General features: G+C 35.3%; 1 long non-coding RNA gene across 3 annotated transcripts; it reads left to right on the plus strand.

Moving 5' to 3' along the window:
* Positions 1 to 64,342: 64,342 nt before the first annotated feature.
* LOC144378584 (uncharacterized) lies at positions 64,343 to 101,837 on the plus strand. Of its 3 annotated transcripts, XR_013440412.1 has the most exons (5): positions 64,343 to 64,608; positions 73,343 to 73,520; positions 77,629 to 77,853; positions 93,082 to 93,146; positions 98,295 to 101,837. It is a non-coding gene; the product is annotated as an uncharacterized LOC144378584 (long non-coding RNA). The 3 variants fall into 3 exon arrangements; XR_013440411.1 differs by lacking the exon at positions 77,629 to 77,853; XR_013440413.1 differs by lacking the exon at positions 77,629 to 77,853 and having other exon boundaries at positions 73,446 to 73,520.
* The last annotated feature ends 42,342 nt before the right edge of the window (positions 101,838 to 144,179 follow it).

Below are 144,179 nucleotides of genomic sequence, written 5' to 3' on the forward strand. Positions count from 1 at the left end.
TCACTCTTGATGCATTACAGGCACTCAACAGTTACTTATTTAGCAAATGAATAAAATGTCCAACTATAGCATGATAGTGAAATAAATTACTAATTAACCCATTCAGCTGATGATCGTAAGTTATTTTATTAGGAAATGTCTTCTTATACCATGATGGTTGGATATTAAATGGTTCATTATTTTGGGGCTTGTAATTTGTCTTTGTGTATAAGAATTTTTTTTCAATGGGCATATCTGTGCTATAACAATTTTATTTCTAGAAATTTATTCTAAATATAACTACATGTTATCATTTAGTTGCTAAAAGGTGTATTGCAGATTTATTCAGATTAACCAATATTTATGCAACTTTTTTTTCTTTTCCATATCTTTTGTCATGTCCTTTCTTATTTATGTATCATTTTGAATGTAAAAATTATATTAAGGAAAATGTGCTACCATAATTATATAATTTAATGGGACTGTAGGCTTTAAAAACAAATTGATGATTACTAAAATAGTAAAACAAAATTTGGTTGACTATTGCAGAACATTAATAATTAAATTATACCACTGAAGACTTACAAAGGTGCTTTGGGAAAATCGGACCAACCTCTTCCTTAGCCTTACTGTCGTGCTACCATCAATTTTTTCCTTAACTCTTAGTAAATTGCTTTTTTTTTTTAAAAAAAAAAAAATCTGCTCTTCTATTAATTTTGTACAGTGAAGTATTAGCCTTTTCAGATATGTACATTGAATTGTCTATTGCTCCCTTCAATTCTACTAGTCTGTATTTCACATTTTGTGTATCTGTGTTGTTGGGGCATATATTTACAATTGTTGTATATTCCCAGTGACCCCTTTATCATTATAAAACATACTTATTTTTCACAGTGAAACATTTTTGTCCTAAAGTCTATTTTGTCTGATATCAATGGCCATCCTACTTCTCAATTGGTTTGAACAATTTGTATCTTTAAATTTAATATTCATTACTTACAGATAACTTATATTTACATTATTTTCAGATCTAGTCTGGTTATCTATGGCTTTTATTTAGATGTTTGTTCTATTTCTCTATTTCTTTTTTTTTTTTGTTAAGTAGATACCTTCTAATGTACTATTTTATTTCCTTTGTTATATTTTTAATTATTTTATTGGTGGTTGCTCTGGGTATTAAAATGTACATTTTAATATAAAATAATTCAGCTCACATTAATACTAAATTAATTCCAAGTATCAAATCTTTGTTCCAATATAATTGCCTTCCCCTTTATGCTATTATGATTACACAAATTGCATTTTATAAGATCATTAATACTGCTTAATAATTTTTGTTTTATGGAGTTTTGCTTTAAAATCAATTAGAGAAAAAAAGCAGAGGTATTACATTTTCCTATGTAAATATCTCTACTGATGCTCTGTGTGTGTGTGTGTGTGTGTGTGTGTGTGTGTGTGTGTGTCTTTGAGTTACCATGTAGTACACCTTCTTTTTGGCTTAAAGGGCTCCCTTTGGTATTTCCTGAAGGGAAAGTTTGCTAGCAACAAACATTTTTCTTTCATTCTTTTAACATAATTTCTTTCAATGTAACATCTGGGCTACCTCAAGGATAGTTTCTATTGACTGCTTTCTTTTTTTTTTTTCTGAATATTGGCTGTATTTTCCTGTTTATTTAGATGCCTTACATTTGTTGTTGTTTAAAACTGGAGGATTTATACAATACATGTGATTTTCTTTATTCATAGTAGTTGTACTGTATGATCACTTCAAACTCATAAATAACTGATCTTACAGGAGGTATGTGTGTGTGTGTCACATAGATTATAATCTTAGCTTCTGAAAACAATCCATTCCAGTAGACTCTATTTTATTTATTTTACAAAATGTTCAAAAAGGTTGAGTTGTTTTAATCCTTGAACTCCTCAAATTTTTTTACTATATTGTGAATTTATATTCATGTGACCAATGATTAAAGCACCTTAAGGATTGATTTGGGGATTTCAAATAAATTTGAGCAAGTAGATAAATGTAAAAAATATGTGAAATCTATGAATACTGGAAATTGAATATGTATTGTCACAACTATAGAATGAGATCTCTCACCTTAGATTTTGTTACTGCTGTTTTGTTGTATCTGTTGGTGTGTGTTTGTTCAGAGAATTTCTAAGACTAATTCTGTAGAGTATTTTAATGCTTTTATTGTGGGCCCACTCAAATTGTTGCTATTTATTTATTTACCTATCAGTGTTCTTATCAATCAGTCTATCTATGTAATTGTTTATATTTTTAAGTCTATTTGGAAGATTAACCCCAGTCAGCATAGCTTAGTGGTTAAATTTCCTTGAGCCAATAAATCCTCCACTCTGTGTGCATGGGGTCACATTTTCAAATTTTAGCCTGTTTACATGTCTGCAGTAGTATTTATTTTCTCATTGCATGGGTTGTCAAGGTTAGCCAGATATTAGTAAATAACTGGGGATCCTTCCAGTTTTCGCTGGGCATGTGCAGGTACTTGGACTTCTAGATTTCTAGAAACAGGGCTTTTCAAATCCTTTTAAGATTATGTCATTGTTCAGAACTTCCTTTCAAATTTTTGCTTAGCTTTTTATTTGTTACAACGTTTACTGCAGCCACAGGCATCTATAATGTTAACTATCGCAGCTAATTATACTTGGTTTTTGACAATGATCTGAAAATAGAGCTTTTCTGCTGAGCTAAACTCAAATTAGGTATCAACAATATCTTGGAAATGCAACTTTTTCAGGGAACTGTAAGTCTGGTCCTATAGTGACAACTCTGTGGGGAATGGGACATTATAAAAAGCTCCAAATGAGTTAAGCCCCATCCAGTGACTGCAGGCGGTCAGTTGTGACAGCTACCGTGACATGGAACTGGGGATGGAAGAGATGGATGTATTCCTCAAATGAAAAAATACTACAGATCCCACTTTTGTTATGAAAGACTAGTGGTTTTTCCTAAGTATTTTCTATTTTGCTGCTTGACTTTGGTTAATTCCCAATGTTCTATCAAGGTCAATTTTGATAATTTTGTGAGCATTTTCTTTGTTCTTCATGGAGAAACCTTTAAAAGATTCTTACTCTATCATTCTGCAAGTTTCTCTTCAAGTGACTATTTTTATCACTTTGCTTGGAAATTAGTGTTTGTTAAAGTAATCTTCATCTTTCTTCACTATCATACTATATCTTTCTTCTATACCTTCCCTAGTTAAACTGATAAGCTAATCAATTCTAACACAGTCCCTTATTTTTTTCATTTACTGAATGTTTTTTCAAGCACAATACTTTGCTATATAATGTGGGAGAAAATATCAGACACCCACTTTACCCTCAAGAGCCGAACAGTCAAGTGGGATAAAGCAAACACAACACAGATTAAAAACAAAAACTTAAATTATGTAATCAATTCCATCCAATAATAGATGTAGGTAATTCACTGTAGTTCTAAAGAGTAATGTTTCATCTGACGTATTTGTGGGTGCTTTGCAAAGTCATGGAATATAACTTAATATGTTCAAAGATGATAAAATTATCACATTGCAGTTTCTAAATATATATTTTTTTTACTTGTCAATTTATCCAAAATGTTCTGTAAATGGTAGCTCTTTTAGGCACTGGCACAGACTATTGGGGAGATATGTTAGAACAGGCTTTCATTGCCCTTAAATCTTAATGTACTATTGACATCTTATTCAAATGTTTTTGTCATCATCATTATCATCAGTCATCATATTTTTTCAAGGAAACAAAATAATTTCATAGTTGCCTGTGACTATTATTAAAATCTATCTGGAAGTTACAATGAGAAATACATTTTCATTGAAGGGCAAGGAAAGTATTCCACCTAGTTGGAGAAAAGGTAAAGCAGAAGGTCTTCGCTTAAGAGACTAACGTTGCAGCTCTTTTCATGATAAGAAAGTGTTAACTTCTATTTCAGCTGTGAGCAAGCTGATCATGTCCATATTTGGTGCACTAGAAGATGCTGAATGAATAAATGGGGCATCTGTGGAAGCCCAAAGAGAACGAACGTCTTCCAAATAAATGTCTGAGCAAAAATAAACAATCAAGGAACAGGTCTGTTCAAGTCCACCGTTGGCTCTAAAAATAGTTATACATGAAAATAGAGTCAAGTGTTTTACAAAGTACCTTGGCAATAAGAAGTGCTCTTCCAGTGAGGTGTAAGTCCCAGGAATTCAAAGAGTTGGGCAAAGCAACTAAATGGCTAAGTTATAAACATGGGTTGCTAAAGGGAGAAGCATTAGAAATAATGACAGGCATGGTGGGAACCCCTGCACACAGCTCCATAAATCTGACTGACTAATGTCAGCAAGACACAAAACAGCAGCTGAAACAAAGGATCTTTAAAAACTTGCTGAAAAAAGGTCAGTGGGGGACTGTGGATAACTTAGCAGGAATAGTAATGGACAATGCCAACTAGTCTTTCTACATGACCAGCGCGTTACAATTTGAAAGTACTCAAAAAAGATGAAATACTAGATGTTAAAATGCATTTTGTGTGTTTACTGGAAGGTGGTTGATGTTAATCCTTTTAAATCTCTGTTCAGTATTAAAGCTTAGAGAACCCTTCACATGGCAGCGAGGAGTCATTTTTCAAAGGGGGTGTAATGGAAGTATAATCCTAATATTTGTTGCTTGATTTTGAGTCCTCATTCAACTCATGTGAAATTGGGCCCCGTTTTGCAGGTTGATTATGAAACATTATAAATCTCAAAATTTAGCCAAAGCATAAACAAGAGCATGTTCCAAATTATCCATCATATGAAGTAGATTCGGGATGATGGAGGAAGTCCCAGCTCCAATTATAATGTTGCCATTTCCTGTAAATATGCTACTTTCTGGATGTCTTAAACTATTAAGAATTTTTTAAAATAACATACTTATTAAGCAGGATAAGTCTAGATAATACAACAACGAAACTATCACTTGAGACCTTGACTTTTGCGTTACTCCCCTGGGGACATTTTGTACAATATAAAATATAGCACAGCAGCCTCTTGTTCACTTAATTTGGTATAACAACACTTGAATTTAAAGCCAGGTCTGTTGATGCAAATCTGTAATTCTCCAAAAATGCCAGGGGTGGTGGTTAATTATATGTGTTGACTTAGTGAACACATGGTACCCAGTGTTCTGTTAAGTTCCAGTCCAGTTGTTGCTGTGAATATATATCTTTAGATATGATTAACATTTAAATAAATAGACTTTGAATAAAACAGATTGCCCCTTACGCTGTGGTGGGCCTCATCTCATCACTTAAAGGGCTTAAGAGAAAAAGTCAAGTTTACCCAAGGAAGAAGAAATGTTACCTCAGGGCTGTCTTCAAATTGGAGAATTCAGTGGCAATTTTTCTTTCCTGACTGTCCTGCAGGTTTTAGAAATCACTTGAGACAATTTTCAAAAGTAGATCTGTCTCTGTCTCTTATCCCTGTGTCCTCTCTCTCTCTCTCTCTCTCTCTCTCTCTCTCTCCACACACACACACACACACACACACACACACACACACACACACACGTGCATATACATATATTTCAATACAACTTAATTTGGTATAATAGCACTTGAATTTAAAGCCAGATCTATTGATGCAATATACCAATTGGTTGTGTTTCTTTGGAGAACCTTGATTAAAAATACAAGACAAAGGATAATCTCTACAACCTCTTCCATGTTTGGCCATCATTTTGTCTGAACCACCTATAATATGAGTAGGTTGGGCTGGGGATGTGGCTAAAGCAGTAGCGTGCTTACCTGGCATGCGTGCGGCCTGGGTTGGATCCTCAGTACCACATACAAACAAAGATATTGTGTCTGCCGAAAACTAAAAAATAAATATTAAAATTCTTTCTCTCTCTCTCTCTCTCTCTCTCTCTCTCTCTCTCTCTCTCTCTCTCTCTTTTAAAAAAATGAGTAGGTTATCATCATTAAAAGTACTGAAGATTTTTGGACAGATCTACATGCTGAAATGACTTTCCTTAGCTGTTGACTTGAAGTAGCAAACTTTCATTTAACATTGGGGCAGATAATAGAACTCAATGTGCTTATTTTTCAGTTGCCTAGTAGAAGTGAAAAGAAATATGCTATAAATACTGGAAATTGAATTGCAACATAAATCTGCTGGATTTCTGTACTAAAAATGATGTTCCCAAGTACTTCTATGTTGGGGGCTGCAATCAAGTCAAGATGGTGCCTGGCAGTTTGCCAGGAGGAGTGGTTTGTGAGGCAACGCCAGCGAGCCATTAAGATGCTGGGGATTCCTTATTGGCTGACTACTATATCTGGATGATGCTAATTGAGTCAAGCTGTGTGTAATCAGTTAGGTATAGATACCGCTGTTGTTCCATAATAAAGCGGTTCCCACTTCAACCTTCAAGTTGCTTGTCACCTCCGGGTTATTTTGCCTAGCTGGACTGCGGCACTTTTATATGGCTTTTTAGTAGTGGTAAGATCTTAAGGTACATTCTATCTCCAGGTTTGCTTGGTCTTCTTTATGACCAAACATAGACAATAACATAAATGAAGTTCATTTAAGTTAAACTCAATTAAAAAATGTTTGTTGAAGGCCCACTATGTTCCATGCTAGAGATTAAAGAAAAAGAAAGAAATGAGAAATAGCTCTGCTTTCAAAGAGATCAATATTCAGTGAGGGAGATATGGAAATGTCTGCTGATGTAACGGGTAAAGGAATTTTCACTCCAAACTTCAAGATAAAAATAATACAAAGGGAGAAAAAGTAAATAAGAAAATTTCATTAATACCAAAAAAATCCACTATAATTCCTAACCTTACATTATGAAGCATATGTAGACTGAAAAGAAAAAGAAGGAGGAGAAGGAGGAGGAGGAGGAGGAGGAGGAGAAGGAGGAGGAGGAGGAATCAGCAGCTGCTTAGTATAATAAACATTTAATCCTTTGGACCTTGAGGCAGAAATGAGTCACCCTACCTCCAAATAAATTGTCTCATTCCAAATAACATATATTTTTGAAATGAGAAATTCCAGTTCGATGTATTTGATTGTCCAGAAATATGAAAAAAATAAAGTATTAAAAGAAAAAATCATGATGGCCCACATTCTACTTCTGTTGTGAGTGGTCTGGCCTAAGGACATGATCCATTGTAAAGTGGATTTTCAGAACTAAAAATAGATTATTAAAGCCAGGTTGCTACATGTAAGGGAACATATACTCCCAGAGTAAAGGAAACAACTTATTTGAGAGAGTGGTCTTTGAAGTACATCTGAGATCTCTTCAACAGAAGGTCCCACCATCATTCAAGGCTTAGTAGTATTCAGAAAGATATTACCAGGGAACTCGGCTTGGAAATTAAAAAAAAAAATGAATAAAGAGGAGAAAAACAGACTAAAAGCAATCAAGGCAAAGGAAAAGAACATGAACTAAAGACTGCTGAAAATCCTGGAGTAATAAAATCAGATGGTTCTATAGAGTCATGGTTAATCTTTGAAAGAAACTTTAAAAAGTTCAAAGAAATCCTATTTAAAAAGTGCTCATAAGACCAGGAAAAGGAATGAAAAGAGTTTTTATAAAATTTAAGAAAGTAAAGGAAGACATTAGGAACATCACCATGATGAAAAATATTCTAGAAATACCACCACTTCCTGAAAAAAAAAAAAAGTCAGAGAATGTGATTGAAAAAGACAGGAATACACAATACGTTACAGAAGATACCACCAGGTGAAACAGAAATAACACATGGGATGAATTTCAGAGAAGATAACTGAGAGGACAGAACACATGCAGGATGGTTATTTCTGAAGAGAAAAGAGGCAGTTTGAGAGCCATTAGGGATGTCCACATACCTTGTGATTCTTCTCTCATTCCAGGAACATGGCCTTTCTCTTTGCCTTCGATAGGCATGGGCTCTGTAGCTCACGTGAGTCACTAAAATGTGAGCAGTAAAGACTCTAGGAGTTAGTGTTTCATTGACCACAGTCTCTGTTCTCCCTGTTTGGTCAACTGTGAAAGCCTGTATTCAGCAGAGTTTTCACTAGCTTAGGTCCCAGAGTGACGATGATCAGTGCAGCCCCTGATGACCAATTATGGACTTTCAGTATAAGCAGGAAATAAAGTTTTATTGTGTCAAGCCACTAAGATTTTAGTATCACAGCATAACTTAGACTGTGATAAAAGTAGTGTGGAAAAATATTCCAAGATGTATAGTCTTTTCTAAAAGTCTTGGTACACTTATAAGCTTTCATAAGTTCAGAAACATAAATGTCACTCATTTATAAGAAAAATATTATTTCGAAGTTTAGTTATATTTCATCTACATGTATATTTTGTTAATTTCATTAATATATTTTTATTTTTTGTTTGTTCCAAGATTTGCCATCATAAGGTACTAAAAAACTTAAAATTAAAAATTTATTGTTTGAAATTCACAAAATCAAGGAAGTACAAAAACAAAAATAGCCATCAAATGATGGATTCTATGAGTAATTTGTTTTATTCACCACAGTACTCTGTGAGCTACTTGAAGAGAGATACATTTTTTTTTCTCCTTTCCTTTTTTAACCAAGTATGATGCCTGGCATTGTATATATATGAAATAAACTTCTCTTGGACAGAATTGAATTATTAATGTTTGTTTAGGTTGCAATATAGCTCAGGCAGGCTGATTTTCTTTTAACTAAGAATTATAGTGGAGGCCATTTGGACTCTATATGTATATGTATAATTTAAAATTTTTCTAGAGGGTTTTTCTTTTGGAAAACATGGATTTGATTTGAATCAGCTTAGCTGCATAGGCTGCTGAATGTATTGTAAGTCAAGTTTGAGTCTGAACAATTGTAAAAGAGATGATTGATAGAAGACTTTATATATTTATGTCAAAGTAATACTTTATACACTGGCTTGGAAATGACATAACAGCATTTTACAATTAAAATGAAGTTCAAACTTAGACATCTGAAAATGTAACTGACAGGGTTTTACTCTTTCTCTTTGAAAGCAAAATGATCAGTCATGTTCTGGGAAATGAATTACATACATGAGACGGAGAACATAAATATTTCAGTTTAAATATCCTTTAGAATACCTCAATTCTTCTCTTACATATTCAACTGTATCAAATAATACATATAAACCTTAACAACTTCTGAAGATCCTTTACTTTTGTCTTTGATAAGAAGGGAAGTGGCTAGAAGAATTTTTGTGACTCTAATCCCCTTTGGCTAAAAACATTAGTACACTGTTCTGGGTCTCCCCTCATTTTCTTATCACTATTTTTTTTTCCTTTGCTGGCTCTTTTTTTCTCTCTTGCTATTTGATTATAGGTGATTTATTGGTTCCAAATCTCCGCTGTATTCTTTTGCTCTGCTCGCTGATGTTCAACTTCTATGACTGCAAAAATCAATGTTATACTAATGACTTCCAATCTAGTATCAGTCCTAACCAATTTCTTGAGCTTTTGTATTTTAACTTTCAATTTCCTTCTAGGCATACTGATTGGAACGCTCTGAAATTTCTGCAAACTCAGCAGAATAGTCCTATTCCGTCTGGACATTTCTTATCAGGTTTTGTACTAATGCTTCATCAGCTCAGGTTTTGGAAGGGAAGTAGAAATTGTTAAGGAAGTGAGGTTGAATCAGAATCGTGTGGAAGTTTTCTATGTCAACCTCTTTCCACATAATCTGTGCCTCAATTCTTTGGGGGCAGGAAATTGGACAAGTGGACACATAGAAAAACAATCACAAAAACATATTGTGTGTGGGAGTGGCCCTGATAGGCTGATAGATACCCAGAATCCTTTTTTTTTTTTTTGTCCATTCTGTGTAACTGCCACCAACACATGACATGAAAGGGCTAAGAGAAAGATGAGGGGTTCCTTATTTATACCAGACAGAAGAAAAGAGAAAAGAGGGGCTGGCAAGTTATATGGAATGGTCATGACGTCTCTAACAACTGTTTCAGGTTCTTTACTCCCATTTCCTCCATAACTGCCTAACTTCAAAGTTATCAGGATTATCCTCCTTTTTGAAACCACCTAGTAAATGGATTCTTTGCCCTTAATCTTTTTTTCCCAATTTCATCCACCTTACACACTGATACCAGAAGTATAAATATGTGGTGTGTGTGTATAATTGAAGTATAATTTAATGATAACACCACTGATATTTAATTATGTAATTTGATGAATCTTAAAAATGTGTATTGTCTGGTAACAACCATGATAACAGTTACCCAATCCGAAAAAGTTTTTCATGCCCCTTTGTAGTATATAACATCTCCCACTCTCCAGCTCTCCAGCTTTTGGGAAATATATACACAGATACACATCCCCTTGGAAATTGCATATATATAATATAAAATGTATATGTGTATTTATATATATATAATTCACTATGTACATATACATAAAATATATACATACAAATGTATTTATGTATGTATAGATGATTTGGGCTTTTTGCATAGTCTTTACATTTTATTCTTTTTCAGAATCATCTTGGTTATTCTAGATCCTTGGTATTTTTGTATGAATTTCAGAATAACCTTATCAAATTCTATAAAAAATAAAGCCTGATTAATTTTTTATTGGAATAGCATTGATTCTATAGATCATTTTGTAAAAAATTGGAATCTTAATTATATTAAGCCTTCTAAAAGACTCAATATTATTTATTTTTCATTTATTTTGGTCCTCTGTGATTAATATCAGGAATGTTTTCTAGATTTAGTATATAGAATTTGAAAAATGTTTTCAAATGTGTCCCTGAATGTCTAAGACCATTTTCTGTTGCTATAACAAAATACCAGAGTCAAGTAACCTCTTAAGAATTAAAGTTTATTTGGCTCATGGTTGTAGAAGCTAAAAAGTCCAAAGACCTAGTGTTAGCATCTAGTAAGGATCTTCTTGCTGCATTGTATCATGGCAGAGAATATCACATGGCTAGATGTAGAAAGTGTTCTAGCTCCAGTCTTTACTATTCTTCTTATAAAGCCACTAATACTATCATGACCTCATCTAATCCCAATTATCTACCAAAGGCTCTTTCTCCAAGTATCATTAACATGTGATGATGAAACTTAGTATGCTACAAATATAGTGAATTTCCAATACCTGAATTTTTGTGGAATATATTTTAACCACAACACTAAATATTTTTTAAATCATTCTAGATTTACAGAGACAGTACAGAGAGGACCCATGTACTCTTACACTCAGTTTTCCACAATGCTTACACATTACACAATCATAATAGAATATTAAAATCAGGAGTTGATGCTGCTACAGTGGATACAGAAAGTTTTTTGTGTGTCTATTTTAAACCACATTCTGGATTTATTGCACCACTACTCCAGCGAAAATACAGAACTATTTTATCTACTAATAACTCAATTATATTACTTCATTATAGTCATACCTACATCCTTTTCTACCACGAATCATAATTTCAGACACCACTAATTTAAACAGTGTTATTACATCATTTCAAGAATGTTATATATATGGAATCACATGGTATGTGACTTTTTGAGTTTGACTTTTTGCCACTCAGAAAAATGCCCTTGAGATTCATCTAAGTTGTTGTATATGTCAAGAATTTATTCCTTTCTATTGTTTAGCTCAGAGGTATAAATGTATCAGGGTTTGCTTAACTATTTGCCAATTTAGAATCATTTGATTGTTTCCAGTTATGGGATATTATAAATAAAGCTGCTATCAAAAATTCTATGCAGGTTTTTGTAGGAACATAAATTTTCATTTCTCTGGGATTAAAAACCTCACTGGTGCAATTGCTAGATAATAACATTAGCATAAGCTTAATTTTAATACATAGAAACTGGAAAACTCATCTCTGGAGTGACTATGCCATTCTGTATCACCATCAGCAATGTATAAGAGACAGTGTTTGGCATTATCTCTATTTTGTCAATTTAACTGACAAAATTTAACTCAAAGAAATAGGTTTTCTGTTTCACTGATTTTCCCTATTTATCTGTTTTCAATTTCATTGATTTCTTTTTCTTTCTTTCTTTCTAGTATCAATTATTTAATTAGGTTCTTGGTAAGAAATTTAGAACACCCATTTGTGTGTGTGTGTGTGTGTGTGTGTGTGTGTGTGTGAGAGAGAGAGAGAGAGAGAGAGAGAGAGAGAGAGAGAGAGAGAGAGTTTTCAGCCTGTTCCAAAGACTTAGTTGTTCTAAATGTGAGGTGCTACAGCATTGTTATAATTCTTCTGTGTTAGAAAAGTTATTAATACCTGGTAAGACATGTTGTTTCAGCATCTTTTCAAGACTATTCTGCTCTCTCTACTATAGGACATTGACCTTTTGTTTGTTTTAAAACCTGTATAAAGTGTGGCAGGTGTATAAATTACAATAAATATCAGTCTGTTGTTTGGCCACTTATCTGCTCTCAGAAAAATAATTAAAGTGAAGTAAGCCAATCCCAAAACACCAAAGGCTGAATTTTCTTTCTGATAAGTGGATGCTGATTCATAGTGGGGAGGTAGGAGGCATGGGGAAAATAAAGGAACTTTGATTGAGCAAAAGGGAGGGAGGTTAGGTGTTGGTACATGGGGTCAGGAAAGATGGATAGATGGATGAGATAGACCTGTATGACTGCACATAAAATGTGATACTCCATGGTGTACAACCATAGAAATGTAAAGTTGTTCTGCAATTGTGTACGATGAATCAAAATGCATTCTGCTGTCATATATACCTAATTAAAATAAATAAATTAATAAAAAAATTTTAAAAATAAAAAGAGGTAAAAAAAATCGATTAGTCCTATAAAACTACAAAAAAATCACGTTATCAATACACAATAATTTAATTGTTTTTCTAGAACACCCATTTTTGAGGACATATTCTACCCGTTAGAGTAAAAATGGACTGCATATAGTCCTGGAGCTGAGAAATAGCTTTAATATTTGGTAAAAATTGGAAGTCCACAGCTCTCTTGTCAAGCTTATTCTGCTCCTGAAATGCCTAATTTCTCCTTCTCTGTGTTGAAGTTCTCACCTTCTTGGTGTCTGGGCTTCCACAGCTTCTTCTCAAAGCATCGGGTAGATGTTCAGGGCTTTTCACATCACTGATATCCATTTTCACAAAAGGTGGCAATGACAAATGTTGGTGCATTGACTGTCGTTTTTCCCATAGCTCAACAGCATTTGGGGATGATATCCAGACATTTTGCAAAGGCTGATCACTTGGGTACCACCATTCTAGTCACCACCAACTGGTTTTGTGAAAGTAGAATCTTCTCCTCTTCCTTCTCCCACCCCACCAGTCCTGGTTTAGTGGCTAAGCACAGCTTCTTTTGCACATGGCACATGCACACAGATAAGGAATATCCCCCCGTTGTTCTGATGAGGACAGTGTTTCTGCTCTGCATGGAGGCTTCCCCTTCTTGGGCTTTTTAGTCTGACAGTCACCCTTCATAACCCTGCCACTAACATCAGTCTTCTGGGTTTCAGGTTTCTTCCCCTTGGTGTCTGATTTCTCAGCTGTTTCTTCTGCCATCTTGCAAGAAGGGGAAAGCCAATTTCATAGATTTTTATGCTTATGTTTATTATGCCTTTCCATCTGCTTCCTTTTGAAGCTTGCTTTTCTTTCTCTAATTTCCTGAAGTGGGAGCTTGAATTTCAATTTTCAGGGTTTTTTTTCTTTCCCAGTATGTTAATTTACTACTAGAAAAAAATTCTTTTTGCATTATATCAACACTATTCTGTATATTATAATGTGTTCTACTTTCAATAAATTTCAATATTTTTTAAAAAATTTCCCCTTGAGATTTTGCCTCTGACCAATGGCTTATTTAGTGCTATGGTCTGGATAGGAAATGTCCCCCAAAAGTTCCTGTGTGAGTGCAGAAATAATCAGAGGTGAAATGATTAGATTATGATAACCGGGTCATCATCAGCCTCTCCTGGCTTGAATGGAATAACTGGGTGGTAAATGTAGGTAGGTAGGTGGGACATGGCTGGAGGAGGTGAGTCACTGGAGATGAGCCCTGGAAGGGCCCATGTTTTCTGCAGCTCCGTTCTCTCTGTGTGTGTTTTCTAGCCAACAGGAGATGAGAAGTGCTTTTCAGCTACTGCCTTTTCACCATAATGTTCTGCCTCAATGTGGGCCCAGGGTTATTGGAGTCAGCCCACTACAGACTAAACCTCTGAAACTTTGAGTTGAAATAAACTTTTCCTCCTCAAAGTTGTTCTTGTCAGGTATTTTGTTCACAGTAAATGGAAAACTAACACCCTTAAAAAATGTTCTTAGTTTTCAAGTGTCTCAAGAGGATGTTCAGAAGAATATTTTGATCATGCTGGGAACTTAGAGGACAATGTTGAAAGTAACCATGGGATTATCCTTTACTGACTTTTTGGAATCAGGCTCTTTTAAGAAGAACTTGGTATACCCAGGATTAAATAAATTTACTGATATAATGAACTCTCTTGTAAAGAATTAAGTTACAAAGGTCTGATTCAATATGGTAGATTGACCACAGACTCCTGTATTTAATGTTAGAGACTTATAAACACAATATATACAAGAGAAAAGTGAAAAACAACTTAGAAGCTGAAAGTCTAATGGATATAAGCAACATGAATTTAATGGACCAGAGAAAGCTGTAGCTTTAGCTAGCAGTGTTAGAACTTCTGAAGTAAGCTAGTCACCAGCAAAGCTCAGCAACTAGAAATGACAGTTACATTGATTTGGGGAACAAGTGGATCTGAAAAGAAGATTGTTCAAAACCAAAGATCCAATCCAGCTCAAACCAAAGATCCAATTCTAAGCCACTTGCAGTCGGGAGCTTTTGTGCAGAGAACAAAATCTTCAGCATAATATTTATTGTCTAGATTGGTTGAACACGAGGGACCACATGATGATGAAAGAAGCGGTGTCACGAAAAATATAGGAACATAAAGTAAAAAATCTAAGGTCAAGAAGCTGACTCTTCTAGTTGTGAATGGATAGCTAGTAGCCAGTTTCTTGTTCCCATCACATGGTGAGATTTTTCTCTATAAAACTGTTCATGATAAAGAAAATAAGTCTGTAGATTGACAATTTTAGTCCTTCCAGAAATAGCCCAGCCAGACCACACCATAAAGCTTAAACATTAACCAATCTGCCTTCATACACTCAAATCCTAATTGGCTTCCCAGCTTCTAAAGAGGAACAGGCAGCTAGCAGTCAAAAATTATGAGAGGAGATTCTCTAAACTAAAAGCATAGACAAAAATCAACAATAACAAAACAGAAACAGAACTGGAAAAAAACAGAATAAATGTTTTCATTAAAAGTAGAATTGAGATTGGCTTACTTGGCTTGGCCTGATATTCTCCAACTCTGTCCATTTCCCTGTAAATGCCATAATTTCATTCTTCTTTAAGGCCGAGTAATATTCCATTGTGTATATAAACCACAGCTTATTTATCCATTCATTTATTGAAGGGTATCTGGGTTAGTTTCACAGTTTAGCTATTGTGAATTGAGGTACAACCAGAGAAATGAAAAGTTGTGCTCCATTAGTGTAAAAAAATAAAATAAACATTTTTTTTAAAAAAGTATAACTGTGCCTTTTTCTCCACATCCTTACCAACACTTATTGTTGTTTGTATTCATAATAGCTGACATTCCGACTCCAGTGAGATGAAATCTTAGAGTAGTTTTGATTTGCATTTCTCTAATTGCTAGCAATGATGAACATTTTTTCATATATTTGTTGACTGATTGTATGTCATCTTCTAAGAAGTATCTGTTCAGGTTCTCCCCATTTATTGATTGTGTTATGTGTGGGGTATTTTTTTGTATGTGTTTATATACCCTAGAGATTAGCACTCTATCTGATGTGCGAGGGGAAAAAGTTTGCTCCCAAGATGTGGGCTCTCTATTCACCTCACAGATTATTTATTTTGCTGAGAAAAAAAAACTTTTTTAGCTTGAATCCATCCCATTTACTGATTTTTGGTTTTGATTCTTGCACTATAGGAGTCTTAAGGAAGTTGAGGCCTACTGCTAGTGGGACTGCAAATTGGTGCAGCCAATATGGAAAGCAGTATGGAGATTCCTTGGAAAATTGGGAATGGAACCACCATTTGACCCAACTGTCCCTCTCCTCGGTCTATACCCAAAGGACTTACAAACAGCATACTACAGGGACACAGCCACATCAATGTTTATAGCAGCGCAATTCACAATAGCTAAACTGTGGGACCAACCTAGATGCCCTTCAGTAGATGAATGGGTAAAAAAAAATGTGGCATATATACACAATGGAATATTACTCAGCAATAAAAGAGAATAAAATCATAGCATTTGCAGGTAAATGGATAGAGTTAGAGAAGATAATGCTAAGTGGAGTTAACCAATCCCAAAACACCAAATGCTGAATGTTTTCTCTGATATAAGGAGGCTGATTTGAAGGGAGATAGGGAGAGGGAGCATGGGAGGAATAGAAAAACTCTAGATAGGGCAGAGGGGTGGGAGGGAAAGAGAGGGGGCAGAAGGTTAGCAATGATGATGAAATGTGATGATCATTATTATCCAAAGTACATGTGTGAAGATATGAATGGTGTGAATATACTTTGTATACAACCAGAGACATGAAAAATTTGCACCCTGTATGTGTAATATGAAATATAATGCATTCCGCTATCATATATATATAGTATAATTGAAGAGAAATGAAAGGAAATTGTGTTACCTAATAACAGGAGATAATAAGATTAAGAGAATAAAAAGCAAGCCCTGAAAAATTACAAAATAAATAAGCAGAAGTTATTACAAGAGTTGTTGGAAGATAAATTTGAAAAAAAAAATCCCAGAAAAATAAAGAAATTTAAGCTACGAGAAAGCATGAATGAATCTGTTTTTCCTTGTAAACTTTATAGCTGTTGTACTTTTTAACTATATATGTAGTTTTTTAAAAATTAAGAGGATCAGGCAGGAAACCGGGGACTAACACAACCAGATTTGCAACGATTTTAGGAAACTGCACTCTTTCCTGGAAGAAATGAGGATGTAGCAGGCATGGGGTAGCTGACTGAGGCTTCAACCTGGACCTGTGTGCCAGGCCCTGAGTCTCCCTAAGCTGCACTGGTGAGGCTGGTTTTCAACTCAGCTTTGAAACTGTTGCTTGAGAGTGCTGTTTTCAGAAACTAGAGATAGCACAGTAAATGATGGGGCAGAAATATGGAAGAAGATTTGAAATTGTGATTAGAAAAGGCCAATAAAATAGAAGAGGACTGTCACACCTCTGTGATGGACTATGTCGCCACAGGTAGAAAAGGATTTCAGTATCCAAGATCAGTGAGTTTTTTATGGCCTTTAAGTCACCAGTGCATGCATTTTCATAGCTAGAGGATATGTAGTAACATGAAGGAAAGCTAATAAAGACATCCATATATATATATATATATATATCCATATATATATGCATACACACACATTTAAAGCATCCTTTTTGGTGAGTCATGAAACACATGACATGGACTACAGTTTAACTTCTTAAAACTGGCTACTGTCAAATTGATGCACAACATTTCTGAGCCGTGTCATCTGGTATGTGGATGCCATACATGTCTAACCACTTCCTCTATTACAGTTATTCATTCAACACACATTGGCGAACCACCATATGTTGTCAGGCACCGTGCGTCTTAACAGAGTTGCAAGGAAAATGACCAGATATGGCCTTTAGCTGCAGGGAGTTTTAATCTAAAGAGGGAAGTGGTAAGGATGAGCAGCATTTCTGAAAACATCAAGGTCACTGGAAAGCTGTGGCAAAGTCAAAATAACCAGTCCCTGAAAACTCAGAAGAGACTTCTTTGAGAAAGTGAAACCGAGACAATATCTAATGGGTTGATCAGATTTAATTAAGCAAATAGAGGGGTATTGAAAGATCACCCATCTGGCTAGAATGTAGACGGATAAAGGGAAAGTTAACTGACGGACATAGAACATCAGGCAGAAATTGGATTGTGCAGGACTAATAGGCCTAGTGATGATTAGGCATTTTATCCCAAAAGTAATGGGAAGATGTTAAAAGGTTTGAAGTAGAATCTCATCAGTGTTGAATCATGAAATTATCTCTTTGACTTTCTAAGGAAGAATACATTTGAAGGGAGGAAAAGTAGACTCAAGGAAGACAGGAGAGTTTTGCAATTTGTTAATTTGTTGTTGAATTTTTCTCTTCCTTATGTTTGGTTCTTTATATTTCCAGGAAACCCAGTCACGGAAATAATAGTTGGTAACTACTATGGTTTGAATGGTTTTTGTCCCCTCTGACACTCAAGTTGAAATTTGATTGCTCCTTGCAGTGATGTTGGGACATGGGGCCTAATGGAATGTTCAGGTTATGGGGAAGAGCCCTTAAGAAAAAATTGATGTCTTATTTGAAGGAAGGATTAGCTCTTGAGAGCATCTGCATACATTTTCCCTGTTCCAAAAGGGCACACTTGTTCTTTCACTTTCTGCTATGGATGCAAGTACCACAAAACACTCGTCAGATGCAGCTGCTTGATATTGGACTTCCCAATCTTCAGAACCATGAGCTAAGATAAACCACTTTTCTTTGTAAAGTTCCAAACCTCAGGTATTATGTGATAGTAACATTAAAAAATAATTTAAGACCCTATCAAAGGAGTAATAAATTAAAACAGGTTCTGGATGGTGTGTGTGTGTGTGTGTGTGTGTGTGTGTGTGTGTGTGTGTGTGTGTGTTGGTGGGGTAAGAGATCAGAAAAGGCAGGAAGATTGTCTTATTCTGGTGAAAAAGCTGAGTTCTCTCTAGTATCCTTTCCTTCTTCTCTTGTAATGTTTCCATCCCTCCTCCTGGATCTCTTTCCTGCAGTGCACACCAGGCTTGTCAGGAGAGCCTCGCAGCTGTGATGTTTTGTGTAAAGCACATTGTCACTTATCATAGAGTAGCCTAATTTCCATCATGAACCATCAGCCTTTCTCTTTTAAACTGTTATTATTTTAAACTTAAAAATGAATATGTAAACTGAGGTCAAAAGTTCTATGTTTTCATAAGAAAACGAATTTGGAAAGTAAAAGGCATGCCCTCATTTTCCCTGAGACAAACCTTCCTCTAAGTTAAAATGTAAAAATCGAATGATTTGGGGAAGTGAAGTTTAAAATAAGATCTCAAATTCCTTTATCAAATAATTCTATTTTTAAAAAAATCCTGCCTGAGCTGCTTAGAATATCGGAGAGTGTTACACAAAGAGAAAACTCTGTCTGTATCGACTCTATGGCATGATGGTTCAATCACTGTTCATTCACTCATTTCCCCAGTGAGCTATGGAGCAGCACTGTTCTAGGCGCCGAGACCTTTGATTTCAAGTGGCATCCATTCAGGGTAGGTAATGTAAATTGGCAATGATAACATAAATAGGTAGTCTATATGGCCATGGACAAATGTGGTTCAGGGACTAGAACAAAAGGGCATTCCACCAGCCCTGGAAGTGGTCCTAAGAGTAGAAATCGAGAAAGGAGAAAATTTCCTCTGAATGTGTAAATTTCTACTGGACTAGAATGTAAAAAAGCAAAGCAAAGAGCATGGGTAGACCCCAAAGACCGAGAAAGCATGGCCCTTCTGGGGGATGGAAAGGGGCATGTGCAAAGGAAGAGAGGAGAAGTTGAGGCTAGAGAAGCAAGGAGGAGCTTGATGACAAAAAGCCTCTGAGATATGTTAAAATTTTTGGTTCCATAGTTTTATATGGACAGACAGAAGCCAGATAAAGTCTAAATAGAATATGATAGTCAACTTGCACTATGGATCGATCCCTATGGTTGCAATGTACAGGGCAGATGGAAGGCAGGTAAATCACTTAGGAAACTGTGCAGATAATCCAGCCAAGAAATAGTGGAATAGCCAATACCAAGCATTGAGGATGAGGATCACTACACAGAATAAGGAAACAGTTTAGGAGTGGATTAAAAGGTCTGGATAATTGATTTGGACATGGGAGATGGGCTAAGGAGTAAAAAGTGTCAAAGATCATGCTCAAGTTTCTGGTTGGGAAATTGAACGCATAGAAGTGAATAGGTTGGACATATGGTGCCAGGGAGATGCCCAAATAAAGACCTCTAAGAAAAGGGTATTATTGACGGGATCTGGAGTTTAGACAAAGGATGTGGAAGATGTGCAGATATGGGTATGATCACATACTTGGGGATGAGGAGCGTTTTATCATCAAAGACTCTTTGATTTGCAAATAACATGAAACCTCACTTAATGTAATTAAGGAAATGTATTGGTTCATGCTGTGGAAAATTCCAGAAGCATACTTCAGGCCTCAGACCCACCTAGCTCCAGGAACTTAACTAACTGAGACTTGGTTTTTATCTGAGGTTTGCCTCCTTTTTTGGCCTCCTTTTTGTGATGCTCAGAAGCACTGTGCTAACAGCATTCTCATTGCCAACAGCCTCAGAAGAAAGAATATAATCCTTGTTGGACAATTTTGATATAAATGCTGTCACAGAGTTTCCTTGGCTCTATTTGACCTGATTTGGGTAATGTGATCATCCCTAATCCAACCTCTGTGTTGAGACTGAAGGAATTAAAATGCACCTTGCAGGAATGTATCCCATGTATTTACAAGACTACAAAATGACCATGGGAAGATTGAGGAAAATGGGCATGAAAATAATAGGAAGTTTTGGTGATAAAGAAGCCAAAAACATATTCATGAAGAAGAAAATGGTTAATGGTGAATAATGATGGTGCTACATCAACCGGGAAAAGACTGTGACATACTCATTTGCTTGAACAAAAAAGAAAATGAGGATGCTCACATACTTTGTTCAATCAAATGGTGTTGTTTTTATTAACTTAAAACTCAAATTTCTACAAGTAGTCATAGCATTTAAGTGTTCACTAATTTTTAGTCGAAAACAAAATCTCAAGTACCCTTGATTCAGACCCTAGTAAGTCCTAGCTTTGCACTAGAGACTTAGTAAAGGTCTTCATCATCTTAATTTAGCTATAAAATGTCAACTGAAATATTTGCTGGCACCTTAATGGTAACAACCAGCTCCTTTTCCCACTCACACTAGTTTTTTTTTCCTATCTATGTTACTAAATTTTAGATGAAATGAATTATGGTTCAGATTACTAATCTATGAACCTAATAATGGCATCTCACTTGGGATCAATTTTAAAGTCTGGGATTAAAACAAAAATAAAATAGAATAAATAATGCCCTTGAAAACAACCTTTATGTACAGTATGGTGCTATCTTTCATTAAGTCCAATACAATTTTCCCTCCAGCTGGCTTGTACGAAAGGCACTTAAGAACCATGTCACAGGAAAAACATTTATTGCTTGTTTGAAAGTGAAGATCACGCCACAGTAAGAAGCTCATTAGCGGGCAGTTGGGAACTGTGAGATAACTGGGGGACAGCATGTCCGTGTATTCCGTTTCCTGCTCCCTCAGAACCATATGCGCATCCTGCAGACATTGGAGCAAATGAATAGACTTTTTTTTCTCTATGAGCCCTACAACATGTGTTGAATATATTTATATAATCAACCAGGCTGTTCCACTGCAGGTGATATCAATGCACTAGATCCTCTAACATCTACGATCAACCTCTTCACAAACATGTGAGAGTTGGATTTAATATTACGAAAGAGGCTTTTAAGACGTTAATTAAAGCAAGCAAACATGCAAAAACTCCTAAGGAATTTAACTGAGCTTTTGCCCAAAGTGTATAAGGGGCGTAACAAAAGATATGGGGCCAAAATATCCAGATTAGCTATTTTCTGGTCCTGCCCAACAGCTGTGATGCATACCAAGAATCTGGAAACATCTGCCTCTCTCTGATATGGGAATGGAAGAGCATAGGAAGGGCTGCTGCAGAGCAGTATGACCATATTGGTTGCACTAATTGGTGCTACATATGCTGAAAAGCAATTATCTTGGCAATTGAGATAGAAATATTTTCTAAGTAGACACAAAAGCAGACTTCCCTTCCCAACAGAGCTTCAGACTATATCTTACCATCTATTTTACATGGTATACCAGTGAAACTTTTTCTGCTGGGAGCAAGTTTACTTAATCTATATAGATATAGATATAATGTAGATTAATCAATGGTATGTTGAACTTTACAGATCAATCATTAAAATTGAAATATAAGCATTTTTTTTCCTCCTGAGGGTGAGCTCACTATAAGCATGTGTGGACAGACTCATTGGTTTCTTTATAAATACAAACTAAAACAAAGTGTTTATTTAAGATAAATGGAGAAATAAAATCCTCCTTTGTCCCTAAGCCTAAACTGACTTGCATCTTCATAGCCTTATCATTTTTCCTTATTATTTTAAATATTCTTGTTGAAATTTGCTTGAGGAAAATATATGAACTAAGAGTCAACAACGGTGAAGGCAAAAGGAAGAAAAAAAAGAAGGAAGATGAGATTGGCTTAAATTGCAGTTAGAATACACTAATGCCTTACAAAAGTTGTGATAAATTGGTAGTATTTTAAAATAATATGACTACATTTTTTTTAAAAAACCCACACAATTTAAAACCACACACGTACACAAAAAGTTTAAGTCTGAAACAGTGAGTAGCACTTAATTTGGTCTCTGTATGTATTTGGAAATTATGACATTTACTGAATGCAATAATTATCTGAGAATCTCAGACTTGAGTTTATTTTACTTTGTAAATTATGTGTCTCCCTTGTAGGGTTATCTGGGGTGTAATAAATCAGTGCTGGATTGTAAAAATCCCTCAATGCAGAGTGCTATTAGCAATTTAGGTCTGACCTAAACTTCAAGTACATGGATTAGCCCTTGAATTTCTAAAATTGATGTGTAAGGCTGAATTATGCGTCAGACTTTAATTGGGCACTTTGTAAATAAAACAATAAACTATTTTCACATAAATAAACTGTACGAAGAGTCTACTCACAAGGGAGTTTCAAAACTATATTTATCACATGCACACACCACACACAATGCCTACAAAGAAAGAAAAAAAGGGTGTGAGAGAAGAAAGATTTAGAAAAATTGTTAAGAAGTACTCAACCCTAAGAACTTTAATAAAAATTCTGAGAAACTGAATAAACTGACTCATAAGTCAATTTTTCAAGCCAGTTGAAGTTAATGGGTTGGTTGAAGGTAAAGAGGAAGCAAGAGAATAAGGTTCTTTGGAGAAATTCCCTTGTATTACTCTGCTTCTGATGGTGTTAGCCACAAGGGAGACAAACAATGAAGGAAACATAGAAGAGAAACTATTCCTATTTATTCTGGAATACTGATTTCAAGTTCTATGTTACTTGGAGAAGGCAAATGTTTTCTCCCTTTTCCAAAGATCTTCCTCAGTTCTTTCTCTCATTGTCCACTAGTCCCTTCCTACAGGAGAAGGGAAGGGGAGATGGGGAAGAGAATAGATAAAGGGTCCCAGGACTTGCTGGCCTTAGATTCCACTTGACTTCTCAGGGCCTGCCTCTCCCTAGACTGCCCCCCATTCTGCTCTGCTCCTTGCCCCACAGAGGCAGGCTGAAGTCTTCATTGTGGTCAGCAGGATTATAGGGATGCTTTGAAAGTCTACATTTGAGAGGTGATGCAGGAGTCTCATTTTGATCAGGAAAAATTAAATGGTAACCTTGGTATATTAATTGTGGATTATTTCTTTCTTAGCCACAATGAATTCCTTAATGTCAGTACAATTTTATTGCGTCTCATTTTTTATCTACCTGTTTGCATTGAACTTTCCAGTGTAACATTACAGGTCCGCTCATTTATCTCTGTACCTGGTTCAGAATCTAGGAGGGTTGTCTAGACCTTTCCAGAATCCTAATCTTTTTATGTCATTATTGCTACTAGGAAATCAAAATATCCAGTGCCCTGAGTAGAATATGTTAATAAAGTTAGGTCCTCTTGAAAGATTCTAATATAATTTAATAAAGGTAAAAATATGTGTGGTTTTCAATGTTCTCCTGTAACTACAGTAATTATCATAGGGAAAATGATAAACTGCTCTTGGGAACATAAAAATAAAAGGTAATAACAAAAATCTAGATTAGCCTGTAAATTTTGCAGCCTGACAATTTTGCTTTAAAAACTGCAAACCCTTGACACATCATGGTTTAAGAATATACTTTCTCAATTTCTAATTGCTAGTTGATAGAAAGACAAGAATCTGCTTTGAATCCAAAGCTTCCATCTGTTAGATGATTGCTTCAGTATGAGTTTACTAATAATATTTTTATTCTTTAAAAGATGAACATTTTAAATTAAGATGTGCATTTTCTTTATTCTCAAGATTGCACTGTGGTTATATTCTGAAAATTACCCAATCTCCACTTCCTTGTCCTAGATCATTCCCCTGGTCAGGTACTTCTGTTTCATCCTTGACTTTTCCTCCTTAGCTGCTATTTCAGGAGCCAGTAAGATGGTTTGATATGATCATTGTTGATGGACTGTATTCCCCAGTAGACTGTGGGCTCTATGAACAAAGGCATCACATTTATTTATTCATTATTATATTTCTGGTATTCAGCATAAAGTCTGATGCAAGACAAGTAGATAAAATTCAATAGAAATATTTCATATTTTTAACGCAGCTGCAGATATTAGAACCAACTATATTTATGTCAGACATTAAAGAGGTTTTTTTAAAAAATATGAAACATTGCCAGTATTCTCAATAATTTGTTTTGGAAAATGCATTCTTTTCATAATTTAATTCTTCTAGCCAGAGAAAAATCAATGTAAAGCTTATTGCACAACACCTGGAACACAGAGCTTGCTCAATGAAAATTACTTATCAGCATCTTCATTAATATAACTGTGCACCCACTGTATTCTTGACACAACTGTGAAAATCTGCAATTGAAAGTAATTTTAAAACCTGTTTTTTTTTTCAGTTTTACTTACAGCCCTCTTTCTGATGCTGTAACCTAGCCATAGGAGTTATTATTTCTAGAACACCAAGCTCAGTTGGCTTCCTTATCTTTGCATGTCACATGGCATGACTAGGAAGGCTCGTCTTCTCCTGCTTTCCTTAGTTTACTCAATTCCTACTTCACAGAGTCAGTCTGTCTCATGGCACATTGAACACAGTACTTTTAGCACTTTTTAATTCACATTTTTGTCTTAACTGATTTCTACCCCTTTCAAGCTTCTACAGCAACATCCAGCATACAGTAGGCAGTTAAGATATGCTTCTTGTAAGCAGGGTTTGCATATGAGATGGATTTTCACATAGTGTTTTAAAGTTGTTTCAATTTTCTTTTTTAGGAGGGCTTTATTTATTTAGTAAGAGAGGTTGTTCCTATTCCTGCCAAACCTCACAAGATGCAGATGTGCCACTAAGTATTCATGTCTTCCAACACATCTGCCAGGGCTGGCTTTCTCAAAGACTAGAAAAAAAATGTTTATATTTTGTCAGTACCTTGGTAACAGAAAAACCTTAACTGGAGATGCTATTCTAATAGACTGTCCAAGGATAAAAGGGCCACTCTCTGGGTCTCTGGGCAGAGGCCCTAGCTTACTCTTGACTGGCACTTTGAGTGAAGGTAGCATTGTTTATCAACCAGCTTGTCTTCCAGGATGAACTTGGGGCTGGCTTTTGTAGAGTAAGATAGAAAGGGTCCCAGGGCTTGCTGGGCTTAGATTCCACTTGACTTTTCAGGGCCTGCCTCTCCCTGGACTGCTCTCATTCTGCTCTGCTCCTTGCCCCACAGAGGCAGGCTGATGTCTTCATTGTGGTCAGCAGGATTATAGGGATGCTTTGAAAGTCTAGATTTGAGAGGTGACGCAGGAGTCTCATTTTGATCAGGAAAAGTTGAATGGTAACCATGGTACATTAATTGTGGTATATTTCTTTCTTAGCCACAATGAATTCCTCAATGTGAGTACAGTTTTATTGTGTCCTTCCAAGAGATGAAAGTTTGATAACGAAAGTCACAAAGTAGCTAAGTGTTAAAATAGAAGCCTCGAGATAGGGTATCTTTTGCTGGATGCTTAATTCTCTGCTTGGTAACATCTCATTGGACCTGATATTGAGGTGGGGTGAGGAACACCAACTGAGCAATGTTCATATTCCACAATGCCATTATCCATCACCCTGGTTAATGTAGAACTGAAAGGTTTTCCAGGACATGGGGCCATCACTTCTAGAATGTCCTGAGCAAATCAGGATGCATTAGTCTCTTTAGATGATCCATTTATGTCATGGTTGGAAGGCATAAGCAACAAGGAATACATTGTCATGGTCATCATCTGAGTTCTGTCACTGCAATAGAGTAAAGGAGAAGCTTTTATGAACTGGAGTTTGGTGTACAAAGTCTACATTTATTTATACTTTGCTTCTGGGGAAGAGATAGAGCATGTTCAGTGACCTTGATCTTTAGGCCATAGTACCTGGGTCCAAATCCCAGAACTAGTATTTATTTGCTGAATATGATGGAAAATGTATTGAACCTCTCTGGGCCTCAGTTTCCTTGTGTGTAAAGTTTCTAATTCAAAAAATTATTTATTGGCTTATTTAATTTAAGAAACATATGCGATATCCTTAAAGTAATGTTTGCCATTGTCATTGTTGCTGTCTCTATAACTACTATCCCTACTACAAATTAGCTATTAATTTGCTGTTCAATTATGTAGTTTCCTTATATATAAGATGGGAATAATATCTCTTAGGATTGGTATAAGGATTAACAAAGAAGGAATGAGGTGTTAAAATGCTTAACATGGTGGCTGGAAAAAAAATTAAGCACTCAAGTCCCGACCAATGTCATTACTACTGATATTATTAAACACGTTATTATTTTTAGTAGTGTTTTTTTTTCTTTTATTTTAGTTCCAAGGTAGAAAACAAACTCATGGTTATAAACAAAATGCTTTGGATTCTCCAGAAACTTTCTTATTTTCTAATTTAATGTTTCCCTGATTTCCTTTAATGTTTTAACCTCAGCACCCAACAAAGTATTTCACAGTGACAACTTTCCCAGATGGTGACACAACTGGGACAACATCCCTTGGAGGGTGTGGTCATCAAGCAGAGACAGGCACGGGGATAAGTGGCAGTGACAATTGACTGCTGCTTTATATCTACCATGGTCACTGGGGCCTCCCTCTCTTGGAGAAGGTTCTGGTAAGCAACTCCCCTGTTTCTTTTTCTCTTCTAAGTTTTCTTTTCCTTTTGCCATATTCCCCAAGATTCTTAGTCCCTCAGTTCAGAGATTGCTTCAATTTATTCTTACCCATGTGCCTCAAAAGACACACAGAATAGGGCTGCATACACTTCACATGTTATCAGAAAAGGAAAAACTGGAAACCATTTTTAAATCAAGCATGCTTGACGGTTGTTTAATGTGAAACCATGTTGGAGTTGAAGAAGAACAGGAAAGAAAAGGAAAGAGATTGAAATTGCAAACCCACTGGTAGAGTTTAGCTAAACCTTTGAGTGTCCCAGGAAAACAACATTGTGGAGTGTACATTCCAAGCTTGTAATGTGACTATTGATTTTTTTTTAATGCCTCAATACAGCATGACAGGTCATAAATATAGCTCAGAGGGGGAAAAAAATCCAAAAGATTGGTTTAAGCATTTCACTTATAATAACCAGGACTTACATAAATACAAATCAATCTTAGAACAACATTTGATACTATCAGTCCTATGAGCAAGGTAAGCATATATAGCCTTTGAAGTCTCCCCGAAAGGTGCAGTATTGAGTAAGGAATGTCTGTCCTCACATGAACTCATTGCACAGTAGAAGGACTTAAGAGTAGCTCTATTTGTAAGAAAATATGCAAACTCGCTAAAGAGAGATATCAGATACTTTCAGGTGGCCTAAGCCCTGGCTTTTACAAATGTATTTGGATGTTCAGTTCACAGACATCCTATGGCTGGATCTAAAGGGCTCTGCACAAAGCCAAAAGAGTGCAGCCAATATGTGCAATAAGATCAGTTTTATCCCATTTCTGTAATTCAGCCCTGTTCAGAGTAACAAAAAGAGCCCTGAAAGGTTTAAGCTTCCAGTTAAGGAATGGTTGTTAAGCTCAGCTGTTTTATAGCTTGTGATATGATAGGGGAGAATCACAGCCAGCACAGGCAGCGTGCCAAGTGAAAACCAACAGGTTCAAGGGAAAGGGACTTGAGGCAGGCCATCCCAGGGGGCATATTTTCACACAGTGGCAACACTGGTCTTTCTGAACGCCATGGAAGAAAAATAACATTGTCAAGATTTTATAAGGTAGGTAGGCTCATTGTCTGATGGAGAAGTGGATTCACTGGAAGAATTCCTTTCAGTATTTTCATCAAGTAATTCTATGAATGGAAGATGATTTTATGGAATCCACTGAGTTCAGAGAGTCACTATTTTGTGGGTTGTGTTTAGGAAGGATGCAGTAAAATGAATCTGTACACTAAATAGGCAAATAGAAAATGTGAGCTTCTCCTCTGGGGCACTAGAAGCATTTTCTAAGAGAAAAGCCACATGCAGCCTTTCTATTTTCCATGCAGTTCAGCTACGTAGTGCAGCCTCAGCACCTCATGCCTGATGTCACCTTCTAGCCTGCCTGTGCTTGCTTGTCTCTCTCTCTCTCTCTCTCTCTCTCTCTCTCTCTCTCTCTCTCTCTCTCTCTCTCTCTCTCTCTTCTCCTCAAGCTTTAAAATGTTGATGCAGAATTTACACCACTTTACAGCAGCTCAGTTAGATTTATAGAACAACACATTTCTCAAAATTTTACCTTTTCTTTTATTCATTAAATTTCACATTTGTAGCACATTTTTAAGATCTTCAGACTTTTTTTTTTTTTGTACAAGGAATTGAACTCAAAGAGAGTTAACCACTGAGCCACATTCCAAGCTCTTTTTATTTTTTATTCAGAGACAGAATCTTGCCAAGTTGCTTATGGCCTCTCTAAATTGCTGAGGCTGGCTTTGAACTTGTGATCCTTTTGCCTTAGACTCTGAGCCACTGGGATTACAGGCGTGCGTCACCGCAAAAGGCAGACTATTTTAAAAATGGTATAACTGGCCATGTTTAATGTCACTATGTGTCACTACTTTCATTTCCTCCACTGGTGAAATGAGTCATTTGTGAAAACATGACCAACAGGTACATCACCATTGAGTGACATTTACTAATCATTCCATGTGTTTTGAAAATGTATTCTGTATCTGTCCAATCAATTGATCAGTATTTATTGTGTACTTACTATGTTGTCAGGCATTGCTGGCAGCTAATTTATTTGTCTTTCTGCTAAATTATGAAGTGATATATTACTGTATTTCCGTAATATTTCATGTGACCGAAAGGTATGTCTTTTGTATAATATCTTTTATTTTCTTCCATGAGCCAGGTATTACGCTAAATGTTTTATGTACATTATTTCTAGATTTCCCCTCAAGTCCCTTTAATTCCTCTATAGTAGAAATTATTATACCCATTTTATAAATGAGACACTAAAATTGATAGCCCCTGGGTGAGATACTTAAAGCCCCAGATCCAGCAAAGAGGGAGGGTTTCCCACAGAGAGAATTGTCAAGGCCACAGCTCACTTCCTTTCACTAGATAATATATTTATGGGTTGGTTGACAAATTTTACTAAAAAGTCTTCACAGGAAAACATATTTTGAAATTTTGCTAGTCAGTATGGTATTTCCTACGATTTATTTGCTCAATATATTTTTATTTGACTTTTAGTTAAAATTGGGTTCTCAATTTCAGGTGATGTATTAGCAAGATTATGGGCTGGACAAAGAAAAGAACTAGAAGCAGATCACAGGAAAGAACATGATCTATATGGATGGGACGAGGAAGACCTACAGACAAATGGCCACTGTGATTCTAGAATTTGAAAACTGCCATTAGCTGAGAAGTTTCTCTATAGGGAAACCCAGCATTCACATGGTGAATTGGATTCTTTATTTTCCCTGCTATCCCTCCGTATCTCCGTGTTTGCCTGCCTTCCTCCCTTCCTCCCTTTCAAATTAATTGACCTATATGCAAGATTCTACATTAGATGCTGGCACTACAATGATGAATTCAGGAGATATCTAACAAAAAGAGATAGGTATAAAATACAATCAATTCATTACTAGGTTCTATGAGAGCAAAGTTAAAATTTTTCAGGTGACTAGACAGAAGCCAAGAAATGATCCCTGACCCCAAGATCACTCACCTGGGAAAGGGAGATCCAAACCCTGGACTTTCCACTATAATTATAGTGAGACACTCACATCCAATCAGTCTAAATTATGAAATATTTCCTCCAATTACCACATAATACAGTGTGGACTTTGTAGAGTGTCAGACCTGGAACCATTGTTTACCAATTGTAAGTCTATGGTGAAGTTGAAATTCAACTTTCTAAATTCAGCGTTCCTCTATTTAAAAAAGTACAAGTAGCTACCTTGGGATGGCTGCCGCATGAATAACATGACATTGCATGAGAGGCTGAGTCATGTTCCCCAAAATAGAAGCATTACTACCATCAGAGCAACACTCCATGTGCGCTAAGACAATTCAAGGAAGTATGTACTTGATCTGCCCAAGGAGGCATCAAGGAAGAGATGGAAATTAAATTGGCCCTTAGGAAAGAGTTTCAGGAGTTTGCCAAGAATAAATAAATAAAAAGAAAATTCCAGACAGAATAGCAGAACAGGGGAAGACAGGAAAGAGAATGGTGAAGATGAGAGGAAAATGAGGTGACAATCTGATTAAAAAAAAAAAAAACATGTTAATTACTCTTAAAAAATAAGAGAAAAAAAAAGTAAAGTGAGACTAACTGAAGGGGACTAGGATTCATTTAGAGGAGAAAATGGGACTTCTTGTTTACCTTCAACAAATGTCTGAAGCAGAGAAGAACAAAATGGAAGTGATGGTTTAGAAAGGAGCTCTCTCAGATACATTCAATGGGAAGAGTTTGAAACAGGAGGCAGGGTGACTAGGGCATGAGATTTGTAATCACTACTGCGAAGGCTCATCCTAGCTTGGGGGGAAGCAGATAACATGCCCTGAAGTGTCTGCTCACCTGTCCCATGGACACTTCAAAACCAATGTTTCCACAACTTCCTCAAATCTGATTTCTATCCTCTCTCTGCTTGACTCACCAATTATTTTGTCATCCAAACCTAGGTATTTTACTTAACTCTATCTTGTCCCTCATTTTAACCATTCAGTCCCATGATTCAAGTGAACTCTGCTTGGTAATTATCCTCTCTTCCAATCTCATGTTCTCTGCAAATATTTATTGAGCATCTACTCTGATGTAGGCATTATGCTAGTGCTGGGGTACTGTAGAGAACATGTGACCCCCAGTCCTGCAAAGAAGGCAGACACTGAGCAAATTTCCTGGCTGCAGTCATTGCTAGAGACAGACAGTCCTATTGCATATTATAAGGGTATGGATCCCAGTGTGAAAGGTCTGTGAAGATTTTCCTGGAGAAATAACACTAAGATTGAAGATTGAAAGGATGAGCATGGGTTAAGTGATGAAAGAGAAGGGGGAAAAAAAAATCCAGAAATAGGAGTACCATCTGCAATGGTCCTGAGTCAGAAAAGGTTGTCGTGTGTACGGAGATAACAGAATTCCATGGAACACATAGATGAGTGGCTGGCATCTGTGTGGTCTTTGGCTGACCTATTAAAATTGCTTAAGTGTTTTCTTTCCTCCTCTCTTGGACTACTTTTGTCAATTTCTCACCCAACTGCTAGAAAGAACTTTCCAAAATGCAAATGCAAAATGCAAACCACATGGTGCCACAAATTCCACAGTGTTTCAGCACTGTCCACACAGCAAAGATCACATTCCCTGCAAGATGCATAGGATCCTTCAGTTCCCCTCTCTGGGTTGTTCTTCCCCTCTAAGGGCCAGTGATAATGTTAATGGCTCTTGAAAGGAGTCCTGTGTGTTCACCTGCCTATTTCTGTGTCACCTCCTATTTCTTTTACCTTGAATGACTTTGTCTACCTGGAAAACTGCCACTCAGACTTTAGGGAACTCATGTTCTATATTCTCTAAATAGAGGTCAGCAAAACTATAGCCATAATCCAAAGCTAACCCTCTATGCTTATGGTTTTCTAGGTGTTTTTAGAAGTCAAAATGAAATAAAGAATAATAATATTTTTGAAATATTAAAATTAAATCAAGTAGAAATTCTGAAGGCTATGAGTACAGTATTTTGAAGACAGACATGCATGTTTGTTTACATTTGCCTGCTCCTGATTTTGCACTGCGGTGGCAGAGCTAAGTTGCAACAGGGGCCATTCAGCCCTCACAGCTGAAGCATTTCTCTCTGGTCTTTTACAGAAGAAGTATGCTGAGCCCTGTAGCCCTGTTCTACTGCAGTCTCCCCAGTGGACTCTATAAAACTACCCTCTCTTGGAAAAATATTATTCTCACAGCAAATCACTTACCTTGACTGCCACCCAAAACATACAGCAGAAAAATATATATTTTAAACTGAAAAAAGATATATAAAAGTATATATAGTATACATAAGGCAAAAAATATATAAAATTATATATATACAGTAAAATATATATGTATATATATATATATATTAATTTGTACATGTAACTCAACTTCTCCAGCAAATTTTAATTTGCTTGCTTGTTTACTAGAGATATACAAAAAAGTACCCATTTTATAAGTTTTCTGTGAAGATTAAAGTAGTTAATAGAGTAAAAGTGTTTAGAACAGTGCCTGGCACATAAAAGTGCTCATTAAGTCAACTGCATTAACATTTTCCTCTGGAGTATCTTCTGTATCCATCTGTTGTTACACTTCATTGCACTTCAGTTATTTTCTCATTGTGAGTCAACTCATTTTTCTTTTGACTTGCACAAGGTGAGCCTTCAATAAATATTTCTGAATGAACAAATGAATGAATGTGATTTGTGTCATAGTTAAGGGAAGTGAGAATAAATATGGAGGGTAGGAAGCACTATACTGACATTTAATGTGTGCACCTCACCAATGGAGTGCTACTTTCCTTTATGACTTTTGGCTGAATTTTTATCATGCAATAAATCCAGGAACAATTTGCATCCAAATGCCAGAAAACCTAAGAGTTTTTTTTTTTTTTCAAACAAGCAGGAGGGCTATATTACATAGGAAGATCTCAAAAGCCTCAGTAACAAGCCTCAGTAACTAATTCTGAACTTTTTATTATCTTGAGGAACATTACCTAACTTTTATGGGAACCGTTCTGAGCAGTATATTCACACTTTGTATGCTTTTGTGCCAACTTCTTTTTTTTTTAATACCTTCTTGTCACCGACTTATCTGTCTCCTGCTCATGAGATTGCCTGTAACTCAGCTCAAAAGCAAGAATAGATACTTTTTATCAAAATATAAGAAATTTAAAAGTATTTCAACCTTAAAAGGAACACAGGTAACACACACACACACATACACACACACACACACAGAGACTACAGAGTGTGCAGGAGATGGTTTTGTTTGTTTCTTCCCTCAGGTGTTAAGACAATGAAGATTCCAGCTTTAATTTACAGTGCCTATTGCAGAAACTGAGACCAGTTTGACCATTTTCATTGAAACACTGGGATGAGTTCTCCAGAGATCTATTTCCATGAAGGATTTGCACTTCAGAGTTAATTCATTTGGGCCTGGAGAGTGTGGGAAACAAGTCTAAGGCAATAGCAGATGTGATGTTTGGTGGTCAGAGAGGATGAATGACTCAGAAGAGAGTGGGGTATTTGCCCATTCTAGTCGTCTGCCATGAACTCATGTCTGTTTCTCCAATGTGAACATTTTTGAACCTGAAAGGACCATGTCTTAGGATCTTAGAATAATGTTGAGTCATAAGCCACATTGCTTTCAGTCTTCTTCAAGACAGTGCATGCATGAGAAAGAGAGAGAGAGAGAGAGAGAGAGAGAGAGAGAGAGAGAGAGAGAGAGAGAGAGAGAGAGAGAGAGAAGGAAGGAAGAAAGCCCTTCTCTCTCACTTGGCAACCTGGAGTAAGAGGTCTGTGATAAGAGGCACATCTCACATTGGAAGGTCAAAAGTTTTTTAGAACATGGACTAATTAACATGAGACCTAAATGAAGGAATGGTGAGAAGTACAAATATTTACTACAAAGGTTTGGTCATGTTCCATTTCAGGGGAACTACCACTCATGTAATTCTGATTGTCATGCTATGACATAGGTGAAGTTATCTCCATTTAAATTGAGAAACTACACTCTGGATTCTTTAGATTGTATAAATCCTTTACCTTAAAATGAAAAACTGAGGCATACAGAGGTTAAGTAATTTACTTTAAGTTATATAACTAAATCTTAGGTACTAGCTGACCTAACATTTATACCCAAGCTGTCTGATTTCCAGATCTGTGATCTCAACCTTAAATTTGCAACATTTCTGCTCCCATGGGTATCTGTCATTACACAGCATCATGCCACACACTGCATTATTTTATATGCATTGTCTGATTTAAATATGTCTCAGTTAATTCTTGCTTCATATCAAAACTTAATGACTGCAATTGACAAAGATGATTTATTTTGTTTATGCATCTGCAATTTGAGCTGGGCTCTACTGTGCTCAGTGACAACTCAATTGAGATATGAAGAATCTGCTTTCAGAATGGTTCACTCACATGCTCAAAAGTTATTACTGGCCAGTTCTGAAGACCAGGAGTCTTACTTCCACTTTATGTGAGTCTCTCAACTTAGCCTGGGCTTCCTCACAGCCTCATGGCTGGATTTCAAGATCAAGCATTCCAGGAGAGAGCCAGTTAGAAGTCAGATTACTTTTTTATGCCTTGCCTCAGAAGGCACATAGCTCACTTCCACTGTGAAGGACAGCCCAAGTTCCAGGGTAGACATTCAGACTCTGCCTGCAGAGGAGTGGCAAGATTTTGGAAGTAGCTATGAAATCAGGAACATTCTTGTAGCCATTTGGGGAAAACATATTGCTATGTATTATGTGACTAATCTTCACAATGGGAAGAAACCTAAAATGTGGGCTTTATTGTCTTCAGTTTGGACGTGATAATTTAGACTCAAAGAGATTAAATAACTGGACCATAGCTCTATGTAGCTATAGAAGGTAGAAGAGAGAGCATGCTTGGGATTCAGTACTCCGTGTTTTCCTCACTTATGCCTTATTTAACTACTATTCCCACAACAAATTGTTTTAGTCAGCTTTTTCGCTGCTATGACTAAAGGAACTGGCCACCACAATTATAGAGGAGAAAGAGTTTTTTGAAGGAATCACCGTTTGAGAGGTCTCAGTCCGTAGAAGGCCAGTTCCATTCCTCAGGGCTCGAGGTAAGGCTGAACATCATGGCAGGAGAGGGTGGCAGAAGGAAACAGCTCACAGGAGGGTGATCAGAAAGCAGAGAGAGACTCCACTTGCCAGATACAAATATATACCCAAAGCCATGTCCCAATTCCCAACTTCTCCAGCCACTCCCTACCACTTCAGTTAATTGACTCAGTTAATCCCTATCAAGGGATTAAATCACTGATTAGGTTAAGACTCTCACAATCCAATCATTTCTTCTCTGAACCTTCTTGCAATTGTCTCACAACTGAGCTTCTGGGGGACAACTCACATCCAAACCATAACACTTGCATATTTTATGAAGTTTTACATGCAATTGTTATTTTATGTGACACACTTCTGTGTGTGACAGATGAGGTTTTAGAGTATGACATTAAAGGGCAGGGACTCTGGAGCCAGACTTCCTGAGATCAGACCCCAATAGTACAATTTATTGCAAGTTGTTTAACTATCAATGGCTATTTGACCCAAGTTTTCTCATCTTTAATATAATGATGACAACACCATCATCATCTGCTTTTTCTTAGTTACACTGACTAAAGAGAGGCTTATCTTTTTAAAGAACCAGCTTTTAGTTTTGTTTATTTTCTCTCTGATTTCCTGTTTTCAGTTTCACTAATTTGTGTTCTATTTTTTTATTATTTCTTTTTTTTATTATTTCTATTTTTTTTATTATTTCTTTACTTTTTTTTCCTCCTTACTTTGGATTTAATTTGCTCTTCTTTTTTTTCTAGTCCCCTAATATAAATGGTCTAAAATTGATTTTAGACCTTTCTTCTTTTCTATTTATGTACTTATTATTATAAATTTTCTCACATGCACCAAATTTGCTGCATCCTACAACATTTGATAAACTGCTCTCATTTTTGCTTACTTCAAAATGTTCTTTAACTTCTCTTGAAATATTTTTCCTTGATCTGTGAGTTATTTAGAAGTGTGTTGTTTAATCTCCAAGTATTCTTTTTTATTTTCCAGTTATCACAGTGTTTTAAATTTCTAGTTTATTTTCATTGTTGTATGAGTACAGATATTGTATGACTTCTAGTCTTTTAGATTTATTAAGGTATACTTCATGGCCAAGAATGGGGTCTGTATTGGTGAATGGTCCATATGAGCTTAAATGTATCCAGTTGATTGATGGTGAATGAGCTCAACCATGTCCTACTGATTTTCTGCCCACTGATCCAGAAATGGATCAGTCCATTTCTGATAAAGGTGGATGAAAGTACATAACTATAATAGCAAATTAATTTATTTCTCCTTGCAACTTTATCACTTTTTGCCACATGAATTTTGACTATTTTTAGGCACATACACATTAAGGATCATTATGTTTTCTTGGAGAAATGAGTCTGTCATTATATAATGCTTTTCTTTTTAAAAAACTCTTTTTAGTTGAGGTGGACATAATACCTTTATTTTATTTATTTTTGTGGTGCTGAGGATCAAACCCAGTGCCCCACACATGTGAGGCAAGCACTCTACCACTGAGTCACAACCCCAGCCCAGTAATGCTCTTCTTTATCCCCAATAAATATCTTTGTTCAGTCCACAAAAAGTCTAGCAATTTCCATATTTTTATTAATGTTAGTATGATATATTTCTAGCCATTTGTTTACTTTTAAAAATGGATCTTGCCAGGTTGCCTGGGCTGGTTTTCAACTCCTGGGCTCAAGTGATCCTTTTGCCTCAGCTTCCTGAGTAGTTGGGACTATAGGCATATGCCACTTGTGCATGGCCATTGATTTACTTTTAATCTATACATGTCTTATATTTAAAATGTATTTCTTATAGATAAGACTTTGGTCTTACCTTCATATCTACTCTGACAATGTTGTTTATAAACTGGTACATTCAGACCATTGACATTTAAGTTGAGTATTAATATAGTTGGGTTAAGATATACTGTTACTATTTTTTTTGTGTGTGATACTGGGGATTAGAACCCAGGGCCTTGTGCATTCAAGGCAAGCACTCTACCAATTGAGCTATATCCTCAGCATATGTTACTATTTTCTATTTGGTTTGCTTGGTGTTTTTTTTTTTGGGGGGGGAGTTATTTGCATTTTACTTTTATAGTTTCATTTGATCATTTTATGTGATTTTTCTTTTCTTTCTTAGAAATTATTTTTGTTTTTACCATTTTGCCACATGTATTTATCAATTTTAAATGATACTTTACCATTTCATAAATAGTACCAGTACTTTACAATAACAAAATAATCCTAACTCCTTCTTCCAGTTCCTTGTATTATTGATGACATTCACTACACTTATACATAAGCATACATAATTATATATATTAAGTACATGGTTGCTATCATTATATTTAACTAAATTTATCTGTTAGATTAATTAAGAATAAGAAAACTACAAGGTTTCATTTTTACCTTTACTTTTTCCTTCTCCAATATTTTCTTTTTTTGAGTTTTTGTTATAATTAGTTTTATATGACTATAGAATGCATTTTGACACATTATACATAGATAGAGTATAATTTCTCATTCTTCTGGTGGTACATGATGTAGAATCACACTGGTCATGTAGTCATGTATTCACTTTGGGTAAAAATGTCCGATTCATTCTTCTATCATTCCTACCCCCCTACCCCCTCCCCTCCTTTTACTCACCTCTGCTTAATCCAAAGTGTACCTCTATTCTTCCCTAGCCCACCCCACTTATTGTGAATTGGCATCCACAGATCAGAGAAAACATTTGGCCTTTGGTTCCTTGAGATTTTGCTTAGCATGATATTCTCCAGTTTCATCCATTTACAAGCAAATGCCATCATTTCGTTTTTCTTTAAGGCTCAATAATATTCCATTATGTATATATACCACAATCTCTTTATGCATTCATCTATTGAAGGACACCTAGTTTGGTTCCATAGTTTAGCTATTGTGAATTGAGCTGCTATAAACATTCAAGTGGCTGCATCACTGTAGTATGCTGATTTTAAGTCCTTTGCATATAAACCGAAGAGTGGGATCAGAGTATAGAATTCTAGGATAGTGAGTGTTTTTTTTCTCTTAGCACTTTAAATATTGCACTTTACTTTCTTCTTGATCACATGATTTCTAAAGAGAAGCTAGACAAAATTCTTATTTTGGCCCTCTAAAAGTAAGGTGGGTTTTAAAAAACTCTGACATCTTGCAAGGTTGTGTCTTTGAGTCTTTGTAGATTGAATATACAATATGTCCAGATGTAGATTTTTTGGTATCCATCTGCTCAATGTTCTCTGAACTCCCTGAATATCTGTGACTACATGGCAGATATTTACTTTGGGAAATTTTTAATCATTATTCTTCAAAGAGTTCCTTTGTTTCTTTCTTCTTTTCTCCTTGAATCTCCATTATGTGCATGTTACACCTTTAATAGTTGTCCCACAGTTCTTGATATTCTTGTGGGCTTTTTTTCTTTCTTTTTTTTTTAGTCTTTTTTTAGTTTTCAAGATTTCTCTTAGACATCTCTTGGTCGGATTTTTTAGTCTACCAAGAAGCTCATCAAAGGAATTCTTTATTTTTGCTACATTTTTAAACCTTTAACATTTCTAGAATTTCTGTATCTTTTTGTTTATATTTCCCATCTGTTCTGGCATACTTATCTATTACAGCCCTTAACATATTAATTAACTTGCTTAGAATTATTTATCTTATAATTGCAAGATTCCTGCCCTATCTGAGTCTGGTTCTAATGCTTTTTTTGTCTTCATTACTGATTTGGCATTTTAGAATGCCTTGTAATTTTTTCTTGATATTTGAACACGATATGATGGGTAAAAGAAACTGCTGTTAATAGGCCTTTATAATGTAGTTATAAGGTGTGAAAGGAGGGTAAGTATTCTGTAGTCTTATGAGTCGGTCTCCCCCGTTTAAGTGAGTCTATGCATCTGACTGAATTTCATGTGTTTCCCATCAAATTCTTCACTAAAATGGGACAGGGTAACCAGAATGAGCTGGAGTTGTATATTTCCCTTCTTTTACATGGAAAACTAGAGGAGCCTGGAGTTGGGTATTTTTCTTTCTCCATGTAGAAGCCTCAAGACAACTGCAGTTGGGAATATCTGTTTTCCCAGGTAAATTAGTCTGTGGTTAAGCACTGGAAGTTCAGGTTCTTAGTAAATAGTTTCTCTTAAGAGAAGACCTTGTCAAGAATAGCATGCTTTGGTTTATTTACAAGTGGTTTCTTTTTCCCTCTTCTTTCTGGAAGCCTGAAGGAATTTTTCTCTGATATTCACTGTGAGAGACTGGGAGAGTTCCAGGAGGTAAAACCCACAAAAGTGTGGAACACTGTCATGATTGACCTCTGAATCCTTGAATTCTGAAGGTTGCACATGGGTCCTCTAGAATGGCTACACTGCAGGTGCGCACCACCTGTAATTCATCAATCATAGTTCAAGTTTTCACATTCATTTCTGCTCAGGTAAGCTGTGATTCTCTGTCTTTGCCTGTGTCTCCATGTTTTGGTGCAGCGATTTGCAATGTGACCTCTTTCTCTATAAATACAAAGAAAGTTATTGATTTTTCAGGTTGTTAAGAGTTTTTTGTTGTTAGGATGGAGTGACAACTTTCGAGCTTCTTACATGCCAGGTTGGAAATCAAAAATCCTTGTTCATTTTACTCAAGGGTTAGGCAGTACCTCAAGATGAACTAATTGTGAATTAAGAGTTTAGCTCTTTGACTTGTTTGTTTAGTAAAAGTCCTCAAATTTCAAATAATCAAAATTTCCCCCAACTTTTCCTTTAGGAGAGAAGGCATATTAAAAAGCAAACAAATTGATATTAGGAATATAGTTGCAAAAGGTAAATAACAACACATAGAGAATTAGCCTTATATTCTGTATGTTTTATCTATCATTTTCAATAACTAGAAAAACTTTAGAAATTACGACTGATATCTTCCTTGTTTGATGGATAAGGAAGCTGAATTTCAAAGAGGTTAGCTATTTTTCTATTCATCACTTAGTGACAAAACTACAACTAAATTCAGAACATAACCATTATCTTTGTTTTGCTCTACTTCTTCCACTCCATTTACTCAAAGAGAGACAAGTATTCATCTGATTATTGGAAAACTCAAGAACTATTAATTAGCTAATTAAAATGGCACACTATAGATTTGCCATGCTAGGTTCTGGTATATAAAATGAATGAGTCCTACTGTTGGCCCTCACAGGAGATGAACCTGAGCACAAACCATCTCCTTGCATCTCAAAAGATGATAACCTGCTTGGTGGGTTTTGGAAAAAAAAAAAGTGAATCCAAATTCTAAAGCAGAACAGTTTCTCTACAGAGGTAACATCTGAATTGTGCCTCAAAAAATGAATAGCATTTCACTAGGGGTGGAATTCTAGATGTTAGAGTTATCTAGATCAATCACTGAGTTCTTATTAAAAAGCTACCATGGACCAAGCAATATGCTCTGTGCTAGTCTATAAGAGTGAGCGAAGATAAATAAGATTTCTGCCCTTGTACATCTTTTATTCTAGAGGGGAATTAAATAGTTAATTACAAGAAATTTGTCTTTTTTTAAAATAATTTTCTTTTTTTAATATTTATTTTTTAGTTTTTCGGCGGACACAACATCTTTGTTTGTATGTGGTGCTGAGGATCGAACCCGGGCTGCACACATACCAGGTGAGCACGCTACCTCTTGAGCCACATCCTCAGTCCCAGAAATTTGTCTTTTAAAAGAGCAATGAAAATATTCAGTAATGAGATTTAATTTGGGGTAAAGTAAAGGAGGAAGTAGAAATATTTCCTGAGGAAGTGACATTTTAAAGTTAAAGCTTGTAGGATGATAGAGAAGGTACTGTTCTAAGCAGAATATTAAAAAAAGGAGGAGCATGAACAGACAAAGATAATCCATAACTAACACCCCCAAGGGGGTAATCAGCTATGTATGAATGTGAGCACAGTTTGGACCATAAACAGTAAACAATGGGGATGGGATGGAAACAGCCTAAGGTGTTGCTAGAGAAGTTGCTGAGACCAGACAGGCAAGCCAAACAGTGGAATTTGTAGTCTGAAAAATCACTGAATCTATGGGCAAAGTCACAGTGGTATGAAAGAAACAAGGTACACTCAGGAATTTAAGGTAATTATATAAGGCTGGAGCTTAGGGTCTGTAAAGGGGAGTCACAGAAAATGCAGATTGGAGTCAAGTCTTGAAATCTTATCCTGTCCCAGGATAAGATTTGTACATTCCATCCAGCAGGAAATGGAATAAAGTGTTCATATCATAAGAATCACGCCAAGAAGATCTATGTGCATTCAGAATGTTGTAATTACTACAGTGAAAAATGGATTGACATATTTTATAAATATTTTATAAAAAGTTGAAAAGCAAAAACAAAAACTATGCATTTAAATTAACAAGAACGGTATTTTTTTTTGTTGTTGTTTTCCAGTTATTTGAGGTTGGTTGAAGACTTCAAGTACAATAGAAACAAACTTGGAGATGGCCAAGAAGGATAACTAAGATGTTGTCACGCAAAGCCCTAGTGGGATGGACTTTCTGTTAAATACTATGCTGGTATATGCCCAGGCATTTCCTTGAGGAACTTACATAAAGGTATATGCCCAGGCATTTCCTGGAGGAACTTACATAAAGGTATATGCCCAGGCATTTCCTGGAGGAACTTACATAAAGGTATATGCCCAGGCATTGAAATGCCTGGGCATATACCACAATGCCTGGGCATATACCAAAATAGTGCCTGCCCATGTGAAGCAACCTACTGCTGCCTCTACTTGTAGCAATTTTCCTTCATGCCTCTGGGTGGTAATTAGAGATTGTTTGATCTTAGTCAATAAAATACTATTCAATTTCCCCTAAAGACATCAGAGATGCATTTATTACAGTAAAAATATTTTCCCATGCCACTATTTGAATTTCAAGCATAGATGGGTGCTCATTTAATTTCAAGCTACTTACATCGGCTTTTTAACATACAGACTAAGTACAAATTAAAAAATATAAGAACATTACTCATGTTTCTAGAGGTAAAGATGGATGGATGTTCAGTAAATTACACCCACCCTTGCGGAAGCTGTTGTTGCCGGAGCTAATGAAGGTTAACTTCTTGATAGATCTGCACTGGCTGGCTCCCCGTCTTTATTCTGAAGCTGGGTTTAAACCGATGATGGGAGAAACAACTACGTTCAGAAGTTTTGAGAGATACTTTGAAAATTCAATGGGATTCTACTGTAATGCATTTCTCAAGCTGCTGTCTCATATATAGCATGGTCCAAATCCTGCCCTTCAGTTCATAAGACATCTTCATCTTAGAGTAGAATTTCTCTGTAAAGCTGGAAGCGATCCTTTTCCACACCTTCTGTGTTAGTACGGAGGTGCCATTCTATGTGATGTAGAATGTGAGACTGCCAGTGGTAAATTCAGTTGGAGCAGCAGTAGACTTGGGAGAGAGACAAAGATGTTGCATTTCCCAATGAACGAGTAATTAAACCTCATTGATAACATTCCCAAGGAATAGAAATTACACTTATTTAGTACTATGCCACCTTGGAAATGTTAACCAGTTTGAATCCTTATTTGGTGAAATTCAAGCTCTTGATTTAGAAATTAAATGTTTTCTGTTTTCTTTGGTGCATTGTATTATGTGGTATTTAATAGCAGCTTAAATGAATGCCATTTTAAATGTAAATTATACTACTGTTGAGTTTTCAGTAAACAAGCCTTCCAAACAAGTGAAGGAATTCATATTTTGGATCAAATGTTCTCCAAACACCAGAACCCCTCAATAATGTTGTGATCTCAACAAATATGGTACGGGATATAATTAACATAGCATATAATAAAAGTTAGGTAAATTTCTAAAAATGCATTAGAAATGATATTAGGATTTGAATTCATTTACCAACATGGAAAGATGAAAATATTTTGTTTTGTTTTTGAGAAATATGAAATAGCACCAAGTTAAGAGCTGTAAATTATACAGAGAAATATGGCAGCCTCACATTTAGAGGACCTGTAGTCCAGAGGAGATTAAATATGTACATTAAGAGTTAAATAATGAGGAGTGGAATAAAGAGTCACATGACCTATGAGACCACAGAAAAATTGGTGACATAATGTAAGACTAAATAAGAATCCCATTAGCACAAAGGACAATACATGTTATAGGTGCATGTTGGTGTTGTCAAGGAGGCTTCATGGGGGGTTAAAAATTAAGTGGCATTAAGGCACTAGTAGGGAATGGGCAGGTAGAGAAGCTAAAGAGTGACTTCTAGGAGGTGGAGAAGGAGAACTGGTTGAGACTGTGGTAACAGACATAAGGGCAAAGAGGAAGGGACATTCAGCATTAATATCAGTCAGTCTGGATATTAATTAGTATAGACCTAAGTCAAACAGTTGTGAAGGAGAATAGTTGGAAGCAGGCTGGAATGCTAGATTAAAGAAAGTGTGGGACTCCTTCAGCCAAGTCTTGATTGACAATGTTCCATGGTCTTAGTCTTCCATGGCATCTCCCAGCCTTTGAAGGCAGATTGATATGCGGTAGATTGTACTGGAATTTGCTAATGTCCTGGCTTGCTTCACTGCCCCACATTCAAAATCAAAATGTGAAGCTTGGTACAAACTGACTTTGACAAAGAAGAATACAAATGACTACAAAGTCAGTTTCTGGAATGTGCATCTGTGGTGCTTTATCTCAACTGTCTCTTGGGCATTTTTATCTTGAGATTCTGATACTCCTCCCTCTAGCCAGATCCAAAATGGAATTCTTCCTGGTTCTGGGTGCACATCTTTCCAATATTAATGGGAGACAATGAAAAGCAGTTTCATCACCAGATTCATCTGCCTGGGCTATGACCTGTTCTCCAACACATATGTAAGATGACTTTGTAATTTATCATATAGTAAAAGGAGTGTTATCAATAACCATACTGGTACAAAAAATACAAACTAGACAGTCCTGGAGAAATAAGAATTAACAGCTATCCTATTTACCTTTCTGTCATTAGATTCTGCAATTCTTGAATTCTGTTATGCTTTCTCCCTTCCTTCTCGTTGCTTCTGCGCCCACCCCCACACTAGTTCTGTAGCATCCTCTTCATGTGCTTGTTAGTCACCTGTCCCTCTCCATCCTGATACAGGGATATGTACCCATATTCCTAGTTCTACTCCTTTTCTTAAGAATGAATCTCCCAAAGAATAAACTCTTCTTTCTGGCTTTTTAAGACCAGGTTGATCTGCATCTATTCACCTGCTTCTACGGCCTCTTATTCCCAATTGTGCCACGAGTCAGCTTGGAATGTCTATGTCCATACCATGCAAGGCTTCTTACTATGCCTTTCTGTGGTTTTCTTTGAATGAACCTACTGGACAATTTTGTAGCTCTTCCTAATACTGAAGTTTCCTTTGGACATCATAACTGTACATCTACTTTGAGGATTCAGAACATGGGTGTTCTATGTCATTTATACAAAGTGTGTTTTCAAATATATGATGAGAGTTGGAGGTGTGGCTCAGTGTAGAATTCTTGCCTAACATGTGTGAGGATCTAGGTTCAAACTCAGCAGTACAAAAAATAAAAAAATTGTGTATGTACAATTATATATAATACATATGAGATATACATGTATATATTTTATAACTAAAATATATTTATAAAAATATATAAGACATATATTTTTATATATAAATTATATATAATATATGTATATATAAATATATATATATATGAGAGAGAGAGAATGTGTGTGTGTTGTATTTTCCTCATCAGATTCTTCCTGTTTCACTTACTTCACTTTTGCTTAATCTTCCCTTGACTGCTTCTAGAAAAGAAAACAAAGATAATAAGTAAAAAAAAAATAAATAAAGCATCTGTTTTTATCTAATAGGCATCTGTCCTATAAAATCGAAAGCAATAATATTCTCTTCTTAGTAAGTCAAGTAAATTCCAACATGTGATAGTATTAGCATTCTTGGTCTTGAAAGTCTTTACACAACTTTACAGAATCATTCTCAGGAAGATATTCAGAATTTGCTTTCTTATGCATTATGGATGTCTTGCTTGTGCAAAAATTTTCTGATGAGGATTATTTCCAGTGGAATTGAAATCTGGTGTTGTTTCTCGGGCTTTTATGTTTTCCTTTTTAAATTGAATAAATGCCTTATTTAAACCTTTGCATTTAGAATTGAGGGGGTGAGATGTGTGAGGTGTCAGGGGCCACAAATTTAATTCTCATGAGAATTTAGATCTTCAGAGACAATGGATAATATTGTTCCTGAACCCATCTGATTAATTTGGGGAGGAGGATTAAGAATCTGAACTGATATATTTAGTATAATTCAAAAATGCAATCAGTGTTCTGTTTCTTCTTTGGTGACAAGATACTCTTGTGTCCTCTAGACAGTCAGGGTTATGAGGTGAGGGGCTTATAGATGGTGAAGAACAGGAGTTTTCAGGTATGATGTCCTCTGCCTCTTCCTTTGTCTCTTTCCCTGGTCTTCTTGGCCCCTTGAGCACAAGTGGACAAAGCTAGTTGGGTCCTCTACTTAGTGCACTGTCATGACTGTTTTCCCCTACCTGTCATGTCCAGTCACAGTGGCCCTGCATTCAATGTCCACGGTACATGGAGCTGAGATAGCTCACAACTCTCTGAACTCAGGCAGTGGGTTCACTGTCGGGGTTAGTATGAGGCCCTCACCAAGGTGGCTGCTTCTGATGTCCCAACATCAGGTCCACGGAGGAGCACTCTTCTGCAATATTTTCCTCACTTTTAGAACATGCTCCTTTCTTTAAGCCCTACTTTTGGGAAAAGAGAAAATGTGGATTTCCTGTTTCTGATTTCTATTTTTTTTTCTTTTATTTGCTGAGCATGGAAAAAAAAAACAGAGAAAGTAAGATTATTTTTTCCCTATCAATCCTTCTTTCTGGTTTTGCAGAGGACTGGGGATTCTGAGAGCTAAAGGCCCCAGGTTTGGGTCCTGGATATGTTGAAAGAGAAAACATAACATGTAAAATATAATATCTGAATTACACACAAATTAAACAGAATGTATCTTCTTTTTCATTGAAAGGAAAAATTCTCACAAAATACTCCTATGTGAGGACACTAGTTTTTCTAGTTAGATCCTAAGAGTATATAGCTATAAAATTCTTTCTTACAATTACACAGAGACAAATGTCACACATGCAGTTATAAAAATGCAAAACTTGAGCATCAATGATCAATGCAGTTACCCTATATATCTTAAAAGATGTTAAAAATATCAACTTCCTGCCTAGCATCATTTGAGCAATGATTATAGTTGCTGTTAATTACTTTTCTATTGTACCCTAAATTATTCACTCAAAGCAATGACACTAATAATATATTGCTTGGAATTTTAAGAGGTAAAAGCAGGCTGCTCTTGGTTATTCTCTCTTTCCTTTTAGTTCAATGCTCATTCATTCAGTATTTACTAAAAAAACCTACTTTAAACTAAGCCTTTCATGAGGTGAAGCAATAAAGATAAGAAACATAAGGATTTATCAAAAGGGCTCACTCACATTTTTTGCATGCTAGGCATTTTCTGTCTTCCTCCTTACTTTCGTTTAATTTCTTAATATAGCAACTTCTCCAAAATATGGCAGATATTTTTTTTCTGTGAATGATGAGAAGAAAAGGGTAGCAGAGATTAAGAGAAGTCACTACCCAAAAGATTAATGCTCCACCTCTCATTCATATGCTCAGTTGTTCATTCCAATTTTTGCACATTCATCTGTCCATTCATTCTTTCGATAAACATTTATTAAGCAGTTGCTGTGAGCCAACCGCTATAGTGGGTCTCCAGATGTAAACCATTCATCTTGGCCTTCAACGTGATCTCAGTCTACGGAGTTAGTATACATGATAGTGCTATAATAGAGTGCCATGAATATGAAATGGGGGAGGGAGTTTGAATCTGCCAGAGTGAGGTGGAAGTCTTGCATAGAGGAGTGGAAAACTTAAACTGAAGTTTGAAGAAATAAAAATTTGAAAAATAGTTAAGTGGAAAAGAGCAACCTTGTCTAAGTATACTATACAAAGAGGTGGCTGGAGAAAACATAAAGAATGCTAACTTTCATGGGCATAAAAATATGCATAGCTAAAAGACGGCATTTCCTAGACTTCCTTTCAGATCAAGGTGAATAGTAGCAATAGGGCCAAGACCTTATGAAAGAGTAGTCTTTGGGGGAGTGTGAAGATTCCAGGGAAACTCCTTAAAGGGAAGCAAGCTCAAATAGAATAGGTCTCTTGCCCTTTGCCTTTTCTGGTCTTTGCTGGAATATAAACATGATACCCAGGGGAAGAACAATGCTCTGTGACCACAAGGCAGGAAGATGTAAGGAGCCTGCAGCTCAGAAATAGGATGAAATAGCTCCCCTGTCTTTGCACCATCCACCTGAGACTTATTTCTCGAAGGAAGGATTCCTCACTGAGTTAAAACATTGTTTTTCAGTTTGTATTACTTAGGCAAACTGATGGAGTACACTCGACCTTGCTGGAAGAAGCAGACACTTCTGAGCCACACCTACGTGGATTCTGATTCTGCTTCCACTCGTTTAGATGGGCAACTTTATTTTCCGACAGAAGTCATCTGAAGATAACATGCATTTAAGCAAACCAACCAAATCCGACAAATGATTCGGAGCAACGGATGCATCTGCTATAGTAGGTGAGGCAGGTTATTCTTTCTACTTCTCTTTCTCTTTCTCCCACTTTTCCTGTTACACACAGGAGAGACAAATGCCATCCTGAATTTGCAAAATCCAAATTGATGATATCTACCTTAGGGCATAAGGGAATAAGACTGATTAGAAAATATTTTATTCTTCATTTAGCGACACTTAAGTTGTGCTTACTATTTGGCAAGCACTGTTCAAAGAACTGAACAAGTATTAATTCATTTAACTTTCATAAGAACTCTATGAGGTAGGAACTACTATTATCCCAAGTTGTTGATGTGGAAACTGAGGCAGGAGATGTTAAATAATTAGGTCAGACAGCTATTGACTCACTATGCTACATCTTTAATCTTGGGCCATTATAGATTTATCATTTGTAATTCCAACTACTTAGCAGTGACCACAAAAAAATTCTATGATGTAGTAAACTATAATGAGAATAAAGTCATTAACACCATCTTGCTGCTATAAGACAAATCTGTAAAAAGGAAGATCTTGTAATAAAAGCATCTAGCATGTATTTGAATCTCTTGGGCTATGATGCTGGCTTTGATGAGCAAGTTATTTAGCTAGCATAGCTAATCTCCAAACATCTGTTTCTTAGTTTCTTAATTTCTGGGTTGTATGCATTTGGGAATTCTTGAAAGTCTGTAGTTGTAACCAATGTAAATATTATGGTTCTACGGTAGCACTTCCCCAAATACTCTCCTTAAACAGTTGTTCTACAAGATGTTAGATTTTAAAATGTCTCCTTATTTAAATAAATTTGGGAAATATTAGATTATACAAAGCTAGACTGAGGAATTTTCAGAACTTTAGTATGAAAAAGCTTATTGTAAATTTCTGAGAAGAAAATGTATGCAGCATTTCTTAAAAATTTTACTATGCAATCCCTTTTACTCTCAGAGTATGTGATAGCCTTGTTCTATAGAACACAGTTCTAGAAATTACCACTGGGTATTTAAAATTTTAAATTTTTATTTGTACAATTTGAAGTAATAGCTTGTTTTTGCAAGCTGCAGATATCTTTGATTTGTATAGTCATGCATCACTGAGAAGAACAATAAAGAGTGACAAAGAAAAATTGCTAAATGTAACTTTCCTTACCAGAAAAACAAAACAAAACAAAAAAACCCACTGTTTTACAATTTCTAACTATTCACATTAGTTTTTAATTTCCTTATAATTTATTCTGGCATTTTGTTCTAAAAACTTTCTATTCCTGGATTTGAAGAGTTTTGCTCTTTTCCCTTTGAGCTTTCTGCAAGAACTAGTATTTTGTGCATGTTCCTATTTTTTATTTTTATGTGACCATAAAGCTATAATTGGAAAACATAAAAACGAAAGATTTTCATCTCCTTCATCCAGTTGTAGACATCTTCTTTCATCATCTGAAGTAAGAGGGAGAAGTGATCTTGATGTATACAGGATAAAAATCAAATCATATTTTTCTTAATGAGCTCAATAAGCAGAGGAATGTTTGTTATGAATAAACAACATGATAAATAGTGAATAAATACACCTAGACTTCTACTAAAGAAAAGGTTGTCATTAATGCTGGTGCTCCATTATTTTGGGTTTCATCAAACATGAAACAAAACTTTTATAAGTTGCTTGATTATGTTAAATTCAATGATTTAATAAGAGTATTCATTTGGATATTTTTCAATTAAATAGTCTAGCTACAATTGTTTTTTAAGACTCACTTAAAGATAATAAAGGACTAAGTCAACCAATTCAGTCTGGGTCATGTGTGGACTTGTTTAATATCAGAACACTAACTTCTTGCACCTTCTGATTTAAAATATTTCTCATTGGAATTCAGTGTTTTACTTTTCTATGGGGAATACACATTTCTTAGGTAAGGAATATTTGGGGGCATTACTCTCGTATTGCATATTCTTCCCCATGTGTAAGTGAGCTCCATTTTCCTTATTGGAAAGCAGGTTATTTTTTAAATATATAATGTTTGTGTTCATTATTTTATTTAAGAAAGGACATGGTTACTTAGTAATATTGATTCCTATTATCATTCATTCACAAATTTGTTAAAGAGAATACAAAGATGAATAGTGGAATGCCAAGTTTCCCTAAGAAATATCTCATCATTTTTATAGATAAACAGCAAAAAACAAAAACTTATAAATTCTAAGTGCTTACTTGCTCATTACCTTCCAACAAAAATTCTCAATTCTCTGTCTTTGTGATGAAATAAAAACTAAATTAAGCCTGAATATTGCCATATTCTCCAAGTTTTCTTTATCTGCCTAATATCTTTGTTTAGCTATAACCAAGCTATGATTTCCTAAACTATAAATGGTAATCTCACAAGAATAATCAGTCTACCAAAGATTTTCAGTGTCCTATTGGAAATGTACCCAAGTGTAGAGGCATAAATCAGAGCCCAATACTGGAAAGCTAAAGTTTTACAAACCTAGTCCATCAAAAACAATGGGAAGTAAAACAACTACTATGTACTTGGCACTGGCTTTAACCACCAACTCCTATCCAGGTGAATTAAAGGAAAATTAATGATTATTTCAGTGAGACCAATGAGTGAACTTCCCGTTTGTTTGTTTGTTTTTAACTTAAGCTTGGATTTCTGTCGATTGGTCCATAAATACACACCTATAAAAATAAAAGGCAGATCAATCTTTTCACCTGGACATTTAAAAATTAGACTCATAATCTGTACTTTACCAATTTGTATGACTAGTTATAGTAATCACAGTTGTTAATAAATAGGGCTATTCCTTCCAGTGTTCTAGGCACCAGTCACGTATGGTGATTAAAAGACTGAAATGTGGGCAGTACAAATTAAGATGTGCTCCAAGTATAAATATATACTAGATTTAGAAGACCTGGCATAAGAAAGAATGCAAAATTTTTCATTTTTATTTGATTACAAATTGACATAATATTGAAGATATATTGGGTTATAAATAAAAACATTACTAAAATTAATCATTTTCACCCATTTCTTTTTACTCTGTTAATGATGATACTAGAAAACTGAAGCACATTTGTAACTTCCTCTGTGGCTCATGTTATAGTACTATAATATATTTAAATTCCAAATTCAGGGTAGTATATTTCATCAGTGCTATTCTACATTAGTACTTTGTTTATAAAAATATTTGAAATTGTATATTAATAAATAATTTTAGGAGGCTGAAAAGTATTATCTGGTGTATAACTCTAAAGAGGCAATAAACATCAATAATTCTAAGGTACACTAGGTTGAAAAGCTTTAATTTTTCATGAATTCTCCATTTGCCTTCTGATAAATGCTTACTAAAAAATATTTTTTGCTCAACCATAATCTCTACTTGTTACATAAAATAAGTAATTTTTGTTTTTTGTTTTTTGTGTTTTTTTTTAGCAGGGGAATACTGAGGATTGAACTCAGGGGCATTCAATCACTGAGACATATCCCCAGCCGTATTTTGTATTTTATTTAGAGACAGGGTCTCACTGTGTTGCTTAGTGCCTCGCCATTGCTGAAGCTGGCTTTGAACTTGCAATCCTCCTGTCTTAGCCTCCTAAGCCACTGGTATTACAGGTGTGCACCACCATACCTGGTGAAGTAAGCTTTGTTCCACACTTAATGAGAATACGTAAGTAGCAAAGCAACATTTTCTCCCCATTGTACAAATCCAAATACCTCATGCTACTGGAGTATTTGTTGATTTTTCTAAGAGAAATATCAACCAGCCACAGAATCAGTGTGAAAGAAGTCACAAAAAATTATATGACCAATGTGATTCTACAATATGGATATTCAGAAAAATGAGAAATTATATCCCATCTATGTATGATATATCAAAATATATAAGTGCATTCCACTGTCATGTATAACTAATTAAAACAAATAAAAAATTTAAAAAAGAAAGTTAAAGGTACAAACTATAAGAGAGACTTACTTCTTATATAATATGCTTACTATAATCATTTAAATTTTTATAATGAGCAAATATTCTATACTCATAATTTTTAAGATTATTAAATTAAGGACATGTTGTAAAATTCCATTAATGTAACAGCTTTTAAATTTTTAAATTCCAAATACACATAATGATAAAGATGCCTACTTCTGGAAATGGAAAGGTGTGAGTGATAAAAGGGAGGCTAAAAAGCAATATTATCACACGAAGTCACTTACTAAGGTGTTCTGGAAAAAATGAAAACAGCCTGGTTTGTGTCAGCATGGCAAATGTCAACAATGGGTTTCTCTGGGTCACAGGATTATTATTCAAGCCTATTCATTTTGTTTTGAGTACTTTTTTGTTTATCTGTGTTTTATTAATTTTTCTACAGTGGATATATATTGAACTCATAATGTTAACAAATTTACATGGTTTGTAATAGACCTTAAAGGAGGAAAGAATTAGGAGATCATGGAGGGGAGCATGCAGGGAAGAATGGGGCAACAGGCAGGTGTTGGTGAAAGGACCCTGGACAGGACAACGTTGTCATGGCAGCCAGTGTGTGCCCTAACGTTTGGAGCCAGGGAGACCTGAGTTCAAATCCAATCTCCAAACTAGGATCACAGACACATTTCTTAACATTGCCAAGACTGTCTCCTTATAAAACTTATTGCAAAGGTGTGTTTTGGAAACGATAGAATATGGTGAAGGAAAACAGGTAGTAACAGGTTTCTCAGAGTTCATGACAAACAAGTGAAGAGTAGACTGATATAATCTCTATGGTGTGATGGATTCTTCATTCTTCCTCAACATCACTACCTCCCTATACTCATTCTGAGGTTCCTGCTATCACAATGTAGTCCAGAGGGAGCATAAATGAAAAATGAAGATTCAGTGCCAGAAAAATACATCCTAGGAAAACTTTCAAGTGTCAGTCTAAATTCTGAACTCCAGGGAAGAGTCTGTAAATAATCCCTACTTTCAAGATCGGTTTATTTGGACTAATTCCCCATTTATTATAGGAAACAATTCATCTAACTTGTGAAAAATGCAGGTTTTATGTGCACAACTCTCACACAGAGCCAAAAGTTAATTAACAGAATTGATGAGGGCACACTGACATCTTAGATCCAAAGGTAAATTTGGATTTAAGTTTACTAGGCAGAAAGCAAAAACTTAAGACGTTCAAAAATACCTGGATATTTCTAAAAGAAAATTATTAAAAAGAAAGTCTAGATATCCTTAAAATCCTCCCCAATTCAAAACATCTATAATTCTAAGATTTTTACTTTGATATGATTAAGATGAATAAACTTTATACCGCAGCTTTTATTAGTCAAGTATACACATGCTTCACTATTTCTCTTTGGTGTTTTTTCTTTTGCTATGTGCTAATGTGCACCTTTGTAAGGTGAACTCTCCTTTGCTTTTGAAAGTGAACATCTCCCCACTGATTGATGTATCTGTTTAGTACATTAATATCTTCAGTCTGATTATAGTCAATTTTGTGGATATAGAAGTCATTTTTCTTCTTTAAATTATTTTCATTCATAGCTTCTTTATATGAATCTGCCTAACTCTGAGCAGGCAACTCCCATTCACCCTACTTCTAAGTGCTTAAGAGACAGAGCCTTCATTAACTGAAAAATTATTAACAAACAAATTCTGCTCAGACATCTACTTGTTGTGTTGATTTTTTAAAATTTATTCAAAGATGGTCTACCTTTAAAATACTGTTGAGATTTATATGCTAAGTGACGATGTTTTCTGCCTTAGATATAAAAAAACACCCAAGCGATAGAAATTGATTGGTCTACTTTGATAAACTTGTTCACATTTGACATTTAGATCTTTAAAATTTATTTTTGAAATACAAGAGCCACCTCTTCTTAGTTACAGAAGTGAGAGAAGTTGAATTTTGTCGCCAAATGCCAAAACATTATGTAAAAACTGAATTAGAAATATAGTTCTCTTGCCTTTCAACAGCTTGGTAGAGCCTCACCCTGAAGAAGGCTTGGCAGATGGTTATGCCAAATCTACAATGAAGGAGGAAGAAATAATAAATACCACCCCAGCTCACATACACACATACTGTATACACAGAGTACCATCACACTTTCTCTATCCTCCAAGTGTTTGAAATTTTCAAAAGGAAAATCATGAAGAAGAGTCTATTTTCTTAAAATATAACTAAGAAAAATTCTAATAACAAATGTAATAAACTTTTTAAAGGACATAACTTTTCATGCAATTAAATTAATGGATGTTATGAAAATACCCAGGAGAGCAACAGAGTACAAGAAGGAGAGCAATAGGGCGGGAGGAGGAAAGGGGATGGGCAATTACTGCAGAATAAAATCTACGCTGTGTCTGTGTGCAAATTTACCATAATGACCCCACACACACACACACACACGTAGTTATAATATGCTAATTAAAATAACAATAGCAGTCATAGAAGGAAGATCACTAGAGTAGAGCAAGTGGATCTGGGGAGGTAGAGGGGAGAGGAAAGTGAAGAGATTGAAAAAGGAAATTGATCAAATTGCATTATGGTCATATATGACTACAGCACATTGAATCCCACTATGATATATAATTATGATGCACCAATAAAATTTTTTTAAAAAGCCATTTAAAACTTTAAAAAAAAATTAGTGAGTGCTAAAATGACCCAGTCCAATGATAGAGTCTTCTAAGTTGATTTAAATAATAGCATATAAGAGTATATGTACAATATTGAGGCTTTTTTAAAAAGAGCAAAACACATGAGTGTTTACAATTGCAAACTTGGCATTTTCTTAATTTTTTCTTCCCCGTGTCTGGACACTCTGAAGTCCATGATGTACGTAATTCTTGGTACAGTCAAGTTCCCTCCAACTTTATATTATTTATGTTTTTATATTATTTTCCCCTTTTTCCCCTGACCTTGATCCTTTTCTTTACTTTTTATAGACTTCCACCTTATTTTGTCTGATATATGACCTTAGAGATACATGGACTCTTGAAAAATATGTGGCTGTGAAAGATTTTATATTCCAAATCTCCTCTCTTCCATACTCAACACTCTTAATTCTACTCACATGGCAGATTAAATATGGCTGCAAATTCTTAAACCTTCTTCCCATCTAAAGTTGGGTTCATGGTCTTCTCCTGATCTGAATGGCACTGTGCTAACTTTAAACCCCAGACCTTAAGAAACTGGCAGCTTCTATTTCCTGTCCCTTAGAGTGCCCTCTCTGGAGTCCTGAAACATGTAACATGTCCACTTACCTTGAAAAGGCAATACTAGAGAGGCCACATGAAAGAGCTCCAGTTGACAATCCCATTTGAGGCGAGTCTTCCAGCCATCTCTACTAAAACACTAGACATGTAAGAGAAACTGTCTTGTGTGCAACCCTTCACTACTCGGTACCAGCTAGTGAGCCCAGTTAATGGCATATAAAATAGGCGTCATCCAGGTAAGCCCTGCCCAAATCCCTGATCCACAAACTGTGAGATAAATCCTGGTTGTTGTTACTCAGCGGTAACATGTTACTGCAAATTTTACTAGTTTATATTTTTGACTGTCACATAATATAATTTTTATATGTCTACTTTTGTCCGGTTTCTTTTTAACTTGCATCAAATAGACATTATACTATAGATCAATTTTTTTTTCTTTTATTATACTCTCCTTTTAAGCTCCAACCATGGTGCTTTTTGAAAATACACTTCTTTTCTTCCAAGTGCTAAAATTGTAACAAACTGTGCTGTGATACGCACCCTAATATACATGCTTCTCTGTCAACCAATGTGATAATTTCTCTGGGATATATTCCAAGGAGTAATGTTGTTAATAACAAGGTGTATGCCCATTTTTTTTCATTTAATACTGATATATAGCTCTCCATAACACCACCAGTTTATGCCTATTTACTGTTGTTCCAAAAGTAAATACCTTTCTTTCATCTTATTTTGTGTTTTAACCTTTCTTCTGCCGATTTTAAAATCTATATATTCTATTGTATTATACTGGTCATTAACATAATATCTGCAAGGATTACAAAGAACAAAATCCTCTTTTTAACTAGTTTTCGAGCACAAGTACTAATTTCAGAGTTTTAAAGGATTTATAGACTCAGGAGGGCTGAGGAAATATAATCTAGATTAAATATTTAGAAACAATTCAGGGAAACTCTTAATCATTGCGTCTTCAAATATTTATTACCTTTAATTTATACTTCTTCTTTTCTTCTGTGACTCTTGGTTTTCAAGTATGGGTACTTTTTTTAAGAAAATAAAAAAATTATTTTTGGATTATGTCTTTTAACTGATTGATTTATTTCTTTCAATTAGGTATATATGATAGCAGAATGCATTTTGATTCATTGAACACAATTGCAGCACAACTTTTCATTTCTCTGGTTGTACACAACATAGTGTTGCACTATATGTGCAATCATACATGTACCTAGGTTAATGATATCCATCTCTTCCATCATTTTTCCTGCCCCCATACCCTCTTCCCACCCACCCCTTTTGCCCAATCAGAGTTTCTCCATTTTTCCCATGCCCTGCCCAAGTATGGATACTTTTTTTCAAAAATCTCTTTTGAGTTTTCTCTTCTAGTTCCATCTCTACTATTTCTTTGTACTTTCTGAATAGTCACTTCTACCAATTTTTGTAGCTTGTCTATTCATTTTCAGCTCTGTTCACTGTGATGAACTATCCTACGTATAGAGTTAACATTCTTCCAGCTCTCATGTTTTTCAAAACCAGTACTTCCAACTTTTATTTTTTATAGATGGTGGTCTCCTACTTTATATTATTTGTGGCTGCCCTTGCTCCCTTCAAGATATTAAGCTTAATTTAAATACTTGTTCCCACTGATCTATTGTTTTACTTCTGGTACAAGGTATTAGTTTGTTGTTTTTCTATTCTGTTATACTGCTTAGATTCCTCTTATTTTTTCCTATGTGCTTATATTTCCCCAGGAATGGCAGTTTACAACAGCAAGTGTGGTAGGCAGACTGTAAGATCACTGCCTCCAGTGTTCTGAGTTTGTGTGATCGCCTCTGCTTGCGTGTGGGCTGGACCTAGCAACCTGATGCTAATAAGAATACAGCATGGGATGACACTTCCAAGATAAGATTAAAAAAGGACTCTGCATTCCAGCTTCTCCTGCTGCCTCACTTGCTCATTGTAATAAACTGCATTATGGAGAGACCCCCTGGCAAGGAACTGAGGAAGGCTCCTGCCAAAGAGCCCTCAGAAACTACCTCCTCCCAACAGGCACAGAAAAGAGCTGGGAAGCAGATTAGCCCGACCTGAGCCTTCAGATGAGACCTGAATCCTTGCCAACACTTTAGGAGAGACCTTCAGCAAAAATACTCCGCTTAAACCACACTCAGATTTCTGTTCCTTAGAAACTGGGAGATAGTATATTTATTGTTTTATAACATGAGTTTGGAGTAATTTATTAGGCAGCAATAAATAATCATTAGAGCAGAGGAGAGAACCTTCTCCGTACCTCTCCTGGCCTCAGAAGACACAGACCCTGGCATTAAAATATGGCCACAATTTCCCACCTGCCCTCCCTCTACCAAGTTGCCTTCCCTTTAGGGAGCCATTCAGCATTTCTCATCAGGGGGTGCTCTTCCTCATTCTTCTTATTCAGGTGTAATCATCCATCCCGTAGGCTATGGGGGGAAGATGGGGAACACTCAAGCTCTGAATCCCTTGTTTCCAACCTCTGCACCTTCTGGTCTCCCCCTTCAAATAGCAGTAGGGCAGACACTGACCCACCCAGGAAAATGTGATCAATAGACATTTCCCTTTGTTACTCTGTTGGAAGAAAAATCCGACTGAGCGTAGAACTTTAAGATCTAAATAATTTTGCTTCAGCTCCTCGGAGACGTTTGTTTCTAGCAACCTAAATCATGGATGAGAAATCAGAGGTCAGTTTCATTCTCCTTACGTGTTATTCACCTTTCTTCCCATCTGGAATCATGAGGATATGTTTATTGTATCTTGAACTGTTTCTTCTGCCATCTCCTCTGTATTTTTTTCCCTGCAGAAACTCCAACTTCTTAAACCAGATTGATGGCATTATGTTGGAATAGTTGATTACTTGAAAGGGCTGCAAAAGACACACATTGTCATAATCTTTATGATTATATCTAGGCAGTAACTGATAAAATTTAAAATAAGCTTAGAATTAGATCAAGGAGACCCTCATCATTATACAAAATACATGTATGAAGATGTGAATTTGGTGTCAACATACCTTATATATAATCAGAGATATGATAAATTATTGTATAATGGTATATTAAGAATTGTAATGCAAAGTAAATAAATAAATAAAAACAAAGTGCAAGAAAAAATTTTTTAAAAAGAAATCACTCCAAAGAACTTTACCTGGAAGAAATAGGATATGAGAATATATGTATAAATATGGAAGTGATTTTTTTACAATAGAAAAACATAAGTATTTACCAATAGAAGACAGTGGGAAAAAATGGCAGAGGTATTCTATAGAATAGTATTCAACTATTTATAAAATGAATTTGATTTAAAATAACAATTAAATTAGATAATAAAAATTAAATAATTAAATTAAATAATTAAATACCTTTGAATGTATTTAGTGATAATGCTATTATTTTAAAGAGGTAAAAATTGAAGGGACCCCTCCAAAAACTGGAAAGAAAAAGAAAGAAGACAAGAAAGAAGGAAGAATGTGGGAGATAGATTAACTTGAAAGTCATGGCTTTGAATTTTTCTGATGGCATAGTCTCTATCTGGTGCATTTGGTCCCACTCTTGAAGGGGACTGGCACTTACAAAATTTCAGGCTGTTTTCACAGAATTATGTAGCTGGGAGAAAAGAGTTCCTCCCATATAGTTATTAGATATTTTGTATCCACACCCTTCTTCAACAAACTGATTAAATAGATCATTATTTTCCTAAATTGGCACACTGACTTTTCCAACAGCCAAGTACAGGAAGAACTGATGAAATCTGTTATATCTAGGTTTCTAAGAAGTGATAAAAATAAACAATATTTAAGTTTTATTTGACTACCAAGTAGTTTCTTTTTTTGCTCTCATTTTCCATATCAACTTGCTAGAGAAGTGGGGATTATTACTTTTTAACATTCTAACATCCTTTCAAATTGGGACTTAAAGTGTTTCTAACAGGACAAATAATACTTTAGGAATACCAATTTGTTGATAAGAGACAAGAAGGGAAGCTTATTCTAAAAGGCATAAAAATAGAGATTCAGAAACTCCGCAGAACAGAAAAGAGTATTTTTATATTTGGAGGCTCCTTTATAGGAGCAGAGTCCTACTTAACATTCTAATTTCAGAGGACAGGTTGAGGAAAAATAATCACGTCTGAAGTATGCAAAGGTGGGAGGGGCCTTAAGTATTGGTTGGGGGGCAGAGAGTCCTAAAATGGCAATGTTAGTAAAATCTTCTTTTTAACTATGTGCATTGACCTGGGGGAAAATGTTAATTAGAACAGGAACATTCCACTCAGAAAAATGACCCATGGGGAAACATTCCCTTCACTTGAAAAAGACTCCAGGTACAGTTTTGGAAACCCTACCATCTCCCCTGGCATTCAAGTCCACAACAATATTTATTTCATCTGTCGGATACTTGAACTAAATGGAATTCACAGGATTGTTGAATCTGAGCCAGGTATCTAAACAAACAACTGGTACCTTGGCAGGAGGATATAAGCATTAGGGAATTTTACATCCATCTTACTTGGGAGTTCCATCAAGACAAGAAGAAGCATGTCTTGTGCCTGACCTGATAGGCATTCTTCCACTCTTCCAACAAAGTCTAGGTGCTGAGCCCTGATGGTATGGAGCTGAATAAGGAAGACAGGTTCCTAATCCTGTGGAATGTCCATTGTCATAAAATTAGAGGTGGCTAACTGCACTGGCCTCAGGCAGACTAGTAAAGGGTGATTTAGGTGCTTCTCTTCTTATAACCCTATTCTCTCTGACCTGCCAGTATAAACCTGTTCTCAGCCTGACCATCACACTCTTCCGGGGCAGAATGGAGTAGCAACACAGTACAGGCCTGCAATTTGGGCTCACCTCCAGAAACTTCTTGCCCAGTTTTCCATGGAAAATAATCTTCATTGTATTCTCATCAATGGCCAATCCAACTTCTGCAACCACAGCGCCTGAAACATGTCTTGAAAGTCAAGACACACAGCTGGATCCCAGTTCACTGCAGAGCAGCAATTGCATTTGAACTCCTTCCTGCAGCCAGTCTTTATCTTGGTGGAAGAGTGACCAAAGACAGGATTACTCACATTTTCAAACCCTTTTCTCTAACAGACCATGATGCTGCTCAGAAATGAAAGAAATTCCCAAAGGCCAGAAGGGTGTCCTAAATGCTCCTGTGGTGAAGACATTGATTGTACAGGTTCAATCAAAAGGAGTGATATCTTATTGAGGTTTTTGCTGCAGAGTGGTGATAACACTATTAAGTTATTTTTTTCATAGGAAGCAAACCAGAATAATTCAAGGGGCCATAGCATGCCTGGCTTAAATTCAGAAGTATCTAAGACTTGTACAAAAAAATGAGTCAATGCCTGATTCTCACATAAATGTGGCATGTTCAATAAACCTGATCTTTGCCGTGAATAGAAACCTGGTGTCATCATTTCCATCTGTACCACATAATAAGGGAAGGAAAGTACAAAGTCTTTCACAAGTGGATATTCCTATTATATTATCTGCCTGAGATATAGATGACTCCAAGTAGCTATAATCATAGATCAACTTGATTGGTATTTGCCCTTCAAAAATGAATAATATATCCTTTAGTTGCCATAGAAATACATTTTTTTAAAATTTGTTTTAATTAGTTATATATGACAGCAGACTGCACTTTGACATATCATACAAAAATGGAGTATAATTTCTCATTCTTCTGGTTGTATGTAGAATCACAGCAGTCATGTAGTCATATATTCACATAGGGTAATAATGTCTGATTCATTGTACTATCCTTCCTACTGCCTTACCCCTCCCCTTCCTTCACTCCCTTCTACCTAATCCAAAGTACCTCTATTCATCCTTAGCCAACCCCCTCCCAGTGTGAATTATGATCTGCATAACAGAGAAAACATTTGGCCTTTGATGTTTGGGGATTGGCTTATTTTGCTTAGCATGATATTTACCAGTTTTATCCATTTGCTGGCAAATTCCTATTTCATTCTTCTTTAAGGCTGAGTAATATTCGATTGTGTATATATACCACGTTTTATTTATCCACTCATCTGTTGAATGGCACCTAGGCCAGTTCCATAGTTTAGCTATTGTTTATTGAGCTGGGATAAACATTGAAGTAGCTGCATAACTGTAGTATGCTGATTTTAAGTCCTTTGGATATAAACCAAGGAGTGTGATAACTCATTCAAATGGTGGTTCCATTTCCAAATTTTCTGAGGAATCTCCATCCTGCTTTCCACATTGGTTCCACCAATATGCAGTCCCCACCAGCAATGTATGAATGTGCCTTTTCCCCACTCCTCGCCAACATTTTTTGTTGCTTGTATTCTTGCTGATTGCCATTCTTACTGGAATGAGATGAAATCTTAGAATAGTTTTGATTTTTCAAAAGAGGTAACCATCCTCTAAAATGACCAAACCATTCAATTCAATCCTTTGTTCAGTGATATTTATTAAATAAATAGTGCTTAAAGTTATCATGCATAACTTTAAGCAGTCCATAAGAATTTCTTAAATGTTGTGTTTGGAATAAATGTCAAACTGGGTTCATGGTTATTAAACTTTGGGAAAATCATAGAATCCTCTATGGTTTAAGAAAACCAGTGGGTTACTTTTTAGAGCAATGCATATATTCGTTAAGTTGCCCCCAACCCCAAAAAGCAGCAGCAACAACAATATATCCAAGTCTAATCTTCAGTGCCTGTGAATGTGACCTTATTTGGGAATAAAATCTTTGCACATGTAGTGAAGTGAAGGATTTTGAGATGCTGTCATCGTGGATATAAGATGAGTCTTAAATACAATGCTGAGTGTCCACACAAGCAACAGTGAAGGGAGAGATATGAAGAAGAGAACCTAGAAGTGATAGAGGCAGAGATTGGAAGTGTGCTGCTACAAGCCAAGAGACACCAAGGATTCTGAGAAGCCTTCAGAAACTAGGAGAGAGCCTTGAAGAGACCAATTCTGCCCAAACCTTGATTTCAGACTCCTGGCATCCAGCATTCTGAAATAATATGTTTCTGTTGCTTTTAGCTGAACTGTGTGGTAACGTGTTATGGCAACCCCAGGAAACCAACACAACACTGATGCATTCAGTATTTCACATAATATTTCAAAACCTATGCATTAACTCCCCAAGGGTCTATGAAGCCTAGGTCAATGTTCAGATGAGAAAATAACCTGGAGATTATGGCTGTAAGAGTGAAGGGATATAGGGAAATTTTCAGCCATCCTTTGCAACTGTCGTTTGTGGCAAACATCAACCAGCACTACTTAGTCTCAGAGGAGATTAGTGATGAGAGCTGTGATGCCTCTCCTTAGGTGAATGGAAAACTGAACAAATTCTGTGGTTTCACAGTAGGTAGACATATAATTTATCATCCGAAATAGGGCATTTCTGAGAGTTAAAGAAGAACAGTATTAATAATTATGCAAGAACAACAGGCTTACATGTACTGGGCTATCCCAGGAAAATGAAGACTTGAGTTTACTCCATATATAGGAAAAAGTCAAGGTTGAAAGATGGGATACAGAAAAAAAAAAAAACATCATAAATTGGGCCAAAACAAGAAAGAAATTTGAAAACCATAATCCAATCCCTTATTGTATCTGTTTTAGTAGACACAGGCAATTACTTGGCAGAGAATTTTAGAGGAAAATAATTTTGTTAAAGGAAACCTCTAAAGTCATCTCCTACTCTAAGTTTCAAAGTTCTGAGTCGATTCCAAATGTGAATTTAACCATCTCTAAAACATAGTCCTGGAATTACTGACATTGAAAAATTACTGACATTGAACTCCTTGAAGACCTGATTATAAATTCTGGCTCATTTATGTTTTAGTTGTAAGGTCTTAGCAAATACATTCAACTTGATTGCACACAGTGATTATCTAGTTCACAGGGTGACTGAGAGGTTTAAATATCAAAATATATGTAAAAATTAAGCATAGCATTTAACACATAATAGATGAGCAATAAATAAAATTTTCTTCTTGCCTAATGAAGCTAAGATAGATGGCTGTCTCAACACAAGGGTTGGCATTAACTTGACCATATATCATCTGTTGTTTATATGGTCAAGTTAATGTCAACCCTTGTGTTCTTGAGAAATTATTATACATTGATTTTTTTAAATGCATTGAGAGTAGGAAATGCTGTTTTTCACATGCACTTGAAAGGAAAGAGATAAGAAAGAAAGGAAGGAAGCAAATAAGAAGGAAGGGGCAAATGTATGAATGAATCAGGAATAAAAGAAAGGAGGAAGGAAGGAGGAATAGAAAGAAAAAACAAAAGGAAAATTTCATAGCAATCCTTGTGTTACAATGAGAACAAACTTTCCCATGAAGGTTTTAACTGGCATCAAATGGGTAAAATGTGATTCAGAGTAGATTGTATAACCAATGCCCTTCAAAAACCCTGTGGCAATGCCTGTAATGATCTGAATGGATTAGTATGCGAGCGCCTCAGATACTATGTAATGATTTGTCCTACGACAGAAATAAGACATAAATGCCTTGGGTATGGCTCATTCCGGCAAGCTGGAATGTGCTTTTAACAACTTACATCTCTATCAACAAGTCTTCAGTGCACCGACTGCTTTTAAGGGTTCTAATCCAAACAATAGTTAGGGGGCATAGATAATAACATTTGTCCTAGTTTCAGGGTTCTCTTGAGGATCACATGGGATAATAGAGTGAAAAAGTCTTAAAACTTTAATTGCTATAGAGTGGAAAATTCTATTAATAATGAGAGTCAATAATGACAACAATTCTAGTGGAAAAAGTCAGGTCTCCTTGTCAGCAAGGACATGAAGTGTAGATGATAACCCACAGGCCTATGCAGAATCCAGCTTGGTCCTAGAAATGTAGGGCACCTGGAGAATGCATGGACTAACTTTGAAGAATACTCTACAGTGGTAAATCAAGAGCCCCCTGTCTACCAATTTGAAAAAGACAAAAGATCTGGAATTTGGAACATGTAAAATATAAAGCCTCCAAAGTGGATCATTTTCAAGAAGCAGCAGTTGGGCATTGGTAACCTGGACCAGGCAAGCTAATGACTGAAAGGAAGCTTGGGTGAAGATTACCCAAGTACCCAGGGCACCACAGCACCCTTCCTGCTTTACCAACTGAAGCTGATCTTTTTCTGTGAATCATTCCCATGGACTATGCCCTCAGGAGAGGATAATTTATTGGACCGCTAAATTGTGCTATTCCTATATATTTTCTCTCACCTCGTTTCTAGCAGGCAGTCAGTTGAGGTACTATTTGGAGATTTTAGTGTTAAGACTCAGTATGGCCAAAAGTAGGTGTCATGCCCTGAAACTTCACAGCATCCCAAACAGAAGAGCCCTTAAAGGAGTGTGGCATATTTAGAAAGACAGAATCCCAGGTATAAGGGTTCTCAGCTTCTCCAAAGACAAAAACCTCCATGGTGAGTAGCAGAGTGCCCAACCTGAGGAGACCATGAACTTGGAAAATGAATGTCATCATGGTAAGTGGTATGAGCCCAGTATTCTATAACCACAGGAGTCACCACAACTTTATGCTGTGTAAGATCTAAAGACTTTCCCAGAACAGAGGGAAGAGCATTAGGGATAACTCAGATCTACTTTATTGTCATTTGAATAAGGTAGAGGATTTGGAGTTTGAATTCAATTGGTTTAAAGAAAAATTTTCCATGTGACATTTTTGTTGTTCTTGTTTTTGGTACCAGGGATTGAACTCAGGGGCACTTGACCACTTAACCACCTCCCAGCTCTATTTTGTATTTTATTTAGAGATACATCCTCACTGAGTTGCTTAGTGCCTTGCTTTCGTTGAGGCTGACTTTGAACTTGTTATCGTCCTGACTCAGCCTCCCCAGCCATTGGGATTACAGGTGTGTACCACCACACCTGGCTTCCGTGTGTTAATTTTTGCCTGATATATTTGTATATATCAAAGTTGTGTCTCCCTATATATTATTTCTGACTTTAAAAGTCATGACTGTGTTTGGGTATCTCATTCAATCTTCGTCCCTCCTGAAGTGTGATCCATTTAAACATTCTTCTTACCCTTCCCTTTACTCCTTCTTTTAACATATGTGTCTCAGTGTGGCTGATTCCAGAATAGAGCTAGATGTCCAAGCAGTCTGTCAAAGTCAGCCCTTAATTGCTGTGACCAAAATAGAAGTATCAGTTCATAGTCAGCCAACTCCATTGCTCTGGAATCAGGATGAGGCAGAACATCATAGTGGGAGGATGTGGCTGAGGAAAGATGCTCAGCTGATGGCTTCCAAGGAGCAGAGGGCGAAAGAGGAACCAGGGACAAAATATAATCCCCAAGGGCACACTCACAGTGGCCTAAAATGCTTGAATTCCTATTTAAATATATTTTTATAAAAAAAATTTAATTGTCTTAAGTACTCAGCTCATAATCCTCCCTCAAATCTCCCTTGATTCCCCAACACCAAATCAGGAGATACCTATTGTAATTCCAAAAGACCCCTCTGCCCACTCTTATCACGACATTATTGTATGCAAATGACTATTGCTTCTCAGCTTCTGTGACTCCCATAGAATGTGTGCTTCCTAATGGAAGGGAAGTAGTTCTGAAGAGTAACATCTCCAAATAGAGTCTCAACACAATAAAATCTTATCTCATGAAAGAACATGACACTGTGAATGGAGCCTCTGGCTTAAAATGGCAACCCAACACTTCCAAGAGGATGTTGATTCATGTATTAAAGTTATAAAATAGTGAGACTCTTCACCAAATGGATCTAGACAGGAATTCCTGTCATGAATAACTCTCATTTTGGGGGGTAATGACACATATCTTCTTCCCTAACTTGAGTCAGGGAGAGTTAGACTCGAGAAAGAAAAACCCATCAAGGTCAGTTCTTAAAAGCATACCAAATTCAGTAGATGTTCCAAGAAAAAGATGAAGGAGGAAAAGGAGGAGGAGAAATGCACAATATTATTTTCGAAAGTTTGATTTTGAGTTTCTTTAGAATTCAAATCAAAATTAAAAATTGGACTCCAAAGTGTTTAATAAAGTTATCACTTTGGCTGTCATGTCACCAAATATAACTCATCTAACAACTTAAAACATTGAATTCCAGGTTTTTAATAAAAACACAGTGCAAGAAAAGCACTCAAATTCTGGAAATTAAATTTAAAAATCAAAATTGAATGATTTCATAAACCATAGTCATTTTTTGGTTCTTTATTCTATTGACTTTTTGCCTTTTCCCTAGTATGAATACCTTTAAGATTTTTTTTTTCCCTTTGGGCATTCACATTTATATGGATAATCTTTTTCGACACTAGTGAACTATAAAAGGAAACCTTAGGCTCTTCAGCAACTGATTCTCACACCCCCTTTGCTGCTATTGTTAAAATTGTTCATTTTCACAGCATTATATAAAAAAGAATGTGATCCAGGATGAAACCTAGCTTACAAAGTCACAACTTACAAGTGAATTATAAACAGTCTGGAAGAATTTATTCATCCGTTTATAACATGCAATTCTATGAATCAAATATAGACGTGGTAATTTTAGATGCCTTTTGCAGTTGCATCACCAACAAATGGTTTGTTTAAAAATATAGTTGTAATTTAAAAAGCACATGTGCTACCATAATATTTTAACACCCCTTTCCTTGTGAGCTGAAGAGGAACAAAAAAAGATGCTCTTTTTATCCACCCCACCCCACTCCCTAAAAAAAATACATCCTGTTTTCAACCACCTAGCTTTGTGATCCTTAAACTTTTTGCCTAGGTCAGTAGTTTTACAACCTATTTTATGGCACTCGGAACCACTTTTTATATTATGTTTTCTGCAGAACCATAACCCATACAACAGAGGAAAACAGAGTTGCTCAGCTTGGGGCGGAGAATTCGAAACCCTGGGAGTGGGGTCCCTCCATCCTCACCCTCCACCCTCTGAAGAGCATGAACTCAGGGCCCAATTGCTTCAGGGAAGACCCAGTTTACACCAGTTATTCCAGAGAAAGTATTGACAGGTCCCTCTTCCACTCAGACTGTGAGGTCACCAGGTCTATGAGGAGCTGCCATAGAAATGAAGAGATCGTGGTACATGGATAGGACCGAGGTCAGGAAGGGTGCTGGAAGTCAGGTTGCAGACTTCTCTCCTCTTGCATTGTCTCCTTCCCTCATGCCTCACTGCAGGCAGCCCCAATGCATGCAGGCTTGGGTTCATTCTGGATGATTTGGGCTGTTTAACAGGTAAAACAGAACAAAATCTGTGCAAAACAAACATCCATCACCTTCCCTGCCAACTTCCACTCCTCCTGCCTTCAATGCTTCTGCTAATTCTAGCAACTCCCTAGACATTGAAGCCAAAACCTAGTTAATTTCTACTTCTCTTTCTTCTTAAGCTCAAATCTACTTCGTTGTCAACCTTCAATCAATTCTATCCCCCAAGTGTCTCTCCAATGTGCCTTTTACCTCCATTGTGATTTATTTCTCAAGGGAAGGCCCATGTGTACTCCCAGCCTGGCCCTCTCCTATTTTAACCTCTTCCTATCTTAACCTTCTCCTCACCATTTCCCTCAGTTTGAAGCAACTCTGAATGTCATTAGAACCCCATTCCTCTCTCACTCATACAACCTTCCAGCTTCAGTTTATACATATTTGCATGTTTTGTTTCCTCTATTAGTTTATCAGTTTCTTGAGTGCCAGAATTATGATTCACCTTGGTGTATTTTATAACACCTGGCACTTGGAGTTCTATGCATGTTTGTCAAATGGATAAATAATTGGATGGATGAACCGATAAAGTACCAAGATACTCTTTAAATATATTCATTGCTTCAACCTTTACAAACTTACCTGAATTATGATATGCTATTCACTATCTTCCACATTCCAAAAAGGAACACTTACCAAACCTGTCCCGTACATAAGGCACCTTGTATAATCCTGTTCACAGTGACCTACATACAGAGAGTTCCCTTTACCTTCTGCTACTTCTATATGCCCTCCAGGTTTCGAAAATTCAACTCAAAATTAAGTTTCTCCTCACCCGTAGTCTAATTAGCTAGCCCCACTGAGAAACAATGTTATTCTATAACATTTAACCAATCCCTATTCCCTGGCATCATCAATGTTTTCATCCTACAAATAACACAAAGAGCAGGTAAAACTAATTCATAATTGTCTGTATGGTGCAGTTCTCTGGGGCCTTTCTCACAGCTCATAGTTTTTTTAGTATTTACTATGTATCAGACTTGACCTATAACAACCCATTAATTTTCACAACAGCCTCCATAAAACTTAAAAGTCCCTTTTAAAACTTAGGAAACTGAGGCTAGAGAGAAAAGGCAGTAGCAGAACTGGGCTTCAGACGCACGTTGCATGATATCAGCTTACATGCTTGCAGCTTCTACAGTGTTTCTGCTTCTTGGAGTGTGATAAAAAGCCTTGAAGTTAGGCAAGCTGGAGTTCAAAGTCTATCACTGCTGCTCCTTGGCTCTGAGACCTGAAACAAGATATGTGACTGAAAATTCCATTTTCTTATCTCTAATATTCTAGGGAAAATTCTAGGACTGTGAGAATTCAATGGGTTATGGTATATTTCATCAAAAGCACAAAGTAAATCAAAATGGGAATCTATTTAAAGGAAGATGACTTAAACAGAACGCAGAGGCCAATTGTTGAATTGTCTTCACTGTTGCCCTGTGGTCCCCAGGTGATATGGTGATATGGTGACTGACACCCTGGGCTCTGGAGTCTGTTGTCTAGGTCTAAATCCCAGATTTACAAACTACAAGCTGTGTGAAGTTGACCATATTTCCTAACCTCTTTAAGCGTCTATTTGTTCAACTGTCAAATGAGAATAATAATAGCCTCTAAATCATAAGAGTATTGTAAAAATTCTGTTAAAACCACAAACGGTGCCTAGGGCATAGCAAGTTCTTGTTCCTAACTAAGACATTAATACCTCAGCCCAAATTGCTAAAATCGTTCCTGAGTGGTCTTCTGCATTTAAGAACTTTCTCTTATACTCCCTCACAACACCGCAGGGATCCTTGTGGTAAGCAAAATTCCAGATAATCCCCATGGCTTTAGTCTCCCAGAGTGACTGCCGTGTTTGTTACCTTATATGGCAAAAGGGATTTTGCAGATGTAATCTAGAGAGATTATCCAAAATGGGCCTTATCTAATTCTGTAAGCCTTTTAAAGAACTTAGTTTTCTCAGACTAGTGGGAGAATAGGAAAGTCTGGAAAATCTGAAGCATGAGACTCAATGCATTGGTGATGTCCTCAATGTTAGAGGAAGCTATTAGCATAAGAATACAGGTGGCCTCTAGGAGTAGAAAGTAAGCTAGATGACAGCCAGCAAGAAAACTGTACCTCAGTCCTACAGCTGCAAGGAGCTGACTTCTGTCAACCTCCTGAGTTTGGAAACAGATTCTTCCCTAAGCCTCTGAGCAAGAGCCCAGCAGGACTAACAGTCTATCTTCAGCCTTGTGTGATTCTGAGCAGAGAACCCAATTATCCTGTGCTGAACTTCTGTTTTACAAAGCTGTGAGATAATAAACGGGTGTTGTTTTAAACTACTAAATTATTTCTATTATTATTCAGAAATAGGAAATGAATACCACCATTTGACTAAATGGTGGGTTGCATTACAATTTAACCTGCTTCGCAGGACCTTCCAAAGTCTTATTCTAATCTAAACTTTCTCACTGTATTCCACTTTTACTAATTGCATATATGTAGTAATCACTCTCTCGTAAAAAGGGAAAATTAACCAGCTTTCCATTGTGCCTTTCATTTTCCAACCTCTTGCTCTGAATAATTGTTCTCAATTGTCAATAGGTACCTCCTCCCTACTGTCCAGTTCCAAATCCTTGTACAAGAGAGAAAAATCCTTGTGTTTCAAATCCTTGTACAAGAGAGAAAAACAGAGTCCATGGCTGCTTAAGATAATATAATATCTTCCTTTTCAGATCCCTTACCAAATTTCCTGATTCTTGCTGATGTGAATTTTGGGGGACGAAGTTATTGGTGATCATTCTGATAAGAATATAACAACAATAGCAATAATATCAGAAATAGCACAACTATTTTTTTAAATACCTAGAATGTCCAAGATCTGTGTTAAATACTTGGTATCTTTTTGTTCCCTTCCATCAATCCTATTAGACAGCTTTAAGTAATCCCAGATAATAGATTCAGAAAAATTCACACCACTATGATAATCAGAGTCAAATTGTGTTGGATATCTAATTTTTGCAAAGCACTACAATATAAATACTTTGAGGAAAATTAAAAATTCATGTGACCTATGTCATTTAGGAGCTGAATTTCGTGGAAGAGACCAGTTTGGGCATAATTGAGATCTACAAAACATGGCTGGGGAACTGGTGTGAATAAGATAAATCCTTTTGCAACTCCCTGCTGTGTTGGGGAACATTTCAAATCCATATATTCAATTTAGTGTTAGGAGATTAGTGTCAGCACAATGGAACGTTGACTTATTAGGGGCTATGATGGTACTGAAATTTGAAAACCCTTTAAATCACTATAAATCATTTGATTTTGGAATGTAAAGAAGGAGGTATAATTGCCTGAAGGGCAAATGTAATATCTTTTTAAGGGGAAGTCTCATAAAACAATTATCTCTTGGTGGCTGTCTGGCCAGAAAGGTCAGGCTCGGGTAACATTTGTTAATGATTATCTGAGTGTAGAATTGTTTTGGAATGTGTTCTAAAGCTAATTTTCAAAGCAAGGGTAAAATATGAGATTCACTAAGAACACGATTATTTGAAAATAATAGGGAAAAAGAGAATAAATTAGATGGAAAATAATTCTACAAGTAGCTGAAGTTCTTCTTACCCCCATAATACTGATTTTATTTTCTGATTATCTGGATTTTTTTTTCCTTCAATGAATCCACTTTTTTCTTGGCATTGACACAGGAATCATTAAACAGTAGTATATTTAATTTATATTTCATATGAATTTACCTGACAAAATTAACTAAAAAGATAGCACAGAAATGAAAAGTGAAATTCACAGTATGGTGACTTTATTTGGTATTGTATTATCATGTCATTTTCAAACATTTTTTTTCAGCTGTATAAAGGGGGAATGATGAAAATAAGACATTGAGAATGTAGACACGATTAATGCATTTCATACTAAAATCTGCATTCTTCAATGGTTATTGACTCTGGATCATTTCTTAATATCTTTATTCTGGCAACATATAACAGAAAGATCTTAGATGCCACACAAGTAAATATTAATATATGACTTACTTATGGAAACTTATGAAGATTTTTAAATGGAAATGACACTGCATATTCCCCATTTTAATTTCACACTAACACCATCCAAATCTTTTTAATAATCTAAACACAACTTCTAGACTGGGAGGGACTGCCATTCATTTTTTGATTCAATTCCAAAGTTCCTTTCAGAGTAATAAAACCATTTTCTAAGGAAGCAGGAGATGACCTTGTTTTATTATTTAAGCAGTTTGGTCTCTTTGATTTTTTACAAACTCAGGGAGTAGTCCTCAAGGACATTTTTTTTTTTTTTTATTCACAAGGGTTTTTAGAGGAAAGATGATGTCACCGTGGAGGTTGTCCAGCATGATGCTATGCTAAATGTTAGAAGGAGAGTCCCAGAGAGAGACCTCTTCCAAGATACACCTAGATTTAGGTCTAGATCCACATCTAGTCTTTCTTAGGAAAAGACCACTTTGGAAATAACTAGAAGGGACACAAAAATTTAAAATCAATTACAGGTATTTTTCAGTGTAAGCAATACCAAAATAATAAAGCAGAATCAACTCAGAAAGAGATAAAATTGGGTGTTATTACATTATACTTTTACTTTAATTTTGCATTACATTTTCCTCTGGTAAAGATAAGTAACATACATGAAGTATCTTAAAGTTATATTGAAATTAAATAGCAAATATATTAGGAACGTTCCTGTAATACACATATAATTTCTCTACCTTGTCCCCAGTTGATGGATTGCAATACTTTAGCCAAATTACTTCTCTAAATTTCAAGAATGTAAATGCTACAGGTAAACTGAAAACATAAAATTGATCACAAAAGACTTTTGCCACATAATTCTTTAAAAATCTCAATGTAAACCTGGTCTGCATTCTACACAATGAAACCACATTATTGGGTCAGGTGTCCATGTTAATGACTTAAGCTCTGCCAAATCCTGTTTCTCATTATTATTATTTTTTTAAATAATTCACTAAATAGCCCTCAGTCTGTCCACTTCTTTTCTAACCTACTATCAGACCCTGACTATGTTTCTCACCTACAGGATTCTCCATTTGTCTCCCTGAACAGGTTTGCTCACCTCAGTGTACCTTATAACCTGACCATGGAACTTTCCCCAGGCCAAGCCCTTGTTGATCTCTTCAACGCTCAGCCTGGTACACAAGACCTTAGACTTCTCTGGAAAACTTTGATCCTTCTTTTATGATGTCGTTATGTACACCCCAAGCTATCTCCTCCAGAAAAAAACCTTCATTCTAGTTCTTGCTCTAAGGGCTTAACAGCTGTGCTGTTTTAGGCCTAAAACTCAAGGCTTCCTCTTTGTTTTTCATGACCCTCAACACCAGCTGATAGTTTATATGTATGTATAAAATGTAAAATACAAAAATATTGTAAGGCTTGAACAAATGTTAAAATTACCAATGTTTCATGCAGTTATTTCTATTTAAAAATCTAAGATATCTTAAAAATTATGCTGAGCAGCAGTCTCTAACTAAAGGGGCTTTTTAAAATTGTTTTTAAAATTTTTAAAATTCAGAGTTATATTTCTTTCAAGCTCTATTTCTTCCGTAAAATAAAAGCAGGGAAAGAAAAGTCAATCTGAATTTGAAAAGGTCTTTATTTTTCCGAAGTGTTTTAAGGTGGATCCTCAATTATGTCATGTGGAGAAGAATTTCATTCTAGATGGCTAACAGAAGAACTTTTGTCTATAGAACTGACAAAATGTGCCTGAAAAATGTTCAGCAATTTTGAAAATAAATGTCAGGAAGTCGGCTCCACATTTCTCTTGCCGCAGGCTACCATTATTTGGCCATATAACCCTGGTTAGCAGTAGCCCTATATATTAACCCCATCAGCCATGTAAACAAAGTGGGGCAAGAGTCCTTGCTAATTGACTTAGAATTCGTCAATGTCAGACACAAAAAACTTGCTTTGTTTTCTCCCTAAATGTTACATTTGCAGATTGGCAATTTATGACAGATTTATGTCTATAATCTTCAACAACAGCATGCACAAAAGTAACTCCGTTTTTCAATCAGTAACTATGGTCTGTTAAATATGACAGAGACAGAAGAGAATTCAGGCTTGCCAAAGGACAGATGAAGCCAGCATTCACAAAGCCTTCAGGATCACAACATTGGTAATATTAGCACTTTTAAATTTTCTATTGCTTATATTGTTTCTTCATTTTGTGACATTCTAATGTATTAGTAATAATTTGAGGGTAGCCACAGATGTTCAAGAATATATCAGCTTAGATTTATTTGTATTTTTCTAATTCATATCTTGCGGTCCCACAAGGAGAAAATAAAACACACCCCTAGATGAAATAGTCAATGGCTATATAATTTACACTTAAAATCCCATCCTCAGTGCAGATTATTTAATATAATTTGTCGAATTTTTAAAGGTATTCTAGAAGTCCTGTGAGGATAGATTCAATGCATATAGAAAAAATGAAAAAAGTAACAAATGTGAGGAACATTCTTTACTTTCTCGCCTGTGTTGTTCTCTGATATTACTTGTGCAGCTAAATCAAAACTCTACCTTCAAGTTAGTGACTTCAAGATTTCTCTGTAAAGAAGATTATTATGGCTTATATAGAATAGTGAAAAAATAAAACTCACTTTAGTGTCACTGAAGGATTAATTGGCCAATATAAGATGTTGATACAACTGGATGTTGTACAGCTTTTAAAAGATATCTAAAAATATCATTATAAATAAGGAAAAAGAAAATATTCTTACATTTATAAGATAAACACATGGTTATTTTTATTTTATTTGTGTAGCTAAACATATATTTATCATATATCAATAAATACTGAAAGGATATTGCAAAGAAATAGAAGCATAATTATGATTTGTCATTTTGTCATGGAATTATGGATAATTATTAGCTTCTTTTTTATCTGCATTTCTAAAGTTCCTGCAGTAAACATGTTACAATAATTACTTTTCAGATAAGAAAAACAAATAAAAAATATTTTAAGTAAGTTTAATGGTCCTTCAGGAATAGAGATACAAATATATTATTATGATGATATGATCCATATGGCTATATGTATGTGTATGTATAATTTAAGATGTAGCAATAAAAATGTGTCCTCCAAAACTTGATTTTGATACTGTTGATAGGATTGCAAATGTGTGATCAACAAAATAATTTTCATTTCCATGTTGCATTCTGATTGCTTAGTACCTTGGAAATTCGAGTTCTATAGCCTTGCCTTAATCTTGTAGGCATTAATTCAAGGTTGGATACATTTTCAATTTTCCTCTTAATCAAATCTATGATCCAGAAACCAGGAAAGGAGATCATTGCAGCTGAGTTGCAGCTGTGGTCCTTCTCCTCCAAAACTGAAGACCAGGCATGTGAGGAGTAAGAAGTTCATTTAGCCAAAACAAAGAAGATGAAAACCATGCTAGACATACACAATTATTCCACAGTGCTTCCCAAGATTGGCATAATTTTTAAAAAATATTTTAGCATATAAAAACACTTTTTTTAAAAAAAACATGTGGTCACCTACATATTTAAAAAATGAAAAAAAGGAAAAAAATATACATTTCCATAATGAACCACAAATATAATTTTAAAAATTTATATTTAACCATAATGCTTAAAACTACCTCAATTATACAAGTTAATCATTACAAATTAGTTTATCATTACAAATTTAAATATTTAAAGCTACATAGAAGGCAAAGGTCCTTTTAGGTTTCCATGTTGGTTTTAAATGTATTCTTTCATAGCAATGTTTCTCCATCCCCATATTTTTTATAGTTCCCCCATGATTTTCCATTAAATCATGGGTCAAAGTAAGTACATGCAATTGTATCATTTTAAATTTATTTTATTAATATGTTTCTTCAATGAGATCATAGGGATTAGAGAACAAAGACCATATTAGCTTTTGCTCCCTCTGGTGCTACTGGCACCCAGCTCAATGATTGGCACAGAGTAACACTGCTTCATAGTTACCAATGAATGGATGACAGTATCCAACAAATGAAATGAAAAGCTTCTTCTGAATCAGCATCATTTCATTTACTTTGAAAACTGACTTTGAAACTTCAAAGTATATTTTAACTAAACACCTCTTTTCACAGCATTGTTTTACACGCTTTCTTCGAGGGATCATAATCTCTACAATAATTTGTAGGGTTATTATAAAAACTATACATTTAGCAGGATACCTGTCCATTAGTACATGATACTTGCCATTGTGGCAAATTGGAAACACTGCACAATCCTGGAATAATATCAGCCTATATATAAATGCTTGTTTCATCATCTACCTGTGTGATTCTGGGCAAGTAATCTTAATTCCTTTGTGTTTAAATATAAACATGCATAAAATAAAAATGTTTACAACTTAACCAGATGGGGTTGTAGCTGTGGATAATAAATAACATGTATAAAGCATCTGGTACATAGAATTTCCATAATATTAGTTTCAACTCCTGACATATTTAGACACTAAAAACCAACTAGAGACCAAGTGGCTGGGGTTATCTACTTTGTATAGGATTTCATGTCTTACACTCTGTTTAGGAAAACATCACTCTGAATTAAAAAAAAAAAAAACATGAAACATATTTTATCTATGAAGTTATCTAAGAATCATGGACTGGCTTTTCCAAAACAATAGATAATTGGCTCCTGGAAGGATTTCATTCATTGCCTAATACCACTAATGCACAAAAGATATCAATTCTATGTGGAAAAAAATGAAAGGCACAAAAAAGTTATAAACGCAATGAAAAATCATCAATCATGATAAACATAATTTATCAAAGCAAAAAAATCCACAGTGATTCATGAGAGCCTCTACAATTTGCTGTTCAAAGCAAATGACCAAGGTCCTGGAGTTCCCTATAAAGTAACAACACACATGCCCATCTTGAAAATAGCATGCTACCAAATCTTTGGATCAGCTGGAAGAAAATGTGATTTATTCAATAACGCACTTTGTGACATATCTAATTTTTCTATGTATAATTAGTAGAGATTCATACTTCACAGGTGTGCAATTAAAGTTAATTGGGGTCTTGGTATTTAAAAACCCCAACACTATAGGGTTTATGCAGTGATCATACTACCGGGTGGCTTTCCAATTTTACAGATAAGAAAAAAAGAGTTACAGAAGTTGAAAAATGTAACCTAGTTCAAGAAGTTGGTAACTAGCAAACCTGAGTGAATGCTGCACCATTTATTCTCTCCAAATCCTGCTTTCTTTATCTCTCACCCATGAACTGCTCACGCCAAAGGATTAGCAAGAGTTTGTCCACTATAGAGTTCTCTGATGATCAGCAAAATAATAAAGGGTAGGTAATCCAAGGAAGAACAGCAGATTGCTGGATGGTGCATCGATTTTAGAAGTGAGCATAACTTTATAGATTATTTTGTTCAATCTCATCATAGAGTGAGGCTGAGCTAGGGAACACTAAGAAGTAGCCCGGCTCCCCCACTGTGACCTGACATCTTCCCATGATATCACTGTATAACAGTCTTCCAAAACAATTGAGAGATGGTTCCACCCTACTTCTGCTTTTTACCTTGACTTTGTAGGAATTCAATAATTTAGGCTATGTGGCTTTCCTTGTATTGTTCTGAAACAAGCTGCCATGTCAACAGGACCTAAGCTTTAGCAGTGTGCTCTGTGAAAAAGGAAAGGAAATGTTCTATGAATAGGGTGATTTTCTTTAATGAAATGAGAAAACAAACAGTTGGTGAAGCAGTGTGTAGCATATTTATAAAGCCACTTCCACACAGCGAAGAAGATGAAACAACTCTCAGTCCATTTGTGGCTGCATCGTAGTTTAAGGACATGATTGAATCCATGATCAATAGTTGTTCCAAAACACCTGGTTGGAACAGAATGGGAAATTTTGTAGGAGCCTGCTCCAGGAAATAATGCAGGGCTCAACTTTGTTCAGCTCTGATCCCTGTTTGACTGGACATACTCAGCAATCAGATATTTGATTTGTCTCACGTGTGCCCTTTCTTCTTTCCAAACAGATACTATTTTTATGTACGTTTGATTCCCTCAAACTCTTTGCATCTTTGATGGACAGTTCTGCCCTCCCTCAGTTCATGATGTTTTCACTCCTTTATTGCTGGCTGCAATATTTTGCATGTCCAACATGTAATTCTAACTAATTCAGAACAATCGATCTGTAGTGGCAAAAAATAAAATGGCAGCAAATTTAAAGATCTTAATGGGATTTTCTTTGTGATTCTAGAGCCTGGAAACCCCTCCTTCCACAAAATAGAATGAATGTTCTGGTGAGTTAAACAAAGAAGGCTGGTTTTAAAGAAGGGCTGAGGAAAGCAGTTAAAAATTTTAAAAAGTGGATCCGTTACCTTCCTTGGAAAGGTTTAAAACAAAGGAGACACTTCCTCGATAGCTACAACTGGCCTGTTGTGGCTTTTGGCTATTATCACTCTGTCTCTTCATTCCTTGGCAGGTGAGCTAAACAACTTGGTTTTTGCTTGGTGGTGCAGAATTGCAGCATGAGTAGGGTAATTCCATTTTTGTTTGGTCAGTCTTTGGACAGATGCTTAGCCCAAACAGTAAAGTCTTATGAATTTTATTTCCCATCAGGAGCCTCATTCATGCATTCCCATAACTGCATGGGCCTGTCTCATTCCGTGACAGGACCATGCAGTTATGAGTTATACATCCAATTGGGAAGTAGTCACTGTCCAAGTTCTCAGAGCTGAAAGTGCTAAAGATAACTACATGCAAAATATTTTGGAAGAAATTGATCCAGGTTGACTGCCACAAATGTTTGTTTCAAAGAAGTAAACCTATACTGAGATTTGAAAAAATTTAGTCCCTGGAAGGATTGAGAGGAAACAGAATTCCAACAAGAATGGGTAGCACATGTTCTCTGGATAGAGAAAGGGAGCAGTACCAAAATATCAAAAGATTAGAAACATCTTAATTTATAAAATAAGCAAGTTTTGTCTTTCAGTTACTAAATGAGCAATGGTAATGGATTTCAAATCAACACTGTGTCAGCTTTCTATTACTGGAACAAACACCATAAATACATAAATTTATAATGATAAAAGGTTTATTTTGACTCACAGGTTTGCAGCTTTCTGTCTATGATTGATTGATCCCATTACTTTGGGCCTGAGGTGGTGTATCATGGTGGGAGTACTTGGTGGCACATTTACTTCATTGAGGAAAACATCAAAAGAGAGAAAGAGCAGAAGACCAGGTCCCCATGGCAAATACCCAATGACTTATACCTCCCATTAGAACCCACTTCTTAAATATCTACTGTTTGCCTACAAAACCACTCCAGGGAAAAAACCCTTAAAAGATAAAGTTTAAAAACATCACATTAAAAACATCACATACTTCCTCTAAAACCTTGGACTGGTCTCACTTTCTTTATCTGTAAATAAGGATATACTATCTAAAGCCACACAGAGTAGGGATGATGGTTAAATGAGAAAAATTCCTTTTGTACATTAATCATTATGCCTTGCACAAAGTATTCTAGCTCTTATTAACTAATTGCCAGGTCTAGATTAGGTTATTCTGGTGCAAAACAAGAGGTATGTTTATAAAATTCTGGAGTTCATTTAAATGTTATTCTTTATAAATTTAATTTATCTAATTATTTGCATGTTCATATATACTTTATATATGTATGTATGTATACATATAGAGAGAGTAAGAGGTAGCTAACTAGTCTGTTGTATATATGCATATATACAACAGTGCACAGGCTGGCATAAAGAAAGAAAAGGATGAGATCACAATTCACAGAGTTGAGAAGTTAAAATAGATTAGAGGCAAGCTGAATGAAAAAAAAAAAAAAATACCACTCTGGGGTTTTTAACTGTGACCTGAAACTATATTTGTTCTTAAATGATATCTTAAATGGCTTCAAGATTCTGGGAGCTGGGTATCCTTGTGTGACCTCAGATAAACCTGCCTGTGAAGCCCTTCTGGCCTAAATGCATAGTAACTGAGCTGGACTGAAAAAGCAAGAGTGTGATCAGTCTGTATTTGGTTTTCCTTAAAGATGCCCCTTCCCCATTCAAACGCAAGCAATGTTTTACTGAAAAAGTCATTTCCTCAGCTAAGGACTGATTTCCTACAACCTCAAAAGGAGCTTTGACATTTCTTTCTGGAATTCTGAAGAGAAATGTTAAATATTTACTAGAGTAAGAGGTAGCTTACTAGGCCAATCTGTTTAATGTTTACCAGAATCTTTTTTTTTTTTTTTTAATGAACAACTTTGCGATAGGCCCAATAGGGAATATCCATTGTTTCAGTTTAATCTCATTTTTATCTTAACTACTTATGGGAACAAGTCTTGAAAAGGAAAAATAAGTAAATAAAGTTTACCATGTTAAAGTTGTTACCTTTTTGCAAGCCAGAATCCGTAGTGCCTTTCCTCTGGTTTATGGTCTCTGTCAGGTGATGTACTGTGTTGTCAAAATCATGAGCTCTGCTAAACTATAAGCCCCTCTAGAAAAAGGCTTATTCCACTGATTCCTGTGTGCTAATGCTATATCTACTACTGAAGGAGTTTTGTGTGAATAAAAGGATAAATGGACAAACAAGTAAATCTTGTTAGAAAGCTAAGATGTATCTACATATATATCTATGAAGAAACATGAATTATCACAAAGCGGCATATAGCTAAGTGAGGAAAAATAAGCAGAAAACATATTGTCTTTACTTCATAAAAATACAACTAGTTACTGGTTGTTTGTAGATACTGAAGTAATATTAAATTGAAATAAGAGTATTGTTTTCATTAAAATAGCTGCTTGGAAAGAATGATCTTTTAAGAGAATTTGAACTAATCCTATTTCTATCAACAAATCTTCAGCAATTTTGTTGTTTCTCTAACCAAACAAACATTCAGTTTAATAAACACAGACTGATAACATATCATGACACTGCTTCTTGCAGTTGACTGAAATTGTTGTAATTTACTGACTCTATATATCTCATGCTTGCAAGAAGTTTTGGGTTATATAAGCAAAACTAATCTAAAAAAACTTTAAAAACACATCATTATTGGATAGGGTCAAGATTTTTTCTAAATATGAATTCTACTAAAGAAGAAAAGAATAATAGATGGTTACAATTTTTGAAGGTTGGGGATACAATTCTTTGGAAGAATCTTTACTTAGCATGTGCAGGGCCTCTGGGTTCAATATCCACCATTGCAAAAGAAAAAAAATTGAGGATTATAAGTTTAAAGAATTACTCTCTGATAATTAATTCATCTCTTTTTAAAAAATCTCTATTTTTTTCTTTACAGCAATAATGCATGCACATTAATTGCTCTATATCCAAACTCATATTTAAATATATAAAATCTGATTATTTCAAGACATACACAAAAAATGTAATGCATGCTGATTGAAAAGAAAATCAAACATTACTGAATATTGGAGAAAGGAAAAGTCCTCCATAATATAGAGAAAAGTTTTAATCCTGATAGAAGTGTATGTATTTTTGCTGGGTTTGTTTTTGAAATTTTCGTTTCAATTTTCATAGAATATCTTTTTCTAAACCTTGATTTTTAGTCTATCTATTCTCTTACAAGTGAAATGAGTCTCTTAGAGCCAGCATATGTTTGAATCTTGTTTTTTAATCTTTTCAGCCACCCTATGCCTTTATATTGGATAATTTAATCCATTTACATTCAGTGTAATTATTAGTATGTTTTTTAGTTATTTTACAGGTCTCTTTGTTTCTTTCTTCCCCCAAAGTCCTAACCTTATGGCAAGAGATATCTGGGAGTCTGAAGAGCATAAGTCATGCTATAGCTCTCAAATTAACAGCCTTATCCACTTACCAGCAAAGTCAGTAATGAAAATTTTAAAAAGGATGGGTCCATCATCATTTCAACCAATCTATAAATGCATATTTAAAATAGAATTTTCTAATCTATTACATAGTCATCTGATTGGAGCATAGTAACTGATATGTTTAGATGAACAGTCAAACTAGGTAAAGTAACCCATATGCTGATGTCCATGATTTTAGAGCCAAGATTTAGTTAATTACAGCATTCCAATTATTCTTGGTAGCACTTGAATACACTTAGTAATTTAGCCCCTGTAGGTGCTTGTTCATCTTGAGAGAATAGATAGAATACCACAGCCTTGAGAGAATACCACCACTTAGGTTGCAATCACCCTTCCTCTTCTTTGAATAAAAAAATGTACTAGTTTTAACCAATGGCTTTAAACATGAACATCCCAGAACATTCTGGAACAATTTGACCTTATATGGATTCCTCTTATACAAGACTTATCAGCTCCCTTCTTTGATAAGTGAGAGTGCTAACTGGTGGCTATAATGTCATTTCTCCACTACTTTTATCTTATTAGATGCCACAGTGAAGAATGTATTTCACTACTTTTTGCCCAGTTAGAGGTCATAACTTTTTGCCCCAAACCTCAATTCTCTGCCTCTAATTATTCTCTTAAAAATCAATTTTCATTTATTTATCATCTAAAAGCCAATTTTCACCAAGTATTCATTTATTGAGCACCACCACATGCATAGAACAAGTAGGAATGAGACAGAACAGGTAGAGGAAGAGCCTAAATAGAAAGGAAAAACATATTGACCAATTAACATGATTAAAAATTAGCCTAGTCATGTGCATAAATAAATAAATAAATATATGTTTTTAAAAGTAGCAATTGCCAGAGGAGAGAAAGAAAGAAAGAAAATGTCAGCAGAAAGAGAAATGTCAACCATTTGAATAGCTCCTGCTATACCTCATGGAAATGGAAACTTGCTCAGCATTGAAGAATATAAAGTAATTTATCATGGTGTGATAAAGAGAAAATGACACCAAGGTAGATAAGAACGTTGCATAGCAATTGTTCCTTTCATTACAAAGTCAGAATGCTTCATAAATCAGTAACCAAACACAGAAGCAGACAATTTAAAACTCTTAGTGTAAAGGGTGAATGTGTCTGTATGTGCAGGGGAGATGGGAAGCAAGACAACAGCATATAAAGCAGTTCAAATCACATGTATTCAAAAATCTGTTAATTCTTTTAAATGAGAACATAGAACAGCAGCCAAATTCCCCTAAGATTTACCTCTGTCATGATTCTCAACAGTGTGATTAATCCTATGAGCCTTTGAGCCATCAGACACATACCTCAATGGCAGAGGCTCCCCATAGAGATTGCCTTGGGTAGGGTGTCCCAATGCCTAAGGAGAGTACAGGTAGGAAACTTGCTCTCTCCGTGTGATATAAGTAACAAGAAAGTGGCTGTGCCCTAAATGATTTCTCTGGTTAAGGGGTAAGGAGGATGGAGGCTCTAGAATTAATGACTATGTACTGACAGTTGTACTCTTGGATTCATTCACTCATTCTACAATTGTCCTGGGGCATTTTACCTATGATATACCAGAGACTGTGCTACATCAAGGATTCAAAAGTGAAAAAAATAATAATAATAATCACATGTTCTTCCCTCTGCCTTATTTCTCCCCACATGTATACCCTTCTTCCACATTTCAGTGCTCTACAGCTGGCCCTTTAAAATCCTTCAGGGTTCAGTTTTAATTAACAATTAATAGTCCCCTCCTTCAGGGTTCAGTTTTAATTAACAATTACTGGTTCCCTTCTTCTACAGAGATGGTCTTCTCTTCTATTCTCTCTAATGGAAGTCTATTCTTTTTCTTTGGCATATTTCTCCCAATTTACCATTACGTTCTTATTTGTCTATTGACTCTTTTTAATTTTTCTCTCCCAAAATAGACGGACTTTTCTCTGACAGCAGAAACCCAATCTGTTTTGTTTACCATTTTATGCTCACTGTCTCACAGAGTGCTGGCATAGAGTTATGGTGAGCATCATAATGAACATGCTGTTCAGGAGGGAAATTGCCATGGAACTGAGGATTAGGTATGCAATGGCTATTATCTCCTACTTGTTATAGGGTGACCATCTGTCCCAGTTTGCCCAGAACAGAGAGATTTCCTAAATTCACCACTGAAACTGGGATGGTTTTAGGTAATCATATGGTTTTTCATCCTTGTAAATTAAAGGCATAGTTTTCAAGACAGTGAAGATTGCAATGTATGACTAAGAATAGCATGAATCATAACATTAATTTCACATTTTTCACGTTATTAGAGAAAATCTAACTACACTACAGTCCTTTAAGATAGAAAGGTAAGAGACTATTATCCCTGTGTTAACAGATGGGGAAATTGAGGCTTATAGAGTTTAACAGATTTCTCCGGAGTCATTTGCCTAATAAATACAGTAAGATTACTAGAAGTCATGCCTTTGAAAGAAGCCTACCGCCATGCCTCACCCAACACATCACACTGAAGAACTAACTCACGTAGCTATTAAACTTGAGACCTTGGCCTAATTAACACCACATTTCTAGTAAATAAGCAATTTGACATAAGTGGATATTAATACCTGAAATAAAACCTAAAATAACCTCGTGTAATTTCTATAGCAAGGACAATATTTCTGTCAGAAATGTTTTCTGTGAATTGGTATTTGGTTCAGATCTTCAGAATGTTTGTAGCTATATGTTTTTGATTTCCAATGTCATGTTGTTAATTGTTTTCCTCACACCGTCTCATTATATTTGTGACCTTTGCCTATTTCTTGACACTCATGCTACCATTTTGTGACCCATGTGTCCACAGAGCCTCACTAATGGTAGGAATGTTTTCCTTCAGCCATTGTTCAGCTCCGACAGAGCCTCAAAAATCAATCGACCATAGGTAATTAGAAACTACAGAATTTTAAAAAACAAATCTTGGAACAAGGATCCGGAAAAGGTGCTTTTTAACCCATTAGAGTATAATGCATGTAAGTTAAACTAGTCACACTTAAATACCATGGATGTTTTTAATCACACCATTTCCCTTGTGTATGCTTAGGAAAGTCATTCCTTTCTAGTTGTTTTTTTTTTGATGAGTCTGGCAAAACTAAAAGTCACTAAATATCAAAAACAAAGATCTATAAGCTAGCAAGAGATGAAATATTGGAACAAGTCAATGTTTTTTTGTCTACATGTTAGAGAGTTTCAGCCTGCGGTTCACTTGATAAAACCTTCTTTAAACATGAAATCCATTAAGTGTTAAACCAAAGCATATCACCTGCCATAAATAAATTGGTTAGGGTAGATCCATACCATTTTTCTTCCAATTTAGGTGGTGGGGGGGGGGGAGACCAAAAGGCAAATTATTGATCTGGAATTCAGAAATCACTTTACCATCGATCTTAAGTGTAAAATGAAGTAATAAACTGTGATAATCATAACCTGGGAATAAAGAAAACAGATTCTCTAGATGGTCAGCCAGGCTCCAGCTCCTGCTGACAAGTGCAAGGAAGGTTTTCCAAGGAGGGCTAGTGTCTCCTTACCCCACTGGCTGGGTTTTACTCAGACCCCATGGAGTGAGCCACACATTTGGAAAGCAGATGGGCCAGGAAAAGCAGTTAACTCCCCTCCTGATCTCCCCGTGTTTCCAGGGTACCCCTCTCCTTCCATGGATGCTGCTTTCTTTTCTTTTCAAAGGAGTAAGTGTTCTTTAGCTTCCCAAACGATCATTTTTCATACGTGGATGAAAAGAAAACAGTAAGAATTCTTGTCATTAAGGCTACTTTACATCAAGGCTGGGAAGAAAATAGTCATAGAACCAAAGACCTTGTGTTAGTAAATGTTTTTAATTTAGCTATCTCCTCTTGACATAAATCTTGTAATTAACCAAAATCAAAAAGAAGTAGGATCTTAAAACAGTTGGAAAAGTGCTGAAACTGGAATAAAGTTCTGAATATATTCAGATACAGCAGGTTTACTAGCACAGCATGTGAAAAGCGGGGGAAACGTTTAATAAGCTCACAGTCAAGACACTGTTTTTGTTCCCCAATGAAGAATGAGGTAGATTGTGTTTGGAGAAAACTTAATAAATGAAACTCCCAGACTATTTTGGATGGATGATCATAAATATGAAAGAAAGGATAGTAAATACTTAAAATCTCCAAGTAAAACAGAAATAACAATACTAACAGTCAAAGTCAAGCATGTGGTAGAAAGCATTAAAGTTCAGCCATTTTCTTTAGGGCAACAGCTAAACTGAACAAATAATAGACCTGCTTTTATAGGTGAATAAAATTGTATCAAAATGAATTAAAACATCAAAGAAAAATAAGTATGAGGACAATAAAAATAGAAGATTTTAACAATCCATTAACAGTCCATAAACAGCAAATAAAACACACAAATTAAAGAGAAAAATCTGTGTCACTGTTAATAAAAACAATTTATTTTAAACATTTTATTGTGTTAGCAATAAAAATGCACAGGTATCTCAAGTGGCAATGGAACAATCAAAAACACTGGTAAAATGTCTGGGGGCAAAAAATTATCTTATAAAATAAAAAACTTTGCATGTATGACTACATTTTTGAAATGAAACTACTTAGAGATTTAAACTGAAATATTTTGTCAATATAAAAGTACTTAGAGTCAAGAGTGGTGATTATGTCTGTAATTCCAGCCGTTGGGAAGGCTGAGGCAAGAGATTGAAAGTTCGAGGCCAGTCTTAGCAAATTCTTTTTTTTTTTTTTTTTTTTTTTTTTTTAAAGAGAGAGTGAGAGAGGAGAGAGAGAGAGAGAGAGAATTTTTAATGTTTTATTTTTTAGTTCTCGGCGGACACAACATCTTTGTTGGTATGTGGTGCTGAGGATCGAACCCGGGCCGCACGCATGCCAGGCGAGCGTGCTACCGCTTGAGCCACATCCCCAACCCCAGTCTTAGCAAATTCTTAGCAAGAATCTGCCTAAAAAAAAAAAAAGAGGGCTGGGTATGTACTCAGTGGTTAAATGACCCTCGACTCAGTTCCCAGTACTAAAAGAAAAAAGAAAAGGAAAAGAAAAAAAAAAAGAAAAATCATCATTATCATCATCATCTATTTAGAAATAAAAATTTAAATGCCATAAATTAAATCTAATAAATATGATATAATTAATTTCATGCTTTTATAGTTTTCAAATACGTAGTAAATGAATGAATAGTATTCATAAATAATTGATATTTTAAAATGTTTATTATTTCAAAATGTGAAAAATAAGATGAAATTCAAAAATTTTTAAAGAGGGAGGAAAATTCCAAGGAAAGCAAACATAAGGGAATAATTAACATAAAATTTAAAATTAGAAAAAAAGAGAAATTGTTAAAAATGATAAGCTGGTCTTTTAAATGAAAGGCAGCAAAGTTGACGTACTTTTCAGAAATCTTATGAAAAACAACAGATTTTAAAATAAGAAAGGAGTTATTCAAACACTAAAAAAGAAATGCAGACATTTTAAGAGAACACTAGCTACATAGTTTTACAAATAAATTTATAACTTAAATGAAATGGATGTTTTCTGGGGAAATAGAAATTGTTAAAATTGGCTAAAGAGGAAATGTAACACCTACACAAATGACTCATATCAGTAAAAACCACAATTTACCCACAAAGAAATTGTCAGAGCTAGTATTAATATCATTAATCCTTTCACACTTTTATAAAACATTTATTTCCATCTTATCCAATTTGTCCTGAAATATTTGAAAGAGGAGGCAATGTCACTTGCTGAGTATACATGAGAGCTATGACACAGGTAATGATGTCCTACTCAAAGTCCAGTGTGGTTTTTTTCACTCTAGAGCAACAGTCTGTTTCTCTTCATTGTAATTTCTACAAAAATATGATCATTTTCCTTTTTTGAATCCATTTCACAGGGGAAAACTCTAAACTCATTTTATAGGCAGACTAATTCTCACCTTGAATCTCTTTTCTTGCTCCACTCATTGGATTTCTTCTTTACTGCATAGATAAGGAGATTTGAGGGCCAATCTTCAGTCCTGTTTCTCATTTATTTTACCTTTCCATCTGATCTACTCACCTGTTGCTGTTCCAAGTTGAGATGAGCAACTAAGAAGTTCCATCTTCTCACCTCTTACTGCATGCAGTTAATGAGTAAATTTCAAAATCCAGTGCGCTGAACACTAAGACCTGCAGGTTAACATCTGTTTTCTAGCTATCTGAATGGTCCTAGCTTCTACAACATCCCTGACACCTCACAATGCCTGGTATGGAGAGGAAGCCAACTTTAAGATCTCCAGCTAATTCTAAGATCAGGGATGTGTCCACCTCAATGACTCTTAGTATTTGGAATAAGATAATCTCTTGGGATTTCAAGTCTCTAAATTTCTCTAAATTCCTCTAAACAAATCCACAATTGCAAAAAAAAGCAGACATTTTTTTTTAAATCCCAAATTATATACTCATCACTTTTAAATCCTTAAAAAAATAAATAGTGTGATAATTGAATTGATGACTTCCCCAAACTATTTCTTTTGACTAATTTAATTTTAAAAATTCTTCTTTTCATCTTCATTGTATAAATTTATGATACTACACCACTGAGAGATTTTCACAGAAGAGAATATGCAGAAAAATACAACTTTTTAACCTGGAAATTTTGGTGGCAAGAATTAAGGAATCATCCCTTAGTTAATTCATTTTGTTAAGATTTTGGAATAGTTTATTTGGCATCTCAATTACTCTGCTTCCACAGTGAATACAATTCAGACAAGATCTGTACAGTTAATCTATTCACCCCAAATTTAATGATATTTAGGCTAGTCTGCATAGTGTACATAGTCAATTTTATTATATCACACTGATGGGCTCTTATTACAAAATCTAGGAACCACAGAAAAGTTTTGAGAAACTTAGAAGACATCCTAAATTTTTCCTTTTCTCAATCCCTTCAATCTGACATTTACCTAACATTTTCATTTTATACCTTCATATCCACAATCCCTGACCTCTCTTGCATTCTGACCATCAGTGATTTAGTTTGATCACCATAATGGCTTCATAATTCATCCTTTTTCCTGCCTTCTATCTCCATAGAAATCTAGTACCTGATAATCTTGCTGATCTGATCTATTGAAGATCTTTTGATAGTTTCCTGCTGCCTCAGAACAATAACAACAAAAGAAAAAAAAAAACAAGCAGTTTAAAAGGCATGCCAGGTGCTTCATGACCTCAAGTCTTCTTACTCCTGTATTACCTCTCCCTACTATTTCCTTCTCATTGTGTCTTGGGAATTATACCTGTGACTCTTAAGAAATTTTCAAGCTTTCATCTCCAGTCTTTGTTCACATTTGTCCTTCTTTCCAGAACATCCTTCCTCTCTTTCCTACCTTCACATAGGTAATTCTTTCTTACCTTCATTTGCAGTTCAAGTATCATTCCTTCTTAGATACCATGCTCCCTCTGACCCCAATCCCATGCCCTGTCTGAATTAGGATACTACTCTCAACAGGCTCTGATATGTCCCTGTGGATTCCTCTTATATTAAGTGCTATACTGAAATCATTTATTCTGTTTGTCCTTAAACTGTATATCATCACATGATGGTGAATGTATCTGTGTTATTTTCATAAATTCAGAACCTAGACCAACTTTGGTACATTTGCTATTCAAAATGTCTTCATTAACTGAGTCATATAATAAAAATAGAGTTACATGGTAGTTGTGTAATCATGAGCAAAATATTTAACTTTCAGTGTCTTCATCTATGAAGTGAATATAATGTCATGTCTGCTTCCTGAGATTTATAAAAAAATTAAATGATATCATCCAATACAGTCTATTGTGTCTAATACTTTGGCTGTGTGACCTACAGTAAGTTTTAATAATCCTCCCAAGTTTCAAATTTCTTATCTACTGAGACTTCAATGTTAGTGCTACCTCCAAATGATTATATGAAGTAATGCACAAAAAGGATGTAATGGAGCTTCACACATGTTAAATACCTAATAAAAGTTAGCTGTGATTATTATTAATTTTTGATTTGGAAAGAATATTTAAGACCACTGAGTGACACAGATTATAATGAAGATGCTTTTGACTCCAAAAATCAGTGTTACTTAGATGGTTCCAGATCTTTGCTAGACACACCAAAGGGATAAATTTGTTAAAACAGAAATTCAATGTTTCTTGGGAATAATGACTTAAATATTAATTGATTATTGTTATTCATATGTGGAATTTATTTGAACTTAATAGACACAAAGTATTTTCAAAATTTATATCAGTTTTTTCCCTAGAATTCAAAAGATTTTTAATGAAGGGCATAATAATAGCAATGTACATATCTAGGGCAATATATTTTGACATTCTTCAACTACTTTGGAACATGAAGCATCAAGGGAAGCAGAAATAGCACAGATAAAAAGAAAAAGAAATTAAGAATGACTTTAGAGAAAGCAAAGGAAACATGATTTTCATTTGACCTACATTTTTAAAGGAAAGTACTGCAACATTGAAATAGTGAGGAAATGTTGGCCAAACTGAATGTCTAATACTTAAATTCAATCTTTTCTACAGATGGGGGAAATTATTAGCTTTCTAAAATCCTTAATTTGTTGAAAAAAAAAAATATATATATATATATATATATATATATATATATATATATAGAGAGAGAGAGAGAGAGAGAGAGAGAGAGAGAGAGAGAGAGAACAAGAATGTCTACCAGAAAAAAAAAAATTGAAAGATTCGGTTATTCAAAAAGAAAATTTGTCTCAAGTTATTGCTTGATCAGTTTTGACAGAGTACATGTTCTTGCACTGCCACAGGCAGCCTGAAGATTCATTATTTTTTATTTATTTAACATTATCAATAACGTTGGTGTTGCAGCAAACACAGACATCTTGGTGCCTGTCCTGAGGGTAAAAAAAATTTTAAAGCAGGAGAAGGAAAAAGCCTTAATAAGTACATTATCTTTATCTTTTGACTTTTGGTTATATTTGGCAGCTTCTCAATACAAATGGCATTTTTCATGGAGTATCAACTCAAATGCTACAGATAGGTTAGCAACGTTGTTTTCAAAAGAAATTAACCACTATGCTGATAAAGCTGCTTTTATTGTCTTCCATTTACCTAAGTGGCTTAAAACCTTCTTTGAAGGAAGCCTGGAATCAAAATATAAATGTTTTCTTTAAGTAAAGTACATTCTTCTCAGAGCCAGCACTGGTTATATTGGGGATTCCAACTTATCAACATACCACTTTGAGGTGTTTAGATTATGATGGAAGGAATATGCAGATACATTTATGTATTTCAAATTTTATTTCCTGTGACAAGATGGAGAAACCAGAAAAGGCAGAAGTCTCGATTTAAAGCTAAAGAACGCCTATCTCAGACAATCAGCCTGTACTCTAACACATTTCAGAAGAGTGTGTGTGTGTGTGTGTGTGTGTGTGTGTGTGTGTGTGCGTGTGTGTATGTATGTGTGTGTGTGTGTGTGTGTTTAGGATAAAGGAGAAATACTAACATCAATCTTTTTGAGCCAATTATTTGTATTTTCCAGTTTTTGGAATTTAACCAACACTTAGAAATCCACACTCTGAACATTTGGAACTCTTTACAAAGCACAGTATTTTGAAAGTGATTGGGCAAATGCTGATGGTAAGGAAAAGTTGAGTAAGTAAAAGAAGCAACAATAACTTTTAAAATTTATACATTGAGGATTACTTTTTCATTAGCAGAAAGCAAGACCACAACTCTTATTACTTGAAGAGAAAGGTCTTATTGATAAACCTGTAATTACTTCCTTTGTGACATTAATAAGAGAGAACTTTATTTCAGTAGATGTACACCAAGCTTACTAGGAGGGGGGAAAGGAGAAAAAGCCATGAAAAACTAACAAAAGCAGCAATTCAAACCCAAACCCAAATGCTGGACAGGAGAAAGGTAAGAGCATCAAAGAAAATATGATCAAAATGACCAGCCCCGATCCCAAAAATTATATTTTGCAGTTGCTTAAAAGTTAGGAATATATAATTTCTTTCTTCATAGTTGCATTTCACAATGCATTTCTCAGCTGATTTTTTAAAGCAATACCACTTTGTAACTCCTTGCAAGCTTCTTCATTGTTTTATATATTTAGATGCATTACTTTTTTTTAATTTTGGAAACTACATAACTGTCTGCAAATTTTGATTCTACAACAAACAGGAACTGAGCAAGTACATTAATTTGGCCATCATGTATTTCCACTTCATCAAGTCATTGGTTTGAAATCTTATATCTTTTGTTAGCATTTAGCATCTCACTTGCTAGTCTTCTAACTCCCTAACCAGATTTCACACTCCTGTGTCTGCTTTTCCTTATGTCCTTCACTGGCCCAAGGCAGGGCCTTGCTTGTAGATAATAACTGATTTTAATTAGATTAGATTTGATTTGAAGCAATATTAAGATAGAAATCAGTAATAAATAAAGGCTTAATTTTAAAGTTAGCATAAACCATCTAGGAAAAAAATTAAAGTTCTGGGAATAGATAGAAGTTGATACTCTATCCACTCATTTATTCATTCAAAAATATTGGAATGACTTCCATGTGCCAGGAATTGTTCTAAGCTTTTGGGCCACAGTGAACAAAACAGACAAAACTACTTGCATTTAATAATAATATATGTTATAATATAAATTATGTGAAAAACCACAGACAGAAAGTGAAGAGGAGACCAGGGGAAGAAATTTGGGGAAATTGGTTGCATTTTTAATAGGTGGTCTGAATGGAACTCACTCAGAAGGTAATATTTGAGCAAGACCTACAGGAGATGAGGATGAGATAGTAGAGTATCTGAGAGAAAAATATTCTGGCAGAGGGAACAATTATAAAGGCCTTGAGGGAGAAACATATTGCATGAGTTTGAAAACCAGAAATGCAGTCTTTTGTGAGCTGAGCATTATAAGTAAGATGGTGTACTACAGGAGATGAACTCAGAGGCCATGATTTGGACAGGGGTACAGATCATGGGGGTCTAACAGCTCTTTGTGAGAACTCTATTGTGGGTTGTGATGTAAACTCAGAAGATTTTAATAAAAGAAGTGCTATGATCTAACTTGTACAGGATCATTCTGCTTTTCTGAAGCTAGACTACAAAGTGTAAGAGAAACCAGTCAGGAGGAATGTCAACCATCTAGGCAAGAAATGATGGTTGTTCAGACCAGGGTGATAGCAGTAAGGATACCAGAAAATGATAAGATTCTTATTATATATTCAAATTAGAGTCCATAAGATTTGATAACGCAAAGTGTGAAAATCAGAAATCATGGGTGACTAGAGGCATCAGAAATATTGACAATAACTTGGAAATAAGATAAAAGGGTGACTGTGTGTCCTTTCCTGTTAGATAATTGCCTCTCAGGCCTTTATAAGGGTGATTTAATTTTCTAGAGCATGTCTCAGTGTTGATTTACTATTTATTATTGTGAAATGACTTTACTTCCATGGTGTTATATGTTCACTTGAAAACTTTTGCTCAGTAGAGATGCAATTATTTTCCATCTAGTAGAAAATATTGCCTCAAGATAGCATTTTACTGAAGGTAATCACCCATTTTGTCTCTAATTCAACAAACTTATTTTGTTTGCTTTCCTGGCTGACTACATAACATCTGTTTCTTCTTTGTATTCATCTTGTTTCTTTTGGATCCTTCGATTTTCCAAATCAAGTTTTCCCCTATACTGATTCTCCTATATGCCAAATAGCAATTTTTAGCACTACAAATAAATTTTGACCCAAGCCCACTTTATATTTGTGTGAGTGTCATATTCCTGTTTTAAAAAAAATATTTTGACACAGGGTTTGAAGAATAAAGCTACTCTTTCCTGAAGAGGAGAAGACTGTGAGAAGAACACGTATAGGGGGTAGGTCAATAGCTCAGTTTTGGACAGGTTAAATTTAAGGTGCTTACTGGGCATTCAACTGATGACATTGAGTGGGAAACCGGAAGGAAGTGCTTGAATAAGGGAGAGGGGCTAATTTCAAGATATGAAGTTGGGAGCCATCAACATTACAAGTGATCTTAAGAATCATGAGACTAAATGAGATATCAATGGAGTCTAAATAGAAAAAAAGAAAAAAGATGATTGAGTCCTGACATATTCCAATATTTAAATTTTAAAGAGACAGAAGGAATAAGTGAGTAGCAGGAGCCCTTATAATTGTTTTAGAACCTAATTAAAGGTGTTTTAAGTAGGAATAGGAATCCACTCTCAAATACAGAGGAGTATTCTGGTAAGGTGAAGATTGATCACTAAACTTAGAAACATACTTGTCCTTGCTGCCCTTAACCAAAGCATTTTTGATGGCTTTATAAGGTTAAAAGCCTGAGTGAGAAAAAGTTCAAAAGAGAATAGGAAAATGGGAATTTAGCAACTGGATAGAAAGAAAGAGAATATACAGTGAACAGAGGAATTTTGATATACAGGAAAAGACACTGAACTTGAGTAAGAAAAAAGTTTGAGGGATATTTTTTTTAACCATGAAAGAAACTACTATTGATCAATATGATTGTGTTAGTAATCACTTTGATTGGAATCAGTGAGTGGTGCTAGAGAAGAAAAGAATGTCTGGAGCAGAGTTCTTGAGTAGGGGAGAAGTAGGAGGTACTAATGCACGAGTTAGAGGTGATCTTGTCTCCTAGTAATAAAAGGAGTAAAGGCAGAGTATGTGGGTATGGATTAGGTCCAGGTTCAGTTATGCAAGCTGAAGTACAACAAGTTGACACATGTCAAGCTCCACTGCGAGGGTGCAGACATAGGGTGGAATGAAAGTTTAATAGACAGTGGCTGAAGTTTTGCCAGTTGATAATGATGGAACAAAAGAGTTTCAGAGGACTTGAGAATGTATAAAGCAATGAGTGTCATAATAGTAAGAATTAAGCTGGAGAAGGAAAGCAGAAGGGACATAAAGGGTGATGCTAGAGGAAAAAAAAGTGGGTCAATGAATTGTAGGGTCCAAAATAATTCAAGAAATGTGAGAGTTGGAGAACTCTAGGAAGTAAGTTATAAAGCCTAGAGATTTGAAAGGTTAAATTATAAAGCCTAGGATTGAAAGGTTAAATTCTGGTAATTCAGCTTATGGATGTTTAGTTGTAAATCTGGATTTTTGTCTATAAAATTTAGAGGCTAAAATAAGGAGGAAATGCAGGGCCAGGACCACGGGAAAGAAGAAAGTTGAGACAAATCGTGAGTGTGCACATAACATTGACTGTCTAAGGAATAGCTACCTAGCTATTAAGTGGTGTAGAGGGGTGAGGAAGCCTGGTTGTAGGGACTTATAATGTCATGTAATTATTTATCTATTTGTAAAAGAAGTTGCATTGCTTATAAATGTTTTAATAGAGAAGTAGGAAGGACTGCAGAATCACTCATTTTGAATACTAGAATACATGGTCTTCCAAATAACCTTTTCCAAAATGCAAATCATCTGTACTTTCTAACATTTCCTAAATGAACAATACTCACTTCTTTGTACTTTTCACCAAAAACATACACAGAAAGCAGAGTGGGCAATACAGAAAGCCGGGCAACAGTAAAACCAGTGACTGACACACAACAAGAGATGTATAGAGTGAACCAAGAAGATACAAAGGGATGGAGAAAATTTTAAAGGTGTACAGGAAAAGGGAGGAGGATTTATGAGGATAAAGAGAACAATAAATTTTAAAGTTTTATATAGGCCTCAGAAAGGCCTAAAAATAATAATAATGATGATAAACAGCCACTGAAAAGATTTACTCAATAATTCATACCACAACAGAATATAGCAAGATGACTGATCAAACACCACAACCAAGGCACACAGATCTCTCCTAGTTGATACAAGCAACTTGGGACCAACGGAGATTCTGGCTATTTAAAATTACATTATACAATTTGTTTGAAAAAAAAAGAGCATACTAGTAATTTATTAAGTATTTATTTTTAAATAATTTATTTGATCAATGTATTCAATATTTATTTATACTGCTTACATCATAACAAACATAATTTACTTTTCATTTAAAAGTCAAATACTATTTGTATTATAAATAGGTGAATCCAAATGACCATAGGGAAAATAAAATCACTAACCAGAGTTTGTTTAGGCAGGGATGGAGTCTTTAAATTGGTATGCTGCATCCTTTTTCTATAAGATGAGGTTGCAAATTTACTATCTTAATATGTTCAGTTACACAACCATTGTTCTCTTGATATAGACCAAAGTGCTCATTCGAGAGATTAGCTGGACTTTTTTTTTTCAAATAGAGCATTAAATAGATAGTAATCTCAACTAGATTAGTATCATATAAATTTTCTCACTGTGATGACAGAAGTGAAATAAAAATCTCATAATAAGAAATAAATCAAGAAAGGCTTTGATAATATATTGCAACTGCCTGTAAGGTGTCAGGTTATTATTTAAAGACTGGTCCACGCCCTCATCATACAAGGGTGATCTTTCATTACTTTTTCAGTTTAAAAAAAATAGACTGAGAACAAATGTTATTTGCATACTGTCAGTGTTATAATAAAGACAAAAAGGCATGGGCTTGGAATGGTATTATTTAAACAATTCAATTAAGAAACTATCGCAAAGTGTCCTTAGCACAGTAAACATAATTGAGCAGATACACATTTGTTCTGTTCACTTCACTGGCAGGGAACACTGCTCCTTAATTCCAGTTTATGCATTCCTAGCAATTTTCATGACAGTACTGAGAAAAACCAAAGAGCGCATTTCTAGGGGATTATAACACTTCTCAGAGAGTCCTAATCACTTGTAGAGCATTATGAGGACCTAAGGCCAAAATATACTGATTATGCACAAAGGCGCTAAGGAGGGCATCTGAACAAGATGGAACAGCATTTCCACATATGTCCTATCTTATAAGGATTTTAAGGATTTAGAGCTATCAAATAACTTGAAATTTTAGAAAGTATTTTTGCTTGCTTGTGCAGAAGCTATGGTCAAATTGCAGTTTCATGAAAACAGTACTAAAGATCTTTAGATTCTGTACTCACCTTTTATTTCAAAATATGTAGACCCGCTCTTCATTTGTTATATAATATATGTTGTCTTGGGAAGTGTAGGTTTTATTTCCTTAAGTCCCTGCACCTCCACATACACACACATCTCATTACCCAATGCCATACCTTATATAGAGTATCCACTTTAAAATTTAGACTGGACTGCATTCTAGGGGTAAATTCCCTGAATTTTGGTGAACACATGAGAATTTCTTTCTCATAAAGTCATCAGTCTTTGCAAGATTTTTGCTTTTGTTTTTATGATACTGGAGATCAAGCCCAGAGCCCTATACGTGCCAGACAAGTGTTCTTCTACTGAACTACATCCCCGCCTTGAAGGTCATTTTTATTCCAGGGATTACTGTAGATCTTGTCTAGTGCAGAGAATCACAGTATGTGGAGGATTATTGCTTCCCTGAATTATAAGGCATCCAAATATTTTCTGATAGAAAATGCTTAGAAACAACCTTATTTATTGTTGTCAAGATTTTATATGCCTCAAATGTCTCATGTCCAGTACATCTTTTCAAATAATGTTGGAAAATAGCAAAAGTGATTACAATTCTCTTTGCTTAGGTCTTTAGTAATGCTTAAAGTTTTTCTTTACTTGGTGCTCAAGTGGTTGGAATTCTTACTGTTAAAAGGGACAGATGAGCTGCTACTGAAACTTCTTTAAACCAAAAAAAAAAAAATTAGGAAAAAGTGTGTGAGGAGGAGAGTTAGGATTAGTGGATTTACAGAATTGCATAGCATTAACTTCAGACATAACTGAAAACAACAGAAACGAAGTTACATCACCAACATTTAGTTTCTATCGATCCCTGGATTCTGCACTCCTCTCTGTTCTTCCATTCTTAGATTGTCTCATCCACTAAGACAGCAGGAGGGTTCCCATAAGCTCCAGGTGTACAACATTCTGTAGGATGTACACTATCACTGATTACAAGGAAAATCTTTATGTGACTATACAAAAAGAAAACTGCTGATCTCCCTATAATATTACAGTTTCTTATGACTGATTATAAAATTCACTCCTGTACTAGAGATGTAAAGTTGTGGGTGAAAGAGGGCATCCTAGAATCAGTGAAATATGATAAGCCATTTTCTCAGCATCTTCCAGGTGATCATAGTTTTACAATCTGTATCAGGTATAATTGGTTTTAAATGAGATCATGCCTACCTCTGAGAAAACTAGAGTAACTGACCAGGAAAACAGAATACATTGATCAGCCTCACTCGAATCCCTCGGGTTAAAATGGGGCAAGAGTTGTTTTCACAAAGAAAAAAAATAAGGAGTTTTCTAGAAGAGGGTATGGATTCTGGAAAGACAAAAGAGAAAAAGGAAAAAGAAAGCCTAGTCCATTTTTAATTTTATAAATCTATGTAACAATAAAGCTATAAAACATCTTAATTTTATTGAATAACTATGAACATCTTCACTGAATATTTGGTCTGTATTGCAAGAAGAATTTTGAAAAACACTAGACATGGAGAAAAAAAAACACTAATATTTTCAGAATTGAATTGTGCCTGAAAACATTTCATCTCTTTTTCAGAAGATCTTTTTCCTTTTTTCTCTTTCATTCCCTCAGTTTTGCTTCAGATTTTTTCATGATAAAGAAAACACTTATTTTTAGTCCTGAAGCCCATAGTATCAAGGCAATAAATAGCACTAGTTGGTAAAACAGAACCATCATGGAGTTTTCCACTAATGTATTTGCTTAAGACAAACTAAATTTGATCCTATGTTTTAGCAAGGATGCATATAGAATAACTTAGTGTCTATTTAGTACCACACATGTTATTTGTGTCACCAAAGAAAATGGACAATAAAAACTGAAAATTTCCTTTGCAGATTTCTATATCCAAGAGCAGCTAGCAAATTATTTAATCCAAATTATAGGCAAAATCTAAATAGTACCTGAGTAGGTAATTTAGGATTGTTTCCGTTGTTTGTTGGGCATTTTCTTCCAGTGTGTAACCCTAACGTTTCTTTACTAGGAACAAGTTCTTTTTAACTTAAAAGATGAAGCAAAAGATGCCCCAGAGGTTGCCATCCAGGATTAGGAAGAGAATCAATTGAAGAAAGTGCAGAGAGCTACTGTGCAGACCTCACTGATGCAGTCCGCAGAGCACCATAGGAAACTGAGTGACAGGAAGCAGAATCAGAGGAGGCTGCTGGATTTGAGAGCTATTTAAGATTCAGTTACTACATATTGAGTTTCTATCCTGCAGGCACTAAGGTGCTTTTGCATTTACTACCATTCTGAAAGCAGAAATCAATCCAGCACCTAAAGAACCAAAGCAGCAAGAGCAGCAAAATAAGGAAAGAAAAATCGTGCAGGACGACCTAAGGATATGATTGCCCCACCCCGCAGGAGCTCCACAGCCAAGGAACCGTGAGAATGAGAAACAGATTTTATAGGGATTGCGGACGGAGGGCATCAAAGCTCTAACAGGAGTAGTAAAACGCGGAGCATTCAGCTACTCCTAAGGGGGCAGTGTTTAAGCCCCTGAAAGCCCCATAGAAAAAGATGACTCAGAGGCTGAAAGGGAAGGGAAGTCACAGTTAAGCATGTATTATGTGTCAAGCACTAAAGTAGACATGATTTCATTTAGACCTCATGACTTCAAGAAATAGACATTTTTTTTTTATTTCTCAGAGATGAAAAAAAAATTGAAGCAGGAAGAAATTAAATAATTCCTTTAAGGAAACACAGTGTCAAAATTAGGCCAATAGAACTCCTAGGAGGCCTTTATTCATGCATTCAACAAATATTTACTGAGTGCCTTCTTTGTGCCCAGGATTTAAAGTTCATTAACAAAGACATTGCACTTAGTTAGAAAAAGTGCTAAATTATTTTAAAAGAATTTTTAAGTAATTAAAAATATAGAAGAAGGAATTAACCATGTAAGAAAAGCAATGTGAAGAAAGAATAAGCTGATCTGGAAAATAATTAATTAAACAGAACTTCTAGAAATGAAAACCATGGTCATTGAGGATTGGGTTTTTTTTGCCGGGGGAGGCATGGGTTTAAGGGATTGAAGTCAGGGACACTCAACCACTGAGCCACCTTCCTAGCCCTATTTTGTATTTTATCTAGAGACAGGATCTCGCTGAGTTACTTAGTGCCTTGCTTTTGCTGAGGCTGGCTTTGAACTTGTGATGCTCCTGCCTCCACTTCCTGAGCCACTGGGATTACAGGCATGTGCCACCATGCCCTGCATCATTGAGATTTTAAAGAATCCTGGCTAATAAAATAAATGACACTTCCCTGACAATTCCATGTGCCAGATCCTGCTAAGTATGTGCTCATTTGCTCCTCAGCACTCAGCTTGGAGGCAGCAATTGTCATCCATATCATGCAGATGCTTGACCATGTGGAGGAATTAGTCTAAAGTCACACAGCTGCAAGTGGAGATGCCAGGACTTGAACCTGAACATGGACTTAAACAGTTTAAGAAAGATAGAGTGATAGAGAGATAGAGATAGAGATAGAGGTAGAGAGAGAGAGAGAGAGAGAGAGAGAGAGAGAGAGAGAGAGAGAATCCACATACCATAAGATTCACCCATTTAAAGTATTTAGTTTCAATAAATTTTAATACACATAGTTGTGCCATTTTCACCACAATCTAATTTTAGGACATTTTCATTAGCCACAAAACTACATCCCCCACTCTCCCTAGACAATCATTAAACTACCCTCATTATTTGCTTGTTCTAATTACATTTTCTTCTTTGACTGACTGTGTTCACTTAGCACAATATTTCCAAGATACATCTGTCTTCTTGCATACTATCAATAGATTATTAATTTTTTATTGCCAAATGATATTGCATTGTCTGGATACACCTCATTTTATTTATCCATTGATTAGTTGATAGATATTAGGGTTGTTTCCATTTTTGTCATAAATTGAGTTATTCTATATGAATTATGGAACTATGAACATTTCATGTGTAAGATTTTGTGTGAGCATATTGTTTTCATCCCTCTTGGGTATACATCTAGGAGTGGATTGTATCATAACTTTATATTTAACACCTTGAAAAACTGCCAAACTGCTGTCCAAAGTGGTTATACCTGTTTATATTCATGTTACAACCCAGTAGGCGTAAAGTGATAGTTTATTGTGGTACCGATTTGTATTACCCTATTGACTAATGATGTTCAACGTATTTTCATGTGCTTATTGTCCAGTTGTATATATTTGGAAAAATGTCTATTGAGATCCTTTGCACAAGGATACACATCACTTGCATGACCATCAACAAGAAGTATGTGGGGGAACTGGCAGAACAAAACAGAGAAAGAGAGGTAGTTCTTGTTAGGTGGAAAATCACACAGCCTGTAAAGTAAAGGCATTGGCTATAAGACTGGCTAAACTAGAACTATAAAACTGATGAAACTGATGGAAATACTGCTCTAGAGCAGACGAAAACAAATGATTTTGTGAAATGTGCTGGAGACAGCAAAATTAAAGCCTTCTGAAAGTATGCCAGCTTATTACACTCTTCTTTCATACACACACAAAAAAAATTATTTAAAAAATAATTGGCCTCACACAAGCACCAAGCATGAGTAGTATCAATGAAGGAACCCAACAGAAACCCCCTTGGGCATATACTGTCCAAACTGAGAACAGGAACTAGGAAAAAGGAAGATACAGAACATGTGTCATAGACAGAGAAAACCCACATAAATACAGTTATCTCATGCTAGACAAAGGCACAAGAAACATACATTGGAGAAAAGATAGCCTCTTCAACAAATGATTCTGGGAAAAATAGAAGTCCATATGCAGCAAAATAAAACTAAACCCCTATCTCTCACCGTGCACAAAACTCAACTCAAAATGGATCAAGGACCTAGGAATTAGACCAGAGACCCTATACCTAATAGAGGAAAAAGTAGGCCCAAATCTTCATCACATCAGATTAAGCCCCAACTTCCTTAACAAGACTCGTAAAGTGCAAGAAATAAAATTGAGAGTCAATAAAAAAAATGGATTTAAACTAAAAAGCTTCTTTTCAACAAAAGAAACAATCAATGAGGTGAAAAGAGAGCCTACATTTTGGGAGCAAATGTTTGCCACACATAAGTTAGATATAGCACTAAGCTCCAGGATATATAAGAACTCAAAAAACTTAACACACACAAAAAATCAATAAATGGGCTAAAGAGCCGGAACAGACACTTCTCAGAAGAAGATATTCAGTCAATCAACAAATATATAAAAAATGTTCAACATCTCTAGTAATTAGAGAAATACAAATCACAACTATTCTAAGATTTCATCTCACACCAGTCAGAATGGCACTTATCAAGAATACAAACAACAAATGTTGGTGAGGATGTGGGGGAAAAGGCACACTCATCCATTGCTGGTGGGATTGCAAATTGATGTAGCCAATCTGGAAAGCAGAATGGAGATTGCTTAGAAAACTTGGGATGGACCCACTATTTGATCCAGCTATCCCACTCGTAGGGCTAAACCCAAAGGACTTAAAATCAGCACACTACAGTAATGCAGCCACACCAATGATTATAGCAGCTCAATTCAAAATAGCTAAACTGTGGAACCAACCTAGATGCCCTTCAATAAATGAATGAATAAAGAAACTGTGGTATATATATACATACAATGGACTATTACTCAGTGTTACAAGAGAATAAAATTATGGCATTTTCAGGTAAATGGATAGAGTTGAAGAATATCTTGCTAAGTGCAGTAAGCCAATATCCCAAACCAAAGGCTGAATGTTCTGATAAGTGGATGCTGATCCATAATTGGGGGGGGATGAGGAAAATGAACTGTGATTGGGCAAAGGGGAGGGAGGGAGGGCATGGGAGTAGGAAAGATGGTGGAATGAGATGGATATCATTACCCTATGTACATGTATGACTGCATGTATGGTGTGATACTACATCGGACACAACCCAGAGAAATGAAAAGTTGTGCTGCAATTGTCTATCATGAATAAAAATGCATTCTGCTGTCATATATACCTAATTAGAATAGATAAATTAATTAATAAAAAAATAACATGTGTCATAGAATAGGTGCTCCTCCCACACTTTCCCCCGCAAAGATTAATATTTCCACTAGGTTCAAAGAAATCACAAATTTCATGTTCTGATTTTTAAAATGTTTCCAAAAATATACAAATATTTAATGAAGTGATTGTCAAATTGGAGAAAGTGATAAAAGCTACAAGAAGTCAGGAGAGAAATGTATAAGAAAAAAGGAAGAGTTAAAGGATGAAAGTTCTGGTAGAATTAAATAAAAAAACAATAAACATCACTGAAAACAGAGTAAGAGACAGTGTGCCCTGGTTAGAAGTGGTCACCAACATGAAACAAAACAAATACATGAAATACATGTATTTATTTTAAAAACAGGAAGACTGAGGAAAATATGTAATTGCCGTTTCTTATCAATGAACAGAATTTATAAAGTACAAAAATATCTTAGACATTTATTAGGAGAAAAGTTTATTTAAGAGAAACAATCTATGAATCATCTAGAAATCTAGGTGGTAGGAAATATTGACAGAAATATAAACACAGACATATTTTAGTAAAATCACTGAATATAAGGCTAAAAATGAAAAATACAATCTTTCAGAAGGAGAGAATGAGAACTGATACATGTGATTATGGAGGGGAGATATCCTATCTTCTGCTGTCTGCACAATACAGAACCAAGAAAATTGGTTTTATAATTCAGTCCAACCCCCAAATTAAGGGCTAAGTAGGGGTTCAGAACCCTGGTGTAATTCCCAGGGTCCTAAGTTTTGACAATCAGGAGACCCAATGTCCAGGAGCATGAGAAAATGAATGTTATATCTCAGGAATGGCCAGAATGAGCTGGTCTTTCCTCTGAACTTTTCTTCTATTGAGACTCCCAGTGCACAGAATAATAGCCTCCCACACTAATAAGACTAATTCTCTTTACTCAAATCTACTGACTCAAATGTTAATCTCTTCTAGAAACACCTCACAGACACCTCCAGAAATAATTCTTTAACATCTATCTGGGCATCCCATAGCCCAGTCAAGTTGATACATAACATTAACATCATAAGTACCCAAATTGGTTTCAGACTTTTAATAACACCCCATGTTTACAGATAGCAGAAAACTGCCTATAAAGTGCTGAAGGAAATAAAATAATTATGTTTAGTCAGCTTTTTCACTGTTGTGACCAAAATTCCCAGCAAAAACAACTTAGAGGAGGAAAATTTTATTTTGGCTCATGGTTTCAGAGGTTTCAGTCCATGGTTGACTGACTCCATTTCTCTGGTCCCAAAGCAAGGCAAAAATCATGGCTAAAGGATGTGTCAGAAGAAAGCTATTTAGCTTATGGCAGCCAGAAAGCAGAGTGAGAACAAGGAGCCAGGGACAAAATATAAACCCCAAAGTCATGCCCCACTGTGACCTACTTCTTCCAGTCACACCTGCCTGCCTACAGTTACCACCCACTACAGCAGACCTTTCTCCTACAGGATGTAATGTCACATTTGTCATCCCATTGATTGCCAGGGTTGATTCAACTTTCTGGCTGGCTGGGTGTGTATCACCTTCCCCTCTCACCCTCAGGAAGCTGCATACTTGATCAAAGAGATTAACCTTCCCTACCAAAGGAGGACCATTCTTCACTCAAGAGTATATGAGTAGCTGCTAGAACTTATTAAAAAGCTCTCAAGTTATTAATCTATCAAATGGATTAATCCACTGATTATGTTATAGCTCTTCTAATCATTTCACCTCTGAACATTCCTGCTCTAAGGTAAGTTTTGGAGGGACACCTAATATCCAAACTGTAAGAGTAATACAACAATATTTTTGTCTAGTAAAGTTGTCTATTACATGTTATAGCCAGAGAAAACACAACACTCATGAGTCCTTCTAATAAATTACTGGGCAATGACAGCAGATAACTGATGGATGACTCAAAATAATGACCTAAGGAGAGAAGTCATTGTCAAAGAAATGACGAAGAAATCCGAGTATACTTAATTGTAGAACTCAATATGAGAATTACAGCTTCAGGCAGGATTCAAGTATTATAAGCTTTATCAATGCATAATTAATAAAATAATAATTGTCATTGAAAAGGAGATGGAAATGTGGTAGATAATTTCCCTATCTTCACTAAAGATAGATTAATGACTTAGTATGTAGTTATCACTTTGAGCTTAAAAAGAGAAAATCTCTAAATATATTTTACATAATTTTTCTTAAAAAGCAAATTTTAAGTGAGAGTAATATTTCTTAGGAAGAACTATCTGAATTTTAATAACTCATTCAATTTTACCTCCATTTTAATTTTTCTGTCAAATTCAAGAAAACTGTAATATTTTGTTGATTATAGCATTAGAGTATAATTTTGTTTTTATCTATATAATCTATCCTGTCTTCTATATATACATAAACATACATCAGTAAATATTCTCATCAAATACTGGTGAAAATGATGAAGAGTAGGACTTTGAGTCAACTCTTCTACTTCTCCATATTTCTTGTAGTTTTTGCTATTTTTTTTTTTTTTTTACAATGAACACACATCCAGGGAGAAGACAGGGGAGAGAGAGCAATCTTTAATTTTAACAGAAGTGATGACAGAATTTCTTATGTGGCATAATGTATCCTACAAATTTTAGTAAATATTATATTTAACTAGACTATTGGCATTACTATTTTAGACATTTTTTTAATTGGACATGGTGCCCAAAATCAGCATGTGCTTTTAAACATGTACTGATATAATAAATTATTACCTCAAATAATTTGTAATATAATTGATTGCACTAATAGATTTTTGTGTTATTGAGACATGGTAACATTCCTTAGACAAATATAACTTGGATCAAGGTATATTCTTTGATACACTGTTCAATTCTATTGCCTAAAAATTTACAATTTATGTTTATATTATTAAATACACACACACACATATATAGTTTTGTGTCATTGTGCTATCTTTTTTGGGGGGGAGGTGTACTGAGGGTTGAACTCAGGGGCACTCATCCACTGAGCCACATCCCCAGACCTATTTTGTATTTTATTTAGAGACAGGGTCTCACTGAGTTACTTAGTCCTTCACTTTTGCATCCTTGATCCTCCTGCATCAGCTCCCAGAGCCACTAGGATTATAGGCGTGCACACTTGGGCTCATTCTACTATCTTATTGAGCTTATTTTATGCCATACTCAGAAACCTAATCAGAAGTTTTTATCTTTTCCAAAGCATTAAGAATGATTTATATAGTACTATAATTATCTATATTTTGAACGTTTTGCCTTCTTAGTGGTACATCTTGCCTTACTTTTCAAAAGTCTTCTGTGATTATTGTCTGCTCAGGCTTTCCATTTTTACTAGTTACTTTTGGTAATTTCCTAAAAAAAATCATGCTGTTCTTAGTTAGAAAATCACCCAGTTCTTGGCCTTCAAATGTATTGCCACAGAATATTTCCAAGTAATATTCTCTTATTTTTTTCTAAATCTTTTGTTATATTTCCTTTTTCCCATCCCATCCCAATACTCCAAACTGCAATATCTGGATTTTTTTTTTTTTACTATCCATTTCATGCCCAAGTATAAGATTCTAGTATACTTCTATATCCAAATTCCTGGGTTTTGCTGATTTATAATTTATTCCATTCAAATTTTTAAATCATAAAATTGCACCAGGCAAAATAATTCTTGACCACAAAATGAAGTCATTTTCTTAATTTTAAAATTCATTCTGTTTTGAATAAATGTATAATTACTAGAATCATTCAACATGGAGAAATACATTTCAGAGGCAAAGGCACTTGCAAAATGTCACTAATGGAAGAAGCAACAGAATCATATCTTCCATATCACACTCATTCAGGGATATCCACTCATTAATGGAAATGGAAGATAAAATTGTTTGAAATATTGAAATATCTCTTTCTTTCTCTCCCTTTTCTTTCCCTCCTTCCCACACCAAAAATATTTTCTCTTAGCAATTGTTGAATATTTCCATTATAGAATGCATACAACCATCATCTGTTTCAAATAATATGTAAAATATGTATAGTTACAACATTACTTCCATTTATTACCTATCACTTTTTCTTCTTTCTAATCTTGAAGTCTTGAACTCTTGAGCTTTTGTTTAATTTTCATTTTGTTACAATACATATTTCATTATTTTATCAGATAATATAGAAATTATTACCCTCTGAACTCTTTAATTTTAAAAAAGTGTTTTTCTTTGTCTGGTTATATCTATGATATCATAGCTCGGTATATGATTCCTGTACTGCAGCATTTTTCTTTCAATCATCTTTTAAGATTATTGTCTCTGTTTCCTAGAATCCAGTATTGTAAATGACATGTTCAAGACTTAGATAATTCTATTTCAATCTTGTTATTTTGGAAAACTGTAAGATTTCCTTTTTAATCATGGAATTCTAGAAAATGACCAGGATGGGGTTTGATCTATGGCTTTGATAATTAATTCTTCCAAGCTCAAATCCATTTTCAGTCCAGTTAATTTTTCTTGAATTATTTGAGTTATTTATACTTTCTTCATTTTTTTTCTTCCTGGCACTCCTATTATTTGTATGTATATTTTTATAATATGCTAAGACTCTTATATTCTTTTAAAAATTAATATTTATAACTTTGTACTTTTTTTTTTTGGTTCCAGGAATTGAAGCAGGTGCTTAACCACTGAGGCACATATACAGCCCTTTTGATTTTTAATTTTTTTCTCTTTTTATTTATTTATTTTTTTTGAGACAGGGTCTTACTAAGTTGCTTAGGGCCTGTCTAAGTTGCTGAGGCTGGCTTTGAAATCATTAGTCTCCTGCCTCAGCCTCCCAAGCCACTGAGATTATAGGTATGCACCATTGTACCTGGCTCACTTTGTATTTTTGCTTTGTTTTGTTAGAATTTCCTACTACTTAAATTTCAAGAGAAACTTATTTCTCATCACTGAGAATCCATTTTACTATGTCTAGAAAGGTCTTTTGGCATGTGATCTGATTGCAACTATTAATTCGTTTGTTCTTTGGACTCTTCCATTTGATTCTACACAAAGGGAGTCACTTGCCCTGCTTCTCTCAGGTAAATACAGCTCCTTAATTAGGTTGTTCTTGTTCTTCATCTCCTTTAAATGAATGTCCCCCATGGCACTTGTCCAGTTTAGTCAATCATATTTTATCATTACTCCTTATCAAATTAAAGCACAAACCAGAGACTGGCAAAAAGTACAGCATTTTGTACTTGAAGGGTAGTGGTGATGATATTAAGCTCTATTAACATTTTGATGAGGTACAAAAGAGCCATTTGGCTTCCAGTTTCCTCCCAGTGCAATAGCCCTGTCCAAATCCCAAAGCCTGGAGCAATTTGGCTGACAGTTACTCTCTGGACTCACCAGGATTCCCAGGTTTGGGCAGGCCCCTCCCAGAAAACACACAGGAAGTAGAGGTTATCTAAGGAGAAGTAGGTCTCCCTTTAGTGGCACGGTCATGTACCAGGAAAATCAGGGCTTTTTTTGCAGGCCTCATGCTTGTCTACTGTCGCTGATCTCTGAACAGGAAGTAATAATACCCATACCTGCACAGGTCTACCAGAAACCTAATGCCCGCTTATTAAATGAATTACTTAATATCACATGAATTGGTTTGAGAGCTTGGGCAATGACTTTGGTCTGTCTTCCAGCTCCTGGCTAAATGACCTTCCTACTATTTTGTGCTCCGGTTGTCCTCAAAGTTAAGGTGGCTAAATTAACCCTAATTGCTATGCTGTAGGTTTTTTTCACATAACACCCAGTTGTGACTGTTCCATTGATTTGCATAATCACCTCTGGAAATGTCATTTCTATGTCTCAGTTTCTCTACCCACAGAAAAGTATGAGTTCACATTCGTTTACAAAGGCTTTTGATCTTATAAAAGTAAAAACCATCATTGCTTTAATGTTAGGTTTTCTGACGATTAAAAATATAACAACACTCTAGACTGTTTTAATGTCTTTCATCTGAGAATGTCAAAGTGTTTCATAGGCTTTTACTAATTAATCAAGCCCCCCAGTACCATTGTAAGGTGTTATTAACTCTATTTAATGGATTGGATAGCAAGAGGTCACTGGGTTATAGACTGAGGAACAGACTCCATTCGGGGCAATGGCAGAGTCAAAGCAAAGGCAGCCTTGTCTGGGCTTTGTTCTTCAGGATGTCCACCCCATTCAAAGGGCTCTTTACATGCCAAGTAACTATGTACTATAAAAATCTTATACTGTACTTAGGGCAGAAGAAAATGCTTCCCACTCACTCTCTTCTTCTTCTGAGTATAACGTTGGCTAGAGAGACAGGGAAGGGGGCTCCTCAACTGTATTTCAGGAATACAGATTTCTAAAGTGCAGATGAGAAAATAAAAAAAGATGTTTATAGATTTTTATCAGTTTTTTGAGACATCATTTGTATAAAATCTCTGTATAGGGCAACCTGTTGTCTTAGCAATATATTATTTTTAATAATAAATTCCTTTCAAATGTTCATTGATTCAATAAATCTTTACTAAACATCTACTAAGTGTCAAGCATTGTTCAAGGCAATGAAAATGTAACAGTGAATAAAACAAAGTCATTCTTTTCACAAAAAGTTTATGTTTCAAAGGAGTAGAGGTGGGGAGAGACATCACTAATCATAGTTTTTTTCCCTAGGCTGAATAATATCACATTGTAAGCAGAGAATCACATATTGCCCTAAATCAATTCATCATATCCAAAAGGCCTCTCTCTCTCTCTCTCTCTCTCTCTCTCTCTCTCTCTCTCTCTCTCTCTCATTTGTCATTATTATAATTATTAAGAACACAACATAAGATTTACCTCTTTAGCAAATTTTTAATAATAAAATACAGATACTATACTGTACAGTAGAACTCTAGTACTGATTTTATTTTGTGTAACTGAAGTTTGTATCTTTGGACTAAAACCTTTTTCTCTGTTTTCTTCTAGGAGTTTTACAGTGTCAAGTTACATTTCTTTAATCCATTTTGAGTTGAGTTTTGTACATGGTATGAAGTCATTCAATGTCATTCTTTTGTATGAAGACATCCAGTTTTCTTAATCCCATATATCTCAACAACTTAGGTATTGAACGAACTTACCCCAACACAATAAAAATCAAATATGAAAAGCCCACAGCTAACATTCTACTTGATAAGGAACTATAAGACTTTTCTTTAAGATCAAGAACAGGGCAGGGATGCCCACTCTCATCACTTGCATTCAAAATAATACTGGAGATCCTAGCCAGAGAAATTAAGCAAGAAAAGAAATAAAAGTTATCCAAATGAAGAAGTGTCCAAAATGAAAAAATAATTCTCTGTTAGCAAATGGCATTACACTACATACAGAAAACACTGTCTGTAGTGTTCAAAAAAAAATTGTTTGAATTAATAAATTCAACAAAGCTTCAGGTTATAAAATCAGCATACAAAAACCAGTTTTATACTAGGTATTGTGGCATATACCTCTAATCCCAACAGCTCAGGAGGCTGAGGGCAGAGGATCACAGGTTCAAAGATAGCTTTAGCAATTTAGTGAGGCTCTAAGCAAATTAGTGAGACCCTGTCTCAAAATTTTTTTAAAAAGGGCTAAGTATGTGGCTTAGTGATTAAGTGCTCTTGGGTTCAATCTCTGGTACCAAACAAACAAATAAAAACAATTTTATTTCTATATAATTCTAGATAGATTATCTTAAAAGGAAATTAAGAAATAATAGCACTTGCGGTAACATTAAATAGAATGAAATGCTTAAGAATATTAAGCAAAGACATAAAGATGTGTACACTGAAAACTATAAAACCCTAATAAAGTAAATTAAAACAGACACAAGTTGAAAGAGATACCATAGATTCTTTCATAGATTGGAAGAATTGATATTATTAGATGTCCTTATTACACAAAGTGATAAGTAGATTAAATGAAATCTCTATCAAAATCCCAATGGTATTTTTTTACAGAAATAGAAAACATAATTGTGATACTAATATGGAATCACAAAAAAAACCCTGAATAGTCAAAGCTATTTTGAGCACAAAGAAAAAGCTGGAAGCATTATACTGCTTGATTTCATATTGTATTATAAAGCCACGGGTAATCAAAATGGTATAGTACTGGCATAAAACAGACACACAGACCAAGGTAACAAAATAGAGAGCCTAGAATGAACCTATCCACATAAAGTCAACTATGCTTTTGACAAGGGTGCCAATAGTACACAGCAGGGAAGCATAAGCTCATCTGTTACTGAATTGTATAGTACTTGTGTCACTTCTTAGCAGAAGTGTTTTCTCCAATGTTATATTTGCACAATCCTAACTTAGCTTAAACTTCTTGTGATTATTAATATTTTTCCTTTAGCCTGTTAGCTAGTAAAAATGCTATTGCACATTTCATTCAACATTCATTCAACAAATACTTCATTGCCTTAAAAATGCTTTCTTAAAAAGTTGTGAATTTTACAGAAAATGTTTGAAAATTAAGAGTCAAGAAAAACATATTCATAGTAATGTTAAAAAAGTAAAAAAAAATACAAATTTTTATTGTTCAATTACTATTTAGGTAACACTGTTGTCCTGATGAAGTATTTCCTGTTATTGTAGCTGTGAACTGCTAGAAGCATGATTCATTGCCAAAAAGTGGCTGCAGAATACCCTTGAGTTGAGCACAGTCTGAGTAGCAAAAATCCAGATGAGCCATGGAACCATCTCCTCTATATCAAGCTCAGCATACACTTGTATATTTTAAAACATGTTTTTGGTGACAGGAAAAACACTTTCAAAACCCTTCTCTATGCACATAAACATCATAAAACAATCATGAATGAATTTAGGTAGGAAATTCCTACCTAGAAGCACTTGAGCATTATGATAAGCCTTGAAGCCACATGGCTGAGTAGAATCCTGGCTGTCAAGGGTCACCCTTACCCATCAGTATGATCTCAGAACAAATTGTTTAAATTCTCTGTGTCCTAATTACTTTCTTGGCAAAACAAGAACAGTACGTATGTATAATTTATAGGGTTAAGGAGTGGTTTTAATGAGTTCATATATGTAATATCCTAGACACAGTGCCTGATACACAGTAAGTGGTCAGTAAACATAATATCTGAGAAAATGATGTGGATAAAGTAAAGGCAGAAATAAACTGACTCACCTTCCATGTGCAGATTGCAGAACTAGATATCTAGACTGATCTTTCTGCTGAATAAAATTTTTTTTTTATGTGACATTAATGCCTTTAGCCAGTAACTTCATGTTCTCTTCTATCTCAGTGACACTCAAGGTTTGGTTCTCTTGTTGCTGTCCCAGAGTTCTTGTATATTCCGATCATGGTATTTTATGTTTTTTCTTTATTAAATACTGTGTACTCACATTCATATAGCCTGTCTTCAAGGCCTGAAGTCCAATTTCCTACACAATCTAAAATATTGTTGTGCACCAAGACATCCACCATAGGTCTTATTAGGAAGTAGTACATGCCTTCAACAACATTCACAATTTATTCATTTATGTCCACTAGGTAGAATATATAAGTTCAGAAACTATAGGTGAACTTGCTAGTGGTCCCCTTTACCCTTCCTCCCAGTGAACTACTTAGAGAAGTTTGCTTTTCTGTCCCTACAAATTAATGCTCTGTGATCTTGATATTCTGGTTAGAATTGAGAGTGAGGTGCTTTCCCCAAGAAATAGAGTTAAGAGTCTGCCTATGTTGAAAGTTTCAGTTGATTGTCTGGTCGCTCTGGATTCTTGGTTCACGTTGAAGATCAAGACATAAAAGATGTGTACTTTATAGGCAGGTGAAACGTGGCCTGATCTTTCTGAGGAAATATGATTACTGCTATGTATGGGGGGCTGGTATAGAATGGGTCTAGTACAAAGGTGATCCACTGAGGCATATTTGTTAATTTTGTGGCAGTTTTAGTTGTGTATGGATATGTTTAACAATTGAGGTCACAATTGCTTAACATATCCATACACAACTAAAACTGCACAAAATTAACAAATATGCCTCAGTGGATCACCTTTGTACTAGACCCATTCTATCCAGCCCCCATACATAGCAGTAATCATATTTCCTCAGAAAGATCAGGCCACGTTTCACCTGCCTATAAAGTACACATCTTTTATGTCCTTGATCTTCAACGTGAACCAAGAATCCAGAGCGACCAGACATCAACTGAAACTTTCAACATAGGCAGACTCTTAACTCTATTTCTTGGGGAAAGCACCTCACTCTCAATTCTAACCAGAATATCAAGATCCACAGAGCATTAATTTGTAGGGACAGAAAAGCAAACTTCTCTAAGTAGTTCACTGGGAGGAAGGGTAAAGGGGACACTAGCAAGTTCACCTATAGTTTCTGAACTTATATATTCTACCTAGTGGACATAAATGAATAAATTGTGAATGTTGTTGAAGGCATGTACTACTTCCTAATAAGACCTATGGTGGATGTCTTGGTGCACAACAATATTTTAGATTGTGTAGGAAATTGGACTTCAGGCCTTGAAGACAGGCTATATGAATGTGAGTACACAGTATTTAATAAAGAAAAAACATAAAATACCATGATCGGAATATACAAGAACTCTGGGACAGCAACAAGAGAACAAACCTGAGTGTCACTGAGATAGAAGAGAACATGAAGTTACTGGCTAAAGGCATTAATGTCATCTTTAAAGAGAGTAAAAAAAAAAAATTCCCCATATTAGAAATGAAATAGACATCCACATGCAGGAGGCATATAAGAACCCAAAAGAAAAGATCAGAACAGAACTTCTCCCAGCTACATCATAATCATAATCAAAATGCTTAACAGAAAATAAGGAAAGAATATTAAAACTTCAAGAGAAAAATGTCAGATCACATTTAGAGGCAAACACATAAGGCTCACTTCTGACTTCTCAACTTACACCCTAAAATCAAGGAGGGTGTGGAATGAAATATTCCAAGCTCTTCAAGAAAACAATTGCCACCGAGGATTGCTATATTCAGCAAAACTATCTTTCCAAATCAGTGAAAAAGTAAAAATGTTCCAAGACAAAGATAAGCTCAAAGAACTCATGAACACAAAGCCAGCACTACAAAGAATATTCAAAGATGTACTAGTGTACACAGAAGATCCCCCCAAACAAACCCCAAATCTCCCAAATACATGAATATCACTGGGAGAGTTAACCAACTAAATGAAAATTAAGACAGAATTAAACATAACAAACCAAAAAATCAGGAAACAGCAAACACAGATCCATAATAATGCTGAATGTAAATGGTCTCAACTCCCCAATTAAAATACATAGATTAGCAGAATGGATCAAAGAACAAGATCCAACTGTATACTGTTTGCTGGTGACTTATCTCACAAAGATCCCGTCAGACTACAATGGACAAAAATATTACCTTAAAATAAAATAAAAACAACAAACAAACAAACAAAACCAAAAAACAGGGCTAGCTATTCTCATATCTAATAAAGCAGATTTCAAGCAAAAATTAAACAGAAGAAGTAAAGAAGGCCACCACATCCTGTCAAGGGAACAATCCATTAAGACAATATAGCAATGGTACATATATATATATAACCCAGTGTCAGTGCACCTAATTACATTTTTTTTAAAAAAATTGATTAAATTCAGGAATATCTTCATTGATTTTATATTTGTATGACATTTTTATCAGTGATTAGGGTGTATTGAAAGCAACCAGTAACTGATAGAAATGTCATACAAACATAAAATCAATGAAGATATTCCTGACCTAAGTAATACTATAAATCAAATGGAACAAATAGTTATCTAGAGAAAATTTGCCCCCAAGCAGCTGAATTTACTTTCTTCTCTGCTGAGAGCCATAGCTAAGCAAGAATGACGCATGGCAATTTCCTTGTCAGCCTACCCCATGTTGCTTAGAGGGAGGACTCTCCATTGTGGAAATGGGCTTGTTTGAGTAAGGTGACCCGGCTCAAGGACCAGGGTGGATCCGGGTTTAGGGAGGATCCTGCTGGATTAGGGTGGATCCAGGTTTAGGATGTATCCTGCTGGGAATAGGGAGTATCTCACTCCTTGGGTTTAGGGCGGTTCCAGGTTTAAAGTGGACCCTGCTGGGAATAGGACGTATCCTGCTGCCTCAGGCGCCCGCCTGCTCCTTGAGTTCCCGTTGAGTTCTCGCGGGATTCAGAGAGTATTTGGGATGCAGAGTGCATGTGGATTTTTCCCAGAACGTGTGTGTAGAGTGCCAGTGTGAGTTTGGGAATAAAGAATTGCTGTTTGAATCTACAAGGCTGTGAGGGGCTCGTGATTTTGTGCCCAGCCAGACTGCAGCACTTCTCAGCAGCTCATGAAAACTTTTCCAAAATAGACTACATTTTAGATCACAATGTAAGTCTAAGTAAATACAAAAATTAAAGGACATAATCACATGTGTCTTATTAGATTATAATGGAATAAAACTAGAAATCAACAGCAATAAAAATAATAGCAACCACATAAACACATGAAGATTGAATATTCTTTCAAATGAAGAATGCTTTATGGAAGAAATGATGACAAAATCAAGAAATTCCTAGAAACTAATAATAATAGAAATATATCAAAATCTCTGGGACATTATAAAGCAGTTTTAAGAGAAAAACACAGCATTGAGTGCCTAAATTTTTTTAAAAAAATAGAAATATTACAAATACAGAAGCTTAAACTCAATCTCAAGTCCTTAGAAAAAGAAGAAAAAACTAATTCCAAAATCAGTAGAAGACAGGAAATAATTAAGATCAGAGCTGAAATTAATGAAATTGATAATAAAAAAATTATACAGGATCAATGCAACAAAGAGTTAATTCTTAAAAAAGATAAATAAAATTGCTAGATTCCAAGGCAAACTAACCAAACCAAAACAAAACAAAAACCAAAAACAAGAAACAGAGAAAAGGCCCAAATAAAGAAATTTAGAGATGAAAAAAGGAGATAGCATTAGACACTTTTGAAATCCAGAGGATAATTAAAAACTATTTTGCAAATTTATACTCTAATAAACTAGAAAGTCTAGAATACATTGATAAATTTATAGACACATATGACCTCCCCAAATTGAACCAGGAAGATATTGGAAAACTAAACAGATCCATATGAAGTAATGAAATTGAAACAGCAATTAAAAGTCTTCTAACAGAGAAAAGTCCAGGACCAGGTATATTCTCAGCTGATTTCTACCAGACTTTTACTACCAATCTTTCTCCAATTATTCCATGGAATTAAAGGGAAGAAACACTTCCCAATATATTCTATGACACCAGTATGACCCTGATATCAAAACCAGACTAAAGAATTCAGTGTGACTATATTATTTTAATACAAGAAGCATTATCAGATATAAAAGATTATTTTAAAATGAAAAAGATTGAATAACCAGAGAGACATGACTCCAAATGTGTACTTTTCTAATTACAAAGCTTAAATGTACAGGAGACAAAAATGGATGCAACTTATGGGAAACAAAGACAAATCCAGAATCATAGAAAGAGATTTTAGCAGCCTTCAAAAAATAATCAGAAGAATAACTAGCTGAAACAAGAGGTCCCTCACTTCTAGGCATACCATAAATTATTATTTTTTAATGTTTATTTTTTAGTTGTATACAATATCTTTGTTTATTTACTTTTATGTGGTGCTGAGGATCAAACCTAGGGCCTTACACATGCTAGGCGAGCACTCCACTGCTGAGCCACAACCCCAGCCCCATACCATAAAATTATATTTGTCCTGAAAATTTGGTAGCAGAGTCAAGACAGAAAAGTGGATAAATGGAAAATACAAAAATAAACACATACTTATATGGTTAACTGATTTTTTAAATAAAGTAGCTTGATAATTCAATGACAAAATATTATTTTTTCAGCAAAATTATGTTGGTACCACTGAATATTCATATAAAATTAAATGAAACTCAACTTTTACTATACACAAAAATTAATGTAGGATGCATCATCAACCTAATGACAAAACTAACAGTGTAAAGTATCTATAAGAAAGCATTGAAAAATATCTTTATACTACTGGGAAAGCATAAAATCTCTAACCAAATAAAAATAACTTTATATTCTATCAAAATTAAATTCATGCTCCTAAAAATACAGTGTTAAAACAATAGAAAAGCTTACAATAAAGATTATATATTATCTTTCTGTAATTTGGATTACATAAAGAGCTTCTTGAACTCAGTAATAAAAATATATACTAGTAAAAATGTGCAAGAGACTTGTACAAACACAAAAAAAGATATAGTAACTTACAAAACTTACATGAGAAGATGCTCAACATCATTAGCTTTAAGGAGAACGCAAATTAAAACTATAACAAGATATCACTTCATGGTTGGTCAATTTTTCATCACTGTGACAAAATTCCTGAGATAATCAACTTAAAAGTAAATATATACATTTATTAGTTAATTGTATACATAAAATGCATGCACTTCATTATATGCAAGATGTACTTCAGTAGAGTCGATTAAAAATATTTTCAAACTTAGAATGGTTCTTTTTCCATCTGTTTTTACGAATAGCAACAACAAGAATGTTAATTATTATTCTGTGTCAAGCACTATAAGTGCTTCATAGACACTAATTTCACCCTCTTCAGAATTCTATGATACTGCCTGGTGTGGTGGCACATGCCTATAATCCCAGTTACTTGGGAGACTGAGGTGGGAGGACCTCAAGCTGAAAGTCCTGGCAACACTGCAAGACCCTGCCCCCTACCTCAAAATGTTTTTTAAAAGGGTTGGGTTGTAGCTCAGTGGTAGAGCGCCCCCTGGGATCAATCCCGAGACTCAGAAACAAAAACAAAAACAAAACTAGGCTACTTCATATCATTGGTATATGTTTCCTATCTTCATTTTATATATAATGAAGTTATTACATCTGTATACTCAGTGCCTCACAGGTAGAAACTGGTGGAACCAGTCTATTAATATAGGCATTCTAGATCCAGAGCCTGGTCTCCTAATTACCTTGCTATGTGGCCTCTAATTTCTTCACTAGAGTTATAATTGATTGATAGAAAGATAAAGAGTTAATTTTTCTTAGCACTATTAGATTCCACAGGGTTGAAAACTCCTGAAGACTTAAACACTAGAAGCAGCTAAGCATGAGTAAATCCCAATTAACTTCTCCAGGGGTCTGTGCTACCTGGAACTACAATAGGGAAACTGCCATCATTTCCCCAGGTGTTGTAGAGAGGCTGCCAGTTCCTCATAGTTGGAAATATTAGTAGTAACTGGTAGATCAGGTTTGCAAAGCATCCCTGTGTGGTCCTCCAGAATACTTTGGATATTTTCTCTTCTCTTTTTCTATTCCTGGGTTTCACTGAAGGGTCTCCAGGTGTGCCTGGCCTCCAGGTGTTGCCAAGAAGGGCCCACTATTATCTTCCCCTTCAACAGTCCATAAAATGAACTGACATGGGAAAGAGTGTAGGCCTGGGTTAGGTTTCAGAGTGGAGGGCTTATCCATATTTACAACAGAATGGTAGGCATTTTGTCATCTCTGCATGTAGTGAATGCTGACTTGACAGCAAACAAGTTGGAACATACAACAGAATCTCATTAAACTAATCTGCATTATAATCTATAGGTTTATCTTTACCAAGACTCTTTGTAAGAATTGGGTTTTATGACATATAATTAAGTTCTATGAATTCTCTGTAGTGGTTTTTAATCAACCAATGGATTGGTTTGCTTTTCCATTCCATGTTTCTGCATAGTATTTGAAGTACCCACTGGGAAGCCAGATAATGCTACTTTCCTTTTTTTTTTTTTTTCACTTTTCAGAATTATTTACTGTTCTGTATATGATAGGAGTAAAAGAGAATTCATCAATCAGACCTAGAAAATGTCTGTTTAATACTTTCATGTTCACTTATTTCCTGAATTACTTTAGGCCATGTTTCTCCAAATGACCTCTGCACCAAGGTCAACTGAATGGTGATTTTAAAAGTAAATTCCTGGGCCCCACTTCTGAGTCTACTAAATCAGTGGATTAGCTGAGGGTCCCAGGAAACAATAGTTTAGCAACATTCCAGGTGGTTCTTATTTATCCTTAAATTTGGCAACTTGTGCTTGAGACCTGACAGAGAAGGGAAAAAAAAATGACCACCAAACAGTTTATTTGTAAAAAAGCAATTTCTAAAATGAATGGGGAATTAAACTGAAACCAGAAAAAGAAACTTTTCACATCAGCACAGCAGCCTGTCTCTGCAGAGGGCTGTTTGCTGGCTTAAAAACCAGAATCTTTAAAATCTATATAACACACTATGCCATTATCTTCAACTTCACAAAGGGAGTTTCAGATCTGCTACATGAAAGATGTTGTAATAAGCCATACAAATGCTACATTGAACTAAAGCAAATGCAAGCAGAGAATTTAATACCTGCAGATATAAAACCTCAGTTTGTTTTTAAAGCTCCTTTTCATCTTGAGAAGAAAAAGAGTTTTAATCAGTCCTTTTGGATAAGTTATCCCATGTCAGATTTTGTGCTCTTATTTTACTTCAAAGGGGGCAAAGGTAGATTCTTCTAAACCAAGTCAGAAAGGGGCAGAAATTGAAATAAATGAGCAGCTACCTTTATTTCCATGGATCAAATGGTATGTAATGTAAGAGACATTTTTATTTTGAAGAATACAAAGAGCTTGAATCCTACAGAAGCCTAAATGCAGCTGAATTGGAGTTTCTTGTTGTTTTTCACTTTTCCATGAAAATGAAAATAGATAAATGAATGAATGGACTAACAGATCCTTTTAAATAATTTGAGCATGTTTTACGTATTTCCTGCTCCTTGAATGATTTTTCACCTGTGACCAGAGAGTGTCTGAGCATTATAAATTAGCCTCTGCTTCCTGAACCCTGGCTGGCCTCAGTAAACCTGACAGGCTAAAAAGCAAGGAGAAGATCTTAGGAAACAGGTGGCTCCAAGCAAGACTTTGTCCTTTTGGAGACATTCATCCATTAACTTCTGTAAAAGGCTGGATTATCAGTGTGCTACTTTTTCTCCAGACCGTAATCATCATCCACGGCAGAGTTGACATCATCATCTTTGTTCCTCTGAACTGAGCTTGAGAGTGGTCCACAGATGAGTTCTGCAGAACTATGATGCAAGACCGGAAAGGAGGCAAACTAATTTTGTTACAAAAGAGAGTGCCTTAATTGCGAACCTATTTAACAGTATGTCCAGAGTTGGTGCAAACTGCAAGTGCTACAGGAGAAAAGGTGCTGAAATTTATATTTAGAATGGAAGGGCCATATCATGTACTAAGGAAAGTTTTCACTATGTTTCTTATACATTTGATATAAAATTACCACTTCATTTGTAATATTCTATTAGATATTTAAGATTCAAGTCTGAGCGGGAAAAGCAATGTACAAAATAAATAGACTTTTTTTTAAAATTTTTTATTTTTTTTATTGGTTGTTCACAACATTACAAAGCTCTTGACATATCATATTTCATACATTAGATTGAAGTGGGTTATGAACTCCCAATTTTACCCCAAATGCAGATTGCAGAATCACGTCGGTTACACATCCATAAATAGACTTTTTTGGAGGATTGCTGATAGGAATTATAAGAGCAGTTCTGAATTTCTCACTTAAATTGGTAAAGATATTCAAAATTGCCTTTGTTGATACTATTTATTTGTTCCTTCTTCTGTTATACCAAGCACCATTTGTGTTCTTTATCACCTGAATTTTTTTATTTACTATTTCGACCACACAGCAATTGCCTGCATTTTTTATCATCTTAAAATAATTGGCCATCAAGTTCCTAGTAAACTTGACATATAGGGTTTCCATACATAGGTATTTGTCTAACTTAATTGTGCTTGTTATGAAGGAAAATTGAAACAAAGCTTTGGTACTGAGAAGTTAAAGAAAGCTCCAAGCCTCTTGGAACCGGTCAAGGGAAGATATTCTATGTCTTAAGAATTGGAGTATTATATAAAAAGTGTTCCTTTATCTGAGAGTGAAGGTCACTCTGCTGACTGGCTCCTCACATGTCTCCTTCCTGTTCATGCCTATTAAAGAGACAGGGAGGGAAAGACACTGAAATATGCTCTGTAGTGTTGCAATTGGAGAAAGAATGTTTGTCTTATAAGAATCAAATATCAGAACTGGGTTGTGGCTCAGTGGTAGAGTGCTTGTCTAGCATGTGTGAGGTACTGAGTTCAAATCTCAGCACTGCATTTAAAAAAAAAGAAAAGAAAGAAAAGAAAGATCCACTGACAACTAAAAGGTATTTTTAAAAAATCAAATATCTTTCCATGACATCCAAAGCCATTATTTCATAATTTCAAGTACTATGATGATATAATACAATCTTTAACCTTGTTATCATAGGACTAAAAGGGCATACAAATAGTATAAGGAGTGGGGGAGCTAGCCTAATGCAGATTAAATCACTCATATCACATTAATACTTACAATGGAGGACACAGAGTAAAAGAGGTGAAAATAAGTTTAATAGTACCCTCCAAGTCTATTATAAAGTGCTGATGGCCCATTGAATGAGTATTCATTCAGCACCTAATACAATCAGTGTTGTGCTAAACACTGTGGAAATAGCTACATAAGGAGCATAAAATATGAAGTCTGCCTTCAAGGACGTATTTAGATGGTGCATTATTTCTCCATTCATTGATCATTCTATGGATCATTGCCTTCCTTCCTGATGGGAACTCAACTTGAATGCATTGCTTCAGCATGCTGACTGACAGTATCCAGCCCCATGAATGAATTCAAGTTTATCTGATTCCCTGTGGCTTCTCTGTTCTGATTCATTTCACAATTTTTAAAAAATATTTTTATACCAGTAAAAATGCTAAAGGAAACAGAATGACTGAATTCTGGCTTCTCTACTTTTGACATGTTTTTCAAAAAATGAAATTACAGTTAAAAACAACCTGTGTAATACACTCTACCAGATACAGATATGACATTTAAATTTTTATTTTAGCAAAATTTGATAAACCATGCTGAATACCATTTAGCTTTGCCTTTCTAATGAAATTTGCCAGGGAAGTTCCTTTGTTATGTGCATACAAATTCAGTAAAATCTTCCTATTGATAAAGATTTTTGTTTTATTTTATAAATGTGCAAGTTATTTTTGCCCAGAACACATGATGGACCAAATTTGGGTCATCTTTTTAAAAAATAGGCAAGACTTACTTTTATTGGTTTCTAAAAGTTATATAAATTCAAAACAATAGCTGTGATTATCCAAAATTCTGTTAGAGTCTTCCAGTATTCTTTCCCTTGCAGTATTGTCAAGGGGTGCCTTGAAAAGATGGCTATTTTCATGATTTACATCGAAAAGGCTAGAAATTTTCTTATTACTACACAAAGCTGCCCTAAATGACTTATGAACTGATTAGTCATTAATTTGCATAAATTATTCTTAAATATATTTGTATTTCTAATCTATATAATTTTCTGAGAGAATAATTCCTTCAAGTGTCATCATAACAATCTGTATTTTATCCTAAAAAATAAAAAAGAAATACTACTTCTATTTTCCAGGTTTGCTTGGAAAAGTTGGTTTAATCTTATTTGTGTGTGATTATATATATAATATATATATATATTATGTATATATATTTTTTCCATTGAAAATTTCAATTTTCCTTAAGTGTTGATGTTACTGAGTCTTCTATTCTTAATGTTCTTTGTATCCTCTCAGGTCAATAAACATAATAGAAACTGTTCTTCCTAGTCATTTTGAGCAAGACATGACTACTGCCCTAGTTGAATTTCCATCAAATCTCTCCTGGGATAATCATATTTACTCTAAGAAACTTTTGGTGACTCCCAAATATATGAAGTATCCTGATTTCTCTTCTCACCTACAAATCCACATATCCAATTTTATCCTAAACCAGCATTTCCCACCAGCACTTTGTCCTAAATACCACACTTTAGAAACTCTTTAAAATTTCCCATTAAATAGCTTTCTATTCTTGTCTCTTTTTTTCTGTATCAGTGAATAAAATATGTGAGAATCACTTTTTCCAAAGAACCCAGGCTACAAGTCTAAATGTCATTTTGAGTTACTTTATCAAGTTAATCACCAAGTTTTCTTTATTTTTCATCTTTCACATCAAAGGTATACATTATTATAAAAGTGTGCATCTTTGCATTCAATGGATACTAATTTAGTTTATGCTCTTTCTCTCTCCCTTTACTTCTATGAAATTGGATTGAATGTCACTCTGCAGATCCTAGATAACTTTACTTATGCTGCTATCATGACATTGATTATATTAACTCTTTAAGTACCTCCTCACCTCCTCTCTCACTCCAATTTTCCAAGTTATATAAAGACAGAGGCTTGGTTTTATTTGTCTTGGTTTCCTTAAAGCTTAGCACACAATTTGTCACAAGGTAGGAGTACAATAAAAACTCATTGAAAAATTAAATGACACCTGCTCCTAAGAAATTCAAAATTCAGTTGAACTAACAAATATATAAGTAGCTAACCATAATGCAAAGTATGATGAAAGAGCCATCATCTGTTGATGAAAAAGATATATTTTTTCTCCTTTTATAGGAGAACAAATTTGCTTTAAAAATAAATTTCAGTCACTAAATAAAATATTTGTTACAGAATTTCATATACGTTAATGCATAGCATTTTAAAATATTTTTTTCCTGGTACTTATTCTTTCCTTTAAAAAATAAACTTTGCCTGTTTGTTTGAATTTAAAAATATTGACTTTGCATTTTACAACACAAGCTTGCATAATTTTAGTGAATGTAAAGTGTAAAGTGGAATGTTTTCTTCTGTTTGCTCTCTGGCTTTGGGTATGTGTAGAGAAACAAGTATATCTAAATTTGACCCTGAATAAAACCAAATTGTGGAATTTATCTTTCCACCAAAAAAAAAAAAAAAAGGAAAAGAACAAGAAAAGGAAGAAAGAATGAAAGAGAAAAAAGTAGCTGTGTTTACTCGGAGTTATGGAAAAGTAAATTCACTATATAGAAGACGAAGCATACTCCAATATTTTGCAGACATTAGTGCTTACACTTTTCAAAATGGTACTTAGTATTGTTTTCACCATGATGATGGTCTAACCAAAATAAATATGTAATCAGTGACAGTGTTTATAATTTTTTTGTTTTACTATTTACCAAACATTCTGTACTACTGAGTATAATTGAGTCTTCAAAAGCTAAGGGGATTTTTCGATTTTGAAACCTTTGCTTATACTTTGATTTCCATAATAGCAAGATTTATCTGAGTCCTCAATCTTCTCTGATTAATTTTTAAACAGAAATGGACAAGAAGGCCAAGGTCTTTGCTATTCCACAGTATGTGTTTAATTCGGAATTTGCTTGTATGAGCCACTGGCTCCATTTCAATAGAAAATAAAAACTTCCTCTTTTCTAAATAAACCAGAAATAAGATTCTTCTCCAAATGATTTATCATCTTATTACTTCAACCAGTTGGACACAAGTCTTCTTTCTTATAAAAAGCAGCTTTGCAGATGGCAAATGACTCATGTGACTACCATGTTTCAAGTTTCAGTTGTTCTTTTGAAGAATTCTTTAAAATGGTTACTATTGTCCAGTGGTCAAAATTTATTTTTTTAATTTTTTTTCAAAAGAAGTTTACAGCCATCATTTCTAGTCATCATAAATTTTCAGCAATGTAAACCGATATTCATAAGTACAAACAAATGAAATGATACCTATATTATAAGGTGCTTGAGGGGACCTAATTTTTTAAAAAGAATTTACAACTTGGGGAGTCTATCAACTGAATGATAGTCAAGAGCATTGGCTTCAAATTCTAACTTCAAAATTCATTAGTTATAGGACTTACATAAAGTGACTTACTACTCTTAAGCTTCAGTCTCTTTATTCATAAAATAGAAATGACAGGGTAATGACTTCATAGGGAAAGATCTGGGGAGGACTACATTAATGTGTAAAAATATTTAGGCTGATTATTGTAACATAATTACAGAATATGCATTAAATGAAATGGCAGCATTTTATTATCCTTATTATTCTTTCCAGTTAATAACTAGAAATTTGAATGTCATTTGATTCACATTTTCATGGAAGTTCCAGTCATGATTACCTACATCTTAGGTTGGTGTCCTCGGAAAAAAATACCATAGGGCAGACAGTAGTTTATCCAGGATGTGGGAAACATTAGTAGGAGGGTGGGAAACTGAGATAAAGGGAGAAGAAAGGCAATTAAAAATGTATGTTCCAGCTAATTATGGCTGTGGGTTCTCTTCTGCAGAACCCTGGGAAACAGTATAGAGGACCCTGTAAGAATATGCACATGAGGCAGAGTCATATGCCACATAACTACGTTTCTGTCAAGGACACACTGCATATATGATGGTTCCATAAGATTTTATCATCTGGTCAACTTGTAACCATCTCTTTTTTTAATTAAATTTTTTATTTATATATGAGAGCGGAATGCATTACAATTCTTATTACTCATGTAGAGCACAATTTTTTATTTCTCTGGTTGTATACAAAGTATATTTATACCAATTCATGTCTTCATACATGTACTTTAGATAACAATGTCCATCACATTCCACCATCATTTCTAACCCCATGCTATCACCCTTTTCTTCCCACCCCTCTGCCCTGCCTACAGTTCGTCTATTTCTCCTCCCTTGCTCCCCCTAACTTGTAGCCAATGTGTCCCCAATGTTGAGCAGTGCATGACTCTATTTATTCTCTAAATCTCTGATATTTGCTGAGGAAAGGAACAAAAGTCATGAAGCTCCAAGCCCTTCTAACTCTTCCACATCTCCACCCCAACCCCACCCCAAACCACTCAGCATGCACACAGGGCTAAAAATAGCCTTCAGGTGATAAGTTGTCTTGTTGCCCTGGGACACCATAAGCGGATACTGAAATGGAATATACAGGAATGGTGAGTACTGAAGGAATATGGGCAGGATCAAGAGTTTTTAAGAGTTTCTGTTGTGATCAAGAATTAGAGGACTTCGTGTCTAATATACATAATGGCGAAGCAAATTAGAAGTGTGAGGACAGGCGCAGTAAGGAAGAATCTTGTAATCATCAAGGTGCACATGGTCTTAAACAATTCACAAACCCTGAAATAGTTTTCAAGTTCATTTTAATATATACAAGATTGTCATTTTGCTAATCCATAACTAATGGTTGCTATGGTTTGGATTGTGATGTGTCTCCTTTAAAATTGAAATTTGGTCCCCAGGATAATAGTGTTGAAAGGTGAAGGATCTTTAAGAGGTAATTAAGGGATTAATGCCTCCCACCCCTCCTCAGGACTGGGTTAATATCAACAGAAGGAATGAATGCTCACTTTAGCGGGAATGGATTAGTCATGACAAGAATGGGTTGTTATCAAATTATGTTTTTGTGTACGCATGAATACACCACAATGAAATGCACCATTTTATATAATTAATATGCACCAATAAAAAAAAAGAATGGGTTGTTACAAAGTGAATTTTGCTCCCTTGGATGATTTCTCTTGTTTCCATTCTTTCTTTTTCTCTGGTCCTGTGAACCATTTACTTTTCCACCCTGAAAGAAAGCAGGACAAGAAGGCCTTTGCCAGATGTGATTGAACTAAAAAATCTCTAGTCTTTCTTTCTTTAATTTTACTCTTATTTTTGGAGTACTAGAGATTGAGCCCAGGAGCAATATACTTCTAAACTATATCCACAAAATTTACTGGTAATTTTATTTTTTTAGACAGGGTCTCACTTAGTTGCTGATGCTAACCTCGAACCTTAGTTGCTGATGCTAACCTCGAACCTTCTCCTGCTTCAGCCTGGGTTTACAGGTGTGTGCCATGACACCAGGATAAACCCCTATTCTTCATAAATGATCATGTCTCAGGTATTCTGTTATAACAGCAAACTTAAAAAAAAAATAATCAAATGACTGAAAGGAAGAAGTGTATCTCCTCTTTAGAAATACTATCCTTAAAACCTCACACAAGGAAGTAGTGCTACCAAAAATAGTTTAACAATAGAGTCTCCTAATTGGGGTTGTATGACTTCCATTTCCCAGTCTTGTTTAACTATTGTTTAGTATTCAGGAAGCACTGGGGTGATCTGATTGAAAGGCTTATTAAATGAAGAGACTGAAAATCTTAACCAGCTACTTTTCACATCTTATATCTTAAGAAATGAGTGTCACTCTTGTCCTCCATTCACATGCAAAAATGCAAGTTTTCCTATAATAATTATCACCTTCTTTTATTTATAGAAAACCTGTAACTTTGTGAATGGCAAACTGCATCTACTATGCTAATTTTCTATAAATGTAATGATAATTATTGTTAAAACCACTGATTAAATTTTGAAAATAGCTATTGATAGTAAGTAGGGCTGACATTCACATGATAAAAATGCAGAGGAAGGAACTATACAATAAAGAAGCTATAATCATGATGTCTTTGCTGAATTCAACCCATAATTTCCAAAGTTGGAATTATATATCCATATAGTTATATAGTTCATGATAATAATTGTACTGTTAAATCACATACATTTAAAAAAAAAGAATAATATGTCTGAATGAAGAAGCAAAGATCTGATTTAGTTCAAATAATTTCCTCTATTTAAGGGAGTAGTATTCAGTTTAAACTATGAGGTAGTGCTTTGGGATGTAAATAGCCTTCTCTTTAAAAATATATGAAGGAATCTCCTGCCATCTTTGAGTGTAGAATCTTGGATTATATTGATGGGCCCACCATTGGTTTAATGGTAGTAACTTACACCATTAAGTTTACCTTCTTGCCCTCCTTATCTATCCTATTTTACAGAGTTATTTAACAAAAACAAAATATAAGTAACCTCACCCTCATCAGTCTCATTTCTAACAAATAAAACTAAGTAAATCTTCACATTGATGTTTATTGAATGAATACATGAGTCATGTTCATTTGAAGAACAAGTTTATTTTCAGGCTTCCTGATGCCTGATATTTAAAAGTGATTCCATCAGATTGTTACTTAGTATAATGTTTTCTTTCTTGGACTTTTTCCTCAGTTATTAGTAACCCAATCTTTTAGGTTTCTGCTACTATTTATAAGTCATTCATTCACCAAATATGGTTTAGGGTACACTATTCATTAAGAACCATACCAGATACTGGGACCAGAGGTGACTCCAATTTATATATTAAAAAGAGATAAAACAATATTTGTCAATTTATTTATTCTGTCTTTCAAGGTTCCAAGACCCAAATTATGGATAAAGCAACCATAATTAAAATAGAATAAATTTATCAAGAGCAGTGAATGAGAATCGTCAAACTTTCAAAATGACAAAGACTAAACTTGAGCCCTTTGAAAGAAAGGTAATTTCTAAAGAAATCACACAAGTTTTTTTATTATGTTGCTAAATATTCAGGACTTATGAATGAAGAATTTTGCTTCACCAAATTCTTGAGCTAGTTCAAGAATAAATATGTGTGCATGAATCATCCACTCCCTCTTTTTATAATATCAAAATTTCTTTACTCTTTCCTCTTAGCTTATAAACACACTCAGATCTTTTCAATATTAAAAAAAAAGTTTCCTCAGTCTGTCACTCTCATTCCATAGTTTCTTTGGTAAATATACTTGGAAAAAGAACCCCCTCCCATGCACTAATTATCACTGCAGTTTTCTCATCTGATCTTCAACCTACCACAACCCTTCCAGTTCTGACATATTAGTAAATGGAACTTATTTTGGTCTTCCTGTGTAATTTTTAAAATTTATTCAGAATATTTTTCCCCTGCCTTTGGGCAAAATCTTGGACCACCCTCTGACTTTTGTACTTGCTAATAAGTACAGATGGCCACTGTGTAGTCAACTTCACATTGCAGTGAACAAAACACCTGACAAGAACAACTGAAAGAAGGACAAATTTTTGTTCACAGTTGTAGAGGTTCAATCCATGGTCAGCTGGCTCCATTGCTCTGGGCTAAAGGGGAAGCAGCTCATCAAGGAAGATGGGCATGGAGGAGGATAATTGCTCAGCTCATACCAACTGGGAAGCAGAGAGAGAACCCTTTCAGGGCACACCACTCCTCACCCACCTCCTCCAGTAATACCCCACCAACCTACAGTTACCATGCAGTTTCAGTGGGTCCACTCAAATTAGGGTGGGATGATTAGGTTATAGCTCTCATAATTCAATTATTTACCTCTAAATATTTTTTGCATTAACACAGGAGTTTGGGGGGAATACCTCATATTCATATCTCAATAATCACGCTGTCAACTTAAGTCTTAATCTCAGTTTCTGCTTAATAATTAAAATTTCCCAGTCAGGATATTGACCAACACTTCAGAGTTGATTGTTGACTTAAATGCTCTCTCGGCTACCTGCTTCAAACTTTCTTTCCTACTCTGCACCAATAGATTAGGAGAAGCAAGAGGAAAGAGAAATGAAAGGAGCAAGAAAGGTCTTAATTGAATTTGAAGCCTCCTGAGTTGTTTTGCATTCTTTGAACCAGCTTACATCGAAAGTTGAGTTTAGGTGGCTCTTCAAAGACACCTTCCACTGGGGACTTCTGTCCTATGATTCCCACCATTCTGGGAGTTACTAGCAATCTGGAAAATCATCCTAAACTTCATTTTTTTTTAATTCAAAACACACATCCAAATAGCTCTCCAAATCCTTCAAATTTTACCTTCTAAGTTAATTTTTAATTCACATATTCTTCTGACTTTTCAGAGCCTTATTTTAAGTCCTTATCACTTTGCAATTTAATTATTACCACCATGTCTTTCTAACTGGTCACCCACGCCTTCTAATCTATCCCCTATGTCGCTCTGGACTGATCATTCTAAAACTCAAGCTTAATGCCAATTCCCTTCTTGAAACAGTTTCCTGCATGTCATTCAGGAGGAAGCACAAAGTCTAGCTGGATCGGAAGGTCCCTTGTGATCTGGCCCTACCCTCTTCCTCCAGCCTCCACCCTAGCCTCTTCCTCTGAGGAGCTCCTTGCTCTGTTGTAGCTCCCCTGAAGCAGACACACTGTTTTACACTTCTGAATCTACAACCTTTTTAACCCTCTTTCACCTTTTCCAGCTTCTAAAATTCCAAAATGTGTTGCATTGTATAGGTCCTAGAGTATCAGGAAATCCTTAGGTCTCCTCTTCTCACTCTTCATTATTACTTCAAATATTTCCCTGGGAAACTTGTCCTTTTGCCTGTCCTGAGGTTGCTTTGAGCACAGTAAAGGCAATCGGTTAATGGCTAGAAGAGTGTGTTTTGTGCAGTCAGACCAGGGTGTGGAATCTTGTCATTGTCACTTTCTACTGACCTAAGAGAGGCTCGTCACTTGCTTTGCTCTTCCCCAATTTCCTCATCCATAAAATTAGTCTGATAATATTTCTTACTCAGAGAAATAATACAAAGATGAAGAATTTTATATACATAAAGTGCTTACAATGCCTGATACATAATAACTATAAAAATTTGCTATTATTCTTTTTATTTTATGCTCATAAAGACCCTCAAGTATGAATTAGTTGAATTAATGAATAGATTACAGAATGAACATAAGTAGTCATCACTAATTTTTGGAAACTTATAGATATTCAAAGTACAGTCAAATATTTCCTCAGAGAGGATGTGCTTATGTCTCTCCAAAGATTAAAAGATTGCCATTGTTTTTATGAATCCAGTTCTTCTGCTTGTAGTGTTTATAGAATCATATACTAAAACTCATTTCTCCTTTATATTAGTTATTATAATCCATGGGAATATATGTTTTAATCACTAAATGCCGCAGTCCGGCTGCAGCAAAATAACCGAGGGATGACGAACAACTTGTGTAGATTGATACAGCAGGAGTGGGAGCCATTTATTGTAGGACAACAGAGGTATTTATACGTTCCACACAGCTTATCTTAATTAACATAAACTAGATACAGCAGTCAACCAATAAGAAATCTCCACACTTAATGGCTCGCTGGCACCACCTCACAAACCACTCCCCCTGGCAAAATATCAGGCGCCATCCTGACTTGTTTACAGACTCTAACAACTAAATATGACCATTTTATTCCTGGATGTTTCTTGGTACTACTATAGTATATGGCACATAGTAAATGTTCAATGTACATTTGTTGAATTCATGGAGGCACAAAGTAGAATGGGGCATAATTAATTTCCCTTAGATGAATTAGAATGCTGCACAAAAACTGTTAGTTCCTGCACATCATCCTAAAGAGCAGGGTTAACACACTATTAACACCAAGTTCCACAATCCAAAATTTGTTCTCACTCAAGTATTATCTGCATTAACTCTCAGTATTTATTTAATATTCAATTTTCCCTATTCAAACTTCTTTCCATTTCTGTTTTGTTAATCACAATGTATGTGTTTGAGTTGAAACACATCACACATCCATTTTTAGAAAGATGCTAGAAAGAAAAATGAGAAATAATGAATATTATTGATTATAGTGAAAGTATAAAACTATAACATTTATAAGGCCTGAAAAGAGTTCACCAAGAAGAAGCCATGAATCTAAATACTACTTAAAATATTATTGCTTGTGAAGACATTTGTTTCATATTTTGCAAGAAATAAAGTTATTTCAGACACATTCTCTCACCTAATGCTCACAACATCCCTGGGAGACTTAATGCATAATTTGGTCCAGATTTCACATGTGAATCAACTGAAGCTCAGAGAAATTCCATGACTTTCTCAAGTTATCACAGCTTTTGAACTGGTCAAGTTATATGACTCAGAGATCAGCTTTGCCAAGTCCATTGCTCTTTATAGGATACAAGTGCATTTTCTTGGTGTAATTCAACAAACACAACTAACTAATTAGTTAGATTTATTGTAAGGAAATAGGAAACAGGATCTGCTCATCACTTTGAATACCATAAAGAATGAATTGCATGTATCTTTGAGCTTATTTGGGTTACACTGAGATGCTGAAACAAATTATACCAGGAATTTCTGGAATAAATGAGCGGATTTTTTGACATCTGCTTTTTATCAGATGCAGATAGAGTTTTTTATCGAGTGCTTGTCAGATGTAATGTCTAAAGCAGATCATTGTTTAATTACAATGAAAACTGAAGTAAACAGCGTGAGTGATTTCTGAAAATCTAACCACTGGGAACCACACCCATTGGCAATGCTCCTAAGTCTCACAAGAACACAATGGAGTAGATTGTGTTAAGAGAAAATTAAAAAATAAACATTAAGTTCTGCGCCAAGACATGGTAAAATATAGACTCTTGATGGAAATTAATGAATAAAATCACCTAAACTTATGTAAGGGACCCTTTTGTTTTGATTTTCATATTATGCACATAACCAACATTTTTCCTTTTTGTGATTACCATGAGGAAAGCATAATTCTAAGTAGGAGAGACCTTCTACTCAGTGCAACTTAGTATTTTTAAAAGCATAAACTGGGAGCCACATGTGTGTAATTTTGAGCCCCACCTGCTCTTGTTGCTATTACCTATAAGAACAAACGTTCACTACTTAGAACTTTTTGATAACATCACATAAAAGGCAACTGTCAGGATCCAATAATGATACTGTAACCATTTATCCATTCATTCCTTCAGTGATCCTTTGAGTCAGGCTCTGTTCAAGGCACCTGTGACACAGTAATGAGCAAAACAAAACCTGTCCCTACAGTATCTGTTCTAGTATGTGTGCAACAAGGAAGTCACTATGATCCACCATACAGAAAAGGCACATGAGAAACGTTGACTTTCTTTTCAATTTCTGTCTATCACACTTTCTAAATTCCTTGGTTCTTTGTCAATAGGAGTTGTGTGGATTACATCTCCCATGCCTAAGATTTGATGTCAGCAGTGATCTCTGAAAGTCGGGTAAAGGTTCCAAATTTTGGATTGTGGAATTTGGTGTTAATAGTGTGTTAACCTTTCTCATTAGGATGATGTGCAGGCACTAACTGAGGGGCAGATGAGAGTATGTGTAAGATGAGTCCCACTCCACCAAGCAACTGCTTAGACCTTTAGATCTGTAGAACATCTTGCAGAAAAACAATAACAAAACAACAACAAGGGCAAATGATCCACAGAGTGATTGTATCAGTCCTGAAGTTTGACTAATCTGGTCTTCTACATAAGCAGAAGAAGGGAAGAAAATAAAGATCAGTCAATAATTGTCATCCATTTAGTATATTTACTCCTTTTTATGAATATGAATCAGCCTATTTTCAGGAATCTGTTATCATCTTTCTGTCTCAAAATGTATTCATCCACAGATTACTAAGGGAAAGAAAGAAAATAAATAAGTAGGTCTCTGCTGATGTTATTTAGAAAGAGAGAGAGAGAGAGAGAGAGAGAAAGAATCAGTGGGGTACAATATATGCCTATAATCCCAGCAGCTCAGGAGGCTGAGACAGAAGGATTGTGAGTTCAAAGCCAGCCTTAGCAACTTGGCAAGGTCTCACCAACTCAGTGAGACCCTATCTCTTAATAAAATACAAAAAGGGCTGGGGATGCATTTCAATGATTAAATGCCTCTGAGTTCAATCCCTGGTACAGAGAGAGAGAGAGAGAGAGAGAGAGAGAGAGAGAGAGAGAGAGAGAGAACCAACATGCCAAAATACATTCTACTGTTATATATATCTAAAAAGAACAAATTTTTAAAATAAGCTAAAAAAAAGTTCAAAAATAAGTTCAAAATAGTTTTGTAAGTAGATAATGAGTAGAATGTGTTCAAAAAATAAAAAAAGAAAGAAAAGAGAATCATGTTGGCTGCTACTTGTAGATGTGAAGAAAAGAAAAAATAAATATGTAAATGCCAAGAGTCTTAGACTTTTTGTGTAAGGTGAGTTTATTTTTATACTCTGACCAGGAAACAAAGAGATGAGGATAAGAACTCTAGAAATCTCAGTATTACATGTGTATTTGTAGCTGTGACACTGAAAAATGACAAGGAAATTTACAAGTTTAAATGCAAAGTAAATGGATGAAGCAAAAAGAAAAGAAAAAAAATCTTACCACTAACCTGGAACCTACAACAGGAGCATGAGAAACAGCACCTGTGGTATGTAGACCATTGGCATGAACCAAATGAAACCACTGGAGAGCATGGGGACCAAGTTAAAGACTTATGCTAATTGTTACAATCACCTTGACACACACAGCTGGGAATTTTAGTAAACAATTAAAATATCTCAAAACTAGAAGCCATTTTATTTGGACTAATTAGATTGTTCTATATCCAGATGCAAACTCAGAGGGTAGCAAGTAAAAGAAGCTGGATCAAGGAAATGAGATGGAAGATACAACTAGAATATCCAGGCTGTGAGGGACGTGTCCCAGGATGGCCACTTGGTAGCAGACCTAGAGAGCAACCAATCTGATTCAAGCAGGAAGACAGAGAGTTCCAAGACTGATATGTCCAAGAAAAATTCTTTAATAAAATATCCGCTGTGTTGATTCCTTTGAGATGTTTCCACTGATAGCAGAGAGCCTGAAGGTCCCTTGGGAAGAAGTATAAGAGAAAGGAAACAAATTGAAAATGAGACAAATACTAAGTCCATGAAAAGTAAAAGTTGTACACACACAAAAAACGTCAGTCTATTACATAACGTGATTTACCTTTGTAAAGTGTTTGCCACATTAGGAGCCATTAGGCTGGGACTTAGAGCCTTGGCAACTCTTAGTCTTCAGACCTTCTAGTTCAGACTGGAGTCTGGCTTTCTGGGGTTTCCCATTTGTAGATGGCAGAACATAGGATTTATCAACCTCTATAATCCTGTGTGCCCGTTCTTTATAATAAATCTCATTCTATATAAACCCTATGGGTTGTGTTTGTCTATAGAGCACTGACTAATGCAAATGCTTGGGGGGAAAGTAACAAATAAGAGAATTAAGATAAAATTTTCTCCTATCAGAACCAGTCAAGAGACTGGGCAACTCCATTTTCTCCTTCCCTCAAGTCTTCCTCTACCCAGGATTAAAGTAATTGTAAGATGAAATAAATTCTGTTATCTCATTTCTCCAAGCATGACAGCCCATCCAACTTGCATACACCTACGCACAAACTTGCACTAGACACTTCTTTAAAAGAATATGTGTAAGAGTCTTCCCTAAAGTCCATATACCCTTGGTGACCCTGCTGACCATGCAATCAGGGACTTGGGCAGGTCTTCCAAAGGTGGTTGCCACCTTCACATTCTGACCATTATTTGCTTACAAAATATCTACAAATCTTTGCTATTCACGGGACAGAGTAATATGATTAACCATTCTACTGCATAATTGCATGTCAAAGAATCATTAATACAATGGAACTTTTAAAAATGAATAAAGATTGTCATGTCTATAGTTTGTCATAGTAACCAATAATGATACCAACACAGACACATTGTTATAAGATAAACTACACTTTAATTTGAATTCAAAGAGTAGTTTTGACCCCTAAAACATTCTATTTCTCATATATATCTTTATTATCAAATGCCTGTATTCATTTTTGTCTCATCTCCCACAGTTATAAATTGCAAACACATTTTGTTTTGTAAAGTACAAAAACAAAATTTAAAACTTAATGCATTTTAACAGGTTTGATAGCAACTTGTGCTTTCAGAAGTCAAGGCAGCAAATATGGTCTCTAGAATTCATTTTTTTTAGCTTTCCACTTTTTAAATAGCTGTGATATTTTCTATTCTCGAGGCATTCTTTCTCATAAAATTGTAATCACAGAATCAGAAAGGATTCAAAGGTCATTTCTCAACTTTTAGATGTATTAAGATAAAATATAAAGTATATGTATACTAGCACTTTTAAAGTAATTAAAAATGTATCTATCTATTCCTTTCCACAACTAAAAAAAATGACAAGAATGACCCCCAACTCAATAAAATTAAAAGAAAAAAATCTGGTGCTATCATTAAGAAATATTCTAGGTATATTTCTCCAGCTTCCTAGAACAGAAAATATTTATTTATTCATTCATTGATTTATACCTCTTTTCAAAAATAGATGTTGTCTACATGGCTCTCAGCACTATGAATGTTTTGATATTAATTGCTTATTTCCAGATTTCTGGAGCTGACCCTTCTCCAGTCTTTTTAGACTTGGTGGTTCAACCATTCTTTCTCATTTCTCCTTCTTCCCTTCCCTTTCCTCTCCTCTCCTTCTCTCTTTACCAATCTGATTCTTTCTGGTTCCTTCTCTCTGACTAAATTTTCCAGTATAGCTTAGTATAGTTTCTATAATTCAAACACTATTTTGAATTCTTTGATTTTTACTGACATCATGTTATAGATGCTTGGCTATTATATTTGATTATTCATTGAGCAAGGACTTTTAATTACCATTTTAGTTGACATAGGACATTTTACTTTGTTGATAGAACACAATTGTTAAAATGTTAAAATTAGTGTTAGATTTTAATCATTCATTTGTTTGTTCTTTCTATTTTGCTTCTTTTGGGTATTAATACATTGAAAAGCAGACATATCCTTAAAGTAGTTTCTCTTTAGAGATCCTATTAAAAGAAATAAACCCCTATCTTTAGATCATCTATTTGTAGAAAGCCCTCCTCTGCCACTCTGACTACTCTGATTGATCAACTCCCCCTTAGTGTCCGTTATGGTTTGGACATAAGATGTCCTGCAAAAGCTCATGTGTAAGCTTAGAGATGAAATGGTTGGGTTATGAGAGCCTTAACCCAATCAGTGAATTAATCTGCTGATAGGGATTAACTGAAGGCATCAAGGGTGTGGTTCAAGGGGGTGGGTCATTGAGGGCATGTCTTCCGGGTATATACTGTACATACTTTGTAACTATTGAGTAGACTCTCTCTCTCTGCTTCCTGGCCATGTCCTGAGCCACTTTCCTCCACCACAGTCTTTAACCATGATGTTCTGCCTCACCTCCAGCCCCGAGGAATGGGGCTAGCTATCTATGGATGGACACCACTGAAACCATGAACCCCAAATAAATTTTTCCTCCTCTGAAATTGTCTTGTCAGGTCATTTAGTTACAACAATGAAAAAGATGACTAAAACAGCAGCGAAGCTTCATTGTTCTTATTCCAGGTTTTGAATGTGCTATAGCACATGTATCAGTGTGGTTATTTCCGTCATTTAGCTTCCTGAGCAACGCTGCTGTGGGATGAGTAGAGGATATTGATACGACAGGGTGTGTGAGGGGCTGGGAAGGTAGAACAGGAATAAGAAAGTAATTAGAAGGTGATAAGCATCTGCACATTCTCTGGAAAGGAAAAAATGTAGATTGAGAGAAAGTTGACATGAAAACATTTTGAGAAGATAATGATAGATAAGGCAATATAGACAGAAATTTTATTCATTTCAAATTAAATTTGGATCACATCTACGTAAAAAAAAATGAATAGGTTACAACATGGCCAACATTAATTTTTAGTATCTGTAGTAATTAGCTCATTACTCTGAATGTCTGTGATGATTTAGATCAATCAGAGAGAGAGAGTTAAAATTAATGTTTAACCTAAACTGCAGTTTGGTTTGGCCAACACATAAAGATAAAATCCTTGGGTTTTATATCTTATCTCTTTCCATTTAAGGCACTGTATATTTTTTGGTGAACTTTTATACACAGTTTTTAATGGAATTGTGCCTTTGAAGATCAATCAATGACAAATAGAATTTGTTTCAATAGATTCTCATTGCTCCAGCTGCTGTTATATGTAGGTGTTAAAAAAGTTGACTTAAGTTGTACTATTTTGATCATATAATATTGGTAAAATCAGCCTTTTAAAAAGTTTCAAAATTCATATTCTTTCATATAGTAAAGATTTAGTCCTGATGTGATGGACATCATTATCCAAAGTACATGTATGAAGACATGAATTGTTGTGAACATACTTTATATACAGAGATATGAAAAATTGTGTTCTATATGTATAATAAGAATTGTGATGCATTTCACTGTCATGCATTTAAAAAATAAAAGCAATTAAAAAAAGATTTATTCTAATACTATGTAAAACCACTTTTTTGTACATTATACACTTTTTACTAATTTGGTTTTAGTGATGAGTCTTTACCTTTAGGGAAAAGAGAGTCAGTGGAGAAAGTATTCATTCATGGGATTATGAAATACCCTGAGGCTACTACCTTCCTCTCATAAGCTCAAGGATATCCCAACGTAGGTTGGTGGTATACCAGTCCCAATACTGGAGACCACCGGCCCAGTGAACAGCTGAGTCCCCACTCACCTTCTACAGTTCTTCCCATCTTTATGTTTGGAGACACATAACAAATCTACTTTCTTGAACAAGGAAGTATGGGAAACATGTGTTTTCACCCTATGCTCTTCTCCAGTCAAATTTAGGAGACCTTTGTGTTTAATTTTAATAAAAGACTAATAAACTGGACAATACCTGTATCCTATCTTTGTTTTTCTATAGTTGCTTCACTTATAAACTTCTTCATTCCTCATGAATAAAGCAAGGACCTTAAAACTAGGAATGTCATCTTGTAATTGTTTGGATTTTTTTTTTTTTTTACCAAGAAGTTGTGTAGAACAGTGTAGAGGTGGAATGGGACTGAGGAGATACATAATTAAGAAATAAAACTTATAAATATTTAGAAAAATTTGGACACATTTAAATACATTTTACCAAAGTTTCCCATTGAGATAATTTATGGGAGGGCTGGGCTTGTGGCTCAGTGATAGAGCATTTGCCTAGCATGTGTGAAGCACTGGGTTCAGCACTCAGATCCACATTAAAAAAAAATCAATAAAATAAAGATGTTGTGTCCATCTGCAGCTAAAAATATTTTTTTTAAAAAAAATTTAAAAGATAATTTGTGGGATGAGAAGGTACTGAACTCTCATATGACCTCAGAAACACATATGTTTTACATTGTTATTTCCAAACTTGTAGGATTGCAAAAAGTATCCAAATTTATCTCTATTTTTATGACCAATAGAAAGTATTATGATTCAGCTGGTTGTGACAGAGAGCTGCAGAATAGAGGATATGGATTTACTTTTTTTTTTTTTTTTTTGGCTTCTTAATTTGGTTTCTGTGTGAAGCATGTTGCCTGTCAAAGAAATCAAATGCAATTACATGGATCTTCCAGCAACAGGACCTAAATCATTAATCTGCCAAGAGAATGTCAAGATGACCCTTGGGATATAGGCAGGGGGAGGGTGGATCACTATTTCTACTTATATTCACTTTTAAAGGAAACAATAAAGAAAGAAGTTTCTTAATATATCCTGGAACTGGTATTATAACTTGCTTATGTTTTTCAGTTAATCTAATGAAAGGATCATAAGAAAGAGGTTCTATGAAAGAGTAGGAAGGAATTCTGTAACAGGGCCCTCATTTACTCATTACTTTTCAGCATGTTACAGTTTAAGTAAATTCAGTAATTGTATTTACAGACTAAATTGCCTAGAATTAATCACCCTAACTACAAAATGGACAACTGGTTTAAAAAGATTCCAGCAAATAATTTACAAATTGATTGTGTAGATCTAATGCAATCACAAACTACAAGATGAATGGCAGAGCTGACACTTCTACTTGTGGAACAAACTCTCCATAGGTTACAAGGTTAAAGACAATGATAACCTCATCTAATAAGAGGTCAGCCAATGAGTAGCCAGGTACAGAGTTGCACACCTGTAATCCCAGCAATCCAGGAGGCTGAGACAGAAGTATCACAAGTTTGAGGCTAGCCTCAACAACTTAGCAAGACCCTATTTCAAACTAAAAAATACAAAGGGATGGGGATGTGACTCAGTGGTAAAGAGACCCTGGATTCCATTCCCAGTACTGAAAAAAAAATCTGTAAATGAAATTCAAATTATCAAAAAAAGTATTTAAGTAATGAATTTACAGTCACAATTGTTAATGAAGAAAGCTTGTTCTACTTGTATTTTACTACTTGTGTTTCAGGAAATAACAGAAAATCGTCACTATTATACATTTTAAAATGTGGTTTACTCTTTACCTTGACTCTTTTTACTTTACTTTTCCTAATTTTTTTTTCTTGTGGTTCTGGGCATTGAACTCAGGGCCTTGTGCAAGCTCTCTACCAACTGAGTTATATCCACAACCCCTATTAATTTGTTTTTAGCTAACAAATAATAACTGTATATTTAATGGTAAAGTGTAATGTTTTAGACTATGTACTCACTATAGAAAGATTCAATCAAGCTAATGAACATGTCCATCACCTCACCAGCATACTATGTTTTTTGGTAAGCATGTTAAAAATCTGTTATTTTAGCAAGTTTGAAACATAGAGTATATTATTAGCAACTATGGTCAATAATGCAACAGTACAACAGATCACTAAAACTTATTCCTTCATCTAACTGAAAATTTGCATCCAGTAATCTACATCTCCCTTTTTCTCATCCAACTCACACAGCCATCCTAGTCTGTTTCTGAAACTAACTTTTTAGATTCCACATGTGAGATCATACAATATTTATCTTTATGTGTCTGGCTGATTTCGTTTCTGTCAATATGGTGTGTCACATTTATTGATTTATGTATGTTGTATCGTCCTTGCATCCCTGGGATAAATCCCACTTGTTGAATTTGGTCTGCTAGTATTTTGTCGAGGATTTTTACATCTATGTTTTTCAAAGGTATTGGTCTATATTTTTCTTTTCTTGTCCTATTTTTGTCTAACCTTGTAAAATCCATTTGGAACTATTGTCTTTCTTTCATGTTTTGGAAGAGTTGGAAAGGACTGGTATCCTTCTTTAAGTGTTTGGTGGAACTCGACAGTGAGCCCATCAGGTTGTAGGCTCTCCTCTGATGGGACACACCTTATGACTGATTCAATCTCCTTAGAGGTAAGTCCTTAGAGGTAAAGCGAGTCTCTTGCAGACCACATATTGTTGGTTCTTGTTTTTTGTTCATTCAGACACTTGATATGTTTTGACTGAAGAATTAATTCATTTGCACTCAAAGTGCTGACTTTGTGGTTTAATGACTTTCTGAAGTGATACACTTAGAATATTTTCTTTTCATCTTTTGTGTATCTACTAATGGTTTTAACGTTGTGGTTACTGTAAGTCTTACATTTAAAAAAAAATCTTATACTAATAGTAGGATATTTTAAGCTGGTAACAATTTAACTCCATCACTTGTTATTATTGTAGCTCTAGTTATTTTTAATAGTTTTTCTTTTAACCTTCATAGAGACATAATTTATTTTACTCCAACATTATACTATAAGATTTTTCTGAGCTTAATTATGTACTCACTTTTACCAGTGAGTTATATATTTTCAGGTTGCTAATTAGAAACCTTTTGTTTAGCTCCAAAGATTCCTTTTAGCATTTCTTGTGAAGAAGATCAAATGGTGATAATTCCGTTGGCTTTTGTTTGAGAAAGTTTTTATCTCCTTTTTCTTCTTGAAGGACAGGATTTCTGACTATCAAATTCTTGGCTGCTACATATTTTTTTCATATTTTTAAATATATCATCCCACTCTGTTCTGGCCTGCGGGATTTTGTTGAAAAACCTGCTAATAGTCTTATGAAGGACCATTTATATGTAAACAGTCATTTTTCTTGGAGATTTCAATATCATTTGTCTTTAATTTTGACAATGTGATTATAATAGCTTGACAAGAATCTCTTTAAAGACATCCTGAGTTCCCAACTCTGGACTTAACCATTTTTCCCAAGGATTATTTTTGGCCATTATTTTTTTGAATGTGTTTCATGTCTCTTTTTCTCCCTTCTCCTTCTGATTATCCAAAAATTAGTATGAAATCCACTTTATTTCCCATAAATCCTTTAGGTGCTCTTCACCTTTTTTCATTCTTTTTTCTTCCCGCACTGAATGTTTTCCAATGTCCAATCCCTTAAACTCATTAATCCCTTCTACTGAATGCTCTAGTCTGTTGTAGAAGCCCTTTCTTAATATTTTTAGTTCAGTTGTTGTATTCTTCAGATCAATGTTTTCTATTGGGTACTTTTTATATTTTCAGTCTCTGTTAAAAAAAAAATAAACTCACTTTTTTTTTTTCCTACATTGCTCTCCTTACCTCATGGAACATCGAATCTACGTAGCTTTCCTTTTGAATATCCCTGTTAGATAAATAGCACGTCTACAATTTATTAGCATCTGTTTCTGGAGATGTATCTTGATTCTTTTATTTGTAACTTATTTCTTAATTTTCCTTGATTATTTCCTTGGTTTAGATAAGGGAAACCCTTCTCCCAATCTGGGACTGGACTTTCATAGGACATGTTCCTCCCCAGAGATTCTAGGTATCTCTAAATCTCTTTTCCAACCTGATGCTTTTGTTTTTAGTGTTCCCCAAGAAAGTAGAGAGTGTCAAATTATGTATTGCCTTAAGAGAGGTGTGATAGAAACCAGTCTCTAGGGATGAAATTGGAGAGGTTGGAGTGTTGGGTATTTGTTCCATTTCCTTCTTTCTTTATAGAAAGCTGAGAAACAGTGTTTATCTCCCACTCATTCTGCCCTAAACCAATGAGAGGGTCTGTGGCAGAGGCCTGTACTCTTTATTTTTTACACAAATGGAGCACAACTTGTCATTTCTCTGGTTGAACATACTGTAGAGTCCTGTTCTCTTGATCACACTACTGTCTTCAAGCCTACTGTGTTCAACCCAAGCTGAACATCTGGCAAGCTGAAAGTACCTTTCTTTTCTCTGTCAGCAGGCTTCAAGAGTGCACAGCTCTGTCAACTCCCAGGGCTGGTAGTTTTAGCAGCCAGTTACTCTGTAAAGGCTGCGAAAATTGGGTTGCTCAATTTATGCAGAAACTATTTCCAGGAGAATATGCAGATATACTTGGATTGCTGCAGCAAGCCAAGGGGAAAGGTGCAGAGAGTGCTCACTCTCCTGTTGGAGAAAGTAGAAGTATCACACCCTGCTAGCAGGAGGAGACCTCTAGCCTGTCATGGACGCAAGCCAGAAAGGAAGGTGCAGGTGATACCCACTTTTCTTTTCAGGCATCGAAAGGGCCTCCGGCCACTTTCCACTGAGAGACTGAAGTATGTCATCTCTGGAGGTAGAGAGTATAGAGAACGCCATCCCTTCAGTTTTTGCTAGAAGAGGCCTCCAAACTCTTTCCAGAGAAAGATTGCCAAGTAGGATTGTCTCTGGAACAGACCCAGGGAAAAAGGTACATGGAGTACCTGTGTTCGTGTTTATGCCAACAGGACTCTCATGCGCTTCTCACAGGGGAACTTTCTAATCTGAGGTTATCACTGGAGCAAGCCAGGGAAGAAGGAGCAAGGAGTCTTCCCTTAACCCTTCAAACCAAAAGAGGGACCTTTCCTCCCGCTAAAAAGAGACTGCAGAAATTTGACCCAGGAACAAGTCAGGGAAGGAGAGGCAAGGATTGCCACCCTCCTTCCTGTTCTTGCTGGTAGAGGCCTCTGAATTCTTCCACGGAAAGACTGTAGAAGTGGAATCATTACTGGAGTAAACTGAAGAGAAACAGGCAGGAATACTCACTCTCCTGATCAAGCAATCACAAATTTCTCATCTTCCTTACAGGGAAAGCCTACTGTTTAAGAGCTTTCACTAAAACAAGCCAGGGCAGAGGATGCAGGGTGTACCCCATTTCCCTTTGCCTTTCAGGTACAAAGAAGTCCTGCAGAGGTTTACCTTCAGAGCTAGCCTGGGGAGGGTAAAGGGAGCGTCATCCTCCTATTTTTGCTGGCTGAGGCCTATATCATTTTTCCATGAAAAGATTCTAGGGCTGGAATTCTCACTGGTTCAAGCCAGGAATAAGGTGAGAAGAGTGCTATTTAGGTTAGAGGAGGTTTATTCCTTACTTGCTACATAGGTCCCCAGAGACTTGCTTGTTAGAGGCTAGAAAACCAGGATCTGCTGGAGAAGAATGTGGTCAAACTCTTTCTAGGAGAGGTGGAAACTGGGCTGATTCTCTGAGCTACAACTGCTAGGAATGCGTTTGCAGTTAGAAAACTCTCTGAGTTCATTGTGCTTGAGGAGAATCCTCTGATGTCCTGTCTCTATTCCTCTAGCACCATAATAAACAACAAAGACTGTAAAAGTCAAACATTTGCTACATGTGTGATAAAAGCCTTCACTCCTTGGGAAGAAGTTGGAAGTTGGAGTTTCTTTCCTGGGTACAAAGTGCTATGCTAACCTCGGGGTGAGGTTAGTGGGCAGTGTCTCTGCAATTCAAATCTGCTTGTATTTCAGTCATCCGTCGTGTGGAAATCTTTCAGCTGGATTTTGGCTTTCTCTGCAGAGAACTGATCTGTGAACAGGGGTTTACTTGGGTTGTCTGAGGGAGGAGGGATCACTAGGAGTCTCCTATTCCACCAAGTTACTGAGGACTCTTATCTTGACCTTTTAAAATGTCAGGATTCTATTTTTATAATAAATAAGTTAAGAATTATATGTATATAAGTTCTAAACAACTTTCTCCAAAATACATATGAGAAGATGTATGTTCAAAAGTTTTACTAGTAAGAGGGAGTGCATATATATATATATATATATATATATATATATATATATATATATATAATTTTGAAATAACCAGTTTAGCTAAATAAATGAAATAGCATAAAATACCAGATCGAGCTTATTCCCTATATATATTATCAAGAGTGAAAATCAATTTTATTTGACCATGTTAGAGATGATATGCTTATTAGCAAAGCAGCCAGACTTGTGTATGCTATGTGAATGTACCATAATATTGGAAATTTTCAAATTATTTGGCTTTGGATACACATCAAAGTATCCTACTATCAACAAGTATTTGAAAAACATCTTTTTGGGAAAAAAAGCAATATAAATTACAGTAGCTTCAAAGAGCAAAATATATACAAGCAAGA

Source organism: Ictidomys tridecemlineatus, chromosome 6 (genome assembly GCF_052094955.1).
Source record: "Ictidomys tridecemlineatus isolate mIctTri1 chromosome 6, mIctTri1.hap1, whole genome shotgun sequence".
NCBI lineage: Eukaryota > Metazoa > Chordata > Mammalia > Rodentia > Sciuridae > Ictidomys > Ictidomys tridecemlineatus.